General features: G+C 41.6%; 3 protein-coding genes across 4 annotated transcripts; all 3 read right to left on the bottom strand.

The window, feature by feature from the left end:
- Positions 1–48909: 48909 nt before the first annotated feature.
- Positions 48910–96690, bottom strand: foxo6b (forkhead box O6 b). The gene is made up of 2 exons (XM_083925929.1): positions 95971–96690; positions 48910–51432 (listed from the first exon to the last, which is right to left on the bottom strand). Exons 1-2 carry the CDS (start codon positions 96466–96468, stop codon positions 49723–49725), a joined length of 2208 nt encoding a protein of 735 aa, XP_083782055.1. The 5' UTR covers positions 96469–96690; the 3' UTR covers positions 48910–49722.
- A 23398-nt stretch (positions 96691–120088) lies between these two features.
- On the bottom strand, positions 120089–126600 carry LOC310955916 (replication protein A 32 kDa subunit-A-like; the record flags this gene model as incomplete). Its single annotated transcript, XM_083925997.1, has 8 exons — positions 120089–120188; positions 121256–121360; positions 122727–122834; positions 122934–123005; positions 123111–123224; positions 126250–126345; positions 126437–126489; positions 126588–126600. 7 exons carry the CDS (start codon positions 126598–126600, stop codon positions 121295–121297), a joined length of 522 nt encoding a protein of 173 aa, XP_083782123.1. The 3' UTR covers positions 120089–120188; positions 121256–121294.
- A 3518-nt stretch (positions 126601–130118) lies between these two features.
- pdik1l (PDLIM1 interacting kinase 1 like) lies at positions 130119–143386 on the bottom strand. 2 transcript variants are annotated; one of them, XM_083926156.1, is made up of 4 exons: positions 143280–143303; positions 139463–139540; positions 137761–138056; positions 130119–132975 (listed from the first exon to the last, which is right to left on the bottom strand). In XM_083926156.1, exons 3-4 carry the CDS (start codon positions 138043–138045, stop codon positions 132235–132237), a joined length of 1026 nt encoding a protein of 341 aa, XP_083782282.1. In that variant the 5' UTR covers positions 138046–138056; positions 139463–139540; positions 143280–143303; the 3' UTR covers positions 130119–132234. The 2 variants fall into 2 exon arrangements, with proteins under 2 accessions (XP_083782282.1, XP_083782281.1); XM_083926155.1 differs by lacking the exon at positions 139463–139540 and having other exon boundaries at positions 143280–143386.
- Between the last annotated feature and the right edge of the window lie 793 nt (positions 143387–144179).

Genomic DNA, 144179 nt, shown 5'->3' with positions numbered 1-144179 from the left:
ATCTTGAGACACTAGATGGCGGAGTTCTGCTCATTCTCCATATTCAACCTTTTATGTCGGAATTCTTGAGTTATGGATAAAACATGTTTTGTGTCACAGTGACCTTGACCTTTGACCTCAAAAATCAGTTCAACTATGATTCCATGTGGACGTTTGTACTACATTAAAGAAATCCCTCCAGGGGTTCCTGAGATTACGTTCACAAGAAAGGGACAGACGGACACACTCACGGACAACCCGAAAACAATAAAAAGTAAAGCAGGAAAGAGAAACCAACATTAAAAAAGCAAACATTTCGATTCGCATTTTTTTTCTTCCGACAGCACAGGCCTTCTGACCCCTCCCAGTCAGACCTATTAATGATTTTGCTAACCAAAAGCTGAAGTTTATTGATACAATACCCCATTGGAGAGGTATTTCTGTCACTGTGATGCTAACTTTTTTGCTTGTCCTCCTGAAAACAGGTGCCATCAGCAACGAATGGTAGAAACTTCAGAGGGAAGAGAGAGTGTGAGGAGATAAAGAGAGTGAGGAGGCCTTTGAGTAACAGCTCATCTTTTATTTGGCAACACTTCAAATGTAGCCCATTTACCACGTCTAGACGAGACAGTTTTCAAAGCCGGGGTAGGGTACTTTTTTATTTCTTTTACTCAAGTATATAAAAGCTATTTACTGTAACAGCAGAAGACAGACATCTCTTTTACTTTTCCTACCACAGACACTCCGCTGCTCCTCTACGTTGCAGATGAGTTTGTCAGATGCCTCTGTCCACCTCTCTTTCTCTTAGTCTAACCCTCCTCCTCTGTCTTCTAGCAGTCTGTTTGAAGCTGTGAGAGAAGTGAGACAATCAGATCCTATTTGATGGATGATTTGAACAACTCAGCGTGCAAGATCAGGGCTGAGACAATGTTCGTTTATGGTGGCTGAGCTTCAGAAAGCAGGTCGTACAAAGGGACTTGTTCTCCTTCTGCGGCCTTTAAATTCTACAGTCAGCGTGTTGAGACCGCTTATGTACTCTAAATACCACCACAAGCGTTTCATGTGGTTGTTCACGCTGTTTTGCTGTTGAGAAAGCCCATATTAAACAGGCGGTGTGCTGAGACTTTCTACTTCAAATATTTGGGGGTTTTACATCAGGTGTATCCAAATGGACCTGGATACAATCCAAGCATGCCTCCATTTTCCTGCTTGATTAATGTAAGGTGAAGATACTTTCAGCAAACATTCTCAAATAAATAATAACAGAGACTCACTGTTACTGACATGATAGAGTTTTGCATATATTTGACAATAATATTTGCTAATAATTTTGCTGTTGTAAGGCTTGCATTTGATCTTTTCCTCTGAAAAATACATATATTCAAACTTATGACTGTAAAATTGTCAAATTTGAACAGTCTGGATTTGTAAGTATTTGAGTTACTGGTTCATTAATACAGGTTTCAGTATTTAACATCTTTTAAAAAATGACTTTTTTAATACATCAGCTACAATGTTTATTACAAGAAAAGTACAAATAACCATGTGAAGACAAAAATCTTGATTGTGAAGGTAAGGGTCATAAATCAATTAAAACAAACAGAAAACAAGATTAATATACGATAAGAATAGACTTTATTGATGTTAAAGCAGCACACGCACAAGCTTATATAATCCTATACATTTAGAATAAATACAGAAATGAAATTGATTTTTAAGCACTATATTAAAAATATTAGCACTTCTGTCTTATTAACCACATTTCCCCAACCCTGTTAAATATAAGGGTTTTCCAACTTGTTAGTCGAACGTAGTCAACTCGAGTACAACGTCTTTACCAGCTCTGACTACTGATGTAAATGGAAGACAGTATCATTACTCCCTCACACATTTAAACAGACTATGATGTGTGAAATTGACCCTTTAAGCTTCCCTTTCATGCTAACATAAAAACAGGAACTTATGTATAGACAAATAATATGAAACACGAAAAACAAAATAATACAAGCCACTATGTGTGAAATGGGAATTTTTACCTTTGATGCGCCATAGTGGTAGTATTTAAAAACACAGTCAGATGGAAAAACACACTGCTCCCCTCCACCCACAGATCTGACCACAGGACAGAGGCATGGGCTAAAAGCAGCACATATACTGTACCGACTTTCATTTTTTAATTAAGACAAGAAAAGAAAAAAACAAACATGCATGCCATCAAAAACATTTGAAAGAGGCTACAATAGTTAAAAAAAATATACCCATGGGTCTTTATGAAGACGTGAAACTTATAAGAGAAGATTGTCTGGCATCTCATGGAGGTGAATCCAGAGTTTAAAAGCCCTGTCAGCACTTCAGGGTGTCCTTGAGTTTTGACACAGAAACTGCCATTGAACCATGGGCAGCCAAGTTAAGTGCAGGCTCCCATCATCATCAAAGGCGCCCTTGAGGGATTTAGTACTTCCATAAAGTCGGGGAAATTTTGGGAGACGGTAGCCTGGCATCACCAGTATTGGCAATGCGTATTAGTCTGGAACCTCTCAGTTAATTTTCAATTTCACAGGGGCGTTACGAACAGTGTAGTCAGTGCGTCACGGATTGGTTTCGATGTGAGTGGTTGAAGTAACACGTCAATAACGATGACAACGATGACGGACAAGTGGTTTATCCAATCATATGCAAGGATTTTTGATAAGGCCCAGCCTCCTGAAATCGCTCTCCTATGGAGCGACCCCAGATGGATGAGTGGAGCAAGGTGGAACAAAATTCATATGGCGAGAGTCAAGTTAGTAAGATAGACCTACAGCAACGAAACATGACCTACAACCAATCAGAGCAACAAAATAGCGTAGCTCTGAGCGACACATGCAGGTTGTGGCGGTGTTTGGCCCGTGTTTAAACAAGAAAAAAATGGTGGCCGTGTCACAAATGTTCTCAAATTACAGCCAAACAGTACACTAAAATGTGTTTCTGAAAACATTTTATCTTGATTCAGCAATGCCTGGATTGACAGTTTGATCTGAGTTTCGTGATCTTGGTAAGTTGTGTTGGACTTTTAGTAACTGTATTGTAGCATGCACTACTCTGTCAGTCGTCGTCTTAAACCCGCCCCACATGAGATAAACGGTTGTGATTGGCACATCAGATCTCAAGCTGCTGGGTATCTGTCTGAATGCAAAAGGGGACAGACGTATCTATCAGAACAAATTAAACATGAGCTCTGCAGATTTGTCTGTTTCCCAGGCTACAGAGACATTAAATAATGGTCAAAATCTAGTTTCTGTTAAAAAATATTTATCCTCCAATGCTGAGCTGAGATAGTAAAATATTGCCACACTGACTGGTGGAGTGGAGCCATGTTTCCAAGCCCCAGGGTGTCCTTCTCCGCCTCACCGGAGGGATCCTGGGCTTCTCTGATGACGGGGTGCGACTGTGGCTTCTGGGGAGTGTCTGGAATGGGTGCCATCTCCCTGCGGTTCTCCACAGAAGCCTGATGACGGGAAGCGATGGGACATGTCATCGTCTCCAACAGGCCATTGGTTGACATCGGAGGAGAAGGAGGAGGAAGATGGGAGGTGGGTTAAAACAGAGGGTGCAGGAGAATGGCTTATTCTCTCCTCCACCCAGCCCAGCAGCTCTGGCATATCACCAACGTTATGGCGGTAATTGATTCTCTCTGTGCCATTAGTCTCTGAGACAAAGATGCGCCAACGAGAGGGGGTGCTGTCACTTAGAGGCTGGCATGACGCCCAGCCACACACTCTCACCAACACACAAATAGATACATGCAAAGATATACAGGCACACACACTTTTAGTTTCTCACACAGATGCAATGTAGCATTGGTATAATGTCAGCTGTCAAGGTCTGTAGAAGCAAGAGCATTGCTCATTTGCAAATAAGCCAAACATGAACGGTATACAGCTCAAACACGGCTAATGCACACCTTCATACAGAAAAATCAAAGGGAATACAAATGACTGGTGATGAGATTTGACATTCTCCTCTTATACATGACACTATTCTGTTTGTGTTATGTTTGTGAGGTTACTGTGGTCGAGGCAGAACAGCATTCCTCCAAGAGACACACACAAACACACTTGAATATAAAAAGAGAACTCCCCAGACAAAGAGCAGGGCATGTCTTTATCTCATTAAAGTTAACGAGAGGCTGCTGTCTGATGCCTGCAGACCAGCCGTAATCTGATACAGAAGCCCTCGCTGTAGGCATCAGGCCTCAGTGCTATCAGTACCGGCACCGTGGTGCTCATCACTGTCATAACACTCATCACCCAACCCGGCGCTGCAGATGCTACCGGCACCTTTACGCTTATTGTCGTCACAGCGGTAATCCTCATCGCTGTCGTAACGGCCATTAAAGAAATCTTCTCCGTTGCCACGTCACCGTCGTCTTCACTGTCGACACATGAATGCCAAACATTGTACACCGTCACCATGGCAATTGTCTTTTGTCATCCTCTTTGATGCCGTTGCGCATCACCATGGTCACGGCAGCAGTACCTGCTTCACACCGAGGGAAAGAGATGGAACAAAAGCAGGTAAAACCTAGTACACACACACAAAAAGGAGCGCACGCACTGAATGCCAATTAACCAAAATGAGGAATAGCGGAGACAATAGCCCCTCACAGTCAGTTAGGAGCTAATTAAAGAACATATAGTCTACAATCTAAGATCAGTTTGCCCTCGGGTGCTGCTAGATGCCTGATAAGCATTCTTCCACATCTCTCAAGTGAGCTCTGCGTGTAGGGATTGGAGTAATAGAAGGGGTATAAACTGATGGCAGCCCTCCATCACTCCAGTAGAGTTTAAGCAGACCTGCCTGAATATTCCTCTCGTCGCTCAAGACCTGCTACTACTTGGATGCTCATTTGGAGTCTGTAATTAATTGGAGCCTCTATTTTTTTTCATCTATTTTTGTTTGGCTGTTGACCGACGTGTGGTCCTCTCACGCGCTCGTCTTCAGGTCGACGTGGCTTGCTAATTAAGACTCCAGAGGACGGCTAATTGCTGTTGCGTGCCTCTCGACGGAGCGAGGGAGCTTTCTCCTGGCGCTGCCCGGAAAGAGCGCCCGAGCGCTGAATTAAAGGGGCTTATGTAAGCTTGCGGTGAAACTATTAAACACCAACCAACTTTTTCTTGTGAGGAACTGCCACTTGATTTAATGGGCCTCATTAAAAGTGCACATCACAGAGATCCAAACTGCTCTCTCCAGCTTCACACCACAGTGGGATAATGGTTCCTCGTCCATGCTGTCAAAGCCTAATCCTAAATATTGAACGGCGCTATTGCTCCCGCAGAACGATCCAAAATGGGCTGCAGCGTTCTTAAAAGGAAGGATTCACATCATTTGTCTTTTTTGACAAGGGGCAGAGAGGAGCAAGTGAAGGAATAGATGGTGTGGAGCTGCTCGGTGTTGTTTATTGGAAAAGTTAGATGAGGAAATCTGGAGCTGAATGAAAATAGATCCTGTATCAAGCTAGAATATTGTTTTCATTGCCTTTCCCTAAAATTTTAAATAAGCCTCTCCTTACAGGTGAGGTCAAATATATGTCAGTATTGTTTATGAGAAGATTGGCATGGTTGAGATCTGATTAAATGTCACACAGTTAATCCTCACATCTATCATTAGAAACGCATCTGTCCATTTTAATGCTCCTATACTATACAGTTATACTCTTAAAAAGATATTTCTAGGGAAACACACCTAGGCCTAATCCACACACAGGTATTTTTGTAAACAGATGTTTTCGATATTTTGCTCCATTTATAACCCTATTTATACAAGCACTGTTTAAAAAAAACAAAAAACAAAACGGCCAAATGAAAATTGTAAAAGACATTGAAATGTGTCAAGAGCATGCCAATCCGACAGGCAGAAATATGACCTTAATCCTAAGGCCATGTTGGCCAATAACACGAAAAGAAGAAGATGCTTTCTACCTTCTGTTGCACATTCTGACGACTATTTTCCTAAAAAGTAGAAAAGTCCTGTTCGCGGTTAGAACCAGTACTATTTTGGCCACAACTGAACAAAATGTTGCCTTATTTGTGACTCAAAAAGAGGATAACTAAAAACACTCTGATGTTACAAGACAAAAGACTCGGTTTTCCCTGTCTACATGACAACACAGAAAAAAGAGGTTTTGGAACTCACCTTGGCAGGAGATTTCCTAAAGGTCAACACAGTGGACGAAAAGCCAAAAGGCTTTGTTTACAGGAATACTTGTGCTCTACAGATCTTTTTAGTGTCTTTCAGCTCATTAGTTTTGCGGGCCGCAACTTTACTGTTTTGGTTCAACCTCACTGCTTTTATTAAGCATTTATTTCCTGCAGCTGTTTTCAGTAACAGTATACATTGGACAAACAAATTTAGCAACTAGCTGGTGAACGTAGTTTAGCATTTAGCGACTAAAGAGCCAGATATTTACCTCAGTAGGTCCTTTGTATCTGCTATATTTGTAAATATCCACCTGTTTTACAATGTTATTACGTGACAACATGTCAAGGTTGTATTAATAGCCCACTAGGGGCCAGAAAAACAATTAATGCAGGTTCAAAGCAAGCTCATGTAACTTTTGCAGAACAGTGACCCCTTGGCCACATGTGTCATTTCAACACAGATAATAAATGTTTCAGTCTAACAGTAGTACAGAGTAGAGACGCATTATACAGCCAGTCAAACTAATTCACTGATATATCCACACAGAGACGCGTTTTCCTGTAACCGCACAACTTTTGTATCGTTTTGGCCTACCATCCACACACAGCGGGTGTTATCGGCGCCTGAAAACAGTATCGTTTCAAACCAGTGGGTAGATTTGAAAACGCTCGCAGTGTTCACGCAGTGAAGCCGCATACTTTGTTAAATGATTACGTCATCGCCCAACCTCTGACCTCTAACCCAGTCACTTAACAACAACAGTGCTGCTGCGTCGAGAGAGACGGATCCATAGACTGTTTACTGAACTGGACTCTGAGCCACGTGCATGGGAATGAATTAGGCCGACCACAGATTTCTCCCTTTTCCCTGATGCTCTGAATAAGGAGCTAAATTGGTGGCTAGTCCCTTTTTTTTTATAAATAAAGCTGCTAAGAAGGTCGGAAAAGTCGCTAAATCCAGCGAGAAAATTACCAACTATGAGTGCTTTGGTACAGGACAAGGGCTCACATGAGCACCCGCTGCTCTTTGAGGATAATAACTGCACAGTGATTGGTGCATCAGAGTCCAAAACACAACAAAAGTCTCAATTAACAGAAACAGTTGCTAGATTTCTCTATAAGATGGAGGAGGATTTGGAAAACAACTCTCCGGTGTTTGTATCATAGCCTATACAGCATGTCCCCGTCTCTTCTTCTCTGTTGTTGGTGTATTTCTGTGGCAATTACAGCACCACATCCAGGCCTGGCTTGCGTATTACAGTGTTTTTAGCCGGTTTCACTTGTTTCATATGGACGCAGATATTTCTTGAGCCACGGCTGTGTGGACGGAAAACTTTTTAAACACACCGGGCTGAAAATAGATTATTTTCGATCGAGTGGATATACCCTAATAACCCTAGTAATTTCAGTTCTACACTTGCTAACTTGAGCCACTTTAACTACTATAACTACTAGTCCGGGCTTACCGGGTTTACCAAAACTCCTGAGTTTATTTGATTGGGCAGGGGTTTGAAATATTTGATTAAAAGCTGCATGGACTCTTTATATCCTTTGAAAGACTTTATAAGTCATTTTCCCCCTGTAACTATGGTGACCTAGCCTGGCATCACCAGAGTAATTTGCAAATGTGTATTAGTCTGGAACCTCTCAGTTAAAATGCAACTTAATTAATTAATTACAACTAATTACAACTAATCAGAGTAACGAAAAAACATAGCGCTGAGAGACACATGCAAGTTGTGTTTTTTTAGCCGTGTACAGTAGTGTTGCGTATTAGACAACTCCCTATGATGCATAGCTATGAAGCTGTTGAATTAAAACACTTACGGAGGGAAATTAAACCATCCATCGATGACATGGTGCCCGGTGTCCTAGGACCGGTGAACATTCAGCCAGAAATCAAAACCATTGCTGCAGGAGTGGGGAGGGAAATACCTGTGGATCATTGCTGCCTTACGAGACCCAAACAAAGTGTTTTGCAAAGAATTTCACACAACACAGTCTAAGGGCGCACTCACACTGTCGTTCTGTCCCGGGCCAAAACCGTTTTTTCAGCTTAAGCCTAGTACATTTAAGCAGTGTGAGTGCACCCGTTCCGTGCATAACAGCCGACAGCGGGCCGTCCAAGGCCCGCTTGAAAGAGGTGGGCTTTAGCAGAGCCGTTTGCACATGTACAAGCATGAGCGTGCGCACGTGTATGAGCACGAGCACGAGCCCTACGACATTTAACAACAACAACAATGGCGGTGAAAGGTTCATGTTGGTGTGATGCGGAGGTGGAGTGTTTACTGCAGATTCGGTCGGATGAAAATATTAAAAAACAGTCGACAAGACGCACAAAAACTCTGAGGTCTATGGAAAGATTTGTAAACAAAGCCACACACACGCGATCAATGCGTGTGACGTGTTATGGCGTGATGACATATGGACAGCAAGAAGCATTGGCCGAGGCCCTGGCAGTGTGAGTACAAACGGGGCTGGGGCGCGGGGGGAGAGGGAGGGGGGACAAGTACCCTAAAGCCCGGAAGGACAGTGTGAGTGCGCCCTAAGGCTATCCCCGATGAAAGAAAAAAACCTTAGTCAACTAACTCTTATATAATTGTGTCATCTAATTAACTGGTTGATTTAATTGACGGATCTGTGCAATAGTTTAAGACAAAGAATGATCAAGCGCCACTTGAAGTCCTGTGTTAACCAGAGTTGGTTCAGAAATTTCTTAGAAATAAATTATTCAGCATAAAAAGTAACTAGTCGACTAAAGCGATTGATTAGTCAACTTATCAACGGAGAGACACCAGCCCTAACAGGCATTGTGTTTCTTTTTCCTAATGACAGACAGTTGGCTTCAGGTTTATGAACAAAAATAATATAAAATTCTAGTGTGTCTCTCTTGTCCTGTATTTCGACCATTCTCCTCTGGTCACCTTAACTTCTATTGACCTTAATTAAAAAACAACATGACCCCCTAAGTTCTTTATATTCTTGTGTAAAAAAAAAGACCAAGAAAGTCCAACCAGTCCAAAGAAAGACATGACAATTAGAAGAGAATATAGATTCTGTAGGAGTGGAAATGAGGAAACATAGCAGCAACAATTACTTAAGAGACACAATTAAGGCATGAGTACAGCGAAGACCACTACCACGATGGGAGCTTCAGCAGATACCCTTGAAACATTCCTTCACTTCAAACACAACTTGTGCCTCTCATAGAAAAAAAAAGCTCTCAGAGAAGAAAGAGATGGTAAAAAAAACACAAAAACAAATCAGGAAGAAGCTGGAAATGAGTCCAACTCATGCATAACTTCAAACACTCCATCTTCAAAGTTGCATAACATTAAAAACCAAGCCCACTCTGAGTCCTCAACATCAAAAAAGCAGCCAGCATCGAGGGGGCACTGCCGAGCCTGCTGAGCCATGCCCTCGCTCTGAGGCACAACATGCACCCACCCTCCTCTTCATCTTCATCCTTTGTCGTCCCTATTGTCCTTAGGGTATTTGTTATCATAGAGGAATACAGCAATATGGGTAAGAAGAGGGCCAGGTTCTTCCCTGCCCCAGACAGAACGCACCCTTTATTATTTCTACCAGAACGCCTTTTAGATCTGATGCATAGATTTTTCAGTTTGTGTGTGAAGGCCTTTAATGACAGTGACAGAGAATGAAAGGCATTGATTCCAAACCTTTTTTGTCCACGGCCATAAACATAAGTACCCCTTCACGCCATGTGTTCAGAAATTACTTTTAACTGGATGTTGTTTAAAACTAGTGGTTACATAAAAGTCGATATTGTTAAATTTTGTTATACAACTGAATAGTGTTTTAGTTGGTTTGAGAAGGCTAACTGTCACCGTACATACGTATATTTCAGCCATTTATTCATAACTTTTAGCTAACTATCTTAACCATTTCATAATTATTATTAGCCATGTAATTTCATCTATGTATCCATTGCTTTCAGCTAATTATTATTTATCCAATACTTTTAGCTATCTTAACCATTAAACCATTACATTTAGCTACTACTTGGATGCTCCCTGCTAACCAAGCTAGCTAGCTAGCTTACACTAGCTGGTAACTTAGCATTTAGCTTAGGGCTCCTCCCCTGCTCCTCCCTCTTGTCCAAATATGGTCACTTCTGGCTCCAAAAAAACAAAGATGGCAACTGCAATATGCCAAACTTCAAAAGGGTAAGCCACAAACTAATGGGTGACATCACAATGGCATTGTCCACTACTTTTTGTACAGTTTAGGGCTGCTATATCAGCTTTGTCCTTGATTTTAGTTGCATGTCTACTTCTGTTTATAGAAACTGTTCTTGAACTGTGTGCAAGTACATCGGAGCAACTAATTGAGCTAATTTTAGCCATATTTCAACCATTTATCTAATAGTTTTAGCTCAAATTTAGACGCCTCTTCTAGCTTGCTAATAAGTTTTCATGCATTCTAAATCTCAACATGTAAAGTTTAGATGTAAGTTTGCTCAATAGGTGGATTTTTAAATGAAATCATATTTTCTGTTTTTAAAAATGTGTTCAGCTACCCTACAATTTATCCAATTACTCAACCGCAGAATAAGTGTACCCATCGCAAAACGCTGGCTTCAATATTATTGAAGTGTGGGTGTTGTCATTCATAACAGATCTGAGTTTAAAACTGCATTTCCGAGTAACATAGTTTCTTTGTGCAACTCTGAACATGAGGGAGAATAAGCAGTTCTTAGCATTGGGAACCTATAGGATCAGGTGTGAGGTGACAACCAACAGATTGCAATCAGCAGGTAAAGTGTAATCAGGTTGCCATCGAGAAAGGACAAATGTATAGGAGGCAACGTGAACAGAAAACACACCCGAGATGTGGTGTCTTGAAGTCTTCACTTGGCTTTTCCCCTTCTTTGTCAGTTTCAAATGCTCCTGACAAATTCTCCAATATACTGATAAACACATACAAAATCCCGCCCACACATTTAAAGAGAAAAAGCTCTTGAGAAGCGCACCTTTCCACCCACATATGTTGACATACGCTCATGAACAAACTGGTAATGTTCCATCAAAGCTTATAGCGCCCATTAAATCGCGGAGACAAACATGGAACCACGCTCGTGGTTAACACCCACACACTCTTGAATGGCGTGCCGTTCCATCACTGCAATTGCCAGTGACAATCATGTACCCCACTCAATTACACCTGGCTAATTGTTGAGATGCCACATTACCATAGAGACTCACAAAGACAAGTCACACACTTTACATAAAGTATATTTATATATATATATAAACATGGTTCTGTGATATTTCTGATAAAACATATATTACAGTTTTGCATAAGCATGCAACACCATCCTGTAATCAGATAATGGATTATTTAAGCATCTGCTCTCACCCTGCCGTTTAAACTGTTCGAGATACTGTAGATTTTCTCTTTTTCCCCCTCACACACTATATCTTGTGCACAGTACACAGCACACACTTTGCCTGAAGGATTTTAATTTGAGATGCAGACTCCAGTGTCATAGTGAATGATATTAAAAGTCGTATCATGAATAAATCAGGAGACAGAGGACTCACCTCAGCAATGTGACGGATAAGCAAAGAGAAACAGCACACAGGAGAAGACAGAGAGAGGGAGAGAGGAGAAGGTTCAGGACTGACAGAGGCAAGGCCGATAAATAAAGACACCTGCATTTTAACAATACCGACTGCAGCACTGTTTGATGTAGGCCATTAGTTTATGGCACTCCTTAACGAGGCTGTAATTACTTTACTGCTAAATCCACAACATACCTTCATCTGTCATCAGATCACTTAATGGTGTTTTTTTTTTATTTGTCATTGCTTCCAAACTGGCGTCATTTTCATAATGAAAAATAAAGCCTTCATTTGTAACAAATCACTCAGCCGTAACATCAATAGAAATTGACGATTTGTCAATTTGCCATTCTGAACAAGATCGGATGTCGCAGCAGGGGTGTGCATCAAGAATTTGTGAAGATTCAAGAATTCATTCAAACCTGTCAACAATGCAAGTCAAGAGGGAAGACAGATGATGAAGTGATGGTTTAGGCTCTATCCTACACGAGTAGTTGTTATCGCTTGTATTGCTTCTTGACCTTGTCCTACTCTTAAGTAGTGGCTATAATTTCTATATGTGGTTATATTTTCTATAGGTGGTTATATTTTCTAAAACATTGACTTTATTTGCAAATGTGACACCTCTTAACAGCTGTGCTAAGGTGTCTGATCCAGCCTGTAGCATAATCACCATAAACCTGCACACCTGTTAACATGAAATTATTATTATTGATACTTCTTCATTATCATTACTGCTATTATTGCGGTTATTCATATAATTTTACTATAGCCAAAGCTATAATCATTATTGGTCAGGAAGTAGATACCTTGTAAACATAAAAGATGCGTGATAAAACTTTACAGGTGTGTAGCTGAGATCAAAATTAAGGACAAGTTCAAAGATGGGTGTGGTCCAAGCAAGGCCTTAGCCCTTTATTGTGCAGGGTGTAATGTTTTATTACTTTCATCTTCAAGAGCAGTCAACTTCCTCTGTGCTGTAAAGCGAGCCTTCATTTTCCCGGGAGATCATTGAGAAGAGATAGATGCAGCAGAGAAGGCATGATCAGGGGTCAAAGTGGACCTGAGTGATTCTAGGTAACTTTGTTCTGGTACCTCAATTAAAAAGTAAAATAATCTGATGTTTCATACATTAGTGTTTCATTCTCCAGCAGCTCACCACTGTGAACTGTAGCGGTCCACGACCATGAGTTCATGGTCACAAGGCATTTGTCTGTGGTTAGTCCACATGTCTGTAATAACAGTAGAACAGACAACAGTTTGTTTTCTAAACTAAAAGTCAGTTGAACAGGTGAAGTAGTTGTTGACATATACAGTGTTTTTGTGTTTTAGCTGAGCTAGATCAGAGAGAATTTGGTTAAAACAGATCAGTGATTTTGTGATTTCCCTGTTGTTCTAAGTGAAGTTTGCTGAAAGTAATGCAATGCAGCCACTGAGTTTTAAGAAACAAAGCCTTTTAAATACTATTGAATGTCAGCCACCGGCCATTTTATAACTTCAGAGGCAGTTTGGTCATGTGTGTGTTCTGATTAATTTGGCATGCAGTTAACACACTGGTCATGATTTCGTTTTAATGAAAACTCAACTCCTGGCATTAAATGTTCTTCACCATATTTGACAATGGTGTTGTAGCAGAATGACTGTTTGATTGTGTCCGAACTACACATCTTAAGTAAAATATTTTGTGATCCTGCATGGTTATCAGGCCAGGGGCGTAAAGTGGGGGACCCCTTTCCTACCATCTACCCACAACTGTAGTTTAGAGAATTTTCCACCTAGCCTAGATTTTACAGTTCCCCTCCTTTCAAACCCAACTTTAACCCCTTGGGCATGGAGAAAAATAAGAAAGGATCAATTTAAAGCTTCAGAAGGCAACATCCTACAGAACTTCAAATGCAATTTGACAGTTTAGGTTTTGTTGCAGCCCTGTATTATAAAGCTTGCTGTACAGTAAACACTGTACTGTAGTGAAGTAGTAGTGTGAAGTACATTAAACATTTATCATTTTAAGTCTATGACCATAAAGGGACAATCTTTCAGACAATCTGCTGTTGAGTTTCAAAAATGTTACATGGAGGGTTAGGTACATCACTCAGCTCATGACCTAACTCATATAGCAGCAGTGAACGAATGAGAACCTGTCTGGGAGTGATGGACGGTCCAAAGCATGGACCAGGGATCGCCTCGGCAATATTCTGAACAAATTACAACTAGCCAGTGAACTTTAATGCTGTATAAATTCTTTGTGTTGGAGGGGCTCGGGGATCTTCCTGGTTATCAGCGCTTGCAGATATCAGCTTGGCTGATGGCCATGCTGATATCTGAAGCAAGGGAGAGGCCTTGGTCAAGCAGAAAAATCCTTTGCTGTTTTTATAATAAACTTTTTATATCTTATGAAATAGTTTGGCTTTCCTTTAGACAAAGAACACCAAAATGCATACAAACAAGGACACACAGTGTCATAGATGTGAAGCATCACCCATACATAGACCTTGGAATAACACACAAACACACACTATATATTGTTATTGTTCAGTGTGTAATTTCTTTACGATACCTAACAACACTAAGGCTGTAAAGTGCCGCATTCCTATATAAAGGGGCAAAATGAGATGAGGTGGTTTGGCACCAGTACAACTTGGGATGTTGAAGAGCCAGATTGATAAGTAGGAATATTTAAAAAAATATATATTAAAGAAATAAAGGGCATAAAAGAAACCTGTGAATTTCCATAAAACTAAATTAAATTAAAGCACCGCCTCACAGCTCCTGCTCACATCTGCCTGAATCTAGAACCAACCAACAGCCAGACACCACCAGACCAATGCTCCACCAGTAGCCAGTCAATACCAGGCCCAGGCCCCACTGGCAGCCAGTCACCACCTGGCCCAGGCCAGCCACCACTAGGTCCGCTTAAATACTTTTCAAACTATGCCCAGTAAACGAGATTATCATACAATAGCAAATTAAAAAAATAACTGACCTGAAGAAGGATATCAAAAGACTCTCCGATGAATTGCGCAGCAAAGAGACCATGTTGTCCAGTTTTATTGATCTAGCAGCAGATCAGGCCCAGCAACTTTCCTCCCTGAGTGCAGTCATCCATGAGGAGGAGTTTTCTGGCTCCGATAACACCCGCTGTATGCAAATGGTCAGCTAAACTATACTAATGTTCTTTAGTAGTATATAATGTTCATCCTATTTACTATCCACACTATACTATACTATAATGGATATATTACTATCCAGACACTGCTGTCAGGGACCCATCCACCTGCCCTCGGCCGTTTTCCTGCTCAACTCTAAACCGCTTTTCCTTGTGGTCTGAAATGGTGGTCCGAGGATGAAGGAGGGACTCAAATGGGGCTGCCTCGCCACCTCGTCTATCGAACCATTGGATACGGCCTGACCTGGATCAATCTCTGAGATCAGTGCCTGCAGTCACCGCTGCTCATAATGCACCAGTGGTTAGCTGTGGTGGTGGGACTTGCTGCTCCACTGTGAGACCAGTTCAGCGCTCCACGTCCCAGACAGCAACCACTGAATCCAAGATCCTTCAGGAAGCCGGGCTGATAAGCTCCGGAGGGCTTCCTCGCCCTGAACCAGGGAGCTCCTCTCCAACCACAGTAATAACGTAAGTAAGACTCCATAACATGGGAAACAATTTTCTTCAACGTCTTCACTCACTGCCTCCCTGGAACTACGGTCCAAATCCTACTGAGCAAACTCGCCGTGCTGCTACAATCACTCCCGTCCTCTGTTCGGCGAATAATAATCCACGTGGGGAAATAAATAAAAAAAAAGTTCTGCTACAGCTTGTAAAAATACCTGGATGATCGGCAATACTTCCCCAGTGTTGGGCCCGACTTCTGACGGCGGGGCTGGCTAATTTAGTGCTCTGGCTAACTTGAATAGGGATTAAATGATTTATAATGCAGCTCTTCTAGACTTCCAGAATGTTATCAGACCGAATGGATCAAATTTGGTAGAGAAGCAAGCTTATGACTGGAGGGTCGTCCGTTCAGTCGGATAAGATTGAAGCCGGATAAATTTGGGTGATGAAAGTAAATAAGCAGGGCTTGCCCCTCCTTCATTACCACTGAGGTGCCCTTAAGCTATGCCCCTATTCCTAACCACTCCAATGAAGCTGCTAACTGACCAACACAAGTTGCAATTCCACTGCTTGGCAGCTATGTTTGGCTGCTGATGAGCTGTTACACTGAGCCTTAGAACACAAATGCATTACATGAAGCCTGACAAGAAGTTTGCTGCCATTCAAGGTAACCCGTCCATACCAATGACCACCCCAAATATTATAGTATGTTATTTACTGCAGAATTATCTTACCTATCTTCCTATATCTTAACAGTGCCCAGCCCCTCCCTGCTAAGAGTAGTAATTAGGCAGCTGATCTACCCCTACACTAATGTGACTCCGCCGGATGGATTGATTCGCATAATTTGGATTGGATAAATCTTCTGACAGTTCACAACATGCTCACTAAACAACATGTCAGTAAAGGATGTTTCCCGTTTGTGCAACATGGATTTATAGATAAAATGCATAATTTCAGGTGCCGGATACATATTTCATCAGAAGGATCCAAGAGGAAAAAGATTAGTGAGCCGCTTGCACCATAGCTGCGCTCATCTCATCCGCGGAAGCCGCCATGTTGTTTACACTGAGCAGTTGCTTCTCTCAGTTGCTTCTCACACTTTGAGCCACCTAAAAACCAACGCTGATCGGTTTGGTCGCTTAGGCAACTGACTCCAAATTTTTTCTTTTTAAAAAAAGGGTCAGATGTTCCCCGGTCACATAGGACCCTGGGAACATAGGTACGCTCCCGAACAATGCTAGCAGGGCTTCATTCAAAAATGGTTAAAGCATTTTCCTGTCTCATACACAAAGTTCTGAGATTTAAAGAAAACCACAACAACACTTTGTCCAAATGCTAGGTTTCAAAACGTTCATTCTAAAATAGTCCAATATTTGCCCACCTCAGGCAATTCAATACAGCTGAATTGAGCAGAAGACCACCAAGCTTGGCATCACTAATATACCATACTGACCTGTGTCAGCTCTTACTTTGAAGTGCTTGAACAATGGTAAGCGATTTAATACAAAAGAAAACACAGAATATGCTATATTTAGCCTAGTTTCTTACAAAGAGGATTGTATTCTAGTTGTCATTTAATAAATGGTTGTTTTTGTCAACATATACCGTGGGCTGTTGGAGGCACCCCCAGGGTGAGTGAGTCGCCAGTTTCATAAGGTGCTTTAACTCTGAAATCATTGTAAATCACAAAGATAAATTCTGATTCTGTTCACAATATTTAATCCATAAAGATAAATAACGCAAATGAAAAGCTATAACAGTAATACATAACAAATGTCACAAAGCATAGGGTACAGAGATTTGTTAAAAGTATGGTTAGGCATTTTAGGCGTGCCTCAAAGAGAAGACTGACTGTGACTTTTGTAGCAAAGAAACATTAATAGCTGTAAGCATGAAGCCCTAATTGCTTTCTGTCAGCACATCTGATCTATAATAATTAAAAATACGCTGTATAATATAATAAAGCCAACTACAGCAGGGTATAGTATACTCTGCAGAGGGATGCATATAATTCTATAGTTTATCACCACGCTTCAATGGGGATGGCAAGAATAGCATGCATGTCGGTATCTTTATTAAAGTGAATTAGGGATTAATCACCCTCATGTCCGAATCACATCAATAATAGCATCATTTTTCACACAATCCACGATGATGAAGATACAGAAAGATAGAAATCCATGGCAAAAATATCATATTTCACTAATCATGTTTCCAGGGGAGCGCATGTCTTATTAAGAAAAGCCAAGCTCGCCTTGGCTCCCCTGTAGTTCCCAACCTGCTCTCGCATAGTCACATAGCCATTTGAGATTTTGCTTATGTAAGGGATAATGAGCTAATAATGAGCCAATGAGGTGTCTGTTATCAGATAATAGTGAACTCCCTGTCATCCATTAATTCATGACATTTGGCACCTCTTACGGTATTATCACGCTTATGTCATGGTGACTTGCAGAATAATTTTTTAAAGACTATTATATTTTTCTCTTTTGCAATCAAAAACTTTTTCAAACAATAGCTCAATTTCCATGGTATCACCTGATGGTTTGAGTAATACCTGGAACAATCATTGCTATCCCGTAAGGGATAGTAAATCGGATGAATTAACGAAAATTAGTATCGTTTTGGCTGACCATTCACGTACAGCGGGCATTATCGGAGCAAGAAAACTGTATCTTTTGAACCGGGTCCCAGAGTGGGAAGATCTGAAAACGCAGATGACAGTATGTTTCACAAGACAAGCTATCCAGCCATGTTATTGTCATCAAATCAATAGGATCCAGGATATTCACCAAAAAAAGGTAAGCCATGGTTAACGTTACTGTTGGTCGGCAGCCTGAAGTAGGGGTTTGCGATACTGCAAAATTTGGTATTGATCCGATATCAAATAAATACAGGGCCAGTATTACTGATACAGATACTTTTTTACTAAGAAAAGCAGCTTATCCACTTTTGTTGCATCATGATTTTAGAAGTGAATGCATCAATATGCATATTGAAAGGAGCTGTAGTTCTCTTTTGAGTGTGTTTTATGGGTTTATATAAATGTGTGGATGTGCCGTACAGTAGCGTATTTTTTCCTGCAACAGATTTGGACTGGGTTGAGGGAGGTTACTGTTGGCTACCCCACGGTTAACACAAGTACTATGCAAAGGCACCTCCGCACCACCACAGCTCTCTGCTGAAATCAACCCCCCTGTAAAGAAAATACTGACATTTTAAAATAGTGTTAAAATATCGTTGCTTCTTGTGGACTTGTGTATCGTCTTGTCACACCCCTTATTCTAAATGTATGGTATATTTTTTAATGTTGTACTGTCATGACAGTGATGGTGCTGTCGGTTTACCTTCTATGTTGCAACTTCAAAAGAACACAATAAAAATGTGACACTGAATTTGAAACAACACATTGTAATTTTTGCATCTATTATTGATTTATCGTGTGTACACCTAAAATTTCTGGTTGCGCCCCTTAAATTTTAAGTTGGGGGCCACAGTGCTACTAGTGAAAAAAGTTAGTCTGGAGCCCTGAAGAGACTGTGTTAAGATGTATGGATGTATATTCCAGTAAAGTGAAGACAACGCAGAAGGGCCTTTAACCACGAGAAAAAAGGCCCCACTTGATTTATTACCTCAGTAACCATTTTCCTTCTGAGTTTATGGTCTCAGGCACTAGTTTCAAGTTTTCTTTAATACAGCATGATGTTATTTTTAAGTAAATCATGGTTCCATTTAGATCAAATCTCAACTAATTTCCTCTTACTAACTCAACTAATTTCCTCTTACCAAAAAACGGCATGTATGTGACGTTGAGGGGAGGGAGATATGTCCATCTGGCTGACGTTTATCTCTGAGGAGAAGTGAGGGCCAGCAGCTAGCTGTCACTGAGGCCATGCCCCCAATTATTCACAAACTTTAACCTCCAATAAAATAAAAACTAGCCTGGTACAAAAAAATTCACCCCCCTCAGTGTTGTCATGAAGATATGACCTAAACATACAGACTAGAATGTTTTTTTGTCCCAGGCCTTAAACAGGTTTGATGATGCTATGAAAACGGCCTGATTAACATGGGGGTCAATGAGAATGTGCTCTATTGTGAAACCTGATCCTACTGGACACTCAGAGAACTGCAGTTTTTGGCACTTCCATATTGGATCAACCAGGAAGTCGCTGTGGTTGCTGCTTGGTCACTGTGGTAGCAACAGGATAGAGATTTAGAGATACATATCCTCAGCACTGTGTGAATTAAAATGAACTTGTTTTTTTCAGGTGTTGTCTGTGTTAAATACTGAGGACTGTTAGCACTATTTGGACAGGATTATTTTATCCTGGGGGCGTGTGGTAAAATAATTTTGCCTCAGCACGTCTGTAATATAAATGGCCAATTCGAATTGGTCGATTTACGCACTGCTGTCATCTCCCTGTCTCCATATCACAAAACTAACTAAACACGAAACTAAAGGACAATGATTATCTAAAAAAAGTGATGATTGCTTCTTCAAGCGCCTCCATGCTCAAAAAAATGTGGAAACTACATATTTACGGTATGTGATGGAACATCAACATGAGGGTCATATTCGGACAAGACTAGTTTTGCCTGAGGTATTTTTTTCGGATTGTTTTACAGAATGTGAAAATCGCTGTATTTTAATATATTTTATTTTATTAATAACTGACATGGCACATTCAGATGACTGAAACCTCTTTTAAAAAATAACCTTATCCCATGTCCCCACATGAAACTAATCAAGTCTGAACAGGGCTTAGGACCCTCTCACAGTGTGTTTTCATTTCATCAGAGTTCATTGTAACCCTGTAGCATTAAAATTTCTTGATCAACATTAGCTTGATAACAAAGCTATCAAGCTATCACTTATCTTCTTTTTTTGTGCAATAACTTAATCCACCACTTAAGTGCACTAATTTAATCGTACTGTTAATTTCCATCATATACAGTCATACAGATTTTATCTTGTACATTTCCTCTACATTTAACTTTTCTGATTTCATTTCCCGTGAATTTTATTTGACCTGTATTCTAACATCTACTTCATATATATTAAACTTAGAGTTTATCGTTTACTGTTTATAGTGTTTTTATACTTTCTGTATTTATTTAGCTAAGAGTTTATTGGTTATCCTATACTGTATTTTTTTATACCTCCCTTGTGTTTTTGTAAGCTGCTGGAAATTCAATTTCCTTGCAGGAATTCATCCCAAAGGATCAATAAAGAGAGACCAAGTCTAAATCTAAGTCTAATTCTAAAATCACATGATCTGATAACTGAGGATGAAGGCGATTTTACCACAGGTGGCCAGCGTCATGAGGAGATGATTTAGGCAAAAAAAAAGGAAGCAATTTTGACAAAAAATGACTCAGGCAATTATTTTAACAGTGTGACACAATGATTGATGTCAGAATAGCTACATCCATCTGTTCTATCCAGTATGGTTCACAGAGGTCTGAAGGACTACATCCAGTGTTGGAAATAAAATGTTTCCAGTTTTACTGGAACTACTTAGTAGGTGTTCTGTATAACGTTTTAATGGACACAATGCACCCAGTCATAAATGAGTACTCATCCAGACCATGGCATAAATAAAAATATTGATTAATGCAGTATTAAGTTTGAATAGGAATTTTGTTGTTTTTTTAATCTCCAGCCTGTTTGGTGGAGGTTCCATCCAGACCACCTCTTAATAAAAAAAAGTCTATAAAGCTGAAACCAAATGTTTTTGTTTTTTTGATGAATGTCTTTATTTTACTGTTCCTCCATAATGTTTTATTTAAATTCAATATCCATTTGATGCCTCTGAAAGGGTGAGCCAGCTCACACTGCCTCGGGGAGTTGCAACCTCAGGAAGAATTGTATTCATATGGAGAGTTTTTGACTCCCATGATGCTTTGAATATCTGCCACCCATGAGACCCACCCACCAAGAGCCATTCATGGGGGTCAGGAGGACAAATGAACAGAGAGAAAAGCAGAGCGAAAATCAGCCTCTGTGAAAATATCTGTAGGTGGGAGTCTGCACGTAATCTGCAGCTCTGCCAAGAGGAGGGTCCACCACCTCTACTGGTGTCTGATGTGTCTGCTGTGTGTATGGGCACATACGTGGACATGAATATGCATGTGTATTTGTGTTTCTATGCTGTGGTTACCTCTGAGGGGAGACAGCGGTGCTGTCGGCAGGTTAATCCAGCCCTCAGGCTAAGCATCAAACTTTCAGATCAGAGAATCAATAATTCAGACAGCAGCTTGTCAGGATCTATCACAGAACACAGACTGAGAGGCAGGCAGCGGCACAACAAAGGCACAGAGGTGATTTACAGCCTCATACAACTCGCACACATACAAATAAAGGTGGACGCAGACTCACTGTGTAATTGTGTGCCTTTACACTCGCTCAAATCCCAGCCACGGACACACACATCCTGCTCAGAAGCAAGGAAACATGGGCATACATACATTCACTCACACACAAAGAACTACACCTTGACTTCATCCCAAGAGATATTACAATATGTGTTGGGAAAACACTGATTGATGGTCAGAATCACTTTTGATTCCCAAACCTCAGAATCGCGCGTCACAGATCTACTGCTGTGCTTCAGATCCACCAGCTAGCCCTTGAAGCATATACCACCCTATTAATTTGGCCACGGCACTGTTGTGAATCCCCTGCATATCTAAGAAACACAGCAATAAACCATGTCTATTTAGTGAGCGTTGTGGGGGAGTGAGCTGGTAGGGGGTAAGAGAAATTGAGGGATATTTTAGCGCGTGGGTGTATAATGGCTATCAGAGGTGACTTTCAGTGGGATCAACTCAAAACACTCGCGCACACACAAACAAGATTTTTTTTTTCTTTCTCGTACAGTCACAAACACAGAACATTATCTGTTACAGATAATCATATCAAACGATCATGCAGCAGCAACTAGCAGGCTCTGTGGGTGTATGTGTATGTCAGAGAGAGTGTGTGTGTGTGTGTGTGTGTGTGTGTGTGTGTGTGTGTGTGTGTGTGTGTGTGTGTGTGTGTCTGCATGAGGCAGTCATGAAGTGAAAGTGCTGATGCTTAGAGACATTTTCTTGGAGCAGAGTTAGCCCCTGCAGGCCTGGTAACCTTGAGTTTCAGTGCCGGGCCGTGAGTGAACCAGAGGCTGGCAGTCAAAATGGAGTGTGTGTGTGTGTGTGTGTGTGTGTGTGTGTGTGTGTGTGTGTGTGTGTGTGTGTGTGTGTGTGTGTGTGTGTGTGTGTGTGTGTGTGTGTGTGTGTGTGTGTGTGTGTGAGAGAACAAAATAAGTCTTTGATTGAACTGCTTACATGTAACACGTGATGAGGGGTTAAGATGACAGTATTGCTTCGTAAAGTATTAAAGAGTCAGTAGATATGAACAGCAAATGGTGAAGTAAAGGAAGAAGAAGTTAAACGACAGTTGGGGGGTATTTGTTGCTGTCGCTTCTCCACTGCTCCGTGTTCCCGGATTTCCAAGGGATTGTTTACGGTGCACACAAAATGCCTCTGGAGACAACTGGACAGGCCTTCAACCAATCCCAGAAATAAAACGATGTAGCGCTGAGTGACACATGGTCCATTTCGAGGCAGGAAAAAAAAGGTCACGAAATGTTTTAAATTACAGCTAAACAGTACCCTAAAATCTGTATCTGAAAACATATGAGATGAGGAGTAGCCAATACAGTAACAGAATCCTCAGTCCTATTTGATCAGCACTTTGTGGTTTGGCAGTTTGACCTGAGTTTTGTGAGGCTGGTAAACTGCACTGAATGGAGAATGTTGGTTACATTAGTAACTATTAAGCTTCTCTGTCAGCCATTGTCTTAAACAAATCCCACATTAGGTAAAATGTTGTAATTGGTTTCCCCAGGATCTGGCCAGCTGGAAAACTGTCTGAGCGGGAAAGGGGTCAGACATACAGTGCCCATTGAAAGTCATGACACCCTTTTGAAATAGTCACTTTTTTTGTTTTAAAGCCTGAAATGATAATACATAAAAAAAATAAATTCCAATGGGATTTGAAGATTTTGCAAAATTTCTGAAAATGAATCATAATAATAATAAAAATAATAATAATTAAGAAAAACTAGAATACGGGGGTTGGGAAAGTGATGAGTCCCCAGATGTGATCCTTTGTGGAGGCACCTTTTGCTTTAATTACAGCCATCAGTCTGTTTGGATTTGTCTCTACCAGCTTTGTGCACCTAGACTGGAAATATTTCCCCATTCTTCCTGCAGAACTGTTGGAGTTCAGTCAGATTCTGTGGTGAGCGGTGATGGACTGCACTCTTCAAGTCCATCCACAAATGTTCTGTAGGATTCAGGTCAGGGCTCTGACTGGACCACTCTAGGACATTCACCTTCCTGTCCTTTAGACACTGTGTTGTTTTTATGGAGGTTTATTTTGGGTTGTGAGAGAGAGAAGGACGCAGGTTTTCCTCAAGAATTTGGGTGGACATTGTCAGCATCCATTTTCCCCTCAATCCTGGCCGACTGCCCAGTTCCTGCTGAAGAGGAAGAAGCCCACCACCATGCTTCACTGTAGGGATGGTGTGTTTTGGGTGGTGTACTGTGTTTGGTTTTAGCCAAACTTTGAGTTCAGCCCGTCCGTCTATATAACCTTTTTTCTTTTTACCACACAGAATCTTCAAAATGTTTTTTTATGAGACTCAGTGTGACTTTGTTTTCCTTACATACTGTACATTCTAGTTTTTCAGTTTTTATTAATTTTCAGAAATTTTGAAAAAAAAATTCACTTGAATGTTCCAAGGCATAATGTGTAATTTTTTTTTTTACATATGATCATTTCAGGCTATAAAACAAAAAAGTGACTATTTCAAAAGGTGATCATGACTCTCTATAGGCACTTTACCTGCCAGAGCAAATGAAACATGAGCTCGGCAGATTCATCTAGTTTCAGGCTAGTCTGACGCATTACTTTAGGCTTCCATCTTTGTGTGAACAGTTTTCTTTTGTTCCTTTCCTGTTTCAGCATGACAATGCCCTGTAATAGTTTTCCCAGTTTGGTTTGGAAAAACTTCACTTGCCTGCACCAAGCTCTGACTTCAATCTCATCCAACACCTCTGGGATGAACTGGAACACCGACTGAGAGGGCAGACATGATCACCCAGCATCAGTTTATGACCTCATGAAGGCTCTTGTGGATGAATGGGACCAAATCTCTGCAACTAGGTTTCCCCAGGCTGGTATAGCAGCAGATGAAATGGCATGGTTTGGAAATATTCACCAGTCATAAAAGGTGTAAAGTTTAGATTTCCAATAGTTTGAGGTCTACATAAATGTGTTAATATAGAGTAGAATTGCTTTAGTTTTTTTTAAATCATTTTTGTTTAAAGAACGTTGACAGCTTGTGTTCCTCCAGTTTTGAAACCGAACCTGTATGGACTCATGGTGGAGTAAGCTAAGGAGAGAGTGAGAGAGACCAATCTGACCTCAAGAGGAGAGGCAGATGAAAAGATAAAAGGATAAAGAGGGATGAGAGACGAGATGGAGGATGTTAGAGAGGAAAAGGAAGGCACAGCCTGCTTGCTTCCTGTGTTCATCTATATTTCACAGCACTTTCAATTAGTAGCAGTGTGGCTGCAGAGCGTCAGAGAGAGATAAAGAGAGAGGTTTGCTCCAGGTCACTAAGGCCTAGTAATGGCCTCTCTCTCTTTAAAGGTGTTTGCAAACATAAAGTCTGTTTGCTTTGGCCTGAAGCTGGGCATGGGCTCTTGGTTTGATACATCTACATATTTCAGGTTATTATTACAAAAACTTCAAGCCCGCTATAATTTATCAAGAGAAGCCACATGGAAGAAGGCTTTTCATTCATAGGTTGGAGAAATTGGGAGAAGGACGTTTTTTTCTTGGGGGGGAAAAATCAATCTACAACTTTTTCACCCAACACCATGGAAGAGGATGTCAAGTTCAAAGTACAAGCAAACGTAATTATCTGAATTTGATATTGAGACATGGTAGAAATTCATTTTGAATAACTTTGGAAACTGTTTTGAGCTGATAGTAGAAACACTATATGCACTGAGCTTGCCTGGTGCAGACGGAGGTTCTGGACAAATGCGGACATAAACTATCATTTTGGTACATTTACAAGTTTTTAAAAGTTGAGCACATTTTTGATGCTTTTACAGCTCCTTGGGCCTTTGACCTATTTTCCATTTGGTTGCCTGGAAACTGGGGAGTGGCTCATTAGGAGAGATGGCTAACACCTGAGTTGGTGTGAATGCTCACCTACATCTATGGGGCACATAGAGACAGACAGAGACAGACAACCATTCACACTCACATTCACACCTAAGGGCAATTTAGAGTCATCAATTAACCTGACACCTGCATGTCTTTGGACTGTGGGAGGAAGAAAGAGAACCCGGAGAAAACCCATGCATGTTGACTTATACCTACACACACCCACACACTACAAACATCACTGATGAACTGATTGGCATAGTTAATCTAGTTTATTTGAATACATTTATTTTTACAACCTTAAAAGTCCTGTGTGGTCTCCAGATTTTGTCCTACCTTTGAGCCAGGTCGTGACAATGCTTTGTTCAGTGTTTAGCCGAGAATATACCAATTTTTGGATTTTTGAAAATACATTTTATTGCTGTCTTGCTGAGAGGTAGAGGAGAAGAAAAAGTTGGAGCCAAGAGGAGATTAACCTAACCTAGTTCAACATATTCTCATCAACAGGTTCACATGAAATCTTCTGAAAATAATTTTTCAAAATATTTGTATGATATCTTACGAAATGGCACGTTTGTGTTCTGTGATAGATCCTGACAAGCCGCGAGACGTGACCATCCAGAAGTGTGCTGCGACGTTTGCGTTCGGTGTCAGAAAGTATAAGGCACCAAAACTTCCTTTACTTGACCAGTTAACCCCTGTATGGTGTTTACGTTGTGATATCCTTCGGGTCAAATTGACCCGGGACATATTTGGGGTTTTAAAATAAGTCTGAAATTAAATTGTACTTCACAAACCATAAACATATTTTGTCTTATCTTATTTTCAAACAATAGCAATAACATATATGTTTAATAATTGCAGTCTCTACACAATTTCTAGAACACAATTAAAAATGGAAGATGTGATTTAGGGGAAAAAGTGGGGGACATTGAGAGCAACCAGCTCCTCTGTGCTTACATTATAATGTAACATTATATTTGGGTGTGTGTTTATGTATGTGTGTGTGAACATTTTTCTGTGTGTCTCTGTGGATGTGGGTCAAATTGACCCAAAGACCACATTTTGTTTGTTCATGTTTATCACATAAATTCAGCTAAGGCCATTGAGTTTCAGGTGGAAAAAATGTAAAAATTTGAAACGGGTTTATTTGACCTCAATACCATACAAGGGTTTACATACAAAGTTTAGGCAACAAAAGGTGATGTACAGTACATTGCAGGGAGGGTTCATGGTGTGAACTGGTCCATCTCAAATCGTCGCAAGCTAGCTGATGTTGTTGAACGTTAGACAAATTACCTGTTTCCACAGCCCATCAGCTCCTAGCAAAGTCCGCTGGGGAAGCCAGTTACAAGCTGTCAGCTAGTCGAAATGGCAGTTTTTTTTGACAGACTCTCAACAGCAAGACAGAGAGTGAATGAAGAGAGGGAGCACCTTTTTTATTGAGAACGAAGCAGGGATTTTCGCTTTCATCACTACCAGCTGGAGCAAGTATCTCAGTTTCTCTGTCCTCATTCATATTTTAAGATCCAGCTACAAGAAAAATAGCCTAAAAAGTCAGAAGTTACAACGGGAGTACAGAGAGTCATTGCCATGGAGATAACACAGCGTCTCATCTAGTCACATTGGTGTAAACTGGCAGGATTCAGAACACTGCAGACCAGCACATTGCAGGAACTAGCAAGTTTTCAACTTTCTCTGGTCTGAATTGGGCTTAATGTTTCTGTGTATGGGTTTACATTTGAAAGCCTAGGGATTTTTAGATGGACACTTAAGGGTGCCTTGTGTGGTTGTATCAAATGCAGAAGGCCATGACAAAACAGCGGTATTTGATGCCCTGGTAATGAGAATGGGCTGTTTGTTCAGTTTGCTGCTGGCTTTTACTTCTGGGGTCCCACTATTCATGGGCCTAAATTGCATCACGAGGACATGCACAACAAATGTTCCAACAGAACACAGTATATGCTGCTTAGCTGTGCATGCAAATGATTCATTTAAATCGGATTTGATTTTTTGGGCCACTTTTGGTGCAGCACAAGAAGCGGTAAACACTACATTGACATATTATCACTTAAAATTGCATCAGCAAGCAGCTGTGCACAGCAAAAGGCAGAAACAAAACAACATTTTATTTTAGGTGATAATTATTTGTGTGTTTGTCATTATTTAATCTACCTTAACAAAATACTGATTAGAGCAACTTTTAAAACAAGTATACAGTCACTTTTTAAAATTTGTCGATATTATACAGTGATCCCTGTAGTTGGTCAGAGCAGTCACGCCAAGCACACTAAAACCTCCATCTCAGCCAGGCCTGTGTCCCATTTGTGTGATTACTGTCTGCTGATGGCCAGTTGAACCGCTCTAGAGTCAGAAACAACCGGTTACAGAGGAGCCTGTCAGCCAAATGACAGGGTTGTTGTCAGAGGAGATCAGAGGTAGTGAGGTGGTACTGATGCTACCCCCTCTGACCTGTCTGAGGCTATAGCTACTGAGTCTGAGTCCTCAGCTGGCTACAGTACCACAGAGATCCAAGGATGGATGCACAGCGTATGTAGGTGGCGTTCATCAGGCTTTTTTACCTGCTACACAGACTCTGTCAGTACTGTAGTGTGTGACTTCTACCAGCTTCACTGTGTGCATATTGAGTTTTGCTAAGTGATAATGAAGTTGGTATACAAGTTTGGAAGCTCTGTTGCCTCATGTTGTGCTCATGTACAATAAGGAATTTATCTCGCAGGTGCCCGTGGCTTCTGTGGTCCATGTAGCAACTTCAATTGAATATTGCGGACGTACTCCCCTGCGTTCATCCCGCAGCAGCCGCGTTGCGCCATAAGATCCAAGCATCAGAAGGGCTTGAATGTAACCACTCACTGCAGTGACAGAATTCACACTTGCAGGAATCCCCAGAGAAAAAAGTCATCAATGAAATAAACTCATGTTTTTGTTAGAATACAACTCTGAGGTGACCTCAAGGCTAAGAACACCAGGTTGAAACATTTACTCCTGTGGAGATGGTTCCCTTTGAGACGTGAACAAACCAACTTAAGACCACAAATCATATTAACAGTGGAAATGGGCTGTATGCTGGATACTGTGTCAACTAAGACACAATGTTTTGAGCTGAATCTTGGGCCAGTTCATTTGTGTTTGCAGACCAAGCTTCTTCACTTCATCTTCAGCAAGTAACGTTTCATCCAACCTTCATCATCTGCTTTTGTTTTGGCTTTGTGTTATATTTAGAACTTTTTTCAAAATACAATTTGCAAATCTCTCTGTTTTAATAGGTTTATAATAAAACAGGTCAACGTCTGATAATAATAAAACTATGATACAAGAATTTGTGCGAAAGCCTGACTTTCAAATTATTTTGACCTACTTAGTCAGAATCTTTCATCTCAACCACATTTTCCCTTTGTTTTTTCATTCTTAACACAAGTATTTTCTGAGCTCTCAGTGAACCCCATTTGTTGTAAATTCACAGCATTTTACAAGAGTGTCAGTGTTCACAAGTTCTGCATGCCCATTGACAGAGACTTGATCAGCTTCTTTGAATAAAAACTAGGCAAAACTGCTGAAAACAATGAAGTATAATAATTTATAAAATTACAAATATGTTACCTTCAAATGGAACTTGTGAGTTTTTCTTTTGCATATAGGAAGTGAAGTATACTCTATCCCCCCTGCTATACAAGCAGTTATATCTATATCAGTATCTCTACCAAATATCACGTCGGTCCATCCACTAGTTGTCCAGACATTTCACCAAAAAAACTAAGTTTCAACCTCATAGCATCAATAGGGGAAATTACTTTTTTTAAATTATGCGATTTTCCTATGCAATGTTTCTTATGTAACCTTCTCGCATGTACGTAACGGCATAAATGTTCATACTTTAACCCAAACCTCGACCTTTCCCTCAACCTAACCAAGTAGTATTAGTTTTTTTCACGTTCAAGACTCCCAGAACGTTACAAAGTTCAGGGGTCCTGACCAAGTTAACATCCACCGTTAATATGTGAACCATGTTTTTGGTCCAGACAGATGTCCATCCTCCATAGAGCTGGTCTGTTCGACGTTCCTGGCTGTTTAAAGGAAGTTTTTTGTCTCCACTGTATGCACAAGATTATTGGATAAATACTGTGAATATTAAATTTTATTATCATTATTTATTAAAGATAGTGTGACTTGTTGCTGCTCATGGGAGATCGTTGGGTCCCTGTAAATCATAAATAAGTCATAGAGTGTGGGCTTGATGTTCTCTAAATGTAACGTGTCTTGAGATAGATTTTGTCATGATTTGGCACTATAAATGTAATTGAAGTGAATTCAATAGATGATAATGGCCTTTTGAACCCACTAGTAGGTATAGAAGTCCCCTTTTAACCAATATCTATAATGATGATCACTGCTAACACCCATTCAATGGACTAATAACGTTTTAATTGGTTGAAAAGTCAGAGGGTCACCAGGGTCAGTAGGATAAATCAGCTATTGAACATTAATGTCTGTACAAAATGTCTTGGCAATCCATCCAACTATCCAATAATGGTTGAGATGTTTTAGTCTGGACTAAAGAATTTCATCCATGGAGCCACGGCACTTAGCTAAAAATAGCTAATTATATTATGTTTTTAGAATTTTAATACCACATTAAGAAAAAAGAGTAGATGGGGAACAGAACTGGGACTTAAAAAAAATCATTGTGTCACAACTCAAAAACATTTCCACTAACCAAGTCATGAGTGCTACAACAAAGGGGTATTTATATGAATCTTTGACAATGAGCTCATTTGATTTCACCAGTACGAACATTAAACATGTGACAGAAGATGTGAATGAGCAAACATGCATATTGAAAAAGACCTCCGAGAACTCTTGAGCCTCCTTGACATACTGCTGGAAACCACTACTTTAATTTAGAAGGTGAATTAAGAGTGCATATGAGGAAAGACCAGCATCTGTTATCTGGCACCACCTGCTTCTCCAGGGAGTTGAGGCTTACAGAGAAGGGACACCAGCCCCCAGGCATAACCCTGGGCGATGTATGTCAGCCATATGCCTGGCCTGCTGCAGAGACCAGTACGGTGGGGAAAGAATGACTCCAGTGTTGGGGTTGAGACAGAGAGACACTGTCAACTAAGGCTGCACTCTGGCTGGCGCCAGGCTAGGTCAAACCTCGGCTACGCAGGACGAGCAGCTCAGGCTCGCCCTCTTCAGCTGGCGGATTGTTCTGATGTCGAACATCTCACTGTTTGATAAAAGTAGAGCCACAGGACACAGAGGAGAAGACGTGACTGAGGGGAATTACAAGGAGTGACGCGTCAGGAAATTAATTAACGTTTGGGAAGGAGTGAAGCCCCTGCCTCTGGGTGTGCAGAGCAGCCATCGGAATCAATGAGGCTGAGTTGGCTCTCCCTGACCAGCCAGCCAACCTGCGGCGGTTAGCAGCATATAAAAGTGTAATGAGATGTCTATCGCCTGGCTCAACAACCCTCCCTCTGTTTCAAGCTAGCCAGAGCTATATGGCAGGACAGTGATATGACAGCGCCGGCTTACACCTTGGGAATTACAGAGAATTTACCCCCTGACAAAAAGATAAAGAGAGTCTGGAGGCAGACACTTTTTTTGGGGGGGGTGGATGATTCCTCTGATGGATGCAATATACCTGCCATCCAATCCAAAACTCCTCCTGCCTCTCACAGCCAAAATACATGGGTAATGGATACACCGCATATGTAGGTGGCGTTCATCAGGCTTTTTTACCTGCTACACAGACTCTGTCAGTACTGTAGTGTGTGACTTCTACCAGCTTCACTGTGTGCATATTGAGTTTTGCTAAATGATAATGAAGTTGGTATGCAAGTTTGGAAGCTCTGTTGCCTCACATTGTGCTCATGTACAATTAGGTATTTATCTCGCAGGTGTCCGTGCCTTCTGTGGTCCATGTAGCAGCTTCAATTAAATATTAAGGACGCACTCCCCTGCGTTCATCCCGCAGCAGCCGTGTCGTGCCACGTACGCACCCCATGTATTTTGGCCGTCAGACCTAGTCTGATACTGTTTCCTCACACATCCAGTTTTAATTATGGTGGGATGGAAACATAGCAGCATTCATTACAGTGCTTTTGTGGCATGTTCAAGTTATGTCTTATGCAAACCTCAGTTCGCTTAACACACACACACACACACACACACACACACACACTGTGAATAATGAGTCTGGAGAAAAAAAACTGTGATTCTCATTCTTTTTAGTTCGTTTTCATTGCTGCTAAGTGATGTTGGAGTGTTTTTCCACAGTATTTCCCAGAGATCATCAGTCAGTCAAAAAGTATGAGCTTTACTGTCAATGAAGTGTCGGAGGTGCACTTTTCTGTTGGCTATCTACTCATGCCATTCACTTCTACTTATTCTAAAGAAACGGAAAAGTATAAGACACCAATATGTCAAATGGATTAAAGGGGCCACTTGTAATGACGGTTGTTTTCAGTGAGAAGCTCTCTACACCACTGGCTCAGCACCAAACAGCAGACACAGTTAGAGACTAGCTGCTAAAGAGATATTTCTCAGGATTTAGTAGAAATAAAATCAGAGTTAAAGGGGAATATTGGTCTTACATGAATTGCAAATGGCTGCATTTATGTAACACATCAGAATGAATTTGGGGTTCATCCACCTCATCACGTGGATGAACTGAGGGTCAACCGAAGTGATGACTAAACCAACCAATGTACCTCCTGATCCACAGCTCTACGTATATCCATCTGTGTAGCACATTCTAACAATTTTAAAACGTTGTGTGCGATTTTTAACTTTGGTGGAGTCCTGTCCCTGAGTAGCCAAAAAAACCTGATCAATACAACCACTATTTTCAACATTATTTAAGATTGTAACTTTTCAACAAAATCAGTGTATTACCATGGGACTTTATCTCGAAAAAATGTATCCGGTAGCTAACGGAGAGAGACAAAAATTTTTTGCCAAAAAAGGTGACATATTTTGAGATGAGAGATTTAGTTCACTGAGTAGTTTCACATAAAACTAAGTGGTACTGCAACTTAATCACATCATATGAGTAATTCATGGTACAAGTCAAAAAGGATCTAAATATCATTTGCCTCTCGCCGTTGACTACCGTACATATCTTTTCTGAAATAAGGTCATGCTACCCCTCCTGCCAACTGTATGTCCCCTTCAGGTCTAAATCATAGACTGTGTGTGTATATATATATATATATATATATATATATATATATATATATATATATATATAGAAAGCTTGACAGCTCTCTGAAAAGTGAAGCCAAAACATCTTGATCATCTTGTTGGGTCAATGTAAATCATAAATAAGTCATAGAGAGTGGTCTTGACCTACTCCATATGTAAAGTGTCCTGAGATAACTTTTGTCATGAATTAGCACTGAATTCAATTCAATTCAATTCAAATTATTCCCCTTGTGGCTGGTCATGTCATATGTTAGCGGCTGGGATATGTACAAAAAACTAATATCAAAGTATACCTCAAATAAATGTTTCCCAAACATGTTTTTGTCAATATAGGTAGACCTGATCACGTTGATGTTTGTTCAAGTGTTTATTTCTCTGATGAATGGTCATGATTGACAGCTCGAAATTAACACAAAATCACAACATGGTGGTATCTTTATCTGGGATATTTTGGCTTCACTTTTGTACAGTGAGAGGAAATGGAGACGTGTCGTTTATCTTTATATACAGTATATAATCAGAATGTAAATGTACAGCTTTCCTGTCCTTTTTGTTTCCATTTCTAATGCATTCCCTTACCCGTTGATTACTGCTATCTACTGTACATACTGCCCAATCACTCTTTTGGTTAACTGTATTAAAGTGATTCCATTTAATTTGCCTGGGGTCAGCTCACCGTCTCAGATCCCATCTGTGTCTGTAAATTCACTTGTGATGGCATATTTCCATAAGCTCACACAACTACAGCTACTTCTGAACTGGAACATCTGAACTGCAACATAATTTTAGCATTCTTTATTATTATGTTGTACTTCCATTATTTATTCTTCTGTTCTCCTGCAGCAGCTCGTGATGTGTTCGCTGCCCCCATATTACAATTCACATCTTTTTTTAACCGAACTCTTGCCCCTGTATTTTTACACATTGCTCTTACCAGTATCCACAGGTGCCATCAAATGAACCAGGATTACAGCTTTCACTGCTTATAGGTTCAATTACAGTTCCATTAGATGATCAAATGGATTTACTACCGAATCACAAAGATTTGAGGTTTAAGATCGCTTTAAAATTGGATCATGACCGAACCACCATCAAAATCTGTGCTATGATGGTACTTGCAAGAGGTGATGATGTCACTCTTGTTCGCCCAGTTTGATCTTCAGTCCTCTTTCCTAACACTCCTCTATCACAGCTTTCCCATCATCTGATATGGTGTTTCATTGATCTGTTTTCTCTCCTGCTTGTTTTGGCATCTCAACATGGAGTCAACAAGAACAAGTCCCAGGAGAAGCAGAGAATGTCTAGAAGTAAGATTGCAGAGTTCACTGTGCGTTACAGACCAAGAATTGATATACAATCAACTAACATGCAGTTTCACTCCACAGCAGTGACTTCCAGGTCACATACAAAATATACTGTACATATCCAGTGCATGTTGAAATGGTCATCAGGTGCAGTTTCACTGATCATTAGTAGAGTGAAACAATAAAGACAACCAAGAACATGAGAGGTGGAGAGGCTGCTTCAGACAGGTTCAATATACAGTAATGTGTTGACATTCATATGGGGTAATACAGCAATAGCTCAAAAAAGGCAGTAGCTTGTTGGGATTATATCAGAGCTAGGGGGTGTTGTTATCTCAAACTGAATAAATAACACACATAAACACTAAACTGCTTTGATAGCTCAATTGCATTGTGACTAAGATATCTGTTGAAAAAAATTTAGGCAACAGAGACCGTTTAAGTTGAAGTCCCTACACTGTATACAAAGATTAGCACGGCTTGATATAAGATGTGAATTGTGAATTGGATTTGGACGTCAAAGCCATGATATACGGAAATTATATCACTGCTAACAACCAATCAGATTGCTGGTTTCGAGCCGTCTGTTTTGTAAAGATTTGTATGCGCATTTTGACTGTTTAATTAAAGGTTCACTTGAATGATTCATAAATGCACTACCCTTACAGCAGTGCTGGTAGGAGTACTTGATTTAAGTCCTCTTCCATACATGATTAATATTTTGTTGCACCAAAATCAGCGTCTAACATTGAGAATGTTAAGTGTAGTAAGCATCTTTTAGCATGTTCGCGTGGAACTGCCAGTGACTGACACAACCTTAATGGCTGTGAAACATACAACATCAGCTACTATGTTACAGTGTGTTTTCACATTGTTAAGGTGTGCTCTCTGCACTGCACTGGATGTTTCAGTTTTCTCTTACAGCTTTTGCATATTAGACAGCGATTTGCTTTCTAGGCTTTATATCTGGATTCCAGGCAGGCCACTCAACAGTTACTGCCCTCCTTGCAGTCACAGAGGAGCTTCTAATTGCTAGAGCATCCTCCCTCTTACCTTGCACAGCAGCCAAATCCTCTTCATAAAATGAGATCATGTGAAAATCACGCTCACGTCATAAATATATATCCATCTTGTCAGGCTCCAGGTGTTGCGTTTGTGTTTTGGTTATAAGTCATCCGACCAATCAGCATCCTGTGAGGGTGGTTCAGGGGGGAGGGGGAAACCGGTGATGACGACGACAGGAGAGGCAACCGCGCGTTCAAAACAACAATGGCGGATCCTAAAGTGGTTAGCTTACATGCTGTAATAGCATCAGTTTTACCAGAACTGGTGAGTTTTCTCCATTAAAAGAAGAGAATGGCACTGAAGGCTTTGCTCGATGGAGAAGATGGTTTCTGATTGGCTTCAGCGAGACTTTGATAGACAGATGGTTCATCCCGTCACCTGCCAGGTATGTTTTGAAAGGGCCTGCCCTTTTCTAATCAGTTTCCAATAAGGCCTTCTCAGATGGTTCTATGAAACAAACCCTCTGAGGAATCATCTTAGCATCCTTCTCTACCACATCCTACTCTCCATCCTCCAAGAAGTGGGAGTCGTAGGCTCGGACTGCAATCACAGGGTTACTTTGAGGGGATCTGTGTCTGAACCTTGAAACCTCACTACTGGGGTCCCTAAGGGCTTTGTACTGGGTCCCATCCTCTTCTTTCTGTACACAAAGTCACTGGACTCTGTTATTCACTCACATGGCTTTTCCTACCACAGCTATGCAGATGACACAATTCTGTCCTTTCCTTGGTCTAAAACCCAGGTGGAAGGATGAAGCTCTACATATCTGATCTGATGTCTCTCTTCACATGAAGCTCAATCTAGACAAGATTCAGATGCTCTTACATTACATAACACTTCTTCCAATGTAATTGAATGCTTGTTCGGGATACTTTTAAATTTCAGATTTAAGGGAAGTGCACAGACATGTTCCCTTCAGGAGGAATGGAAAAACAACTCCGTACTGACAAACTATGCACAAGTCAGTATAGTCCAGGTCAGACATTTTAGGTTAAGGTTTATTTTATTATTGATTAAATTATTGAATTATAATTACTGATTCATTATAGTGTAAATTGCTTTTTATTATTTCTGTCTTTTTATTATTTCTTTCTATTTATTTCTAGTGTAACAAATAACTATAGATGTCAATGAAGGATAAATGCATTGGAGAAGAACATTTAATATTTCCTTCTCAAATGTAGTGGAGTAGAAATATACACTGGAGATTAAAATTAGAGAACAAGTAATTAATACTTGATTTATTCTGAAATACAATTTTTTTTATTGCTCATAAATTGATAGAATATCAGCTGTGGCCATACCACTGCTGTCCTAGCATGCTTTTATCACAGCTTTAATTTTGTGATAAAAGCTGTGAGCAAAATAAGAAGAACACTTTTCGATACCTCCCAGTTATTGGTGTTAATCTGGCACCTTGTGACAATACACTTAATTGCTGGACACACCCTATTTTTCTGGCAGCTCTCCTGGTTACTTTGCAAGATGACAAGCTGCTCTAAGTCAACTGAAACCCTGAGACAGCAGGTTGTCCAGATGAAGGCCAAAGGGATGACCCTCTCAGCCATCAGAGTGAGGTTGGGTCTTCACAGTCTATGATTTCAAGAATATTGAAACTTTACAAGAACACAGATTAATTTAAGTCCCTCAAAAAGGCCGGTCATCCATGTAAAACAAGTGCTTGAGAGGACAGGATTATGAGAAGACTCTCAATGGGAAACCAGTTCAACGCTGCAGCTGGAGGTAAGGGACCTATCTCTGCACACAGTGTCTTGCTTTTTGGACTGCAGTGACCAAACCTCTTATAAGCGGAAAATTCAGTGATCAGAGTATGTTCAGTTTATTTGGGTCCGATGGGAAACATTATGTTGAGGAGGAAGTGTCATGGTTGTGGGGGAAGTTTTCTGCAGCAGGAGTTGGGTCTCTCGTTCAGCTACATAGCAGGGTGAATGCAAATGTTTATGTGAACCTCCTTCAGCAACATGCAATACCTTCATTATAATTTTCTCCCAATCAGCTGCAATTTTCATGCAAAACAATGTCCCCTGTCACACTACAAAACAGGTTAAGCAGTTCCTTGAAGATGAGAATATTGAAAGAATGAAATGGCCAGCCCAGAGTCCAGATCTAAACCCCATAGAGAGTCTCTGGAAAATTCTTAGAGACAAAGTAATGTCTAAGAAACCCACTACAGTTACAGAACTGTGGAGGAGACTGAAGAAGAATGGACCAAGATCAAATTAGAGCAGTGTGAGAAACTAGTGATGCCCTGTGGGCGCAGATATGCTGAAGTCATTCAAAGCAACGGTATCTAAACTTCCTATTCATTTTTTAATCCTATAGTCCGAAGAAAACATTGTAATATTGAAATATTCTCTTCTGACACAGGGGCTACTGTTTTCTAATTTTGCTCAATTTTCACAAAGGTTTTTGTTGAAGTGCCTTGGTTATTTAAAAACAAACATGGCTGATATTCTATCAAATTCTGAACAATAAAAAATAATAATATTTCAGAATAAATCAAGTAATACGTTCTCTAATTTTGATCTCGACTGTACATTTTTTCCAATATGTGTGCTCATGTAGCCGGGTCTTCATAAATGCCAGTAAAAGCACTCATGTCCCCTCATGTTATATTCTAAAGCTCCCCATCAAAATGCTAGAACTTAGCACTCTTCACACAGAAAAGTGATCTCTACCAGTAAAGTAAAGGGTGTTGCGTGAGGATAATGACAATTATCACATGTAAGACAACAAAGACTGCATACCAATGAGCAGCTGCAGACAGCAGGCAGGCCAGAAGGTAATAACTGGACAAATGGATTTTTTTCCCCAGCAGACTACTGTCAATAGTTTCTAAATAAAGACAAGCCTAATTAATTTCATTAGACAGAAACTGGGACACTAGTTGATTTGCACAGCCGCTGCTTTGATTCTTCAGAGAATTAATAAAATGGATTCATGAAAAGAAAAAGATTTTGTTCAGAAACAACATTGCAACATTTTGAAATGTTTTCAATATCAGCAGTGATCTGTGAGGGAATTTGAGCCTATTATGTTGCTTCTGTTCAAATCTGTTCCGTTTTCTGCTGCTGTCAGCTGTCTTTTCAGTGGGTGAGTGATGTAAACCAACTACCTCCTCTCCATTCACTTCTATCAGAACCATATGCCCAATAGGTCCTTCCAGTAAGCTCATATGGAATTACAGTCCAAGGCGTATTTGAAGCCCTTACAAAGTCATGTAAAGTCTTGTGTAAAGTCCTCCGTGAGTAACTACTAAACAGGAAATCACTGTAACATGGCCAGCCGTAGCATGACTTTCATAATGTTTTCACTGGAATTTCATCAATTTAAGAGGGCCAAACGATACATCATGCCCCAAAGATTTCTGGTGTATCTTCTCTGTTTCACCTACATTCGTAAGCTATCAGAAAAGTACACAAATATGGATGAAATGAACAGACAGAAAGCTCTGTCCGTATAGGTATCTAACATTGACCATATGTGAGCCTAAAGGGGACTCTCAACAGACAATTATGACCTGCAAGATGGTCATACAGTGTGACCCTGGCATTGCAGGTCGTAACAGTCAGTTGAGAGTCGCTGTGGCTACATGATCCATACTGGAAAGCCGATTTGTTAGCAAAGATGGTTGAGGTCAGGCATTTACCTCGAATGGTTTGGGTCAGGATAGCCCATTAGTCAAGGGATAGGACCTGGACAAATTTTGTTTGTATGTTTCTGTATGTATTTGTAGTGGCAGTCTCCCTCAACCCAATATTATCTACCATAAAGTTATAAGTTAGCAACGCAAGAGTCCCTGATGTAAATATTAAGTGACAACAAATCTCCAAGAAAGACAACTTTGAGTGGTGCAACCATTTAGTGATGGAGGAGAGAGGAGATAGAGAATGAAATTGGGGAAGAGAAGGGGGACCATTACATTTCATTGCAGTGTGTCTGTAAGGCAGGGCTATTCAATTAATTTGGAATTGGGGCCAGTTGACGAAAATGATAAAAAATGACAAGCAGGAAAAAATATGAGCAGCACATTAATGGATATTGTAAAACAATGCAGCGCTTAGAAGTACATTTATCGTTTTATTTTATCAATTTAAATAGTAGTCATGACCTCAAAGTGCAACAACAATCCTCGTTAAATAAACATAACTCTTATTCAGAGGTTTTCACTCAATTATTGGACTGTTTGAGGCTCTTCTCCTTTACTTGAGTATTTTATTTACATGCTACTTCATTCTTCTGGTCCACTATAAATCAGTGGAAATATTCTACTTTTTACTCCACTACATGTATCTGATTACTTCAGTTACCAGTTACTTTACCAGGCTTACAAGCACATATGAAACATAAGTTTATGACTACCTCCAATGCTGGCTCAGATGGGCTACAGATCTCTTCCCCCATTCTGTCTTCATCCCTTTCATACAGTTGGTGGAGCGTAATAAAGGTGCAACAGCCCTGCATCGAAGAGGCTGTGTGAAAGGGGCTTTATTGTGTACTTACAAACAGCTAGCACAAGTGGCTCCAACCATTACTTCATCTTTGTTTGTCCTTCGCTCTTTCTCCACCACCAGTGTCTAGTCTCCATTAGGTGAATTTTTCTGTACGGATCAAGGCTCCATTACCCCAATAAAATGATGTCAGGATGGGATCTAATTACCAAAGACTCCTCAGATATCTCTTCAACTTCAACCTCATGTGCACATTAAAACTAAATCTGTTTTAATAGCTCAAAAAGCCCTTCTTTCAATTAGTCTCTACTGATTTAAAATTACTACTTTACTGTATTATTTTTAATATTGAGAGGAATGAGAGGGTGCAGGAAGGAATTGTGATGAGGAACACTCCATTAAAAAGAAGATATTCCTACGCTGAAACAAGGCTTTTTAAGCCCTCTTTACCTACATGTATGCTATGCTAATTTCCCTTGCCTTTGTTTTCCCGTGCACAAGACCAATAACATTAATAAAACTATATATATTCTCATACTGACTGACCCAGACACATTTCATTGCTGTCTTAAAGTCATCACCCTCCCCCACAAAAGCAACAATCAACTTCTAGATCAATTAGCATTCAGTGTCAAATCTCACACAGTATGCCCGAGCTGCATATTATTGAGGGGGATAATTGTTGCCTTGCGGTGGTTTGAAGTTGCTCACTGACTGACTGCCACTGATACATACACATACATGAACAGTAATTACTAACGAGCACATAAAGACACATAAAGACACATAAAGAGTGAGTGACACTGATAATTAACACACATGCAACACATGCACTCCTCTTTCTTGTGCCTTTCAGAGGGGCCCGTGTACACCCCAGTCAGAATAATCCATCTCCATCATGTCGACACAGCGTTCTGTCTCTGAGATTGTCACACTTACTAATTACTCTTTAAGATAATCAGCCTGTGTGGCTGGAGATGCAGCTCCCCTCCATGGCTCTGTCTTCTCGGGGAATGAGAGGTTTAATCTGTGGCGAGATCAGAGCTACTGGGAGCAGGAGGAGGAGGGACGGGAGGTGGATGGAGGGAGGCGGGTGGAAATAAGAAGGAATTTGGGCATCTTAACAAACTCTTAATTACGTTCTCTATCCTCTGCTGGTGGCAGGCATAAATGGCGGTCCCCAGGGAGCCTCTGATCCACTTTCTGATCTGCAGAATTCACAGCCGAGCTGCTGATCAAAAAGATGGAGCGGCCTAGATGCTTCAAACACATGGGACCTTTTTCCAGCGTGGGACTCGTAGCTTGTCATTGAGCGGAAGTTTGAATTGTCGAAATACATGCTCAAAAAAGAAAAAGAAGCTCAACTCCCTTTAAAGACAAGGGGAAAAAAGGAATTTGAAGAGAAACAGTGTTCAATGCTCCATGAATTGATAATGAGCATTCATGCAACGTGCTGAAGGCGTTTGTCCCATATATGAAGCAGAATTCATTGGAGATGACCTCCACCCACATACTCGCTGTTCTAATACACCAGGCACAGCTTTGATGTTCGCCATCAGCTGAATCCCTGGGGAGGCTCTGCTGTAATAAACCTCAGCAGTGAGCGCACTGCAACGCTCTCGCCAGCAGGAAGTCCCGTCACCCGTCCCAGTGTCTCTCTAGGAGCTGCATGGGGTCAGGAGGACACTGAGACCGGATCACGGCTGCTACAGTAAGTCCACTGACCCCCAGTGTTACACTTTACATCCTCGAGAGATGAAAAATAAAATCTCAAGTACAGAAAGAAAATTTCCACTGTGCAAAAATGCTTATCTCAGAATGTGATGCTTTTTTAGTCTGCATGCATCTTTGTAAACCATGCCTTAACCATGAACCATTACAGAGGTAGAGGCTGCACGGGACAACACTATGCAGCAACATATCACGTTACCTTGACAACAGCAAAACATGTTATATACAATCGTGGGTTTGTGACTTTTTTTAAACCCCTTTTTAACATCTTTACAGCTGAGGAAGATTTGATCTTTGTCAAAACAGCATCATAACGCAAAATTAAGAAATGGTTGATGAATAAAGCCTTGTTGTGTTCCTTGTGATATCATCTTAGATCCTTGCTTATGTTATGTTTCTGTGTAAATGTATAAACAGGTAATAAACAGGCTGAACACCCATGTGCCTGTCCTCACAGGCATGCATTGACCATGAAAGAATCCTATTTCTGATTATCCATTAAGATTGCACAATAGCACACATTAAACCCTTTGACCACCGATATAAATGAATGCAGACGGTATAACTAATTACACTGTAAAAGTAACCATAGCAACAATACTACTGATTGATTATTTTCACTGGACTAGACCTCCAGTAACCATCAGTTAAACTAACTACCTACCTCGTTTGGAGTGACCACGGCATAAACCTGGAAGAAGATTAGAAAGTGTTCTTCGTCTTCACCTCGTCCTTTATTGTCATTTATCAGAATTTAAAAAAGGGTTCTGACAATGTGGTGGCAGATGCATTGTCCAGAGCTCCGTATCATTGACAGCCTTGTGCAGTTTGATGTGTGTGTTTGATTAACGGTTTCTGCATCCCTGTGTCTCTATCCTTTTTCCTCTTAATTTGCCTCACACTGATACCAGTGAGTTTAGCATGGCTAAAAGGTTGACGCAGAAAAGAGAAGCAAGCACCAGGTTTTTTTTACATGTATATTTGTAGAATGAAGTTTCTGCTTGTGATAAACTAAATAAATATAAACTCAAATATTTAATGAATAAAATATAAACCAAATTACTGTAAAATCAGTTTTCCTCACCTTTCATACTATGAGCTGTGAGTGTATGGTAGCATGTTGAGTGTTATATTGTCGTGCTTGAATTTGAGTTTTGGTTCTGGAGTTGGGACCCCTTTTCTGGAAGGAGGTGAGATGGCTCCCGCTATACAGGGCCAGCTGTGTATTTGTGATCCTGTGCTTTGTTTTGCTGTGATGTGTTGCAGGTCCCTGGGCGGAGCCAGTCAGGGTAACTGGGAGCACCTGGCCAGTCTCCCAGGAGTCAATTAATACCTCGCCTTGCAGACCGCTCAGCCTCTCTCTCTCCATCCTCCCGGCTCCGTGTTCCTTCTTGGTTGGCTTCAACCCTATCATTAGTTTATGTTTCCACCATTTAACACCTAACATGCAATGTTCAGACACACTGGTATCACTGATTAACATTCCTCACAACTTTAACATGTTTTTAACTATGTTATGTTAACCTATAAATGTTACACCTTTGAGTTTTAAAACCATCTTCTGTTTTTTTCCTGGAGTAGAAATAAAGTTTTTAGTTTGAGTATATCACTAGCTCATGACAAGCAGTCATGATGTGATTATATCACAGCCAAGGGGAAGGTGTGAAGCGGAGGTGAGCTATTGCTTTTATAAAACGGTCATCAAGTATGACAATATGACAGTTACAGACACATTCCAATTTAAAAAGATTTTTATTCATGAATGATAATGGTCACAATAAAATGGGGCCCTTCTGGGCGGGCTGCACACACTGAGGTGGTTACCATGTAACATATCTTTGCTTAAAATGGGGGATACTTGCTACAGCTGCATTTCTAGTTGTGATGAAATGGCAAAAATACTGTTTTATTTCACTGATTCACAGCTTTTTTCTTAATTACGGTGCTGCCTCTGCTTTTTCATTGTATTGCTCACTCGACCCTCTCTCTCTCTCGCCTCTTTCTCTCTTTCTTTTTCTCTCTCTCATGTTGCTCCTCCATCCATAACGGCCATTTCGACCAACTGACAGGTGGCTGTAGAAACAGGTGACGTGTCCTCAATCTAAAACCAGCTGCTGGCAACTTGAGTCGCTGAGTCTAAGGCGAGTATCAGCCAGTTTGAGTCCAGACGAGACGGGTCAGTTCACACCACTGCAACTTTGACCTGCAACGTTCTAAGAAGGTTTGATCTTGGTCCAGCACTGGGCTTAACAGATCAAGGGAGTGGTCGACCAGCAGCTCCTGTGCTCTGCCAAGTAAAATAACTGTTTTTGTCAAAGGAGTCTGGTGGCTTTGAAGAGAGCATAGATAATGGCTTCAGTTCCCTGTCTGAAAGGAAGGAAAGGGCTGTCTGACAGTGAGGTAACATTAAAGCAGTGAAAATGTTTGTCTATTGTATACTTAAACTGAACTTTACTTCTTTTAGGAGGTGGGCACTGCTCGATCACTCCTTCATATTTAGTTTCACTCCGGTCAGAGTTAATCTTAAATGTTTCCATTTTGTAACTGGTTTTAGCTAGCTAACTTTTTTTACGCAGAGTGGTTCTGAATTGTGCAAAGGAATTACACATCATAGATGTTGGATGTGGTTGTTATACCACAACTATGAACAATCAGATTGCTTACTTTCAGAAACGCATTTTATATCAAATTTTAACAACTTAACATTGTTCAATATTCATTAGCATGAACTTGCATGTGATTGGCTGAAATTTCATTAATATATTCAATTGCCTCAAGGGTGGAACTCCCCTCAATTATTACCAAAAACTCACCATAATAAAGTCTCTATCAGGGGTCAGAAACCTTGGGCACAATTGACACGTGGTAGCCTAACCAATGGCACACTAGCATTACGATAAGCCTTGAGCAGGCTCTGTAGAGGATGGCACACTGAACAAGAACATTTTAAAAAGGCACTTCATATGAAAAAGGTTGCTGAACCCTGGTGAATATGAAGCAATTAGTTCTCTACAGCCCTGGATTTCGCAGGTACAGGTACAAAGTCCTAACCGTCCTATTGGTTGAGCTTGTTGGATCCATACAGAGCCTTCCTCTTTGTGTTTTTAGGGAAAACAATTAGCAGTTAGACGTTATCACTCTTCCCCTAAAAAGACACAGGAATTTAACATCCGACAAAGATAATGCAGTACAGAGCCTTGCTCTAGTTTTACTCTTTTAGTAAAGATGTAAATACAACATTATCATTCATTAAGTATCAGGTCTTTATTGACAAAACTAAATGGGATTTTAGTGTTAGTGAATTAATAATACAGCTTTTTACACAGAATGACATTTTTTTTTTGTTCAACCACTGTTATTATAGCAAGCTCAAATAGCAGTTTAAAAAATAATCAGCTATTTATTTACAAAACAAAACCATTGGCTGACATGATTTGCATGATCTCAAAAGGAATTGATTAGTAGTCGGAGCCGTTTCCTGGGATTCTTTGGATTTGAGTGTTTCTCACTAAAAAAAATTCTGACAGACCCTACACATTAAGCAGCATCGTACAGTATGCAGATATCATACACTAGTAGAGAGCTTGCATATCAGCCTACAACCTTTGTCAGATCACAAAATTCTATATCCCCGATGAAATATGGGGGCGTCTCCAAAGTAGCTGCAGAAGAACATGGGAGATTAGGGAGAAAAAGTACATTAAGATGCTTCGGTTGTAAATATATATGAGGTGGGAGAGAGGGAGAGGGAGTGTAGGTTTTTAGGTTGCTTGTCACCGGGCTGTCACCGTGTCTGTCAGAACAGATCCATCACAAATCTGACACGTCGGGCTTCACATTTGCATGGAGTGCAGCAAGAGCCCGTCCTTATTATGCATTCTGCCTCACACTAACCTTCCTCTCTCTACCAGATGAACTAACTAGCATTCGAGAGGCATATTTTATACAACGGCATGAGCCGGGGAGGATGGAGAGATGTTATTATGTGTGTGTGTGTGTGTGTGTGTGTGTGTGTGTGTGTGTGTGTGTGTGTGTGTGTGTGTGTGTGTGTGTGTGTGTGTGTGTGTGTGTGTGTGTGTGTGTGTGTGTGTGTGTTTGGGTGCCGCCATCTTCCCAGGTGTTCAGTGATCAGCCATGTTGTCAGGTGAGCTTCTGCTAACTAACCATGTATTACTTTGACTTTCTCTCAGGTTCACGCCACATACACAATGGAGGTGAGAGGGTGATGAGGACACAGCCATGTGTGTATGTGTGTGTTTGCGTGTGTGTGGCACAGAGTGGCACTGCGAATGCAGTCAGTCCCTCTGTGAGGAAACCTCCGCTGGGACAGACACAGCTGTGGTATGGCATCAGGTTGCTAACGAGCCTTATCACACAGGCTCTAGACCAGACACATACACCAAAACACACACACACACACACACACACACACACACACATACATACACACATGAACAGTCTCAAACCTGAGGTACAGTATGGGTGATATAGAGGTGTGTTATGCTTTCCATCCTACACACTGATAAACATGTGTGCACACACAGACAGGCAGATGTATGCCCTGTGAAACACATACATTATCTTCACACACACACACACACACATATTTTCTCCTATACACACACAATGAAGCACATACAGCCAGTACATACGTTCAAACCCAGATGTTACACTCTCCACACACACCTTAGACACACACATACATAAATGTACATGCATGTATACACACAGGTCTCACACGCTTTCATGTACACGTGCATTCACCCCCACATATACAGCTAATGATGTGATATATTTCCATAATGTTGTTAACTGTATGACACATTAGCTCCTATGACTATTGTTAATGTGAAATCGTTGTAACTCCTCTTCTGGTGATTTTCACTTGTCTCTCTCTGTCCATCTGTCTGTCTTTTCTCTCTTTCTCTCTCCTTTTCTTCCTCTCCAACCGGTGCAGACAGATGTCCGTCCTCCACAGAGCTGGGTCTGTCTGACGTTCCTGCCTGTTAAAGGGAAGGTTTTCGTTGCCACCGTACTCTACGGGGGAATTGTTGGGTCTATGTAAATCATAAATAAGTCATAGAGTGTGGTCTTTACCTACTCTGTAAAGTGTCCTGAGATAACTTTTGTAATGATTTGGCACTGTAAATAAAATTGAATTGAATTGAATTGAATTGAATTTCATGTTGTTCTTATTTATGTAATTTCTGCCATGGTTTCTATATGTAATAATACAGTTGTGCTCATAAGTTAATTGCTAAGATCTGGGAACGAGGCCTCATCTATAAAAAAGATTGTCAGATGGGGCAAAAAAACAAGCAGTCAGACGATCAGGTTGTAAACAAACTTTGAGGTTAGTCTAATTTAATTTGGAGAGAGAATAAATGGTCAAATTAAAATCCAGACTTTTTGTTGTAAATATCCATCAGTTGTTTACAGACAGATGTCTTGGTTCAGTTTTGACCTGCTGTGTTGTAGTTTTGCACACATTCAGTTTTCCTTTGCAATGAGGAATTATAGGAACATTCCAGTCATTTTCAGTTTTACCTCTAAAAAAGTGTTTAAACTGTAGGTAGCCCTACCCCTAACCCATGTACTGTAGGTAATACACTGACTATACTGTACATCATACAACCCCACTTATACAACACTTAATATCTAAACCATCCCTTTAAAGCCTGTAGGGAAACTTTGTGATTTTGGGCTATGTCAGTAAGATATGCTTGATGTGAGTCTGATTTAAAAAAGCATTTTATAGTATATACTTTGAGGAGATACAAGGTTTCCACCTGTCAGCAGTGCACATGATTGTGTATGCAAATAACAGAGGCACACAGAAAAACATCTATGTTCTTATTTGTTTTTATTTTACAGTCACCAGATGAGCAGATACATCATTTTAGAAAAGAAATTGATATTTGCAAAAAAATTATAATACAATTTTCTCAATATAGATTATGTACAGAATGAAACGTAGTCAAACTGAAATAGCGTTCTGCCTCTTTGTCGTCAAGAAGACAAAGCAGTGAGGGGTCTGAGTGGTGCTCAGTAGACCCATCTCCCTAACCAATAAATATAAACTGTATATATTATGTATGCTGCACTCATCCAGGCATGGACAATACCAGGGCAAGTTAGTTCTCAACAATATTCCCTTAATCATTTCTTGTACATCACTGTGCTACACACGCACACACTCGCACACCCACAAAAAGCTTGACACACAAGTGCACACAGGCCAGAGAACAAATTACAGTTGGGTTACAACAATGGGCCATCTTAACTCAAAGAAAAGAAAAGAAAAGCAAAAAAAAGAAATGTGTATGTAAATACCCGTCATTGTCCTTGATCAGGAGGGAGAAGTGGCTTTCTGGTCAAAGCTCGCTGGAGCTGGCTGAGTAGCACTTGACATTTGGCCTGATTCAAACAGCCAATTCTACAGAAAGCTACCGAGCTGGAAAATCTCTCCCGGTCTCACAGATCCTGCCTACTCATGTAGCTCCCTCCCTCCCATTCAGTCTCTCTGTATCTATCTACCTTTCTTCTCTCTCTTATTCCTATTTTCTCTATCTTGAGTGGGACAGGTGCCAGGACAAGCGTTTGTGAATGCCGCCTTTGCTTGTTTTCCCCTCTGGGAATGAAGAAAAGAAAATGCACACGAAAGCTTCTATCCATGCTGTATTTAAACAGGACAGACAACTGCACAATCACAGAACGAGCACAAGAAAAGACAACAAAGTAAAGCTATGGCCAGGACGGGGGACGCTTCTAAAGGGGATGCTTGAAGGACTTAAAGGACACTAAAAGCGCATTGCTTGCCAGCCGCTTTAACTTGACGCTAGGCATCACCTCTCAAAAATCGCTCTCCTTGTTCTTGGCGGGAGGAAGAATTATGACTTTGTGCCGATGAGCGAATACACACACTTGCATAAATCATCCATCTTGTTTGGCGGTTAATTACTCTTGTTTACCCTCCGAGTAACCTCGGGATGGGGCGTCGTGATAGGAGGGAGCCTGGGAAGAGGAGATAGCACCAAATAGTAATCTGCTGACGCTGTTCATCAGTGTGCAATTCACAGGAGTAAAAGCATATAGTGGGCTTGAACCTGGGCGTTAGTGAATTAGACAAGGTTGACTGGGGTCTGAGGACGGCAGCTCCATCAACATCCTGGCCTGACCACAGCTGCTCGGTAAGCTGTTCTGGGGTCAGCCGGTGAAGGAGCCACGCTGAAGCAGCCCAATCACAGAGCTCCTCAGGATGTACAGCAGGCTCTGATCGTTGCTTATTTCATTACGGGGAAAGCTACATAAATCCACAAAATGGAGAGGAAGAGGCACAGAGGGAATATTTGCATTTCTCCTTTCCTATCATCTCCCTTCAACCCCCCAACCCCCCCCCCCCCCCCACAACACTACCCTTTCAATCCCTCCCCCATTTAGTGCAGAGTGACTTTAATCATCACTTTCGCCAAAACACATTAAGCCGGTGTGTCCGGAGTTGAGGAGAGAGAGAGGGGGTTGAAAAAACACAGAGTGGCGCATTAGATTTGCAATAGCGATGCATCACTCTGGCATTACTTTGGAGATTAAAGAAGAGACGTTGTATTTCATTGGAGTGGTGGTGATGGTCGCCTGATGTATCACTGTCCTCCTGCACTGGAGCAAACAGGAAACACCACCACTGCCCACCAAGGAGAAAAGTCATACGAACCCTAGAGTTCCCTTCCTTTCCCTCCATCCCTTTAGTTCTTATTCCCTCTGCTAAAAAGCTCCTTTTTTCGTCATCCTTAAACCTCAAAGCCTCTCTTGCCTTTTAACCCCCAATCTGAGAGCACCTCTACATTAAAAGATATTTATGCAGCTATTTGATCATGTTCTCAAGTCAAAAACAACACCTCCTTTGTAGAAGGAGATAACACTGTGAAGTGGATTGCATACATTAAAATTAAGCCAACACACAACGTGACTTTGCCTGGTCTTTGTGTTACTGCATCTGTATGGAAAGGATGGATGTAAAGTGCTTGAGAGCTTAGGACAGGCAGGACGAGATTGGGAGGAGACCATAAAAAAACAAACAAAAACTGAAGGGCATGAACAAAAGGGGGAGGGGGGTCGCTCATTGGGGGCAGGTTCAATATGGAGACAGAAGGCTTTATAAACAGGGTTGGTAGGATGTGGGGGTGTACCCCAGGAAACAAAATGACAATACGTATTTTGTTCTACAGTCTCAGAGAAACAGAATCACAGTCAGTCCAAGGGTACGGCCCACCAGCGGCCTGGCCCAGTGGGTGAGCTTTCCGGTCATGTGTCTATCTAAACCCTTGGGCCTGGGCTCACCCTGGCACCCAGCTCTGGTTGCTGTGTGCTGGTGGGGGGCAAGTGAATGCCCCCAAGCTCATGCCCATCCCCATGCCCATGCCTTGGGACAGAGAGCCGTCAAAGTTAAAGTCCATGCTCTCTGTGTCCATAAAGTCATTGAGCAGGATGGAGTCTACATCACAGTCCAGGCTATTAGAGCCGTTCTCCATCTCCAGGTTTGCAGCCATTCTACTGTGGGAGTTGTGCTGTTGTCCCTGGTAACCAGCATTCCCTGGCTGGTGGTTGTTGTGGTAGTAGCCATGCCAGGAGTCAGTCATACCTTGATGATGAGCTCCAGGGTAAAGCGGGTGACGGGGGTGAGGCGCAGATGCCAGGCGGCAGGGGTCCTGGGGAACGTCCATGACGCCAGCTGGGTTGGGTGGCAGGGATGGCGATGTTGGGAGGTGTGGTCGGGGCCCATAGTGGTCAGAGGTTTTGAGGCTGTAGGGCTGCAGGATGTCGGTGCTGACCCGTGGGGAGAGGGCCTGGGGATGAGGCCCACTATGCATAGGGTTATGGGGATGGTGGTTGTGCATGTGACTCCGGCTGGAGCGAGGGTTGTGATCATGGCTGGGATTTACTTTGTTACTGTGACCGTGCTCGAGACTCGGACCATAGTCATGGGCAGGGTGGGGCTTGTGGCTGTGGCTGTAGTCGAGGCTGGCTTGGTGTTTGTGACCCTGATTGTGGTTCTGATGGTGGGTTGTGTTCTGGTCATGGACTGAGCCATGGCCATTGTGTAGACTGGGATTGTGAGCGTGCTCTTGGCTGTGATTGTGGTTATGATTGTGGCTGCGATTCTGATTGTGGCTGTGAACACCATTGGTCCCTTGTGTCATTAGTGTGTGTGTTTCCCGTCCCTGGCCCAGCACTGTGTCTTTGTTGCAGTAGGGAGGACCTCCAGTAAGCAAACTCTGCAGGGCGTTGTTCTCTGAGTAGCCCCTCATTGGGCGCTGGAAGCTGACTGGCTTGTTCTCCTGGATGGTTTCCATGGGAGTGTGATGCCGGAGCATGCCCATGGAAGGCTGTCCATACATGGGTCCACAGTAGGAGCCCTCTGCCTTGGGCGCAGGCACGTAGGGATAACCATTACATTTGATTTGCTGTGGCTGGGGGTAGCCACTCTCATCAAGACTGATAGCCCCTGTCAGGTCAGTCAGCTGGGGCAGCTCCACCGTTGGGCAGTGGCCGCCAGTGCCCAGGGCTGGGGAGCGGGTGCTGGTGGGGCTGGGGTACAGTCGAGGGGAGGCTGAACAGGATAGTCCACCCTCTTCTGGTTCGTCAGCCTCTGCCTCAGCTAGGATCGGGGACAAGCAGCCACTCAGTGTGGAGGCAGAGGATGAGGTGCGGGAATGGAGTTCCGTCCAGGTGTCATATTCCTCACCCACCATGCCCACACCTCCTTTCCCTGCTGGACTGCCATGCTCTGGAGAGCCTTGCATTGTGGGTCCAGCCCCCTGACCTTGTCCCCTTCCAAGGCCAATGGCCCCTGCTCTCTTACGGCTTATGCGACCCTTGGTCTTCAGGTAGCGGGTACCGTTGTCTATAGAGGCCGCCCGTCGTCTGGGTCCTTTCCCCATCTTCCCTCCCTCTGGGTTCAGCATCCACCATGAACTCTTCCCCGTCCCTTCATTTTGCACCCGGATGAAGCGACTGTGAAGGGACAGATTGTGTCTGATTGAATTCTGCATTGAGAGAGAAAGGAGATTGTTGGAGAGGGGGAGGAAGGGAGAGAGAAAAAAATAGATAAACATTAACACCCAAGGGAACATTTAGGGTTAAATAATCATTTCTTGAGAACACAAAGTCATTTCAAATTATGGCCAAACTATCAGGGCTGCATGGTGAGTGAGAAAAAAGATGGATAATCAAAGAGAGGGAGATTGAGGGGAGAGCAAAGAGGGCAGGGAGAGTGAAGGACCAATCGATACCTCCCCTGACCAGCTTCTTCTCTCCACACGCGCTCACTGAGTCATAATACGGACATGGGTGCAGCCTCCACATCAAACCATCACCAAGGTTACAGAAATGAATCACGCGAGGCAACCCAATCACAGACAGCCCATATCGATTGCAGGGCCTCCAAATATGAGAGCCTGAGATCCAGCCAGAGACAGGGAGGGAGGGAGGGAGGGAGGGAGGGAGGGGGGAGGCGTGATTTGGCAGGAAAAGATCTGGAAGAGCACCAGAATGAAAAAAGAAACACTCATACACAGGCCTGGAATAAGATAGAGGGGAAGTAAATCGGGGGAAAGAGGAAAGGGACATGCTCATTTAACCTCTTGTAAAATCATGGCACAATTAACATGACCGTAGGCACCGACGGCAAATATCGTTATGATGAAGTCTTCCTGTGAATTTGAAGACGGACGGATGTCAGTGGGTGTGGAGTGTGGGGGGTGGTGTATAGGATAAGCCTCTCCAGACCCCTGTTTAAGTGTCTGCATGACGGCTGTATAGTTAATCCATGGCTTCGCAGCAGCATTTGAAGCTAGTGCCAACCTGGAGTGAGTTGATGAGATCTAAGTCTGCCTAAAGGAGAGCTTAACAGGGATACACATCATCTCAGCTGGCCAAGTTAGTCTAAGTACAGCATGTTCATCCAAATCTTTCCTGCTTGTGTCATTATTCACACACTCTCTCCAGCTTCCCTCCCTTTGCTTTCCCGCCTTCTCTCACTTTCCCTCTATTTTGCCTCTTGCTCTTTTCTGATTTTTTGGGAGGAACAACCCCCCCCTCAACCCCAACCCTCTACCCCATGCGCCCAATCACACACTTTTTTTTCCCTCTCTGGAGATATCTATCTATTTCTGCCTTGTTTATTACCTGCACATAGCTCACAATCTCTGTCTCCTGATATCTCGAGCCATTCTCTATCTTCATTCACTCTCCGCCTCCTGTCCAATTTTCCTGCTCTCAGCCCCATTCATCTCCCTCTCTGTGTCCCAGCATCTCTTGATCACGACATTGCTCATTCTCTGCCTCTCTCCACATCCATCCTCTCATCACCTCACACAACTTCCGTCTTCTCCCCTCTTTCTTTCATTCATTCACACTGAAAGGTGAGCAAATACAAGGGGAAACTAACAGCAGGAGATGCAAATCTGTGCTAAATGGGGGGGGGGGGCAGCTTACATTTTACCCTTTAACGCAATCCATACAGTCAGCATATGTACCCCCAGCACACCCCAGCATACAGAGCCACAAAGGCTGTGAACTGAACAGCTAGCTAAAAGAGGTGACGGCTCTTTGTTGTTGCAGTGTATTATGAAAAGCACAGCATCCAGAATGGCAGGTAATATGTGTCTCGCAAAATGTTTACAGGGGGAATTCAGCTTTAAGTGGGTTTCAAATAAGTATTGTATCCTACCTACTACTATTCTCATTCATGTAGAAAAGCCCCCTCAACACACTCCCATCCCCTCAGCATGATTCCTAACAGGTAATTTGGTCCCATCCTCCACTCAAACCACACTGCTTTGACTAGACTCTCTTCACAGACGTGGAAATTGGATAGGAGAGATGTATTTATGTTTTTTTTCTGCTGTTCAGAGAGGTCCTCACCAAAACACCAGGTCGGTAAAATTGCAGAAGCTCAACATTCTCAACAAAATGAGCTGACTGCACTTCTCAGCTGCGGCACTCTGCGGAACATAGACTTTATCAAAGCTGAATTGAACGATGACGCTGTGTGAAAGAGGCCGCCAGTGGAGGCGACCTGCATCAGGTGATCTGAGAGCGGCGCCCTGACAGGTTCCACCACAACATGATGGCTCTGGCTGGGCGTAGCCATGGCAACAGAGTAAACCAAAAGAGGGAGAAATGAAGAGATGGGAGGTGATGGTGGGGAGGAGAGAGGAGGGGAGGTGGCTGATGCTGTTTGATGCTGCAGGCAACTCCAAACAGCCTTTTATCTGAGTCTGTCAGATTCCTGCTTCCAATCCACCAGGGAGGCTCAATCACCAGCAGTCCCAACGTCTCACTACCTGCACCAAGCTGTGATTAGCAAATGTGTGTGAGAGGAGAGAGACAGCTTCTGTACAACTAGAGCAACAATTATACCACAACAGTAGACTGCTGTTCCCTCACCTGCTGATAAATTGTATAGTCCTGTAATGTGGCAGCTCACTGCATTTTCTTCTGTATATATTAAGATTTAACTGACATTCTATTAAGGCTGAAACTGACATCTTTGTCCTGAAATTGCTAATAGTGAAAATTTGGTGCTGATGCTTAACACTAAGCACCTAATGTTACTGTTTCTATGCCCAAATATGGTGATGTCTGATAGTCAGCCCCATTATCTGAACACAGGAGAGCAATAAGAATCCCATGAATCATTAACAAATGAGAAAGAGACACGTGAAGCTTTAAGAGGCCTCTAGAGTTCTTTAGAGAAAGCAAAACTCACAGATATGTAGTCTTCTTATTGATTGTGGGCACAATAAATAATAAGACTGCTTATCTGTGAGTGTCGGAGTTTTGCTTTATTTGAACCTTCCCATATACTGTATATATATATATATTTATATATATTTATATATATAAATACACTGTATATATTATGTCCCCCTTTCCTAGCCTCTTTTGTAAAAGAATTTCTCCTCGGGGATGAGTAAAGTTGTCTTGAATCTTGAATCTTGACATATACGGTGTATATATACTAATACTGATGCTTCTTTCCTTTATATCTCTAGAGTTCTTTTGATATACAGTAATACTATAACTTCATATACTGTGGTTTCCCAAGAAAATGTATCATTTTGTGTGGTTATGGATTTTAACTAGAGTACTATTGTGCATTTCATTCAGAAAATATTGATAGAATAGATCATTATAATTATATTCATCATAACAGTATGGACAAAAACAGGCTGATATGTTGCATTTTATGTTTTCATTCTTCTTGACATTATCTACTTCATAAATGACCAGTAAGTTTTTACATTTGGTGTTTCTTGCTTTTTTTTTCTATGCAAAAGGTTTCCATCCACTACAGTTGCCGTTTTTTTAGGTACACCTATCTAAAACTAATGCAGTCCTGCAGTAGGTCCTGCCTTCAAGAAGGTCATAATCAAAATGGATGTTTGTTGAAACTGTTTCAGTGAGGTGTTGATTCAGCTTTATGGTAATTGTGGATGCTGTAGTTTGTGATGCTGCTGAATAATATTGCTTTATGCTAACAGAATTTTTCTATGATGTTCTCCACCTCATTTATATCAATGAGGATAAGCTAAATGACAGAAACACCTCTCTCACCAAACAAATATACATTATTAAAGCAAGTTTTGGAGTGACACAGCACTGACTGCAATTTATAAAGGAAAATTTTGATGAAGTACAAAAAAATGTTTCTTGCCAAAAACCCACTACTTCCGATCTTAACACAGCCATTCACTTGTAGCCAGTCTCCCATTGCTACTAAATCATCCTTGGTTAATCTATGGTCATATGTGGATTTTTTTTAATATCTCTATTGGCAGCGTTAATGGAACATTCTTGTGTTTTTGGTAACTGGGAACCAAAGGTTTCCACTTGCATTTCTGATGCAACGTGAGCATCGTCTGTGGTTGCTCATAGTAACTTACATAAATGGTTGGCACAGAAAATGAACACAGATGAGAATGTATTTGAATGTAATTCAAGTAACACTGAAGGCTTTTACAAGGACACCAATATGTTCTGTTTTCAACAGCTGCCGACACATACGAGCAACTGCGACTCTCTGCTGTACCAGTAAACACAATTAGACAATGCAGCTACCGGTACTGCTGAAGCCAGTTCATATGAATATTTGAAGGAGTTTTATAAACAAATCTATTCAGTTTGGGCAGTGGGAAGTGGGCAGTGGCAACGATTGGGGGCTGGAGTCAAAAGCTTGGAGCAGCACATTTAAAAACAAAAAACAACAAAAGAATTTCAAAATTCAAAATTGTGTCTGAGGCAAACGTGGTCCTGATCTGTTCCGCTCACACCATGAACTCCCCAAAATTAATTAACAGAAAACAAATGTAAAACTGTAAAAAGACCTTCTCTTCCAACACCAAGTCATTATTTTAGCCCAAACCACAATTGTTTCCTAACAACAATTTTTTTTTTGTTTCCCAAAATCAGTTTTGTACCTAAACTAAACCAAATCTAAAATATAGAGATGTCATATTAGAGGACGCTTATATATTTTTCAAATGTGATTTGTAACAGCTTCAGAAGGCCCACAAAAATGATGTGGTCCTGCAGACAGGAGGGCAATTCAAACATTGTTTTTTGTTGTGTAGCTTGTAGGACTTATCTGTAATAAAATTTAAAAAATGCTGTGGCAACTGTGGCTAGAGAAGCATGCAACAAAACAGGGAACAAAATTCAACTGAAACACAGACAACCAAAGCGTGAGTGTTGCAAATTTCCATCTCATTAGAAAACAGCCAGTAACAATTAGCCAATCCAACTGGTTAATGACAGACTAACACGGTGGGCACAACCCCGACCCAGGAGAAAGAACAAATAAACCAAAGAATGTTGTTATCCTCCATAGTATATGCTGGCTAAGTGCAAAAATAACCCCACAACGAGATGGCAAAAGGAAAAATCAAGGAGGCAGTGTATCAGCTTGAGTCTGGTGAAGTATTGGACTATCACATGCAAAGGGAAGGTGGACAGTCTCCAGGTTATCGTCGTAATCAAAGGTGATATAGCAGGAGATATGTCTGATTAGCACTTTGTCAGTCACAGAGGAGGAGCTCATCAGTGAAAACCTCCAGCGCGGTCTTTGGTTGGAATAAAACCTGCAGACTGTCAGCCCTCCGTGGCACATATGGCCATCCCTGCCTCGGTGTGTATATGAAGTTGTCAGAAAGAGTGATTCTGAAGAGGAGAAGCCTGTTTCCCCTGCTCTCAGCCTTTGCCTTCCTGCTAATGCAGGAGGAGATGGACTGTTGCAGAGAGAACGTAGTCTGAATCTGTCCTCACATCCCCCCTCCTCCTACAGGGAACACGTTGCACTGTATCCGACTCCACTACTGTATATTATACATTAATAGTGACTGAGTTTGACCCTGACATACTGTCAGGGGATAGCCAATCCAGTGGTTAGCTAATGACCCCTGGACAAAAGGATCCGTCTAAACAGAGAATTCTCACACTTTTCCCTTTTTCACAGTGCCAGTCCAGGCAACACTTTTCATTACTCAAGTGAACTCAAAAGAAATCTGATTGTATAGAAGTCAATGAGAAATTGAGCCTACTTCTCAATCGATTGATTATGGGCCTGTTTGGAGTCAAACAGATGATAAAATATGTATAATATGATAAAATAGAGTATGTTCTGGGGTAATGTCACAGTATATACGTTGGTTTCTTTTATATAGTCCATGGTCATAGCATTAATTATTTTCTCTGACTGAGGAGAGCTCCATCCTGAGCCACAGCAGACAGTATTCAACTATTTTCACTGAGAAGTACTCCACCGATTTAACACATGAGGTTTCGTTTTCCTCAGGGGGTGGACTGAATAACAGGAACATCTGAGCAGTCTGACTCTTTCCAGTACAGTAGATCGTCAAGGAAGACATCCTTTATTTCAGATTGTGATGAAACTGTGTCAGAGTAAGAAAGGTTATTCCTCTCTACAGTTGTAGATTGTATTACACTGTGAGATGCTGTTATTTTGTCCACCCCCTGTACCAAATAGCCTTCTAAATGGTCCGAAACTTTGTCCTCTTCAGCGGGGGGCTGCTGTGTGCCCACATCCTCCATTTCAGAATAGCAATATCAGAGCAATGGCTAATTGTCTTGATTATCATTATTTTCAACCCCCTTGTCCATTTTTAGGCTGGTTTAGCTAGCTAACGCTAATTACATCTATTGCAAATTATCCAGTTTGTGTTGCATAGCAACAAGAATGATGTAACCCTTTGCACCCTTTTTCCTCTTGATGTCTCCCTGTTACTAGCAATACTCTCAACGGAGCTTTGTGTTTGAGCAAAGAAAAGCCTCCTATATTAATTCTACAGAACAACTCATATCGAAATATGTCTGTGTACAGGACCTTGTCAACAGTTTCCAGACATTTCCACTCTTCTCAGACTGTACAAGATGTGGAAATCAAATCATCAAGTGTTTTTTAGACTTTTCAGTCCAGGCAGCAATGCATTCGCATGCTGCACATGTAAACAAACGGCACCATATATGTTCCACAACTTGACACATGTTCATCTCCATTTGCACGCACGCACACAGACACACACAGACTTAGACGCCCCCCCCACAAACTGGCAATCATTATTAATCCCTCTCCAGCCTGAGTAATCCCCGACAATCCAAGGCTAATCCTGGTTAATTCTGGGCACTCCTCAGCTGGGTTTCACCCTGAAACCACGGAAACAGGGTGGGGATTGGTCAGATCATGGTGATTGAGGCTGGGTGTGGCGTTGATAGAAGTAATTGGTCAGGCAGTTATTGGGAGCCAAGAAAAACAAGCACAGGTTTTTTACGGGTGGTCAAAATACGTTCAGATTGCCCCCCCCCCCCCCCCCCCCCTCCACACACACACACACACACACACACACACACCCACGTCACACCACTGCCTTGCTGTTGTTGCCGCTCCTGGTAGAAAACATGTTTTTCACCAGTCCGGCGTATTAGTGCTAATACAAGGCCCTGTTACTTTGTCTGCTTGCTGCGACAACAGGAGCTAAGGGATAGAATAACCTTTTGTGTATCATCTAAATGACTGGAAAATAAATTACTAAAATAAAAACACCAGCAGAGTATACAGTAGGAGCCATTCCTCCAGTGTAAGGGGCTTCCGAGAAGTCATTAGCCTCTATTCAATCAGCTCTACCTATCGAAGCTCCTAGCTCAGTTCGTCTTAGCTGCTATCGATCCTGATTCCAAAATGAAGCACTTAAGACGCCTTGATCAAGCTGCTCCTTAATCTAGCGTTAAGGAGATTGAGAACTTTTCACCCGATGTCTCAGACAGACTTATTACTTTGGCACAGGGGTACAGTGGCAGTCAGAGCACACTTCACTAGCACAAATTCAGTTTGGGTTTTACAGTCTGTTTAAGCCCCTTTGGTGCAGAGACACTTTTACTCTCTGCCATTTTGAAAAAGCTGTCAATATACACAAAGCCGAGAGCGTTAATGAAGCAATATGTCACTGACAGGGGCTGGTTGAGGATGCTTTGTTAAAAACAAGAAGGCCTCTGGTGTTTGTGGGCTCGACTGTACGCCTGTTCAATTGAGTTTGCACATGGAAACTGCAGGATATGTGTGTTTGAACCGCCGGTATACTCATGAGAGCGTGAAAGCAGAAGAAAAAAGGAAACTGATTTACCTTCTGCTGCAGCTCTGTCAGCAGTGAGACGGCGAACAGGTTGCAGAGTAGTTCTGCTCCTGGACATTTTTATAGGCTGCTTTTACCTCTCTATCCTCACAGGAGAGAAGTCTCTTGGAGGGGATTCTTTAGAGGAGTCAGTGGAACATCATGTAGTGGATTTTATAGTGCTTTCTGCTTCACATTTTAAAGAGACCACCTCTAATTTATGACGCATTCCAAGGCACATTCAAGAGCGGGGTTGCGTTTTAAATTCCATGCAACTCTCCCATAGATGTGGTCCGGCACAATCCAGCCGCGAGTTGCGGGGATTGTTGTACGCCGCCTTGTTGAGAAGTAGTGGGACGAGGCAAATCCGTTTTCTTCCCTGGCTCAAACATTATTTATTAATCCATTTTTCACAGCCAGGAGTCATTATGCACGGTCCTGTCAATGGGTATCTCTCTATGCCGCACATTTATTTGATAATAAGCACGAGTGGGGGAGAAGATAAAAGCGCTGACTGCGTTCATTGTGATGCGTTTACTGCAGGCGGGGAGACTTAAATGAGAGCAGCCAGCTCTGTGTGGGAATGGGTCTCGTCTGCTAAGCCTGTCTGGAGGCAATCGATGGAAATTAGTCAACGCTAAAGATTCACTTCCTGTGACTGATGTCACGGGCAGCGCTTGTCTCTTTGAAGGGAAATAAAGAAGTGGGAGGCTGAGGGATTAATGGGGTTGGAGAAGGTGTGAGCTTGTGGAGTTTGGGTGGGGGCTAAACTGGGAAAAGAGATGCCATTCTTTTGCTGGATTGCACGAAAATAAAATGAATGCAGTGTGGTTAGGACCATTGCAGAAACACAGTAAGTTAGTTGTGTACAAGGGTAACAACAGCACAGACCAATCGGTTACAATAAAGATGTGCAGCTGCCCTTCTAAAACAGTGCAGCTGCTACTGTTGAAATACTTTCATGTTTTATTTACTGCAGCACTAGAAAAGATCTCTTAATGTCTCATATAATGAAATAAATTAAAAGTAATGGGATTACGAATTTAAAATGGAATAATGTCGAGTGAGCATTATTCAGTCATTAATGTGAATAAAACCACAAAAGGGTGATGCAGATTTTCATGAAACTTGATGGAAGGGTGTAGCAGGGGCCTAGGAAGAATTCAAATCACAACGCAAATAAAGACTTTTTTTTTCACTTTTGTTAGCATTGCAAAATATGGCATGGATTCATAGGACAGCAGATTATGCACAGCTAGGACAATATATGTGCCAAATGAGCTCAGTAAGACTGATTTTTAAAGTATTCCAAAAGCGTGGAATAGTGTTTAGAATAAATTACTTAATTTGAGTAATTTAATAGAATTTTTATTTTAGGGTATTCAGAAATCTGTAGTCGAGTATGTTTTCAAGGTGATTCTCCCGACACTAGTGTACAACATAGAAGTTCATTAAACAGTAGCATAAATAACTCCTTTTTAAAGATTCTGTTATGCCATATTGAATATTAAGAACATTTTAGAAAAAAATTAATTCTCTAATTCAGCAGGTTAAACCCCTTGAAATTGCATTGTAAGTTTCTCTGTAATGGGCAGGTTCTTTGAGTCATGATGAGCTTGCAGAAGTCATCAAATAATAAAAAGATGTGTCTGCATGGAGGATGAATAACAGTGTTTACAGTGGGAGCAGCAGTTTCAGCTGTACACCTGCGGCAGCTGTGACAATAATATCAGAGTTAGTGTCTCCAGCAGTTGTACTAAGGCTGACTCCTGAAAGGTGCACCAGTTAACTTCTCGTCAAAGTACAGCCGAGGGACTAGAGCCAGCCCTCAGGCGACAGAAGGCCTTTCACTCCCCCCTACTCCCTGTGGAGCTCTACAAGCTCTAGGGGGGAAGACAGAGAAACAAGCTAGACAGGGAGGGAAGAGACGGGTAAAGAGAGGCAGGGAGTGAGGCGTCGTCTGGGGCTAACCTGAGAAAGGTAGACGGGAGGAGAGCCTGAGGGGCCAGAGGCGGACAGCAAGCCCAATCCCCAGCGGAGAGGCCTCTAATTGGAGCTGCCGGCCTGCCGAGGCAGCCTCTTCCTCTGCGGATGGACATAAGGAGCCGAGTGAAGGCGGAGAGCCCGGGGGCGAGAGGAGAGGGCAGATAAAAATAGAGCTGGCAGATTAACGAGCATCTGAAAGCAGGGCAGGGGATCGGAAAATCCTCACTGCGTGCCAGCGATGCCCTGCCCTCAGGCCACTCTGTAAAGAGTGATGGACCCATAGTAGCCATGAGTGGTGCTTCCTTCCTGTTGGCTTTCCTTATATCAAAAACACAGGGGGGAAGGAACACCGTTATGTCCTGCTCCAGGACTTTGCTTCAATTCTGATGAAGTAAAGTAGTAATTGCTGAAGCAGAAATACAGTTAAATTGTCTTTACTGTTTCATTTACTTAGTACAAATTACAGAGTTTTTTTTAAAATCCTTATTTGTGCCATATTCTTATACATCACAATGTAACTGGTGGTTTTCAGGTTACATTAATAGCTTTTGGAAAGGGTTTTTTAAGAATAAGAACTATGAAATGGTCTTTCTGCTTATCCCTCTTTTCTTTTCTTTTCTTTTCTTTTATTCGTGTGAAGCTTCTCTGCTTTGTATTTTCCACCCTTCTTTGGTAAAACCTACAAGCTAACTATCAAATGAACCAGAGGATTGAGCAACAGTTTGTCTATTGTTCCAGTGCAATGTAATAAAAGCATATTGCTTAATGTTATCGACTGTGTTGAGAGTTCTAAGAACAACAGGCCTCATGCAAGAACCACTCGTACAAAGAGATTCGTTCTTAAGTGGCTTGTGCGAGTGATTTAGGAGAACTTGCAGCATTCAGCAATTTTCTCGTATTTTCTGTTTTTCTCTTAGGTATGAACACAAGTTACGTATTGTCCAGACTTGTTATAGGAATCATGTGGAGTACGTCTGCTGCTATCCAAACCTTTTTCACTAATGGTATAATAATGGTACTAACCGGTCAAGACAGATGGCTGTCCTCCACAGAGCTGGGTCTGTCCGACGTTCCTGTCTGTTATAGGGAAGGTTTTCGTTGCCACCGTACTCTACGGGGGAATTGTTGGGTCTATGCCTACTCTGTAAAGTGTCCTGAGATAACTTTTGTTATGATTTGGCACTATAGATAAAATTGAATTGAAATTGAATTGAATTAATTGTATATTTTATTACTTTGAAGTTATTCTGAGTTTGAAAATCCTATAAGAATAACATTTCATAATAATGTTGACATTATCATGTTCGACTGCAATTTGAATTGTGGTATAAATGTATTCCTATTACCTAACCATATCATCATTATTTTAAACTGGTTATTGATGCTACTGTATAACACTATATTATCAGAGTGAACATATCAAACTGCAGAACAGCTTAAAATAATGCTGTTGGAAGTGGAGTTTTTTTATCATTTAAACAAAGCCATTTCCACATTGAACCACTTCTTTGTTTCAGTCCACTTAATTTCTGAAGTTAGGAGCGTTTGCTGACTCTGTCGTGACACACGTGCGGCAGTTCGATCCCCACAGGTCCACATGTCAAAGTGTCCTTGGGCAAGACACTGAACCCTGAATTGCTCCTGTGAATGGTTAGTTTAGATGGTACGTAGATGTCCACTGCCATCAGTGTGAATGTCTGTGTGAATGGGTGAATGTGACAAGTAGTGTGAAAGCGCCTTGAGTAGTCAGAAGACTAGAAAGGCGCTGTATAAGAGCAAGTTCATTTACCATATACCAATATTTCTATTCCAGATTTTGGAAAGTGAAAATGTTTACATTAGTTCTTCTTCACAAAGAAAAAAAGCTAGCAAATGAGCAGGATCCGCTTGTTGCCTGGTTAGCTTCTAGCCATGTGAACTAGCTGGATAGCTAAAAACAAAAGGACCTAAGGGCAAATTCCGCATGTCCCTTATCTGAGTGGATGACTTTTTAGCTAATGTTAACTATCCTTTCAATATTTCATATTATAACTCACCATATTCTCCACACACACAGATATATATCAGTCAGTTTCTGATGCAATACTTTCATAAACTAGCTTTGAATTAAACCTGAAAAATGTGCAAATTCAGGCAAAAAGCCCTTCAATTACAGTAACAAAAGTAAATGTAGTTTGTCACCTCCACCTTTGACTCACACTCATAAAATGGAGTCACCTCCACAGCTGTGATGTCTATCCATCTCCTGGGAGCTTTCACACGCCAGGTGGAGCATCGTGACACCTATGGGAGCCAAAGGAGAAGCTGAGAAACAGGCCTGATCACACCTGCCATCAGGTCTCAGGAGAGCACCACCCACCTCAACACTCAGCTGTCACATCCATCCACTCAGTGAGGCTGTACGACACCTCCAACCAATGCTCTGATCCACAGTCAAAAGCTGATACACTTGCAGTAACAGTCTGAATGGAACGTTCATAAAAAGCGACAAAGGCTACATTGAATTGAAACATTGGAGAGATGGGAACATACTCAGAAAAACACCAAACACTGCCATACAACTTGTTAAAGGAATAACAACATAACATAATAACAACTATCTCTTGTGTTAAAATAATGAAATCAACCTTTGGCTTCTAATCCAAAAAAGTTTCCCCACAGAACACTGCAGCCTTGAATGAATAATACCTGAAGAAGAGGTGATCAACTTTTCTTCAAGTGTCTGTACCTCAATTATTAGGTAGCTTGATTTAATCAAAAGTAGTGCTGGAAAGCCACTTAATCATGAGCATGAGTATTCAACACATTGTATTGAATATTCATCGTAGTTTGAAAAAGGATGGTATTGTTGAATATTCAGACCATCTCTCACAACCTACTGCTTGATTAGTATCAAATAAATGTACTAATTCAGCAAGGAACATCACTCCCCTGTTAGGCTACATCCACCCATTTTCTTTCTAAAACAGTGTTTCAAAACGACACAACCACACGAGCCGTTGAGCTCTGTATCTATCTCCATCCATATATTAGTGCCTGAAAACGCACATCTCGTGACCATTCACATACACTGGGCATATGTGTGCCGATACAGGAGGCAGATCGACGTGCAGATCATGTCTCTATTGGGTCCGTCAGTCCATGACCAATTCTGGACATCTATTCGGTGTCCAAACTAGGTCCACTATTTGGACATCCAACCATGTCCCAACTTAGACGTCATATTGACGTTCACCGTTTGACCTTTGAACTGGGTACATTTTTTTTGAACAATGGTGCAATTGTGTTGTGTGCCCTAACAATAGTGGTTGCCCTGCTAACGTAATTTTCACACAGCAACTGACGTGTAGCTAGGAGCTATAATTGAAGACTCAAAAGATACATATGAAAGCCTTAAAGATCCTGTGACTACACAACAGAAAATAAAAAATTAAAGTTCAGCTAATCTGAAGCTATAGCAATCTCAGTTAGCCAAGTTACAGCTTTCAGTATAAAATATATATATGTATATATATTTTTGAAAGTATTGCTGACAGTGTCTGACGGGGGGGGGGCTACATCCTGATACTGGAAATGAACCCACCGTGACTGCCAGGACAATACTTTCTCAATTTGTATCACTTAGACTTCCCAAGACCCATGTTAGCTTCGGCTTAACTTTTCCAAAGTTACGCTCCATGAGTACAAAATAACGGGGACTGGATTTTGTCCCCCATTTTTACAGCAACCGAAACTCTCATACATTTTTTATGTGTGTGTTATAATAATATAGATCCGAACCTAACATAGTCCTTTCTGTACTTCTTTACAGCAGCCAAGAAGCTGCATCAACCGTATCCACATTTGTCGCCATTTTTGTGGCAGTGTCGTCACAGTATTTCATGCATGTAGCCTTTCTAATCCTGCCTCAAAAGCTCTGACTTGCATGCTTGAAACAACACTCGACAAGCACCACAAATCAGAGATGTGCAAACTGAGAGATCTGGAACCAAACTCAGACACCACAAACTGTTACAGTTCAGAAAATTACTGGAAACCTCATAATGACCTCTGATGGAAACATTTATCAAAAACCAAATACATACAAAGATCTGTTGGACCATATTTCACTGCAACCTTGGTGGTATGTCACAGTTCATAATGGATCGTCATTAGCTTTATCTTTAATTACTTCTCTGTATCCTGATATGTGCTTTGGGACACACACTCAAATACCAAGTTGGACAAGAAATAGCAGATGTATGAGAAGTGCACACGTTCCTTGCCAACAATAAATACTTCACAGTTTGATTCAATAAGTCCTTATTTTTTGTTTTACTCAGCCAGCTTTGAATATACTTTTTTAAAAAGTCATGAAAATGTGACTTGAAATTGATTTTTTTTTCCCCAGTAAATAATTTCACCACTTCACACTGTCACACTTTTTGAGATCTCAAATTTATTTCAAGAGAAACACATCTATCGTCAGATTTCCACTTTTGAAGTATGCCAATTTTCAAAGGGAAAAAAGTCAGAAGCTCCTCTCCTTGTGATGTGTGTTGACTGTCATTCTCCCACAACAACGTTATACATTTCCATTTAAAGGATGCAATCTGAGAAATTGACAAGACATTGACATTACACAGGGGAAAACGGATATGCATATTTACAAATCCTAACTTTAACAGAACTTCTAATCCTGTATTATTAATTGACATGACAACAGAAGTCAAACCCCACTCTGACAGTGTGCGTATCACCCTCGCAAAGACAAAGACACACACACTAACACACACACATCTCGTGCTTCGCTAGTATGGCATGCTGGGCCGGCTCATTACTACAATGCCAAGCTACTAGTTGCTAAGGAGACCTTAGGGAGAGGGAGGGTTCCTGTTGCCATGGCAGCAAGCCTGCATCCTGCCAACTGTCTTCCCCCTTGAGACATGACCATCATAGACAGACAGAGAAAGAGAGACGTGGAGGAAAAGTGAGGACAGAATGAAGTGAGGAGAGAAAGGCTGGAGGGGGTTATGGTTAAGATGTTGAAAGAGGAGGACTTACGAGGCAGCGGGCTTGTTGAAGAGCCACAGAGACTGTAGAAATAATATGCAGAGAAAATTGATGGGTTGAGAATAGGAAAAGAGGGAGACCTTGAAAAAGCCCCCCACCCACCCCTTCTTTTGAAAGCACCAGTGCATGGAGCAGCTTTCCCATGGCTGACATGGTCGCTGCCAGGCCAACCACAACGAGATCCAGGCATTGACAAAAACACCAAAATGCACTAAATACCCTGAACCAAAACCCCATCTTGACTCCCTCACTCCCCACCCCATAATGCCACACATGTCCCCAAGTGAACCGCCCGCCTCTCAGCTTTTACTACACAAGCAGAAGATCTGACAGAGCTTTTTGGGCGAGTGTTCACAGAGCCCATCCGTCATGGAAAGAAATCTGCTTTGGTGAGAGAGAGGGGTATTGAACGACGGACGGGAGGGAGAGAAAGGCGAGAGAGAGGGAGAGCATCTGGGAGGGATGAGCAGGGAGAGATTAAACTGATTGGTGAGTGCAGAAGAAGGGCGAGGAGGAGGTCATTCAAGGCAAAAGAAAAGAAAGAAGAAGTCCTCAGTCTCAAATTCAAATTAGCCTTATTGGTTTCCAAGGACACAGAATTGTTTCCATCCTCGATTTCTTTCTCTGGGTGACTGTCTCACCCCTCCTCCTCCTCCTCCTCCCCACGTCTCTTTCCCTCTGTTTCTTTCTCTCTCTCTGAATTCATTGGCTTTTATTAAATCATTTTTTCATCGCTAAGGACTGGTTTGTCACATTGAGGAGTACATATGTGTCAAGGGAGCTATAATTGCAGACTTTCAAAGTATTAATACCTAAAGCACCGATAACTCTCACCACCCTCAACCCCCTCTAGAGTTCTGCTGTCTGAACTGAACCTGTTGGTCGGACTGACCGGTCAAGGAAAAAATATTAGGTTTGGGGTTTTGCTGCATATCTGGACCAGTGATGGGTTCTGGTTTATTTTTAAATGTTATTTATTAAGAACTGTCTTTCTCCCTCTCAGTGATTGTGCTAAATCACCGGTTTCCATGAATGTCCAAACCTATTGTCGAACAGAAGGTTCATATTGGATGATTCTGCAAAAACCTGCAGGTAAGGTTCATGAGCAACATTTTATGATGTTCATAGTGAACATTAATGAAATAAACATGACAGGATTTTAGATTTAGATGAGGAAAAGAGGCATGACAGGTATGGCAAACAAACTATGGCCGAGATGTTAGGCAACTAACTACTTCCAGTATTGGACACACATTGTGCGCAACAGAATCATCTAACACTGATGAAAGTTAGAGATACTGAGCTGCTGTGTTATGCGTATCAAGTAGATGTGCTACAAGTTAATGCAACAGAGCTAACAGTCATGAATGGAACACATAAATCGGAAATTTGATAGTAAATGGGAAGTTTGTGAAAGCTGTCACGATTTTGGGAGATTGCTGTGACATCATAGCCTTATTGTAACAACTTCTAAAAACCTATCAGCTCAGCTCTGCTCCATGAACCAAAGTCATGCAGGTGTCTCAAACTGATCCAGTAAAGGGCCGCTGTGGCTGCAGGTTTTCTTGCTGGGTTGGAATGAAAACATGCAGCCACAGCGGCCCCTTACTGGATCAGTTTGAGACACCTGCATGATTCTCAAATGTCATTTCATCATTATTCTTTCTCTGTCTTTCTCTCACTGTGTGAAATAAAGCAAAAGTAAGCTGGTGGCTGAGTGGTTAGAGCAGTCGCCCCATGTGAACAGGCTGAAGGTGCTCGAGGCAGCGTTCGACTCCGACCTGCGGCCCTTTGCTGCATGCCCCCCCTCCCCTCCCTCCCTCTCTCTCGACCCATTTCCTGTCTGTTCTATGTAATAAAAGGCTTGGCAAAGTGCCAAAAGATAATGTTAAGAGTAGAGCTTTGGGTCTTGAGTTGGGTTCAGGTATAAAATTTGGCAGTGCCAGTTCAGCTGAATTGGGTCTTAAAGATGTGGGTACGGGCTGGGTTTGAGTCTCAGTTTTTGGCCAGTTGTTCAGAACTCCACACTGGCTATTAACTGTGTAGAGTCATTAATACCATTCTGACAATAGCGAAAACATTCGGAACTAGCAACTCTCAAACTCCTACTGACACAACTCGACTTGTGTCTTTTCTGTTTTGGATTAGGACTGTTTGAACATGTTAGACCGTATATAAAGATGGATTATGGTGGTTGTACAGTATGGATGGGACTTCAATGATGTGACTCTACCGCCCGATCCCTACTGTGCGAAATGAAGTGGAGCCACATTGGCCATCTTTATATGCAGTCTATGGTTTGAACAGTTTAGTTTAGCTGGGAAATACGGCCTGGCTTTTGTATGGGGCTGGTTTTTATGTTTCTGGCGAGACCCCAAATGAAAGAAAATGATAAATGATAGTGTGTTTCTGACTGTGTTGCATTCCCATTTTTGCACAGAAATGCACAAATAATGGTCCAAAATAATGTTTTTCCACTTTTATGTGGAAGAACTGGACTGATCTGCACAGAACCCTGACCTCAGCCCCATCCAACATCTTTGAGCTTAACTAGAAGACAATCTATGAGCCTTATCACCCAATATCGGTACTGGACCTGACTAATGCTCTGGCTGAATGGGAGCAAATCCCTGCAGCAGGCTCCAAAATCTAGTAGAAGATTAATGGTGTTGATTTTGGAATGACATGTTCAATCACACCCTAACCCCTGTCAATGTGAACAAAGCATATCTTGTTGTCTTTGAAAAAAGAATGACAAAAATATAGCCTCAAGGTTTGAGTTGGGTTTGGGTCTCACATTCAGCAGTACCAGGTTGGTTCATCTGGGTTCATCTGGGTTCATCTGGGTTCGGGTCTTAGTTTGAGGCCTGTGCAGAACCCTGTATACTTTGCTTCCAACCAATTTTGTGCAACGTGCAAGCATGCTGTAACTGTCTTAACCAATTCAAAGCGCTCCTCTCTCCCTCTCTCTCCCTCTCACTCTGGTTTTCATCACTCCTCCTCTCTTTCTTTCTCTCAGTCTGTTTCTCATTGCGAGGGAATGTGGCGTCTGTCTCATTGTCACAGACGCTGGGAAACAAGAAGCCTCATCACCCTCATCCTCATCTGATTCCCCCTCCACTCTCTCTCTCTCTCTCTCACACACACACACACACACACACACACACACACTGCACAGACATGGCTTTATTGACTTATTCATGCATGGGTTTGTTTCGGGGGCAGAGCTCCTGTCTGCCAGTCTGACAGACACCCCGTGAACCCTCGAGACTCCCCTCCCCATCTTTCTCTCCACACACACACACACACACACACACACACACACACACACATGCACATACACATACACAAACACAATCACACATTTTATTCCTGCCCCTGGGCCCCCAACCCCCAAAACCCGAGCATGGCACGGGGAGTACTCAAAGAGCAATCAGGGTTCACTCAGGTTTCTCCTCCATCGTTTCCCTCCCCTCTTTACTTTCTACTTCTCTTTTCTATCTTTGCTGGGGAGAAGGGGAAGGTATGCCCACATTTCCCAGAACAAAGACAGCCCAATTAAGTCAGTTTGAGTTAAGGTCTGTGTGGCAGAGAAGGATCGGAAGCGAGGAAACTGAAGAGAGAAAGCAGCGGCGGCGGTGGCGGCGGCGGTGGCGGCGGCGGCAGCGCAAATGCCGAGAAGAGGGGAAGAGAGAGACAGCATAACGAACAGGGAAAAGAGGGGGTAAAAAAGAAGTAGAAGAAGAAAAAAAGAGTCACTTTGTAGCGGAAGCGGGTCGACTTCGTTTTTAGCTCCTCAATGGGAGACTATGAAATATTAATAACTGCTCCAGCCATATACTTCAGAGGCCTATGGTAAAACTTAAAGTCTAATGAGACGCTGCTCATGAATTGCTAATGGGGATGCTGGAATGTGTGTTTTTTTTCTGTGCGTTTGAGTGTCTGCATTTGTGTTTGTGTGTATGTGTGTGTGCATGTGTATGTGTGCATGTGTGTGTGTGCATGTGTGAGTGGAGCCGGGTGGGGGGGGGGGTCAAGCTGGCAGCTGAGGGGTGGAGTATAACAGAGCTTTCAGTCTTTCAAAGAGTAGACGAGAAACTTCATTAGAGACTTGAAGTTCTTCCTCCTGCACATCTAAGCGCTGTCACGTTTTCTCGAACTGAGAAGAAACTTCACTGTTCTTGACGGTCCGACCGTAGCCAGCAAAGTTTCAAATGATCCTGTTAATTGAAACAAAATGGAAATGGATTTTGTGTTTTTGTGTGTGTGCTTTTTTGTGAGTATCAATCTTTTGTAACAGTTTCTCTTCATGGTTAGAATTCTGTGTATAAGGTACAAGACGTAAATGTTGCAAATAAAACATATCCATGAACTTGTGTAATAAAACTTTATCGTGTGTAATGGAGCATAGTTTTGTCACCTTTTTGTTTTGTGACCCCTAACAATGAAACAATGTCAGCTAGTGAGTCAGTGTCAAGTTTCATAAGTTGGAGTAACTGTTAAGAGTCCTGAAATTGGCAAAATGTTTCTGTATTTCACAAGAAATAAAAGCAAGGATTAGAAAATACGAGTCTACAGCCATGCTAGCTTAATGCTATCGTCATGCTCACCATAGTAATGCGCACACGCTCATGTTTAGCAGGTATAATGTTTATTGTGATCACCACTTTACTTTAGCATGCTAGTATGCTAAAACTTGCCATGCACACTACTGTTAACAGCCAGTTGAATAGGCGTTATCAGTTGTTATCACGACTAATGGCTGTATTAATGGTTAATCTATAATTTACCAAAACATTTTTCATATAGTAAAAGCCACCATTGAGATCAACTTCCGGGTTGCCAGGTTGTATTCTCTATTTTTCTCCAGCAGCACACAGTTTATTACTAACTTTTGAAAGAAAGTGGAAAAACTAATGAGCATTTATTAATGACTTGGCTGGTAATTTCTAACAAACGAGGGAAATGTTTCATAACCAGACAACTCAACAGTTGCTGTTATTAATAACTGATCGATACAGTGTTGTGAATGATTCATTATGAATGATTCATCCCAGTAGTTCAGATTTATAAACCTTTAAAGTGTGCCATGTGAGAGCGTATTCCACTTAAACCACTATGTAATGACAGAAAATAATCCCTGCTCCGCTACAGCATGCTCTGCACTCTCTCCCCGTTGGTCTCCAGCCCAGATATTTGGTGAGGCAGTGAAGTACCTGGCCGAGTCTCCCACTCTAATCTGTGCCAGAGCCGGCAGTCCTCGCAGAGGCTTGCGTAACCCCGGCTGAGTGTAGTGTCGGGGCTAAGCCATCAGCTGGGGGATTGGGGCCGTATGCAGGCTCGGACTGAGGGGAGCCCAGGGGTGTCGCCCTGTATCAGTGTTGCTTACTGACCTAATTTCTTACCTCCCTGAAACTCCCGTGGCAGGATGATGTTGAGATGCTGAGCCCAGCATGCTACAACAAATTGGTATTTTATGAAAAATCAAATTTGAACAACTCAGTGTCTTCCAGTGATATATTATGGATTATATGTAGAGTTGATCAATACCATCCTGGATGTGTAGGGGAATGAATTACCTTGAGTTGGTTCAAATAAGCTATTTTGATCAGATTTCCATATGCATGACTGTTTATTATTAGTAAGGACCAATTAGTAATTGGGAGGAGGAGCAGTGTGGAGAATACTGAGTAATGTTTGTGCACACTCTAATGAAAAAATAGAAAGACATTCAGTTATTGTTTTATTGAGAAAGTAGGCTATATTCACAAGCTGCCATTATGAGGTGTTGCTAAATATGTGAAGTGGCAACGATTTATTTCTGAGCACCACTGGAGTGTTTTCTGTCTCATCTCAGATTGGCTAATGTGTGCATGAATTCATTTAATACTGGGTATGAATCTCACCTACCAGCAGCTTTTAAAAATGTTTGTATTAGTGTTGGCAATCAAAACCAATCATAATCAAAGCCAGATCCCTGCATCCAGGCTTTAAGTGAATCCACCGCAGAAATGTGAAAAGACGCAACACTAAAAATGTGAATTAGTTGTGCTTCTGTGAGGCAGGTTGGAGTGAATAAATAGTTTTTTTATGAATGCCGAAATATGTGATCATGTTTGCTACAAATGCAAAGAGATTGAATCTGATAAAAAAATAGGCGAAGAAGGATTCACATGTCGCAGCAGCACAAGACACAATGTGATCAACCAATCAATCAATCAATCAATCAATCAATCAATCAATCAATCAATCAATCAATCAATCAATCAATCAATCAATCGATCAATCAATCAATCAATCAATCAATCAATCAATCAGTTGTTCAGTCTAATAGAATTGTAACACCTTACTTTAAGTCCACCTGTTAAGCATTTGGACGCAGAATACAAACATGTATATATAAGTGAAGAAAATAAGTATTTGAACACTCTGCTATTTTGCAAGTTCTCCCACTTAGAAATCATGGAGGGGTCTGAAATTTTCATGGTAGGTCCATGTCCACTGTGTGAGAGATAATCTAAAAAGAAAAACCCAGAAATCACAATCTATGATTTTCTAACAATTTATTCGTGTGATACAGCTGAAAATAAGTATTTGAACACCAACGTTAATATTTGGTAGAGTAGCCTTTGTTTGCAATTACAGAGGTCAAACGTTTCCTGTAGTTCTTCACCAGGTTTGTACAGACTGCAGGAGGGATTTTGGCCCACTCCTCCACACAGATCTTCTCTAGATCAGTCAGGTTTCTGGGCTGTCGCTGAGAAACACAGAGTTTCAGCTCCCTCCAAAGATTTTCAATTGGATTTAGGTCTGGAGACTGGCTAGGCCACTCCAGAACCTTGATATGCTTCTTACGAAGCCACTCCTTAGTTTTCCTGGCTGTGTGCTTTGGGTCATTGTCATGTTGGAAGATCCAGCCACGACTCATCTTCAATGATCTGACTGAGGGAAAGAGGTTGTTCCCCAAAATCTCACAATACATGGCTGCAGTCATCCTCTCCTTAATACAGTACAGTCGTCCTGTCCCATGAGCAGAAAAACACCCCCAAAGCATGATGCTACCACCCCTATGCTTCACAGTAGGGATGGTGTTCTTGGGATGGTACGCATCATTCTTCTTCCTCCAAACACGCTTAGTGGAATTATGACCAAAAAGGTCCATTTTGGTCTCATCTGACCACAAAACTTTCTCCCATGACTCCTCTGGATCATCCAAATGGTCATTGGCAAACTTAAGACGGGCCTTAACATGTGCTGGTTTAAGCAGGGGAACCTTCCGTGCCATGCATGATTTCAAACCATGACGTCTTAGTGTATTACCAACAGTGACCATGGAAACGGTGGTCCCAGCTCTTTTCAGGTCATTGACCAAGTCCTGCTGTGTAGTTCTGGGCTGATTCCTCACCTTTCTTAGCATCATTGAGACCCCACGAGGTGATATCTTGCATGGGGCTCCACTCCGATTGAGATTGACCGCCATGTTTAGCTTCTTCCATTTTCTAATGATTGCTCCAACAGTGGACCTTTTTTCACCAAGCTGCTTGGCAATTTCTCCGTAGCCCTTTCCAGCCTTGTGGAGTTGTACAATTTTGTCTCTGGTGTCTTTGAACAGCTCTTTGCTCTTAGCCATGCTGAATGTTTGGGTCTTACTGATTGTATGGGGTGGACAGGTGTCTTTATGCAGCTAACGACCTCACACAGGTGCATCTGATTCAGGATAATACAGTGGAGTGGAGGAGGACTTTTAAAGGCGGACTAACAGGTCTTTGAAGGTCAAAATTCTAGCTGATAGACAGGTGTTCAAATACTTATTTTCAGTTGTATAACACAAATAAATTGTTAAAAAATCATAGATTGTGATTTCTGGATTTTTTTTTAGATTATCTCTCACACAGTGGACATGGACCTACCATGAAAATTTCAGACCCCTCCATGATTTCTAAGTGGGAGAACTTGCAAAATAGCAGAGTGTTCAAATACTTATTTTCTTCACTGTATGTTATATATATATGTTTATAACAGACTATAATGTAGATGTAACCAGAGTGTGCTTATTAATGTGTCAAAAACGATAACTCCTCCTGTGGATATGCTTCAGTTGAGGCTGCTGTATAAACCTAATGAACGATGATATAGTAAAAGACAGCTGTAATCATATGTCCTCAAAGGAGAAGTTAACTGTACATTAATACACTTTTAATTATGATGTTGCCTTTCACATAAAAGAATGATCCCAGTCACTTCCACACCGTGAGGCCTGCAGCTTATTAATGAAACAGTGATATCTGGTCAGTACTCTGTATCGGCTGATAAACAAAGCCCAGGTATCAGTATCAGGACTGAGAAAGTTGGATGGTTCCGTGCATCCCTACCTGTGATACAAACCATTTATTAAATGTTAATATACATGATAAAACTTGACGTAGTGAAGTGTAACCACTAAAATGTCATGAAGCTCAATGGTCAGAGCTCAAGGTAACATCTTGTTTTGTTCAACCAAGTGGAGAAAAAATGTGTCACATCATCACATTTGAGAAGCTAGAACCCGTTGATGTTTGGCGTTTATGTCTGATAAATGACTTATCAAATCTCCATACTACACATTGTGTATCTATACATACACGTATACACTTGGATATATTTAATGTGCAAACTAAATGTAGCGTACACCTATCTGGAAAGTTGTGTATCCAGGACAACACATCACGTCCTCCACACTAACTATTGAGACTGAGGCATTGACCCAGCTTATCATGTCAAACCTGTATCCTTACTTATATGATTAATACACTCCCATCCCTATTTATTTCATTATTTCTTTATCAATGAAAAAGTTTTCTGCCTGAAGCAAGCATAAAAAAAAAAAACAATTTTGCGACACTGCAGGAATTTCACCGAAATGTGCCACTTTCCATTCAGTCTATCTAATTCAATCTGTTGTCATTTGCATAAAAATGCATGGATGGTAAGTCAGTTGGATGCTATAGAAGAGTATGATACAAAATAAGGCATTTCATAGACTCTATAGCATCCAGCTGACTTACCATCCATGCATTTTTATCCACAGATAGCACTCATCCTATACTCTATAGAGTATAGGATGAGTGCTATCTGTGGATAACATATACTGTGTGCTCCATTTGTGTGTCTGTCATCTGCTCTACATATATGTCTGTTGACATGTGACTGAACAAATGGGCGTGATTTGTTTGTGTAGATCTATCTATCTCGCCGTGAGTGCTTACGCAAGCTGGCGTGCATGGTGCATGTGTGTCACACATGCATAGTATATATGCAGCGTTGGGATGTGTAGGAGTTCTTTACTCTGTGTGTGTGTGTGTGTGTGTGTGTGTGTGTGTGTGTGTGTGTGTGTGTGTGTGTGTGTGTGTGTGTGTGTGTGTGTGTGTGTGTGTGTGTGTGTGTGTGTGTGTGTGTGTGTGTGTGGGAGGAGGGGTGAAGCCTTTCCGCATGAGTGGGACTGTCAGTGGGCATCAGTCAGCAAGGCAGCGACAGGCGGAGCAGATCATTAGCAGAGACGGAGGGGGAAAGGGAAAGAGAGGCAAAGGGAGAATGGGGAAGGCGAGGGAGAGAGGGAGTGCAGGGACAGAGCGGAGGCAAGGCCTCAGCGCTGCGTCTTTAATATCCATCTTGCAAGAATTACACAGACAGGCATGTGCACTGCTCAGTCACGCAACCACACCGCTACTACCATCCTGTCCCCCTCTGCTCTCCCATCAGCTTCATTAGTGTGGGCATCATATCTGCAAATTGACAGTATTTTATGATGATGGTCAATAAAGCTTGAAACTGTATACATATATATATATATATATATATATATATATATATACTTAATGTATGCCAGTAATGTATGCATGTATATATAATTTATATACTGTATACATGCATGCATACATTACTGCAATTAACAATTAGATTTAGATCAGATTGAGGTCTTACAATCAAAAATGTAAACTGCATCACATTAATGTGGTGGAAGACTACCTGCTTCAACACAATATTAAAATACTCAATTTCATGAAATTAAAATACATAACATTCCAACTAAAGAAGAAACTGTCCAAAAAAAATCAGCAGAAGCCAAGATATCCTGACCTTCATCCTGACCCTGTGCTTGACCCATACTAGGGGTATGGGTCAAGCACAGGGTCCTACCATTCCTAAAATGTAACTTGATAGAGTTCTTTGTCTGACCTGGTAAACATTAACTTCTCTTAAGTTCACAACTTCTAACACAGGTTTCCAATCAAAATGTGTAGTCTCTAAGCTCCAGCTGGAGCAACTCTGGTGACATCACCATGACATCATCAGGGTTAGTTAAACTCACCCACAAAGGACACTATACAACTGTGTAAGTACAAGTACCTTACAACTATTGGTGGCATTTGCAATTTACTTCCTTAAGTTAAAGCAGTACTACCACAATGTGTAAATGCATTAAAAACTAGAAGTACAAAAGTATTAGCAGCAAATTGTATTTAAAGGGGACATGTGGTGAATGAATTTTATGTCGTTTCTCCATGATTATATGGACTTGGCAGTGCAGCGCAGGGGGAAAAGACATAGGTATTCAAGCCTAAACAAGCTGTTCAGAATTATTATGGCGTCACACCAGAGACACAAGTCATCTTTAGTTTGAATTCATCAATTAGCTGTGCTTTTTGGAGCCAGGAACACTGCTTACCTAATGTATCGCCCAGTGTGTACATTTTTTTTACACCTGGGTGTGGGGTGACTAGGCAGGAAAGGAAATAATTTATCTAAAATCTGGTGTGTGCTGCACAAACCAAAAACACTATGTTCAATACGAGTGAAGAACGATGTGCAGGAAATATGCATACATACATAAACTGTTCCACAGATTCAAGGAAGTTGCATAAGATACATAAAATGTCCCAAAAGGATAAAGCACTCGTCCTGTTAGAGTGTTACATTATACTACTGAGTCATTATTATTGATACATTAAGGTGTAAACGGCATTTCAATGTTTTAGCAGGTTGATGCGGAATTCATTCTAACTGTTTAATATACTGTTGGGTATTTTATTCATGAAATGAATAGTATTTTATAATCTCAGACTTGTACACTACTGAAATGTAGTGGAAAAGAAGAATAGTAAGAAAGAAGTAGCTCAGAAATGTACTCAAGTACTGATGCGTGAATGTATTGAGTTGCATTACATCACTCACTCACTTAGCAGACATGTGACTCAAGTCAAGTGTTAAGCAAGTCCCAAGTCATTTTTTTCTTGGGCAAGTCAAGTCAAGTCCTTATTAAGTCGAGTCCTTAGTTAAGGCAAATCAAGTCCTAAGTTAGGTCAAGTGGAGTCCTAAATTAAGGCAAGTCAAGTCCTTATTAAGTCGAGTCCTTAGTTAAGGCAAATCAAGTCCTAAGTTAAGTCAAGTCGAGTCCTTAGTTAAGGTAAGTCGAGTCCTTAGTTAAGTCAAGTGGAGTCCTTAGTTAAGGCAAGTCGAGTCCCTAGTTAAGTCAAGTCGAGTCCTAAATTAAGTCAAGTGGAGTCCTTATTAAGTCGAGTCCTTAGTTAAGGCAAATCAAGTCCTAAGTTAAGTCAAGTCGAGTCCTTAGTTAAGGCAAGTCGAGTCCTTAGTTAAGGCAAGTCGAGTCCTAAATTAAGGCAAGTCGAGTCCTTATTAAGTCGAGTCCTTATTAAGTCGAGTCCTTATTAAGTCGAGTCCTTAGTTAAGGCAAATCAAGTCCTAAGTTAAGTCAAGTCGAGTCCTTATTAAGTCAAGTCCTTAGTTAAGGCAAATCAAGTCCTAAGTTAGGTCAAGTGGAGTCCTAAATTAAGGCAAGTCAAGTCCTTATTAAGTTGAGTCCTTAGTTAAGGCAAATCAAGTCCTAAGTTAAGTCAAGTCGAGTCCTTAGTTAAGGTAAGTCGAGTCCTTAGTTAAGTCAAGTGGAGTCCTTAGTTAAGGCAAGTCGAGTCCCTAGTTAAGTCAAGTCGAGTCCTAAATTAAGTCAAGTGGAGTCCTTATTAAGTCGAGTCCTTAGTTAAGGCAAATCAAGTCCTAAGTTAAGTCAAGTCGAGTCCTTAGTTAAGGCAAGTCGAGTCCTTAGTTAAGGCAAGTCGAGTCCTAAATTAAGGCAAGTCGAGTCCTTATTAAGTCGAGTCCTTATTAAGTCGAGTCCTTAGTTAAGGCAAATCAAGTCCTAAGTTAAGTCAAGTCGAGTCCTTAGTTAAGGTAAGTCGAGTCCTTAGTTAAGTCAAGTGGAGTCCTTAGTTAAGGCAAGTCGAGTCCCTAGTTAAGTCAAGTCGAGTCCTAAATTAAGTCAAGTGGAGTCCTTATTAAGTCGAGTCCTTAGTTAAGGCAAATCAAGTCCTAAGTTAAGTCAAGTCGAGTCCTTAGTTAAGGCAAGTCGAGTCCTTAGTTAAGGCAAGTCGAGTCCTAAATTAAGGCAAGTCGAGTCCTTATTAAGTCGAGTCCTTATTAAGTCGAGTCCTTAGTTAAGGCAAATCAAGTCCTAAGTTAAATCAAGTCGAGTCCTTATTAAGTCGAGTCCTTAGTTAAGGCAAATCAAGTCCTAAGTTAAGTCAAGTCGAGTCCTTAGTTAAGGCAAGTCGAGTCCTAAATTAAGGCAAGTCGAGTCCTTATTAAGTCGAGTCCTTAGTTAAGGCAAATCAAGTCCTAAGTTAAGTCAAGTCGAGTCCTTAGTTAAGGCAAGTCGAGTCCTTAGTTAAGTCAAGTGGAGTCCTTAGTTAAGGCAAGTCAAGTCCCTAGTTAAGTCAAGTCGAGTCCTAAATTAAGTCAAGTCGAGTCCTTATTAAGTCGAGTCCTTAGTTAAGGCAAATCAAGTCCTAAGTTAAGTCAAGTCGAGTCCTTAGTTAAGGCAAGTCGAGTCCTTAGTTAAGTCAAGTCGAGTCCTTAGTTAAGTCAGGTAGAGTCCTTAGTTAAGTCAAGTCAAGTCCTTAGTTGGGTCAAGTAGAGTCCTTAGTTAAGTCAAGTCGAGTCCCTAGTTAAGTCAAATCGAGTCCTTAGTTAAGGCAAGTCCAGTCCTTACTGAAAGCAAATCGAGTCCTTAGTTAAGGCAAGTCGAGTCCTGAGTTAAGTCAAGTCGAGTCCTTAGTTAAGTGAAGTCGAGTCCTAAGTTAAGTCAAGTCGAGTCCTGAGTTAAGTCAAGTCGAGTCCTTAGTTAAGTCAAGTCGAGTCCTAAGTTAAGTCAAGTCGAGTCCTTAGTTAAGTCAAGTAGAGTCCTTAGTTAAGGCAAGTCGAGTCCTTAGTTAAGGCAAATCGAGTCCTTAGTTAAGGCAAGTCGAGTCCTTAGTTAAGTCAAGTCGAGTCCTTAGTTAAGTCAAATCGAGTCCTTAGTTAAGTCAAATCGAGTCCTTAGTTAAGGCAAGTCGAGTCCTTAGTTAAGTCAAGTCGAGTCCTTAGTTAAGGCAAGTCGAGTCCTTAGTTAAGGCAAGTCGAGTCCTTAGTTAAGTCAAGTCGAGTCCTTAGTTAAGTCAAATCGAGTCCTTAGTTAAGTCAAGTCGAGTCCTTAGTTAAGTCAAGTCGAGTCCTTAGTTAAGGCAAATCGAGTCCTTAGTTAAGGCAAATCGAGTCCTTAGTTAAGTCAAGTCGAGTCCTAAAAGAGGTATCAGTAGAACATGTCTAAAAATACATTATTGCTCAGTTTCTCTAACCTGTTCTAAGAGTATGGCGATGAATTGAACGGGGCGGCTGTGGCTCAGGAGATAGAGTCATCCACTAATAGGAAGATCAGCGGTTCGATCCCCGGCTCCTCTAGCCCACACACTACTGAACCCGCTGCTCCCAAAGCCTGTGCCATGGGTTTACGGATAAGGATTAGATTAGACCCTGATGAGCAGGTGGCACCTTGGCAGCCTCTGCCAGCAGTGGTCCAGTAGTCCATTTACCAATTTGTATTCTAATGAAATAAATGTAATCAAACAAAGCTTGTTTGTTTCTTAACCACAGCCAATTTAACATGGCATAAGTCCTCACTGGGCCTCATTACAAAAAACCTGCCACAATGTTGACTGTTTACACCTTTAAAAAATATATACACTTAAAAAAAAAAAAAAGGTTTATGATGTTTGGAGATATTTTAGCAGCTCATTATCTAAACATGATGAGATGAGAAATTAAGCATACTTATGTAATTCAATAAATGTCACTCAAGAATCAATTATCATATGTTCTCAATAAATTAGCGGGAGTGTGCGTACACATAAAATATCACTTCAAGCATGTGTTTAGCAACACCTAGCGACCGATGACAACCCGTTACAAACTCTGAAAACGCTGCAATGTTTCTTATTCACACCATGCTCCGTAAGCTCTAGTCCGTACCCGTCCTCTCCTCTGTACAGCGTGTTGCAGGACCTTGTTTCATTCCGCCACTCTCCTCCACATCTAGACTGTTTTGCATTTTGCCCTTTCATCGTTCGCCGGCTGGGCCCATAACTCATCTTTTAGTGCTGCATCTTGTGGTGACCACCTTCCACTCAACAACACCATTAAACAGGCAGATTAATGCTGCTATTAAATCCACACATCGACTTTGGTGGCACTCATCAAAGACAGTATATATGACTAGCGGTATCAAGGATTTGATGAAGTCAGACTTTCAGAGGGCCAATAAATCAGTTAGGGAGGCGCATCTAACACTTCACAAGGTAGAGGCTGACAAAGGAGGGAACAGATACCGGACAGAAAATGAACACAGCAGACGTGTGTATGGCTGTGCAAACATTTACCTTTATATAGTTCAGTAACAGCAACTTTCACAAGCCAATTCACATAGTTGCTTTCACTGCTGCATGTTATAAGTATGGCTGGATTAACCTTTTTAGAGCCCAGGGGCTAAACTTTGTTTTGGGGCTCCCTACTGATCCCCCACCTATCATTTTCTGTGCTATGGATGGTGTGTGTCGATATATGGATTTAATGATCAACGATCGAATGCCATGGATGCAAACTGCTAATATCTATACATCAGAATCAGAATTATCTTTATTGTCATTATACTTTCTACTTTATACTATCAAAACAATAAATAGAATCAAAATAGAAACAGAAACACAAAGACAACATCAGTAGGCTGCAGCTGGCAAATAGCGTGAAAACAAAAAGCTTTTAAAAGTGTTTAAAACATTTTAAACACTTTTATCTACACATATCATCTTTAAGATGCACCTTTTTGAAATCCCTGTTTTATATTTATTATTTTCTTAGCTAAATGAAGTTTGTTTTGAACCTAAATGTCTGGTTAAGTTCAGCATTAAAAAAAAAGCAATAACAGCATATTGTTGTACAAATAATCAATATAATATTGCATAGACGTTGTATAGAACCGGAGCCGGTTCCATCTGAGAGATGTTTGTTTTCTGTTACTAGTACAAGACAGAATAAAACGATGGTCCTATACCATCTATGTTAAATGAGACCCAGTAATGTCTCACTATGGTAATAACATTTAGCCAAGCAAGTTATTCTTGACATATCCCACTTTTGAACTATCAATATGGCAAATATTTTTATTGTATTGCAAATGAAGAATCTTGCATATTTACTTCTTGCAACAAATAGGAAAGTAACTCAGGCAGTGAACAGGAAGTCATGTTTTTGTCATAGCAAGCACTTGTGAAATGAAATGTTATTGTTGCAATGTGTGAGTTTATTTCGGATCTAAATCTTACCCTATCAATATCCTAGTGATTATTTTGCAGATAAACCTAGTGACCCCTAAAAAAAGAGGAAAAAATAACTGCTCTCAGAAAAGAAAGGAGACAGATCTTATGACCAAAGAGCTGTAATTCCCATCACTATTCTGTGCATCATGTACTCTGCTGCATATAGTGGAACACACATGGCAGCTTCATTACGTACCCAGACACCCAGAGACCAACCAGTGGGTGTCAGTTAGTTCGTGTTGCTTAGATTTCACACAACTTTATGTTAGAATACGTACTTTGTGGGCAAAATTGAATCAAAATGATAAAGATTCCCAACAAACCTGCAATCACCAAAACCAATTTACTTGGAGTGAACGTGGGATTTGTGAAGCCCCCCCGGCCTTGCTTAATGGAACTTACTTTTTCATCATACTATAGGACTGTCTGCATTTAGCCATCACTGCCATGTTGAAATCTGATTTCCCTCATTTATTGATAGATTTTTTGACATGATATCAGACACTAAAGACACTAAAACATCATTAAGTAGAGGGAACACTGACAGCTGATGATTCTTAGAACCTTTTCGTTAGCACGTCAAAAATGCTACTTTTTTTTTCTTGGTGGCACTAGAGTAGAGAGCATGGGATAGTTATAATAAAAAGGGTTAATTATCTTTGGAGTATGAATTTGTTCAGTAATTTTCATGAAAAAAATGAAAGGGAATGAAGGAAATGAAAATACCTACTTTTTTTTTTATAAAAGTTTTCGCTCCAATGTCGCTTCGTTGCTGCTCACACCATGTTTTGAAAGCATGCCCGAGCCCATGTGTTATTTCAGCACGGGGAGCTATTTGCTTGTGGACTAACGTTTTGATTCCAGGAAATTGGCATTTGGCCGTCGCCAACTTGGTATTTTGGAGCCGGAAGTGACTATATTTGGAAAAGATGCCGGAAGTGAGAAGTGACATTTCAATGCTAATACTAAGCTAAGCACTAAAGAGGAAAACTTTAACAGATTTTCAACTGGTTGACATGAATCCTCCAGTTGACTTTTGCTGGTGGATGAGCAGAGACCTCCCAGCGCTAGTACCGTTAATGGAGCCAGTTGAAATGGGCAGTTTCCATTAGCTTACCAGGTAATGATAGTGCTAGCTAGCTAACTAGCTTGGTTAGCAAAGTGAAATATGATAATATTACTAATATTATTGATAATAAGACATTTCAGGTATTAAAAATGTCACAATCAACTCTGAGGAAGTATAAACACACAGTGAGAGGGTCAAAGTATTTAAACAATAGCACAGACAGCACACAAAAAAACAGCTTTATCATCTATTTTACTCTGAATGGGACCAACATCATGCTGTATTGAAGAAGACTTGAAACTAGTGATTGAGACCATTAACTCATTAGTAGAATGTTTAGTAAAGTAATAAATCATTAGTCATTACAAAGGCATTTCCACATTGCTTTACCTTTCAGGCTGGAAGTTACGTCCTTTATTTTTTATGGTCTCATGATGTAGATGAACGGTGCTGACCTCGTTCCATACCATCGGTGTCTGCCCTCCGACTGTCTTTTTGTCGGCAGATGAGCAAGGAACTCTGGGCACTGGTGGCATGGAAGGAATGACAGAAAAGAGGGGAACAACCCTGTTTCTGTCTAGGTAATCTTATTGGACACAGACAGGCAGCAGTCTTTTCACTTATCTTTTGGCTGTTAACTTTATATCTACCTATTTTTTGCATACAGCCAATTCTGCACATGCCAAAGGTGGATGCTGTGACTCCATTGCAAAGCCTCAGATGTAGCTCAGCATTGAGCTGGCTCATCTGTAAGTGAATTCACCTTTTCAAGAGTCATTTTTAAAGCATGGCAGTCATGAGAGATGAGGGCCTGCTCTGTAGGAGAATAATAAATCAAGCCCATCTAGTGGTGACCAAACATACCGTCGACCTTATGCTAAGCTAGGTCACTGCTGGCCACAGCTGAAATATTATCCTCATAAAACTTTGCTGCACATCTATTTTCTCTCTCGAAAGCGGGAGTACAATACTCAAAAGTACATCTAAATCAAATAAATTCTACCAGACACAGACTATTGTGGATTTAAGTGCAATTTCTGTGGCGGAGTGGGCTTAATCTATGGCCACTGATTTGAATTTCTTTTACGTGAGCTTGAAGCGATGGAAGCCACAATGGAGAGACAGAGGATGACAGGACAGAGTTTAGATTACAGAGGAGTCTGGGGTGGGGGGAGAGACAGAAAAGAGTCTGGAGTTGATTCGAGGCTAGCTGTCGTCGAGCTCGGCGTCGAGCTCGGCGTCAGCCATCGCATGAGCAGAATGCTAAACGCCAACTCTGAATCCTGACCTATTTTCATCAAACTGACACAGAAATCCACTGAGAGGTCGTCTTATGCTTCTAACCTCTGTCTGCCTCCTGGACCTCCCTCAGTAATCCACCACACACAAGTATATGGTCTTTAAATACCATGATGTAAATTTGCTTAGCCATAATTGAAGCAGTTTAATAGTGTTTGATTAATAATCTCCTAAATGAGTAGATTGTAAATTATTTCCACTCAGCTCCATGTTGAAAGGCTTTTATTGTAATTTGTCCAAATATGCCGTTGGACTGATGAATATTCATTAAGTGAGATATTCTTCCCTGACCCTTCTTTGTGCTGACAATAGACAGTAGGCATGTTCTTTTTCAGTGTCTGGGCCCAACTTGGCATCATTAGCAGACACCTTCCCGAGTGTAGCAACTGCTTTAACAGACTTTTAAACAAAGACAATGAGCAAATAACCCTGGTTAAAAACACAGCCATTGATCCCGCTCTCAAGGCACTGTTGCTGTATTTTTCAACTGGCTTTTATCCACTATGATCAAAGTGCAATTACAGGCATCTTTAATGAGAAAGGATTAAATTGCCAGCAAATGAATGTGACTTGATTGATGCTGAACATCACCTTAACAGGACTGAACTACACTGAGAACAATACGCATTAAGGGTGATTGATAGTACAGTAAAATGATGGAGTGCAGGTTTTTACTAATATGCCCTGTTGTTCTTTAGCTACTACAACCATTCATTTCCCTGGAAAAACTTAACCATATCCACATCTTGTACACATCTATTTTAATAATACTTTTCCCTCCATTTCCCTCCTCACGTGCTACTTTGCAGGGATTCTTTTTAGCTTTCATGAATTAACTCAGTTATTGGTCCTTATACATGCAGATATCTGAGATATAAATTAAAGAGATTAGCCGAAATGTCGTCTGGACCTACAACACTCACAAAAGTATAGCCCGGACTGTAAACAATGGCCGGCACATGAAAGAAGTCTTGGTGCAGATATCTGTTCTCCAGATATCTGTTGGGGACTGGAACTGCAAAAATATTGACAATTCTCCCTAGAGGCTAATTCATCGTCAGACCGATAGCCGTTGGGTTCTGAGATTGGTTCTGAGATTGGTCTCAATCTGATGAGTGCCAACTGTTCATGAGATTTCACCACTGGCATAATCAACCCTCAGCCCTCTATTAGCAATGTAAAGTTACCTGTTCTACTCTATTTGTGGGCAAATTTCATTGATATAAATGTCACCCAAGGTTAAAAAAAAAAAATAAATAAATACTGTCAGGAACCACCCGAAACACTACCTCTTAACATTAAAGTATAATTCCAGCGCAAAATCATCCAATGGTCTTTTTCCGCACTTATACATCAAATAAGCCATCGAGACAGTTTTTATTGTGTATGAACTATTTACGGGGAAATCCGGTAGAGTCGCTACATGGCAAACACTGATTAGCTCGGGGCAACCACTAATACTGCTCAAAATAACACCAAACCTCTGCAGTAGTATGGGAAGAGTCCCTACACATAAAACAAAGCAACAACTGGCTCCTTCCTTTTGGATTGCATTTGGTAATGGACTTTACTTTGAGAGGATCTGGTACCTGGGACAGTTGGTAAGTCTTTCAAAACACTCTTTTAATAAACTCCAGGTTCACTAACTACGTTGTTGGTGCTTTGTTTTCTGTGTAAGGACTCTTCTCATGCTACTGCAGAGGTGTGCTGTTATTTTGAGCAGTATTAGTGGCTAAAAAAGACGTTTTAATTCCTTTACCCTACTGCCCAAAGCTAATCAGTATTAGCTACATTCAGCTGTTAGCGACTCTCCGGGATTTGCGCTGGAATTACACTGTAAGGCCCAATGACTGCACACTGTACAGTGACCCTATTGTTGGTGCCTTCCTTGCCTCACTGGATTCTTCACTTTATTTTAAATAAGAGATTCACAAACAATAGGTCCAGTGAGCTGGATTTCCAAATGGTCTGGTTTTCTTTAGTCTAGCAAATCTCTCCAAAAGAGCGTCTATACTTTGAAGCTGCCAAGTGAAAAAGAGATGTCTTTCTCTCATGGCTTGATTGAGGCAATCCCACTTGAAAAATGGCATGCTACAGCCAGTCTCTATACACAGATTTCTGTAGGCAACAGGACAAGATTTTGAGATCCGAAGAGTTCTTGTTTCCGAGTAGTATTGGCCAATCACAACTGAGCGGGCTTTGGTTGCATGCATTGTCTGAAATGCAATCAAGGAGCCCATTGGCTATCATCTGATGTGGATTAAGATTTTTTATTAAATCTTTTTTTAAATCAATTTTTTTTATCTTCATTGATATGCAAGTATAATTTAGGGGAATTTAAGTATTTTTCAACCTCGACCCTATTTCCCCATGTGTTTGTGTCTAAATGACTAATGGGGACAACATTTTTTTAAACTGGTCCACTACTGAACGAAAGCCCTGCAGCTGTAAACAAGGCTGCAATGCCATTGTATCCCCACTGAAAGGGCTTGTCTTTGCCGCCGACTCTGATTATTATTATAATTGTTTTCCTCAAAACGTTATTGAAAATGCTGTTGAGTTGTATGGGAAAGTATTGTTTAGGATTCAGGTTTGGATTTTACATGTCCTCCTTACTTTAACGCTACAGAAGATTTGGGGTTGAAAGGGCTGCGATCCAAGTCATTCAGCCTGGGGCTGAAAGCTTCACAGTAGAATTAATCACAGAGCTGGTGTCCTCCGACTGATTACCTCCCATCAATCTTGGTTTGCTGAGCCCTCCAAAAGGAAAAAGCCCTCATGAAGTGCTGATTAAAAATGTAAGTGACTCGTAATAGGAGCACATGCTTGGCCTTTGAGTCGATACCCTGTGATAGTCATGAGCTCTGAGTGGGATTTATCCACTCATCTTCAAATGTCCACTAACCTGTTCAGGCAAAGACACTGGCCTGATCTCACTGAGGGGACCTGCTGTGGAGAGGTGAGGTCTGGAAGAGAAGTAGTGGAGATCTGTCTGTGTGTGTGTGTGTGTGTGTGTGTGTGTGTGTGTGTGTGTGTGTGTGTGTGTGTGTGTGTGTGTGTGTGTGTGTGTGTGTGTGTGTGTGTGTGTGTGTGTGTGTGTGTGTGTGTGTGTGTGTGTGTGTGTGTGTCCCTGTGTCCGTGTGTGTGTTTGGTGTGTGTGTGTGTGTGTGTGTGTGTGTGTGTGTGTGTGCAGCTGCAGACAGGAGGGGGAGTGACTTTGAGAGTGTCTGAGAGGCACATCCTGCCTGCAATTAAGGTGGAATCAGAGAGAGATCTGCGCTGCCTTGATAATGAGCCTCATCTGAATTATTAACTAGAGCTGTACCCCCCGGACCTGGACTCCCATCAGGCCTAGCTATACAACAACAAGAGCAGATGCACACACACACACGCAAAATCTTCAGATATATAAACCTCTATCAAACCCATTTTAGCATGTGCAGGAACTCAAAACTAATCCCATTTGCAGTAAAAAATAAGGGCAAAACTTTCCTTGAAGTAGTGCTCATACCTGTAATGCATTATAAGGTATCAAAAGCCCATTATAAACACACTGCGAGTGCATGATGATTTATTAAAATTGGTGCACAGTATAATGAGTACAATATGTAAAAAGTTAGGGGGTTGAATATGAAACAAGTGTGTCATTAATCACATTAAATTTTGTTGCAATTTCAGATGCATGAACACATTATTTTGGTGATTCCAGTGGGATCACAGTCAGTTTGGTGTTGCTGTGAACTGATGTTTTGTTAGGATGAGTGTATTTCAAAAGTAACTCCTTGTGTGACATAAAACTTTCAAGGCTATCACAGAATTTGGAATCAAACAGTTTTGCGTGTCTTTTAGTATGATAAAGTAAGCAGAAATAAAAGGAATAGGAGAATGATTTACATTAAGACTTCTCAGGCCATTACGATGAAGGCATTAAAACGTCTTTTTTAACCACTAATACTGCTGAAAATAACAGCAAACCTCTGCAGTAGCATGAGAAGAGTCCTTACACAGAAAACAAAGCACCACCAACGTAGTTAGTGAACCCAGAGTTTATTAAAAGAGTGTTTTAAAGACTTACCTACTGGCCCCTGTACCAGCTCCTCTCATAGTAAAGTTCAATCAAGTGGATTACCAAAGTCAATCCCAAAGGAAGGAGCCCATTGGTGTTTTGTTTTCTGTGTAGGGACTCTTCTCATGCTGCTGCAGAGGTTTGCTGTTATTTCGAGCAGCATTAGTGGTTAAAAAAGACGTTTTAATGCCTTCACCGTACTGCCCTGAGCTAATTAGTGTTAGCCACATCTGGCTGTTAGCGACTGTTAGCAATTTGTCTGTTAATAGTTTATACACGGAAAAAAAACTGTCTCGGTGACTTATTTGATGTTGTAAGTGCCAAAAACGACAATGGAATGATTTTGTGCAGGATTAACACTTTAAATATTTCTCAAGGTGTTATTGTAATGCAATACATAAGGCAAGATCGGTTCAGCTCATAGGTTTTCATATAGTAGAATTGAATGGAAACCAATGTCTAATTGTGACTGTGAATGTCACAGTCAGAATGTAAAAGTGTATGTGATTTGTAGAAAAGGAGCACACCCTCCCTTCCGCCTGGTTAGCAGTGTAACATTACGTGCTGACCTGTTCCTGAGTCACAGTCTGACAGTGAGGACGGAGGACTGAATGTTTTTACAGCTCTGCATCGTCCAAGCCAGACACCAGAACATTTTGAAGCCCTGAGGTCTGGTAGACAACACGGAGAGAATGTGTGCTGGGCCGACATTTTACGACACACCACCAGGCACGATTCCCAAGATCCGCCTTCCTGACTGACTGTTGTGTGTCTGGACTCGGTTTCCTCTCTGGAATTTCCGTCTGTAGAGTGTTTCTCAACATTTTATTCCATCTGATTTATTCCAACTGATTGAAGTGTGAGGGCTGAGGGCGAGAATATTATGTTCTATTCCAACCACTATGACTCATTTAAGCAGTGAACACCCCGCCTCCACTGCCGGTGCATCCCTTGTTTACATCCCAGCCCTTCTCCAGATTGAAGTGATATCTGCCCGCGTTCTATTCAAATGCTTTTTGTTGCTCGGCTTCAACTGACAAGGAAGCTGATCCTCTCAGCTCAAAATCCGTCCGTCTCGGCATGGCCTCCTTTCCATTCAATCCATTAACGACTCTTCCCAACTGTTTTCTCTCCATTCACAGGACTGATCAGAAGAGTTTTACCATGGTCTCAGATTCAACAACCAACCCCCTTCGCCTTCCAAATACCTCTTTCCATTCCCCGCCCCCGGTTAACCCAGCGCCAAGCCCGCCAACTCGAGAGCTGCCTCTCCTTCTGCTGCGCCTTTGTGATAATAACAATAACTGTGTAGCAGTGCAGAGGGCTCTCAGTTGAGCCAGTGCCAGGCCGGCTGGCACAGGGAACCCTCTAAGCCTGTTCCACCATCTCCAACCAATTCCCCTCTGTCTCTGCTGGCACTGGAGCATCACAGGCATTAAGGCTGCTATCAATGTGCTCAGCAGCAGGGGCCACCGCCACCACTCTCGCATTCGCTCTATCTTTTCTCTTTCCGCCTCTCTCCGTCTCCCACTCAATTCCTTATCCAATTCAAAAAAGGTTTTATTGGCAGGACAAATAATACCTTGTTCTTCAAAATGTCTCCTTGCCTCCTCTTTTTCTCTCTCGGTGATGTGGACCCTATTCTCCCTCTCTATCTCTTGCAAGTGGAATCTCAGCAGAACAAGGTGATGGCCATCAGCATGGGCGGTAATACTTTACGTGAAGTGCATTGTGATGCATTACAAGCAGATTAGAAGCGTATTAGAGGTAAAGATCCACTTTTGCTCTCAGTAATCAAGGATATGTGAAACAGGTGAATCAACCTAAAGTTAGTGTGACCATTTTAGGGCTGCCATAAATCGTCTCGAATTGGAATTCAATCAGTATTTAAGTAAGAAGTTAAATAAATATTTGGGGGGATTTACTATGTCTTCTTTACAGAAACGTGTGAGTCAAATTACAAAAAACTATGTTCCCGAGACCATTTAGTTTGATCATTAAGACGTTCTTCCACTTTTAATGATGTGTTTTTGGAGGTTTACCTGGTTGGAAATGTAACGTTGCTCTAGATAACATTAAAGGTTGCATATGAAGAATGAGCAGAACACCATCTAGTGTCTCAAGATTGTAGTCGCAACAACAAAAAATAATCAGAGCAGTCGGGTTGTCAGGTTGGTCAGACCCGGCCCAGTAGCCTACAGGAGACCAGAGTCTGTTTGAGCCTGTTTGAACCCATTCCCTCCGGCAAATCGCGGCATAAAAACAAGTACTGCAGAGGAGTTTGACTGACAGTTAGCGTTAGCCGTAAGCCGTAAGCCATTAGCGTTAGTCATTTCAGCTCAGTAAAGATGAAAGTGATGTTAGCTATCAAGGAGAAACGTAGCCATTTGGGCGTGCGTTTTAATGGCATTTCTCTCCTTTCTCTCAGTCCATGGAGTGAATGCTCGGCCTATATTGACTCTGGTTTTTGCCCGTCCCCGCCCACTCAGCTGCTGGGACAAATAAGCAGCTGCAGGATTGGCAAACTCCATTTCACCCAGTGCCAGCCTAGAGTAGCTGCACCCAACAACAGACAACCCTGGCAACCAGCAACGCCCAATGCTATTGGCTGCTACCATGGAAAGTCATTGTAAAAAAATGTAAATATTAATTCAGACTAAATATATTTTTTTATTTACAAGCAATACTTTCATTCTGTACCCCTCAAAATGCCCCGTGGGTGTATTATTTTTCAAAAAATATAGCTTTTAATAAAGATTCTACATAAGTACTTTAAAATATTCATGACTGTATTAAAATGAATGTTTTGAAAAAATGAATCTTTACATTTTATTTGACATCAACTTTTTCCTGCTGAGCTCAGCCATTTTATTTGAGTGTCGACATATGAAATGTATTTTCTACATTGTGTCCAGAGAAAAAAAACTAAAAGGTTGTAAGAGGTGTCCATGGAAAATCCCACAATGCACTGAGTTACAGTACATTCTATAGATGTCATGTTACTCTACAGCTCCTCAGTGAGGATGCAAGATGATGACCGTGCATAAGTGTCAAAAATCACGATTAACTGCTCATCATAGCGTTAATTGTCAAGTGTCTGAAGGAGTGGTTTGAGACATGTTATCTGTCTGTCTGTCTTCACAGCTGGGCATCTTGAATCTACTTGTAACACATAACACATATGGATGCAAACAAATGGTGCAGTCAGAGAAAGAGAGAGGATTTTTCATGATAAATTAGACTTAAACTGAACACAAACCCACAACCCTGATCTAAAACTTCATACTCTGTCAGGACCAGATACTGTAGAGGGAATGTGCATCATTTTGGCAGAGGTCTGAGTGGACCTGGAGCTTTAAAATGATCCAAATGGTTCCCAGAATGGTGCATTAATTAGCAATTACAAAATCACTTCCCTAATACAAATGTAGATACTGAAAGTAATGCTCTCCGGAGACCATCTTGTGATTGAATCACACCAAATGGGACCAGGGGGCGTAAAGTCTTTCCACCCCTTTACTTTTAGCCCCCTTTCTCGGATCACACCCATTTTCAAACTTGACCTTCATTTGGATCTCAACTACACACTTGAAATGTTTCTTGAATGTGTCTTTTACGGTTGGGAGGCTACCATGGTGACAAAATCTGAAAAACACCTATCAAAATACACTGAACTGCCTCTGTGTTAGTTCCTGCTTACAGTCGCTGTTTCTAAGAGCACGTTTTGTCACACACACACACACACACACACACACAAAGACTCAAAAAAGGAATGTCGGACCAAAACAAGACAAAATGTGTCAAAATTACTGCACAATGGACTATATTATTATGAGTTAAAGAGCCCTTTTTGAGCCAGTAAATTACATGTGTAGTTGTTAAGGAGACGTGTTCAATATACAAGCAGGGTGTTAAATTGCTGTAAAGACAAAGAAACAAACTAAATTAATGCTTTTCTGAAAGTATAATTGATCCTCGTGTGTATTACTGCTTGTTTGCCGTGCGCTCATTATATCACAGTGTGATTACAACACTCCTACACCCACAACGTTCCTTGAACATGCTGCTTCGCACAGCCTTCAGGTAAAGTCAGTGAGCCCCTACCTCCCTGCCTGCTGCTGACTGTACAGTACAGCCTGCAGACAGGCCACAGCTCAACACATCCATTCCCACGCAGAGCCACTTGTGAAATAAACATAACAATGTGTGTGCGTGAGCGCGTACCCCCGCATCGTCACCACAACCACCTACAGAAGTGAACTCACTCCACACGACCAAACACAGCCTCCCACCTCAGATACAATAGCAAACGTGGCCCAAACACTTGACCGCAATTACTGAACCACAGTTGGAGAAATCTATACATAGTCATCACGGTAACCCTGCTGCCAGATGCTTTAGCAACACTGTGCGTGCGTGCGTGCGTGCGTGCGTGCGTGCGTTTGTGTGTGTGTGTGTGTGAATGTGACCACAATTCAAGAAATCCATACACATCCACTGGACGCAAGAAGTGTGTGAGTCTGTGAAAGAAATCAAATGCACCTCTGTAGCCTTAGCGCTTGACACTTAAACAAGTGAGTGACAGCTCGACAGTGTGTGTGTGTGTGTGTGTGTGTGTGTGTGTGTGTGTCTGTGTGTGTGTGTGTGTGTGTGCGTGCGTGCGTGCGTGCGTGCGTGCGTGCGTGCGTGCGTGCGTGCGTGCGTGCGTGCGTGCGTGCGTGCGTGCGTGCGTGTGTGCGTGTGTGTGTGTGTGTGTGTGATATTAGGAGGCAGGAGAAGCTGCTGGCCCAGATGAAGACAAAGAGCCCAGGGGCTGAATTGAGCAGCAGCTCTCAGACAGGATTACACAACAGCTCTTAAAGAGTGCTTTTAATAGCAAGTCTCTGACTGGATCTTATTTCCCCTCCCACTCATCCCATCCAACCATCTATCCATATAGCCCCCCCCCCATCAGTAATGTTCAATGTAAGCAGAAACACACACAGGAATGTGTGTGTTTGTGAGGGATTCTGTACCTCCGTGCTTCAAATCTCATTAAAATCGCTGCCAACTGTTACAGTCCAACATGTGCGTGCATGTACGTCCCTCTCTCTCCCTTTTTTTTTTATTGTTGAGGAGTGTTATTAGGATTGAATCAAGTTGTTTTTCACCTCGACTTGGAGCCCCTTTCTACGCCAATCGGCTTGCTTGCCAGACCAGCCAATCAAAACGTCCAACACAAAGCTGGAAAGGGAGCAGGTATCAAGCTGGGCATCCCTGGGCACCATGGACAAGGCCCCAGGAATTAAGCCTTGTTTTAAATCCAATTTTCAAAAACCCATACCATAAAGATTGGACAGGGGTTGTTGCCGCTGCGCCGGACCTAAATCAAGTGGTGATTTTATTGAGATTAATCTGCGTCTTAATACTGCTCAATTGGAGGCTGGTATGGAGCCAAATGAGATGACGAAAGCACGGAAGAAAGCTTTTGTGTGAGAGGGATAAATAGACGGGAGACAATGTCAGTTATCATAAAAAGCTGTTGGGATATGATAACATGACAGGAGAAGCAGATAGAGGATTTTGGATCAACTCAATGTCAGACACACAGATGGTGTGAAATGCCTGTTAATCCCACTGCAACTTCCCCTCCTCTGTATTCCTTCTATCGCCAGGCTGTGTCAGAAAAGTGACACTTCAAAAGCTTTAACATAATCTTAAAGGGGCACTCCGCTGTTTTTACACATGACGCATATACTGTAGTTTACTCATCACAGGGAGCAATGTTCAGCTTGGGAAAACAATTGTGCTTTCTTCCATGGCTCTGGAAGGAGCTTTAAGGCCTTTTCACAGCAGGGGCATTATGAATAAACAACAATGCAAAATGCTCGTCAGTGAATGTTCACATGTGCAGTTATGAAGTCTAGGTCTTTATTGTCTAAGTCTTTATTGTAAATGGTAAGAACAGAAAGAGTGCATCTGGAAAGCATCTTGGTATCATAATCCTTATGATTAACGTTTTCATTCTCAGTGTGAAAGCTGAGAAAAATCGTTTATCACCCCTTTCTGTGTGAATGTACTCATGACAAAAACAATAGTTTAAATATAATGACTTACAAACTAAAAACACCCCATGTGCAAAGTCCTTCACATTTGAAAAAAAAACAAACCCTGATGATGTTACAGTGATGTCATCACAGTTGTCTTGACTTGGGCTCTAAACGTTTTTATGTTTACATTTTACGTTTTTTAAGTTGTTGTTGTTGTTGTTGTCGTTGTTGTTGTTGTTTGTTTTAACGGAAAGCCTGAATGTGTGGGGTTTAAAAGAAGTGGGGCGGGTCCAATTAAAGATGTCATTGAGTTGCATTGTGGGAATTGAAGGATAAAGGGGTTTTTGGTGCTTGACTCATACTAGGGATATCTTGGCCTCTGCTGCTTCACTTGTGTTCAGCCTTTTTTAAATCTGTCTATTGTGAATCCCCCGATTTTGTGGAAGTGAAGTGCTAAATCAGTGGAGTGACCCTTTCAACATGTTTTCCAGCATCTTTAAGATGGCCTGATGTCGAATGATGTATGTCTTTTTCAAGCTCCTGAATAGAAGGATGCCAGTAAATTGAACAAGTGGGAGTTATGGAGGCTAATGCCCTGCTCTGTCAAAGTTAACAGTGTGCATCCAGCATTTAAAAATCCCCATTAATTGCAGTGACCATTGTAGCCCTTTGATGAAACTCCCACTCCACCAAATGACCATAAACACAAGTGGAGAACCAGCAAATTAGATTTTCACATATATTCTGTCTTCTTGAAACGATCTGATTCAAACGTTATTTATATTACATTTATTTTAGTTGATTTCCAGTTTAGACAGTAAACAGACATATTTACCAGATATATGGACAGTCGTTCAGAAATGATTGAACTGTAATTTTAAGCAGCAGATAAGTTTTAGACATTATACAGCCTGCTGTGAAAAGGCTGAGGATTGAGAAAAGCGGCCCGCAGAAGCGAAACTTTGCCAAAGATAAAGGACAGTGCAGTACAGGGCTTGGAAACAAAAGACCACTAATCCGCACACAGAATGGGTGGTAAAGTTAAGTAGATTACAGCATCCAATCTATTCGATTAACCTCATATTAATTTGAATTTAAGGGATAATCTGTAGTTACATCTGTTTGGTGTGACATCCCATGTCATCATCTCTTGTTATTGTCCTTTTAAACCCCTCGCCTAGTGCCATGCTTTTCGCACAGCCTGTGCGTAATTCAACGTGCACGCACTGGATAGCAGGGGGGCGGGGTGGCTCCAAACGGTTTATCCCGACATGGGTGACTCCAGTTGAGGAGCTGCAAATCGGACCGGAGGCACACTTTGTCCCCCGTGTGACCCGACAACGCGGAGAAAAACAGGACAGTAACCAGACACGTTGCCAATGCGTCACAGTGCGTAATAGTTACCTATCCAAAGGGGAGTTCGGCTCCGTGCGGCTTCTCCTACACGCACGGGCAGCAATCCCTAAATACGTGAACCCAGTGAACCCAGTGAACCCTCATTCAGCCACGCTCACCACCCCTTCCCACACACTGTAGCGTGGAGTGACACGGGGACACGCCACTGACATAAATTGCTGGAACCAGGGGTCAATTATGTGGCTTTCAAATATGCAGGAGAGGAGTTATGGTGCAGACACAGATAGGGCTAAATATAGTACAGGTTCTCCACTAAAACCTTCAGCATGTGGTGTCAGAGAATTCTTTCATGTGGCCTACCTTCCATCCAGCGGAACTGTTGCTGTCGCCTTTATCCTTGAAATAAGGAACAAAGCGAACCATCCAGTCATAAATTTGGGACAGGGTGAGTCTCTTCTCTGGGGTGCTCTCGATGGCACGGGTAATGAGGTCTGCATAAGACAGGTTTCCCCACGCGTTTCGCCGGGAGGACTTGGCTTTGCGCAGCTGGCCGGCCACATCGAGCGCAGCCCCGGACATGCAGGCAGGAGCGGCCACAACCGGGGCCGGGGCGCCGGCTGGGTGCTTGATCTCCGCCGGTGCGCCGCCTTTTCTCTCGGCCCGGCATGCGGGCACGTTGTACTGCTCCACTTTGACCGATGCCAGGGCCAGACCTCGGCTCGCCTCTTCTCCCACGGGGAAATCCTCCGGACACGGCAGCGGCCAGGTGCACGACCGCGAACGACTGTGAGGCTCAAATTCCGAATCGATATCAACCTGATGCGCGTCCATGCCGCTGTTCTTCATCATCATCAACATGATGGATCTCCCGCTGAATAGATGTCAAAATCGGGCAAGGTCACTATAACAAAAAAAAAGCGTGTCAGTGTTGACGCGTGCCAGTGAGTTCAAATGCCCAAACTGGTCCCTTATACAAAGAAAGAAGAAGAAATGTTGTTTCACACACACAGATGATCAACCAGTATGAAGAAGCCGGCAGCGGTGTGGAGTATTATCATTCTCCTCAGTGCAACAATGTGGCATTACATCAGGACAGATGAAGGTGTATCCGAGGCATCAACAACAGTATCAGTCTCTCTTCCATGTTAATTGCACAACACCGGCTGTGTGGCTGCATGCAGGACCAAGTGACGGTCAAACATCCATTATGAAAGCCAGACACACTTGGAGAATGTCTCTGTTTCGTTCCGGCTGCAGCAACAGTTGATCCTTTTGAGGGACGAGGTCCAGCGCAGGTTAAAAGGGACGTTTGTCAAACTCCACAGATGGACTGACTTTATAATTGTCTGTCCAGGTTCTGATCCCAGCTTTTACTACCGTCTCTCTGCAGATTGGTCGGTGACCGGCTTCAGCTTGAAACTCACTGCGAGCGCAATTACTCCCTTAGAAATAGAAACAGTCTCTCATGCATCATTTATATGAAGCCGCGCATTTCCAGACGAGAGAAAAAAAAGCCCTCATGGATTTGATTTGGAGCATCCTCTGCGTCTCCTCTGCACGCCGCCAGACGCCTCACTTGGTGGAGGAGATATTTCTACCTTTGTCTTTGGGTTTCCGTTCACATGTCACATGGGTACTGTCTCTCTGCCTATTGCGCTGCCTTTATACTACAAGCCCGTGCGTCTCTGAAGGCTTCAAGCCACTTAACTGTAGCCTGGAATAAAGTGGAATAAGTGCTGCTTCCATATAATTGGACGCCGCCTGAATCAAGTCACTCCCTCTAGAACAGGTTTCCAGAGGAGGAGGAGAGCGTGTGTGTGTGCGTGTGCGTGTGCGTGTGCGTGTGCGTGTGTGTGTGTGTGTGTGTGTGTGTGTGTGTGTGTGTGTGTGTGTGTGCGAGCGTATGTGTGCGTGTGTGTGCGTGTGTGTGCGTGTGTGTGTGTGTGTGTGTGTGTGTGTGTGTGTGTGTGTGTGTGTGTGTGTGTGTGTGTGTGTGTGTGTGGTGATATTCCCAACAATACAATTTCCACTCATTAATCAGACAAATTAAAGCTCATACTAGTTTGTCGTCGTGTTTCTATCCCTTCTCTTCACAAGTGACAGTCATCATGAGTTTTAGTTAAATTATTAAATAAAGTTAAAAGAAAAAATAAACTAAATAAAGATGAATGTGAACTACACCCCCCTGCATTCATGGCTGCAGATTCCGGTGGGGGGTGGGGGTCATGTCCTCCCAATTTCTGAAAGAAACACAAACACCCCCCCCCCCCCCCCCAGCCCCCCCCTTAAATTATTCAAAATTGAACAAATGTAATTTCAGACTTCCCATTCTTCCCATTTTGGATTCACATCTCAAAAGAAATGATTGAAAGTGGTGGCACAATTCATGTTTGACAAATATATTTGTGACTCTACATTCCACCTCTGCTCTCCTCCACTGCAACACAAATGAACGGGTTGACCCTTAAAATGAGCATTTACTAATTTAACTGTGAAATAGTAATATGTGCTGTTGGCTGTAAATAAACAAGCACAGTAAATGATGCCATGTGCAGTACTTTTTGAATGATATGCTGAGCCTCTACGAAGTTGTGATTTATCGTGGCATGGTGGGATCAGCATCCCTGCCTGCATTGTTTGTTTGTTTTTTAATCAATAGATTGTGCATTAAACCAATGAATACAAGCCTCTTCAAAGGAACTAGTCTCTTTAAATGTGTGAAATTCTGTCTGTTTTTTAAGAACCTCCACTGGCAAGAACCTACACTTTTCATTTGTTAATCCATACGAAGGACACAGTTGCAGTGTAGTGTAGATTAATGAGGCAGCCCAAGGCGACATGGGATACAGCCTTGATTTGCCCTATTTATAATTCATAATGGCCTGTTGTCAACATTTATGTATTTTCTAATGCAGGGGTTCCCAAACTTTTCAGCTCCAGATACACAAAGTCTCACCCAACATTGGCGTAGCCGGCGTAAACGCATTTTCAGGTGAAAGTTTGGCCTGAGACGATCACGATACTTGAGTGCCAATTCAATATTTATTACAATTCGATATTATGACTTTTTTTAATACTAAACCATGATAAGAAGTCAAATCATACACTGGAAAATGTCTAAATTGACTCAAAAAATGTTTGATTTTGTGTCTGACATGAACTCAAATGTTTCGTCACGTTACTCATAGACAAAAAAAGCTGTAACTTCCTCCTTCCTCTGCTCATACTAAAATAAAGCAATTCAATCATTCAGGCACTAAGAAATTGATTTAAAAAAATATTGATAAAGAGCTAATAAACAGCCTCACACAGAGCAAAAAAAGAATGCTCTTCTTCGTGTTTAATTAATCTAATTAGGAAAATGAATTCACATAAAGCATTGTTACACTCAATAAATATCAATAAAAGTCGTTCCGTGACTCGCTTTGGGTTGTGACCGCCACTTTGGGAAGGACTGTTCTAACGTAATTTATGAGTAAGACACCTTGTGCAGGTTCAAATAACTAAATAAATCTATGTAAATAAGGATTTAACACAGCACAGATGTAGCCAGAATTCATAATTCAGGTCATGGCTCGCGATGCACCCCCACCACCAAAAGGAAGTGACTTTAAAAATGTTTTTATTATTTGATTTTTGTATTTCAGTCAGTTGTGTAAAGTGTAAATGCTGCATCAAAGCCTCCCACAGACTCACATACATACAGTTATGAGGTAGAAATGCTAAAGCCTTTATTTTTTTAACATTTTCTTTGGCCTACAAGTGATCCTATTTAAATACACTGAGTCAAAATTTATTAGCATTTAAAATGCAAATGCAAAGTTTTAATCATCAAGAAAATAGATGGACGGCTGAGAAGCCCCGAGTTACACTCCCTGATGTTTTTTGGTTGGTTTGGTTTCTGTTTGAAAAACTCTTGCTTTCTACTTTATCTGCACATGGCGACTAAAAGATGGCATCTAAACTGTAATAAAGGTCCGAGGGGGAAAGAAACACTTGGTTAAGGTTGTGAAGAAAAATGTCAAGAGACAAGAATGTTTTTTTGCATGAAAGTCAGATGTAACACGGCTACTTTGCACCTCCCTACATAAAGGCCATCTCCTGCAATATACTGGACACACAGAGGAACATTCAGACCCGAGAAAGGCCCTGCCATGGAAATGGACTAAATGGTAGCTACCCAGTCAAGGTACTGCGTTCACCATTGTTGCATATATATGCGCTAAAAGAGCAACACTCATTGAACATGCTCATGTTTTTGGTGAACGGTGAACTGAACTTATCCGTTTGCAACTAATGATCATGTTTGATGCATTTTACAGCAACCAAGGATTTACGGCACCCAGCAACTGTGCAAATTGTGGTGACAACAAGTCCGATCTTCAGCCACTTCGGCAAAGAAAGTGAAACGACACATGAAATTGAAGCATACAGGAGCAGATCCAACTGAAAAAGAATATCTCGGAGCACCAAAACAAAGACATGAACATGAACATGAATCAGTGTGAACTGAAACTTGAGCTATAGCTCTTGTGTAAAGTTGCTGATGTTCATGTTTCCACTATCAACATCTACTTTCCGTATGCGTTGTGTGTTTTTTTACTTCCTTTTTGTCTATTTTTAATATGAAACCACCAAACTTCTCTCGACATGTTCATCTGAACTGTGCATTCTAATCAAATCCACTGAGACTGATTACCAGATGGGGTAATTCTTCCCATTTATGGGGTCAAACTACCAAGTCCCCTTGCTGTCTTTGTCACACACCATTGCCTTTGGTGGGTCTGAGTCCATAAAGTGGGCTCAATCAATAGCTTCTCTGTGTTGTAAGCTCCTCTGGAAACCCCCAACACTGAGAGAGGCTCTGCCACTCTTTGACAGCCGGTTGTCAGTGACAACCATAACCTCAAATGCACCTAAATGGAATGCTTTCATGAGGACTAAATGGGCCTATCAACATGAAGAGAGAGAGCGATCAGTGTGTGTGTGTGTGTGTGTGTGTGTGTGTGTGTGTGTGTGTGTGTGTGTGTGTGTGTGTGTGTGTGTGTGTGTGTGTGTGTGTGTGTGTGTGTGTGTGTGTGTGTGTGTGTGTGTGTGTGTGTGTGTGTGTGTATGTGTGTGTGTGTGTGTGTCAGAGAGAGAGAGAGAAGTGGAGAGAGATGCTGTAAATGGGAACAAACAGAGGGAAAACTCAAAACACATGGCTCTGTGGTTTTGAGAGGAGATTTTTTATGTGCCACAGAAAAGTTGTAACAGGAATGCGGTGTGACTCCTATCATATGGAATGAAAACACTGAAACCGGGCCAGCAGAGTGGATAGAGGGGGTTCAGCTGCGGCTTACAGCAAAGTCCTCGTCATCACCGCTAGGTGATGTACCGCCGCAGCGTAAACATGAGAAACATGAGTCACACAGCCGGACACGACACGAGGCACACAGAGAATTACAAGTTTTCACACAGGGGGAGTGGATTTGTCAAAGATACTGTGCAAAATTTGTCAGTCAGTCATTCAACATTCAACTCTTCCCAGAAACATATTTTGATCAGAATTTCCAGCTTTTATCAGTCGATTAACTGACTCTGCCAATGGGATTTGTGTGAGATGCTTATATCATATCATCACTGCAACCTCCCTCAAGCTGCCTCTTCATCAGTCCACTGAGGCCCAAATGAAGGGTAACAACCTACAACATTAAAAAATCTGTTTGCACACACTTTTAGGAAAAGGAATAGTCTATTATTTTAAGAAATATGTTTGGCATTAAACCTACGGTCAGATGAGTGGAATAATAACCCTCAGCACACTGAATCTGAGTTGCAACTATACATGTGAATTACAGTTCATGTTCACGCAACGAGGCTCCGTAACACAATGAAAGTGATAATGTCCGGAACTGTATAATAGCGTGGATCAAAGAGGGGACAAAAGACATTACCCTACTGAGGTTAATCCATGGCTCTCTGGGGCATGGATCTGTCTGATGTGGGGTGAAGGAAAGGAGACAGGTTGTGCTGTCAAGTGGTGCTGTTTGAAACAATAAAACACCGATAACTAAACACTGTCAATGTTTTACGAAAAGTTACATAAACTGAGAGCTGTTTATTAATACTAGCTACTGTAACATAGCTATCCATTAGCTAGAATGGCTAAAAGAAGCTAGAAGAGTTTTCAATCTCATTGATGTGATTAAATCTCTGTGTCTTGTGCTGACATACTATAGTTCCAGGGCTTGTTAGCCTAGCTTAACACCTATAGCCTGTCTCTGTAAAATAAAATGCCTTTCACCAGCTCCAAAGCTGTCTTGTTTACTTTGCTCAGACCTCATTTGTGACGCATTGTGACGCATTGTGTTGCATTGGGTTGCATTGTGTTACGCAAGTTTGATTGCTCGATGTTATATATAATATTTCAACTCCTCCGATCTGGAAGATCAATCATTAGTGAGGGTACGTCCCGTCGTTCTTGAAAAGTTTTTCATCCACACGGACTCGGCTCAAGACATATCTGCGTCCACACGAAACCAGTGAAACCGGCTAAAAATGCTGTGGTACACATGCCAGGCCTGGATGTGGCGCTGTAACTGCCACAGAAATACACGAACAAGGAGACTTCCCAAATCCTCATCCATCCTAGAGAGCATGTGCTCTCTAGGATGCGCAGATGGCACTAGGGACGGGGGGGACATGACCCCCTCAGATTCTCAAATCTTTCCACTCTAGGACCTGTTTATAAAAAAAAGACCGTTTTCAGGCTCCGATAACGCCGGCTGCGTGTCGATGGTCGGCCCAACCAATACTAAAGATGTGCGGTTACAGGAAAACGCGTCTCCATGTGGCCGGGCCCTGAGTCTGCTGCTCCACCTTCCCTCTCTGGTGGACCAACTACTCCTGGATGATGGAAAGTGGTCACTATCTGTGCCCTGCTTGTGATTGGAATTGGATTGATCCAGTTCATAATACTGCAAATGCATCAGTGGGCCATAGGCTCAATCGCCGTTACCTCATTCGGTGATAATAAAATACTTAACAGACATTTATTTAATTGAAAATCTGGCAGATTATTACTTTAAATAAGGACTTACAAACACATTCACCACAATAGGTCATCTTTCATTGTTGTTTTTTTAGACTTATATCCAAACGCTGTTCGCCTGATCCAAGTGGCCAAAAAACTGTAATGGAGCTTTAGCCAGAGAGGTGGCAGACCAGCACATCTTTATTTGGGTAGTTTTGCAAGGCACTGGCATGACCTACTTTATCATGTAGGTATGGAGACTTGAGATGCATAAACCGCAATGTCTTGGTTTAATAAAATTCTATTTCTACATTGCATGAGGAGGGAAGCCATGGAGTTGTTTGAACACATATTTCATAGGGGTTTTAGCTTAGCTGTGTACCCCTGCTTATAGTTGTTGTGCTAACGTTAGGCTGAACACATCCCAGACCATGCTGGTATAACGGGATGACATGGATCTTTAAGACAACAAAAAGTGTATTTTCTAAGATGTCTGACTGTTCATCATGGACATCCATGAAAAGGGGTTCATAATGGTGAAAAGTTCATTATTTTTTTGAGATTTTTTTCTTTTTCTCTTTTGTCTTGACAGCTGTTTGCATTTGTCTGATCACCAGCTGGGACTCAGGGCTTCACTAACTATTCCAAGGCCCCACACACCTTAGAGTGAACACTAATTGCCTCTTCTCCACGGGTCTTCCTCCTTCATTTTCATGCCTTATCCAATGAGCCAGTCAGTCAACCTGCAGGATTACTGATGTGTTTACTGGCGGAGGGGGATGCCACTCCCTGCCTTGGGAAACCCTGAGGCTTTCAACTGTTGAGTAACACTGACTGCTGCCACCGCCTCCAATCCGGAAAGTTTAGATGTGCTCTTCACTGCTCATAATGAGGCAAAACAGAAAGAAAGAGACGTGGCACCCTGAGTTATTCACTCACCTGTTTCTCTTCATCTTACTATAAAGCTGAATTTTAACCATGACCTGTGGATGTCTTCATGCCCACCCAACACAAAGGAAATAAATCTGTCAAGACCTTGCAGCTCTCTGAACGTGCTTGAACCGAAACAAGTTTAGAGACATCATTTGGTTTATTAAAACTTGGGTCTTACTTTTGTAGTTTTGGCTGTCAGTCATATTGCCTGGCTGCTTGTTTCTTGACCCATCTGGCTTTCGTGAACCTGTTGGAAGCCAGTGGCCTATTTACAGATTCAGCAGCCACAGAACATTAGCATTTATTTGGAGCTGTGTTTCTGGACATTAACTCCTTTTTTGGCTGTTTTGTTTTGGTCTCCCCAATCTACTGAGAAAAGCACCAGGCTCATTACTAGAAAGGTAAATGAGAACGCAAGAAGTTTAAAAGTTGCAGCTCATAAAAGCAAAACAATGAGCTTAAACTCCATGCTCCATGGAGTTATGGGGAACTGCAGGGTGGGGTGATAATTTCACCCTGCTGGAATGTCCAGCCAACTGAATGGCATTATCAGTTATTATCACTACCATAGATATGATAATGGCCCTACCCTACCTCCTGTTTGGCTCAGTAGGCCATTATCATACATTAACGAGGTGGATCACCCATCCACTTTGCTCTCAACTGCAGCGCTGTAAGATGACGTAGTATGAAAAGCAACAATGGAAGGGAATATTAAAAGACTGAAACTGTATGCAAGGAGGGAGGTTGGGGAGGTGGGTGGTCAAACAAATACAGGACTTTCACCCTGTTCATGTCCTGTGTGAAACTAAATCAACTGACTTTTTTGAAGGCTACATACGTCATCTTTCTTATGTAACGTTCTTAACTATCGCCTCAAACCTTAAACTCAAACCACAATCTTTTCCTAAACCATGTAGTTTTGTTGCCTAAGCCTAACCATGTAAATTTTGTTTTGTTTGAATCCACAACGGGACTCCCAGACCTTTATAACGTGACCAACCTACCGACTAGGGCTGAAACAATTACTCGAGTAACTTGATTACAAAAATTCATTGAGCCAATATATCTGCAACGGACCGTTTTTGCGGATGCACACCAGTACATCCAGAAAAGGCAGAGAATAAGTTTTGGATAATTTCACACTTAAAAAAAAGAAGCCAAAAACGTGCAGTGTGTCCACTATTAGCTAGAACTGTTCTACCACAACAGCACGTCGTCAATGATTCAGCGCCTGAGCTTAAAGCAGCCTGTTGTTAACGCCACTTCACTGAGTGCCGCTGTTCCGGTTTAAGGAGGGCGGTTGCCGCAGTGATGGACAAACAATAGGAGAATGCATAATGTTAGCTGTCCTTGTGAATGCTTCTATGTTTAGTTTTTCATGAATGTTAAACATAACTGATCGGTCTTTATCGTTTTGTTTGAGGAAATGTGTCAGTGGCGTTTTGTTCATTGCTTGTTGTTACGGTAACAGGAGGAGAGCGAGTTCTTCCTAACAATATCTATCTCTAATTTATTTTCTAAATAAATCTATTTGTCTTTAACCCTTTTTGAGTAAACATGTGTGTCAAGGAATATTCTATGCATTACTTTGAATTGTTTAAATAGTAAACTTATTCATGGTAAATTGCAAGTGTTTTGCACACACACACATCTCGTCTCTCTCTCTCTTTTCCCCTCACGCACACGTGTACACTCAAACACAAACTAACACACACCCATCGGTTACCACACCAAATAGGCCTACCCCAGACATAATATATTTCTTTGCAAAAAACGCAAATTCTAGTACATTTTTTTTATCTGATTACTCAATTAATTGATGGAATAATTGGTAGAATACTCGCTTACAAAAAAATTTGATAGCTGCACCCTACTACCTACCTACTGATAGGTGATCGAGCTTCTTCTAACCCATATCTATGAGGCTGATAACCACTGATAACACTGTCACTGGTTATCAGCCTGAACTGAGGATATTAAATGGAGCGATAACGTTCAAAAAAGGTGATCAATTTCAGTGGGTTTATTACTGAGTGACCTTTTCACATTGTACACAGTCATCTGATCAATTGTTAATATAGAAAAACACTGATCAATGCAGCTTTAAGTCTTAAGAATGACATTTAGCTATAAGCCCTAACAGAGCTAAAACATGCTGTTTAATTTCAAAGACTACAGCAGCTGTAGTTGTTTATTAGCACATGTTCAACCAAAGACTAATGGCTGAAATCACCTACTGTAATGCTTTTTTTAAATGAAAACCTGCATTGAGTTTGTCCTCTGTGGGACCTACTCTGGAATCTTAGGGTTAGGCTACACACTAGCTCTGGGCAAGTCTATTACAGTACTAAACTTTGCTTCAATGTTCAGCCTTAAACAACCTTCCCCTTTTTTCTTCTTTCTCTCCATCAGTCCATAATCCCTCCCTCCAGCCCTCCCTTTCCTTTACAACCAACCCCAGTTACATAAGACTGTCGAAACTGTTGTTTTCCAGCGGGACTCACTGCTGTGTGCGGAAACTGTGGGAGCAGAGGGCTGGGCATCTCAGCCCGTACAGTGCCAATGGCCATCCCAGGAATGCATCCTCTCTGTGGGTCTGGGCCGCAGCCAACCATGTGGCCTCCCAATGTCACAGAGGCACTTTAACAAAATAGAGATGGGGTTTTTTCCCCCAAAAAAACCAAAAGGCTGCATTTTGTTCCCATATTGGCAGTACATGTTGAGGTTGTCTCATACTGCACACGTGTATTCTTTCTTCTCTGCTTTTTATAGGTAGGAACCTCAGCCTCCCCTCACAGCCCTTTGATGAATACAAATACAGTTTTAGTAATATTTAAAGAATCCCCCTCGAGCAATGTTCGATGGTGAAAGGGTTCAGGCAGACGCAGTGACAGACTTCTCTCCGCTGTACCTGACATAAAGAGGTTTAGCTAACACTACCCGACACCTACTGTTAATCCTATTTCAAATTGCACTCTCAACCATGAAATCCACTCACAAGAGGAAAAAATACACAGTGATGCAGTGCAGAGGTGTTACAAAGATAATCTTTCCCCTGCCACTTTTCCCCACTGGCTTTAAAGCAACAAAAGCAAGCAGGTACAATTAAAGCATGAGAGGTCTTCTGAGAAGAAGAAAAAAAGGGAGCAGGGCTAAGGTTGGGTTTTTTGTGAAATTAGGTTATGTGGGACATAGAAAGGGGAATGGTACCACACTGTGTCAGGGGGCGATGCCAGACATATGGCTGACATTGGTGGTAACCATGCTGCTTTTTTTTTTTCTCTCTTTTACCAAAGCTTGATTTGACCCAGTCCCATAAAGCTTCCTGATGGTGGTTACAGAAAGTTAATCACATGAACTCTTCCAGGCTTTGCGGTCTGCTAACCCAGCACTGATCCCAGAACTCAGCCATGGGCCTGGCCGGACATTTTTCAGCACAACATGTCCTCTGCACGACCGTCACAAGTGAGGGGTTCACAGAGAGGAGCAACACAATGTTCTACCAACACATCAGGCTGAGGTTCAAAGCTCCTTCTTGACCTTGGAAGTGGAAGTCAAGAAAACAACCTCATTATTTAGCTGTTCTGGTCTGATCTTCATCAACAGATGGAGCTTGCCCAGTTTTTATGGAATTGTGGTCGGCCAAATTTAGATTTTTCCAGAGCACATTATTGACTTTTTGTCCTTCTTGGTTTAAAAGCTGATGTTCAAAGTACATACATGCCTCTGATGATGTCATAGTGATGTCATCAGGGTTATTTCTGCCTAGTCTTTGTACTTTTTTTTAACAAAGTCTGTTTTAAACTGGGGTGTGGAGTTTGAAAGAAGTGGGCAATATGTTAGACAGAAGTGACGATTGGTGGGTGGATCCAGGTCTGAAAAGACGAGGTATACCGAGGTGCCAACATAGGTGAGAGGTCTGGAGATGTTGGACATGAGGAATCCCTCTGGGAGAGCAGGTGATGTCCTGAACTGACAGAAGAAGAAGAAGAAGAAGAAGACAAAAAAGACTGCAGTGAACATAACAGAAGCACAGAACAGGTTCACCTGAGAACCGTAACAATGGCAAATGTAGGATCTAGAATTTCTGGGGCATGACAATAGACTGTATATACAGATGAACAGCTTGTCAGCTTCCCAAAACTGAAGCCAAAACATCTGGATCGCCCCCTTTTGGTTGCATGTCAGTGGATGGGACATCAAAGAACACCTAAAATACATTTTTCCTAAAGAAAAGGTCGTTTTTATCACACTGATGTTTGTTCAAGAGTTCATTTTTCTTGGTTTTATTTGATGCTATAAAAACAGGGTGAAACATCATGATTGAAAGGGTGAGGAACAGTTCTTACCCCAGAGCCTTCTACACCCCCCCCCCCACCCCCCTCCCGATTGGACACCCACCCACCTCCTAACTGTCTTAAAAAGGATTAACTTAATAACTAATTATTCATAATATACTGTACACATTTAAACACTTTAAAAGTGTTTGGTTTTCACGCTATTTGCCAGCTGCTGCATACTGACTTTGCCTTTGTGTTTCTGTTTCTATTTTGATTTTATTTATTGTTTTGATATGTATATGGGAGTATACAAAAATATTAAATTTCATTGTACTAAGTTATGACAATAAAGAGGATTCTGATTCTGATTCTTACAGCTGTGATTGACTCGTGATATGGAGTGTGACCTCGATACCGCAGCTCAACCACCAAATCCCAACTTTACCGGCTCCAAATTACATCACCAGCACAACGGCGCCACCTTTATCTGTGATATTTTGGCTTCACCTTTGCACAGTGGGAGGAAGTGACAACACCTTGTCCATCTTTATACATACATACCATACATTAAAAGAAAGTTGCCTAAGGCTGGCGTTTGGTAAAAGGTGGGATGCAAACCGTGGCCTGTTTTCTGATGAGGGGTTTCAAGAAAAGATGTTACGACCTGGAGCATTTTCAGGTCAAGGAACTGCACTATCGACTATCGTTTCTTCTTGTTTATTCATGGTGAGGTTACAAAAGCTTGGGAAACTACATGTCACAATACAAAAGGCACCCGTTGGAAAGTGTCCAGCATTAGCTCAATACAATTGATTTTCACACACAACTTCTAAACTTCTGACTAAAAGATATGAACTGAGGACAACTTGGGATTGGTGTGGACCGCAGCCAGTGAGGGGGCCGCAGGCTGACAGGAGGCTGTAAAGAGAGGCAGTAGACGGTACGGGAGGGCGGCTGTGACAGAGGATGGCAGGGTGGGTGTCACCAGGTACCATTCCCCCTGTCTGGCTGTATGTCAAGAGTTTCGCCTGGCTGATCAGGGACGACAGGACCGCTGCTCCCAACCTTCAGTCATCTGTCACACGAGGTCACCGCTGAAGACAAAGTATGCGAGTCACAGACTGTACAGGCCAGACACATGACGGCTACATGCGTCGGCATTCAGTACTGTGGGCTTGTGCTGCATGGGAAGTCCGCAGGCAGGGGTGGGCTGAGAGGAAATGATGTGCTGCTGAATTTAATTTCTCTGTAATTTCTATTATCTTGGCGGTCACGGGCTAACACTGGGGAGTGAAAACGGAGGAATAAAAACACAACAACTTGGATTAGAGAGGAAAAAAATGAGGGAGTTCAGAGGGTCGTATATCATTAAGCAATTGAGAAAGTTAATTAGGCAGCTCTGATAATTATTGCCATGGCAACCTGAGCGCACTCATGCAGATTTGATTAACGAGGTGCCATTTATCTGTACTGGCTAGACAGCAGGGCCTGCACAGAGCTGGAGAGACCCCTAAAGGTGGAAGCTATGTAATGTATGCTTTATTCACAGCCACAATGGACTCTCATATTTCATTTAATGCATAAACAATAAAGATTACAGATTCTTCTGGAGGAAAAGGCAGATATTTATTGCATCACTCATATTATAGGGAAAAGTGGAGTGAAACAAAGCTTTACTTCTCTATTTTCCCTCATTGTCTCATAAGACCTGAAGAAAAAAGGTTTTCATTTTTTTTTACACAATTTAAATAATTGGAATGCAAGAAACATATCCCAATTATTTGTATTTTATTATAACATGTCCGTGAGTGACCAATCTTTTACACAAAAAGTACACTACAGAACCTTTCTATTCTATTATTAAATTGACTTTTAAGAAATGTAATATGTAAGGTATTATGCATGCTTTTAACAGGTTATACATAGTGTGTGTGCATATGTGTTTTTGTGTGTGGAAAAATAATCTGTCTGACTGTTACTCAATCATTTTCATCCAAATCCTCTCGGCCTCACTCAGAGTCCCGTTGCCGGAGTTATGGAATATGGTTGAAAATGAGAAGACGCACAAAGGACCCGGGTTGAAGTGTGCACTCTGAAAGGTTTAATATTAATATACACTTTCAGAATCTTATGAATCTTCGTCCCTATGAAGAATAGAAACAATATATCTTTATAAATTTGATCACCTATCTCTCTTACTGCTGCATTTTGAAAATACATTGTTGGCCACGCCCCCATCTGTGTTACATCACCCGAAAGCCCAGGATGTCCTTCACATGGCACATTGGGACTCAAATAGAGTGCATGCATGGTGTTTGAAATATAGGCTCCAGTGTCATGTCCACCAGGAGAGGACAAATGTGAATTGCTGCGTCTCAGGAGGACACAAAGTCTGAACAGTGACACTATTGAGGGTTTCCCATTGAAATAAATGGCTTTTCCTTATCCATAAGAGACTGTCATTGGCATGGTATTGCAAAAAATGAAAAAAAGATTTTAAAAATATTAAAAAAGGTAAAGAAAGATGTAGATGTAGAGGAGTGTGGCGTGAGGGAGACGTCAGGGGTGTTTGTGGATTACAGTACACATGTTGCCCTCTGGTGGAAAAACAACATCATTTGAAGCGTGCACGCCTTGCTGCTGAAGGGTGTCTGGAGCCTTATTTAGCAGAAGGTAGCATATTGTCAGGCGCAGAGACACTTCATTATGCGGTGGGGACAATTATTAATGGCTGTTAAGCGTATACAGTACAGGAGTAATGTGAAAAATAAAGCAGTAAACACACACACACACACGCACACACACACACACTACATTCTGAAAGACGAGCCAAGCCATTTCAAACGCTATAGCTGTCACCCATCAGGACACAATTCAAAAAGAAAGAACAGATAGGTGCTCAAAATCTTCAGAGAATATTTCATCAACAGGGGAAGAAAATGACACATTTAGCATGTGCTAGAGACATGCTAACAAAATCAGTTTGCTAAAAAAAAAAAATCACTTAATTAGCACTCTCAAGAGGTTTTTTTTTTTCTTTTTTTGCCATAGATAGGACCGTTAGCAGCATGCAGACAAAAGTGAATACATGAAAGTAAAGTAAGCTCAGTGGGAGATATCTCCAGGGACCTGCTAATCCTCCTCCACATCATTTCACACACAGCCAAGTGAGAGGTATGGATTATAGTTTATTATACAAATATCAAGCGCAGATGTATTCTAATAACAGTCATATCAATTACAGCCCTCTCACTCTACATGTTTCATAAATATCTGACAATGGCACTCGCTAAGAAAGCCACATTCGGGGTGTAAAAATAGAAAAAGAGAGAAAAAATAGCATTGATTTTACTGTCACAAATAGCAGCTTCTTTATTGAGTTCCTCTGAAGTCTATCCTCACCCACAGTTCATAGCCTTGTCACAGTCTATTACAGGTATGTCTGCTGCTCCTTTCCTGGCTTGTGACATTTTCATCCTATTTTTATGAGTAAATCAGCTACTGACCAAATATTTTTCACACAAAGAAGAATTCTTACAGAAAGTGGTCAGGAAAAATATGAGACAGACGGAACATGAGAACTTTGAAGACTTAACTTCTGTAACACCAATTAAAGTGTAAATTCTGGCTTGGATTTTTTGGATGGATTTTTTTAATCGACTTGAATGGACTTTACTATGAGAGGAGCTGGTACAGGGGCCAGTAGGTAAGTCTTTAAAATACTCTTTTAATAAACTCTGGTCTCTCTAACTATGTTGTTGGTGTTTTGTTTTCTGTGTAGGGACTCTTCGCATGCTGCTGCATGTTATTTTGAGAAGTAATAAAGTATTAGTGGTTAAAAAAGACGTTTTAATGCGTTCACTGTGCTGCCCCGAGCTAGTCAGTGTTAGCCACGTCCGGCTGTTAGCAACTCACCGGGATATCTTCGTTAATAGTTTATACACAAAAAAATAGTCTTGATGGCTTATATGAAGAATATAAGGGATGATTTTACGGCGTAATTACACTTTAAAGATGAATAGTAGAGCTAGTACAGAGTGTTCTACCATAAATCCAAACCAAACAAAGTCCAGTAAGGCATCTGTTAAAGCCTCAAATGTCAGGTAAAAAAAATATTGCGCTATTTATTTTTCTCCTTGGCTCATTCTCCAAACTGTCAAGGTGACAGCTTACAGTGACAGTATTTGTTTGCACTGTCCATGAGGGGTAAATCTCCATGCATCCATGATTGGAGTCATCATTAAAATCCATAATCTCTTAATCTTCTCTATTACCAGCCATGTGAGGAAAGGTCCAATTTGATATTATTGAATGTAAGTATTAAAGCTACATTATTCCATATTTTTAATTGCATAAATGCTTCATTTTCACTACATGGTTTGGCTCAACTCACTTTTGTAAAGTCCACACTAAATCATATGTTGAAACTATAGTTTGGTACTAAGTATGTGTCTATGTTTGGTTGCATCACGTATATGTTAATGTTAAAAACTATAAGGGTACCGAACCAAAACACAAGCACTGAACTGCATGGCAGTTTGCTAAGCAATAGCAAAGAGGCTAACGACTAAAAAAAAAAAAAAGCTAACGCTAATCACTAAACAACAACACAAAGGCAGATAAACTAGGTCATAAATTATCACAAGTTGATTATACAACCTTAATCTACAGCTAGTGTAAATAACAACAGTGACATCAAGTGGGGAAACCATAGAAATAGAATTTTATTTTATTGTTATGGGTGAAACTGTCAAATAATGCTACAACATAGGGTATCCTGATATTAGGCAGATATAATTGCAACATTAAAACAAACATAATGAAAGCCTGTTATAAATTAGTAGTTTTATGCTTACCAATGTGGCACAGAGGATATTTATAGTATATACTTGCTCACTTAGTTACGTATCATTTTATATTTATGCACTGTATTTTACAGACACAAAATAGGCCGTATAATTCGCTCCATTCAAACTACATTAGCTGGCGCAGCCCTCAAAATGTTTGCAGTTCACTTTGTAGTAAACTTCAACCTATATAAGAAATTACGTTCAAACTAGGCTACGTTTGAATTTACACATGGCTGATGCAAATCAGTAATGGTACTTTTATCTTTACATTTTCCACTGCAGATGGTACTTCCTCAGTGTAGGTGGGGTTCTCAGCTGACTGCCACATGAAACTGCCTTGACATCATCTTCACCTCATCACTCATTTAATTTGTCTTTTCTTCAGCAACCGAACAGAGGACTGTCTGCGCTTTCTGCGGGGCAGCCATTTTTTAAAAATCTGGGTCAACTGAATAAAATTTGGGATTGCTATTGACGGCAGCTTGACTATTTAAAAATCCCACAGTTCTCTGTGTTTTAACTCCACCTTGTATCGGCACAGCTTGCTCGGAACATTGGCCAAGGTGGTACCAATAAAGGTACCAGGCACGATCCACAATTTTAATGAAAAAAAAAAAAAAGCAGTGAGTTGAGAAGATCTGTGTCATACCTTGCAGTGGAAATACAGCATATGTGTTCTATGAAAGGGGTTGAAAAGTGAGTTACCACCAAACTGATTTTGTTCTGTATATTTACTGATGCTGCTATAAGCCTAGTCTGTCAGGGGATAATCCTGTTCCTGATCCTCTGAGCTTCTCTCCTCTCTGTCTGTATCATTCATGTCTCATCAATGCATGTTACTAATTCAACTTCTTCCTCTGAGTTGTTCGTGCTTTGTCGTCTCGCAGGTCTCTGCTGATCGTGGTGGTGCCTGCTGCCGTGGTCCTGCATGACGCTTCCTGCTGCTTTTATCACTATTACTCATATATACTATCATTCATTTTAACTATAAAATTTGTTGCCATAAAAACTCCATCAGTAATATATCTTATAACCACGACTCTTCATTGATCATATCATATTTACCATAATAATAGCTGGGAGGAGGCCTCGGGGAAGACCCAGGACTAGGTGGAGAGATTATATCTACACGCTGGCCTGGGAACACCTTGGGATCCCCCAGTTAGAGCTCGTTAATGTGGCCCGGGAAAGGGAAGTTTGGGGTCCCCTGCTAAAGCTGCTGCCCCCGCGACCCGACCCCGGATAAGCGGATGAAGATGAGCTGAGATGAGACATTCTATCACCTCAGCTGTGCATGTTTCTACTATTCTGCTGTATTAACTGCCATAACATATAAGTCATATTCACATTACTATAGATATTATTATAGTTACTGTTACTTTTGTGGTTGCTTGCATCTCTGGGACTGTCTCTCTGTCTGTCTTTTTTCTCTTTCTCTCTCCTTTTCTTCCTCCCCAACCGGTGCAGACAGATGTCCGTCCTCCACAGAGCTGGGTCTGTCTGACGTTCCTGTCTGTTATAGGGAAGGTTTTCGTTGCCACTGTGTGCACAAGATTGCTGTTGCTACTCATTGGGGAATTGTTGTGTCTCTGTAAATCATAAATAAGTTTTAGAGTGTGGTCTTTACCTACTCTATATGTAAAGGGTCTTGGGACAACTTTTGTTATGATTTGGCACTATAAAAAAATTAAATGGAATTGAAACTCCTATCAACCTCATTTACAGCAACCAGAGCATCCATCATCTACGTGTAAGTGGTAACCAAAACTGAGCTCAAAGTGAACAAAGAGCTGAAATGTGTCAGGTGGCCAGAAACACAACACCAAATGAAAACAAGAAACTGGATTGATGACGTCCCTCTTCACCAGTGAAGGACACACAGGAACTCCTCCTTCTCACGGGTCTCTGGGTGTCCAGCTTCTGTTCCAACATTAGTACGAAAGAGTCAGACAATCTTATTCTACATGTTTGGGAGAAATAAATGAGCCAGAAAGGCATACAATCCAGTAAAATTCAGTTGTCCTAAAAGCCTGGACTCACATTTGGGTTCATAAAAACTGCTGTATTTGTTTGTTGGACTTTCTTGGGCTACCTCTTTTTGTCTAAAATGAAAACCAGCACAATCTATAAATTATTAATGCCTCTAAAGCTGTCAATCCTCAGCATTGTCAGATGCCATGAAATGTTTTTTTTTTTTTTTTTTGTGCAAATGCGTCCTGAATTTGAAGCTGCTCACATTCAGGAGTTGTGGCTCTCTTTCAATCCAGACTTTTTTAACACCCGCTGAGAACCAACTGCAGCAAACAAAGATATCTCTCTGGCTCTTCTGGCAATCCCAGCAGGCCTTTCAGCTCTTCATCCTCCCTGCCTTCAGCTCCCCTGGTGTGGTGCTGCTTTGGATCTGGGGTTCTTTCCATAAGAATGTAGACCCGTGTTGACGCCCTGAATGACATGGTGGAGTCTAACCTGCTGAGGCTTGTGTGCTTCCAGGCTTAATGGTCCCAGGAGAGTCCTATGTGCTGAAAGAGGAAACACCATAGACCACTTTCATTCATTTCTGTATTATGACTGGACAACGATGAGACATTGAGAAGAGACAAATAAAAAAAATGGCAGATTGTTTCTACTTTTTTTTTTCTTTTAATGGTGGGGAAATGCCTCTAAAAAGGACCATGATGCACCTGTTCTGTGACTAGAGAAACTGATGTATTCAGGTTTATCAACAGAAGTTAAACTATGGGTCACAGGTCGCGTATCCTAGCCGTTTTTAATGAAATATTTAATTCAATACAAGCCTCAATACTTTTCAAAATGATACAGTATTCACATTTGATAGTATACTGAAAGAACTAATGCTATTGAAGAAAAAAACAGATGTACAATGAGATTTTTAACCCAAGGTTGCACAGATAAAGAGGAAAATAAGCACTTTTGCTGCGTTTCATTAGTTGTTCAACATTTCCTCCTTCACTTCCCCTCAGCCCTTGGTATTACGTAACAGCACACATCTCATGCAGGCCACTTGGAGAGCTAAGAGAAATTGGGCGGGGAGGAGCAGGGGGTGAAATGAAACACACCTGCCCAGGTTCACTCTATCATGGATAGACGGCAGTTGTAGGCTCAGGGCTGGACTGCTTCATACGGATAATAAGAAATACCTTCAGACTCATTTCAATAAAACAAAGGTCTTTTCTGACAGATGATTATAATTTATCAATACTGTCGGGACTTTGTAAACAGCTGTATCTGTCTTTGATTAAGAAACTTCTGTTGGTGATCTGTATCATGATTATCATTTCTATGATATATTGCAAAATAACATTTTGCCCATGCAATTACAGATCATGTTAGGAAGAAATTAAGTCAAGTGTGTGTTTATATGTGTTTATATATAAGGAATCGGCCTCGAGTTGGCTCAGTAAACAGTTATGATGACCAGGGACGACCATCTGTAACATCTGCAATCTTTTTGTAAAAACAAACAAAAATTGGTATCTGTTCGGACATAGAAAAAAGAAGGACGGTGTGGAGGCGGAGTGTTTACTGCAGATTTGGTCGGATGAAAATATTCAAAAACAGTCGACAAGACGCACAAAAACTCTGAGGTATATGGAAAGATTTGCAAACAAAGCGACGCATCGCGATGGCGTCAATGCGTGTGATGTGTTACGGCGTGATGACGTAGAGGCAGCAAGAAGCATTCGCCGAGGCCCAGTTAGTGTGAGTACAAACGGGCCTGGCCCGCGGGGGGAGAGGGAGGGGGGGTAAGTACCCTAAAGCATGGGGCATGGTATGGACGGACAGTGTGAGTGCGCCCTTAGAGACCACCACTGTTTGTGTACCCCTAACCCTGACAGTGGGATGTTTAGATATGAGAGGGCCCATTCAGAAAGATGTGCATACATTAATTGGGCAACTCCCTAAAGTTGACCTATTGCTTGTTGATGTCCCCATTAATTGCCCCTTTGGCACTGGATCAAATGTGTCACTAATGTCATGGCCAACAGCTGACATGAAAGAGCAAGTCGAACTTGCCCAATTGAACCACATTCCTGGAGACCTCTACTTCTTCTACTGTTTACTGGAGGATGGCTATTGATTGATGACTATTTCAATAGAATAATTGTATTACTTTAAAGTTGTACTTCCGGTCCGTCCCCTATATGTTACCCTTTTAAATACACACACACACACACACACACGTGCACACACACACGCACACACACACACACACACACACACACACACACAGAAGTTGGAAGTTCCCGATTTCCGATTACAAGTGAACGCAGCATAACCGTTAGTGACGATCTGGGCCGAAAGACCAACCGCTGGCTGCAGTGTCACTAACATGGCGGCGGATTTACATCTAGCCCGGGAATGTCGCAACAGACACGGATATTGGAACACGAAAGGCAAGTACAAGTGCTTTCAATAGTGGGTCATATGATAAATCACCACTTTTTTTACTCGGTATTTGATGGATAGTAACTTAAAAGGCAATTAAATATATGGAAATCTTACGGAGTACAACTTTAAGCCTCTCTTTCTATTCAGTCTTTCCTGATCGAGTGCTCACTAACTATTGTTCCCATACTGTCAAGGAATTTTCCTTGAGTTTTGAGGAATTTGGGGGTTGCAAAAGGATACTTGGATATGACGAAATGCTAGTTAGCAAATGTAGGAAAATACTGTCTTGAGTGGATAATGTCAAACTATTTCATCAAGACTCCTGGGGCTGATCTGGCTGGTTAATCAACTCACGTCATTTCATTAGAATCGCATGATGTGAATAAATGTTAACCTGACGTGAACTTTAATACATGGTTCGTGAGCATCACATAGATTTTCACGACAGTGGTGGTTGACAATAAGGATGACAACTCCCATGATGCTACACAAGGTCATCAAATAAATCTCTCAGTGGCAGAAAACCACATGATGTACATTAAAACAAGGCTGCCTGGACTCATTCGGCACAGGCAGCCAGGCCATGTTTTCATTATCAGATTCACTTTGATTTCATTTCTCTCTCTCTCTCTCTCTCTCTCTCTCACTCTCACACACACACACACACACACACACACACACACACACACACACACACACACACACACACACACACACACACACACACACACACACACACACACACACACACACACACACACACACACACACACACACACACACACACACACACACACACACACACACACACACACACACACACACACACAGCAGCTTTGTTTCCCATATTTTAATTAATATAAAAAATACATATCTACAATACATTAACCTCTTATCCAAATGAATTAGAATTCAGGTTTTAATATCATCATAAATCTTTAAGACTGGGTGCAGTGTGCACTGTGGCGTGTAGGCAGCCCTGCCAACAATGCTGCAAAACCTGCATGATCAGTCACAACATGTTTCACAATGTGACTGTAACTCCTGTCATCTTTGATGGAAATTAAATGGAGAATGATCCACAGCTGCCAATATGGTTCACATTATTAAGGAAGACTTTGCTGGTCTACAAGTATCCCATTAGTCTTCATATACAGTAAATCATCCCTGCAAGCATCTTTAAATTGGCTCTTTTCTACCAGTGGTAAACCTGGTTGCCATAATGTCAGTGATGTAATGGCTTACTGTTCAGACTGTTTGTGCCCAATTCTGTTTACAGCTCATTTTCATGACCTACATCAGCTCAGTTTTCTCAGTACAGGTCTGAAGAGAAACTTATTTCATATTCAGAAAATTAGCCATTATTAAAGTGTAATTCCAGCGCAAAATCATCCCTTTGTCTTTTTCAGCATACATATATACATCAAAAAAGCCATTGAGACAGTATTTTTAATGTAGGAACTATTAACAGAGAAATCCGGTAGAGTCGCTAACAGCCACTAACAGCCGGACGTGGCTAACAGTGATTAGCTCGGGGCAGTACGGCGAAGGCATTAAATCGTCTGCTTTAACCGCTAATACTGCTGAAAATAACAGCAAACCTCTGCAGCAGCATGAGAAGAGTCCCTACACAGAAAACAAAGCAACAACAACTTATTTAGCGAACCAAGAATTTATTAAAAGAGTGTTTTAAAGACTTACCTACTGGCCCCAGGTACCAGCTCCTCATATAAGCTCATGTAAGTTTATTATTAAATGATTTTGAAGAGGCACGTTTTTTTAATATGCTTGCATTAAAACGTGAACAATAAAATGGCCATAGCCCTAGCCTGGGGTAAGTTGAGTCACATGAACACTTTTTTTCTGAGGTCATATTTTCAAGGCTCTTTTTCATAGGTGCGTTCTTATATCTTCAGTTGACAGGCAACATCCAAATTTAACAGTAGATCATTATGTTTCTGTCTCACTGTCCCTAAACTAAAATGTGACAATGTGATTCTAATGTATATCATATTCACCTCAGAATTTGCCATTAATTAACATTAAATAGATTCCTGAGGCAGATTTGGCACACCCAGCTATACTCAAAGAGAAGGGAACTAGAATCTAATGCCGTTTACGCACGACAAAGGTCCCTTTAATAAATAACAGGTGCCGAAAAGACTTCTGTGAGGGGAGAGAGGAGACAAGGAAGAACTAAATAAATGCCCCTCGTCTCCTCTCTTGGCTGTCCTCCGGCCTGTGACCCTGAAATCAATCTCAGCGCACCATCTTGACAGTCGCAAAGTCTAAAATGTACCCTTGTTTTCACGATACCTTTGACATATGAGGCATGACACAGCTAGAATAGACAAAACATGTAAACATGACGGCTCTGAAACAGTGATGTCTCATATTGTTTAATGACTGTTGTCAATCCCAGGTGGGAGGGACTAAGACAAGGGAGGAGGCGAGGAAAGGACTCAAGGAGGTACAAACTTGAAGGAATGAGAAAAAACAAATAGAAACCAGAGCTGCGTGTTGTTTGTCCTATGACGATAATGATTTACAAATATGCATTCAGGTATCGGCCCCTTAAGAAAGTAAAAATGTAAAATAAAAATTCCCGAACCGACAATTGTACGCCGCGTTTTGTCGTTGTCAATGTAATGTGATAAGGATATGTGGGTTGGGCTAAGGTCTTCTATGTTACGTTTTCACAGTCATAACTGTTTAAATTCATGTTGTGCCACCTTTGCCCACTTGTTTCCTACCTTGGATCCTGGGAAACTGAGGAAAACACAGACAGACATATGGGTAGGCCTTTCGCAATAAGCAATAAATCAATGAATCGCATGATAACTTTTTTAATGATCACAATAACTTTGCCAGCTGCAGTGATTTCCATTTTCCCATTTTTTCCTGGTGTCCCTCTATCAAAGAGACTGGAGGACCAGAGTTTTCACTCCGGTGCATCTGTTCCCACAGAGCCCTCTCCCTTCTTCAGCGTAATGAGGAGTTAACTGTCGTCTTGGGTCGTGTCAGTGACTGGTCGGCCGCACGGTCTCTGTGTGTGGAGGCGGTTACCCAGAGTACAGCAGGAGAACCCTGTGAGGAAGTCAGAGGACACGCTAGTTGAGATATGAAGGCCTAGAGGTACCTAACGTCTCTCATACTGAGGTTGTCCAGCTGTTTCTTCAGTTCATTGAAACCGATGCCAATTTCACAGAATCTCCTGATTACATCCAACACCTTACACAGGAAGCAAGAAATTACTTTGCAGCCCTGCGGTGACGTCATCTGGCATTTCACTTTCAAGAGACAATGGACTTGGACAAATATTGCATCAACTACTCAAAGAGCTTTTTACACTACTTGTCCCATTCATCCATTTACCCTGATGCCCATCATCTAATCTAATCATTCAAACCACATTCACACACATTCATGCGCAGCACAGGACTTCAGTGTCTTGCCCAAGGACACTTCGACATGCGGAGGAGTAGGAGACCCGCTCTCTCGAATAGAGGGCGACCCACTCTACCCCTGAGCCACAGCTGTCATGGTTACTGAGAATAACCTCACTGTGGACTGTCTTCATCCTGGACCATTATGAAACCGTCCACAGCGAGGACAGTTCCTGGAAAGATATTACTGGGGAGTCTGCCAAATGCAATTTTAAATACTATACACTTGTAGTTATTCGCAGAATGGCATTAATATGTAAATATTGTAATGTTATTTCAAATGTAATGTGATCATTTACAGTCAGCTCCACAAAAGGAAAACTGTGACCACTTAACTGAGCAATTATTCATTTGTCATGATGGCCGCAATAACTTTTGGCCCCATAACACAAAAATGTATTGTCTATTAGAACATGAAAATGATGTTAGAACAAGCAACCAATTACAAATGATCTATAGACTTTTCATGTTGTAACATTTTCTTTTCATTTCTGCGTACAAAACCATTTTTTTTTACGTCATTGATACAACAGCATACAGCCTTCTCATTATAAAGGAAAATTCTGGTTTATTTTAATCTGGAATAATTCCCTTAAATGTCACCATTATAGCAGAGGGATCGTGCTTACTTTATCAACCTCTGCTGTAGAGATTTGGGGGTAATTAAGACAACATATAGGGGCGAACTGACCCTTTAAACCCACCTACCTGTCCCTGGATGGTGGACAAAGCCTTTGGTAAGATGCCTTAAGGATGTCCAACACCACTTCCAGGCAGCAAGGCAGCAGTGGTATTCATATTGACATCAAATGCCTGCATAAACAACATAATGGACAGAGAAAAATACAAAATATGTTTTTTTAAGTATTACAGGCATTACAGAGAAGAGAATAAAGTCAGTGCCATTTACTAAATACCTGCACCTCAAGTCATTTACATGCAACTTTCTAACTGTGTTCAGTGGCCCAGAGAGCTCAACACAGTGTGAATAAACACAACACAACAAATAAAGAAACATCTTCACTAACTTGAGGACACCCAAAAACATTAATTTGAAGACATGCGCAGCTTTTAGAAAAAAATGCCTGTACACTACAGATGTACACGCAGGTCTTTAACACATACACTGCAAACCTGACATTATCTAGACCAGTCTTTCCCAAAGTAAGGGTCGAGATCCATTCTTACTGGGTCCCCAATCAGCAACGTAAAAAGAATAACAATATTATATGTGAATTTATTTTCCTAATTAAAAGGAGTTATTTTTTGCTACGCTGGTGTGTTCAGCTCAGACGCTGTGTGTGGGGCTGTTTACACGCCTTTCCGTCTCTTTTTTTTAGCAAACCTTGACCTAAAAAACGTGTTCACGCTCTGTGGCTGAAGTACTGCTGAGTGGGACTTCTGTGATCCATCACTCTTATACACATGAATTCATGATGTATTTTTGTAAGTTTGGGTCCCTGGGAGACACCAACTATCTTTTTTTGGCCCTCGTGTTGAAACCGTTTGGGAACCCCTAATCTAGACATCAACTGGCGGGGCTGTATGTGTGAACTCAAACAACTGATTCAGTCGGCCCGGAGAGTTTACACTGCCTTCTCTCTAGCATAAAGACCGGGTAATCTCTGAGTAAGCCCATGTGTGAATACAGCCGCTCATTCTCCGGTGTATCCTTGGAGATGAATGGGGAGTCTTTATGACTATTATTTTATGCGTCGGCTAGCAAAGACGGCAACCAAAATGTCTAACTGGAGAGACGAGGAGATTCAGGAACTTGTGTCACTAAAGACTGTCACCAAAATCAGACAAACTCAAAGAAAGGCAAGAGACTGTGTTCCGTTCATATGTAAAAATAGTTCAGGATGGATTTAAGCGTAAACAGTTTCTGTTAAGAGCTTCTTTCAATGCTTTTTTCAAAAAGCTCTGCCTGTGTTGTCAAACTGGTAAAGGTGTGTCTTGTGTCTATTTGTATGTTTTCTTAATTACAGTGTGTTGAGCCCTCAGGGCCATCGTACAGGTATGCATCCTATGTAGTGGAAAATTTTGTATCTGACAGTCTGAATTGTGATCAATAAATAAATCATAAAAAACCTTACCAGTTGTTTGGTATAAAATGGCCAAACTAAAGATTTTTGTTAGAATTTTGATTCTGGTCGAAACCTTCCTAAAGCCTGTGTACCTTTCCAAAGAGATGCATATGGGTTTGTACCACTTCCAACATGTGGGATGTGATCTCATTGAGGTCCGTGATAGGACGAAGGTTCATTGCCAACAATGACCTTTGACCCTAATGCAACATGAAAAAGGAAGGAGTCAAAGAAAATCACAAAATCAATGCCCGCTTGCACTTAAAGCCCATCATCAACCTTTTGCTCGTCTTACGTACACTGAAATTGCGTAGACTTCCAGTAACCTTCACATATGTTCCGGGAGAAGCAAGTGACATTGGAGAACAGTCCTGTGGGAAACAGAATTTGAGCCTTATTATTTAGCAAAAAGTGTGCAGTTCGCAGCGCTTATTTGTTTTCTAGATGCAGTAACAGAGGATGTTGATGCTACTGGCCTCTGTGTTAACCCACTGCTTCACATTTAGAGGTGGGCCAGTCATGTCATCCACAGAGTACTGGACATATGTCACCAAGGGAGCGAATCCTCTAACGATGCCCACTACAGACACCTGCAGCGAGAGGAAGCACAAGCAAATAAAACTCAACACATGAGGTTATCCTCAGACCAAACTCCATTCGAGAATTTGACAATTTAGGATATTCTTTGATTCAGCAAGTGAACAGGGCAACACAGATGCCTCGCAAAGCTACCGAATATGAAAAATTCACTCACCTTTGACATTACTTCTTTACGCGGTAAGTGTTACTCCTTGCAGCCATGTACTTTGTGAATTAGGGCACACTTCCACTGTCCATTCTTACTGTGCCCAAGCATGGATGACAGCTAAAGTCTAGTTTGTTTGACCAGTGCGAGTACAACTGTTCTGTGCACAGGCACGGCACACTTCCTAGCCGCGGCCGGGTTGACAGAGGTGGGCTTTAGTAAAGCACGGATGCACATGTACGACTGTTAGGAAGGAATTTGTTGTGATGCCGGAAAAGAAGACTAAGAAACAGGGTCCTATATGTCTTATGCTGAAGAAGTTTATTTATACTTGATCGAGGAAAACAGAAGAGTCATCAACACAGTAGTATGTGAAGCCTCCTCAGTTCTAAGACTCAAGAGAGCAAAGCTAAGATTCTTACCAGAAAAGGTAGACCGAGACAGTGAAGGGGAGATGTGTCAACACACAATTGGCTATAGTGCATAAACATGATTCAAACCAGCTAGGAAATGCAAAGTGTTACCCAGTGACGGTGAGTGTTATCATCTAACTCTACAGCTGTGTCTGCAACCTGCCAAATAATGAGACTGAAGACGCCAAGAGAGACCATGGCCTTGGCGCGTTCCTCCGATAGTCTAGCGCAGATTAACTGACCACAGAAGTAATCTGACAGAAAGTCCTGCTATTATAGCTGCCCACTATAACAAAGAGGGACTGACCATTAACTACGCAAAAGGGACATGAAATACTCCCTAACAGCGACCATGATGGTGGACCTGAGACTATTTATATACGTCTGGTTCAAAGGGTCCGCGGTGGTCTGATGCGGAGGTGGAGATGAATATACTTAGAAACAGTTGGAAAAACTCTGAGGGGTGATGATGTATAAGCAAGAAGAAATCGAGCCGAGGCACGGATCATTACAAGTAATGTGATTGCAAGCTGGCCTGGACCGCAGGGGAAGAGCGCTAAACCTCTGTCATTTTCACTTGTCACTTTACAATCCACTGCCACTTTACATTTTTTACTCAGATTACTTCTGTGGTCAGTTAATGTGAATATTTTTATTATTTTTATTATGTTGTATATATAAAAAAAAATTGTTAATTCTTTAGTCTATTTTTATTTTTAATTATTAATATGCCGATTGCACTGGGTCTGAGAGGACTGTAATTTAATTTTTTGCATTTTGTATGTCATGCATATTGCAATTTTTGACAATAAAACTGACTTGACTTGACTTGACTAAAGCACGACTTGGATCATCTGGGCCAAGTGCGAGTGCGCCCTTAATCTGCCACGATGCATCCGAGGTTAGCCAATCACGTTGAAGCTGTAGCTTTTGACTGACAAAGACTGCAGTGGGTGGATCATCTTTGTTTGCAATGTGAGGTATGCTGTGCAGTGTATAACCTAATGGGTGAGGTAGATGCTTGGGCCCAGAATCACCAACGGAATATGAGCCTGGGGTCAATTAAGCCTCAAGTCTTGGAGTTTAAGTCTTGAGTAAAGTCCCAAGTCCTGTCAAAGTCTTACACTTTGTCTCTCGATTCCTATAACACATAATTATTCAGGTTCATTCTTGACCTTGAAAACAACAAGAACAAGATCCCTTTAGTAGGTGTTCTAAAGCTTTCCATCATATCACTTGATCTGAATATCCAAGAACACTTTAAAGGACATCCCATCCGTGGGGTCTTCAAAGTTAATTTTCAAAGTCAAATGTCTGCTGGTGTGCACTGACAAACATACATTTCCTTCCTGACTGCACAACATGATTATCTGCTGTCAGATTGATTTAAAAGAAGGGGAGATGAGAAGTGATAAACACGCTGCACCTTTTTAAACTATCTTAAAGCCACCGTGGCTGTAAGCATGGTAATGTCAGTCAGTCTACCATTCTGGTCCGGACTCAAATCTCTCATCCACTACTGGATGGATTATCATGAGATTCACAAGAGATATTCAAGGTCCATCAAAAAAACAAAACATTGCCGATCTCCTGACTTTCCTCTAGCACCGGCAGGTCAAAGTTTTCACTTATTCAGTGACCTAGCTTAACATCTACTACAGGAATAAGCATTTTGTACATATATACTGTGTGAAGATGTAGGCTACCGGATCATCATGACCTTGATGATCCTCAGACTGTTCATCGAATGCCACCATGATGTTTTTGGTTTTGAGTGAAATATCTTCATAACCATTTGATGGATCACTATGAAGGTCCCTTGAGGATGAATTAAATTCATTGGTCATCCACCTGATTTTATAATGGGAGCATACCTATGTTCCCCGCTTTGTATGTGACCGGGGAACAGCGGACCCTTTTCAAACCCCACTGTTCTCAGAAAGGGTCCCATGTTCCCCGGTCTGTTATTTTTTTTTTTTTTCAGTGCCGAATTCCCCTTTATAATTGGCACCACCAACACTTAAACCTGTCCAATTCTTTGAAAACTAAGAACACGCCCATCAGTCTCAGCCGTTCTTTGAGTTTAGTGGGAATTAACAAATGTTAGCATGCTAGTTAAGATGACTAAAGTCGTAAGGCAAGGCAAGTTTATTTGTGTAGCACCTTTCAACAACAAGGTAATTCAAAGTGCTATAGCAATGCTGTGGTGCTATGCTAATGGTAAACATACCTTCTAAACATTAGCATGTTAGCACTCACAGTGAACATGTTAGCATTTGGCCCAAATCACTGTTGTTGTACCTTACAGAGTCACAATCTTTTCAAGTGAAAAGCCTCAAGTCCAAGTAAAGATACAACTCTTTGGTGTGTGTTAATAAACTTGTCATGTGACTGATGTGCATTCATAGAGAGTGAAATCCTCTTTAGATTTTAGGGGTGTTGTGTTGCTACTCATACCTGCTTGAGTTCACAGTCACAGATTGCAAAGCTATCCTTGCAGGCTTTAGAGGCAGACAGCAGCTGAGACACTGTGCAGGGCAAAATCTGAAGACTCTGAAGCGAGATCGGGGGGAAGGAATGCATTAGTCTGCTTTCTTCAGATCCTTACATAGTATTTCAGTTAACTGACAGAAGATAAGCACACCTTTGATGTCACTGCTTTGCAGATACTCGTCCCACCAAAGGACTGACTGCATGCTGTGTAAAAGCAAAAAATGCTAATCAAATGGAGTCAAAAAAGAGGAAGGTTTTGTTTTTATTATTATTTGGGAGGATTTTGATATTTGATAACTTACCTTGGTTCCACATGACAAAATATCTTCAAATGTAAGATTTGTATGGGCAGCTACAGATATTCTTCAGTAACCTTGGAGCAAGAACTGGAGACTTCAGGACCATCAGGATCCAGCACAAACAACAGTCAGACTGGAAGCACTGGGAGATCCAGGCCATCAGGTGAACTGAATTAGAGCAATTACCTGTGGTGCAGTTCAGGACCAAAGACAATGGGCTGAGGAGGAAACGACCAAGAAGCAATTTGCATGCCCCATTTCTTTAAAGAAATTCAGTTGTTTGAATCAATTTTTATTAAAAATCAATTCAACAGTGATTGGCAGGTGTTCAAACCACTTTTGATAAACTTCATTTAATCTCTTCAAAATATTTTACAATGACAAAAGAGCAAAAATTGTTCATACAAAAGTGTGAGAAAAGAAATTTGCCTGGCTGCGTTTCGGAACAGTTATTTGACATAGTATGACACAGGAAACTGTTTAGGACTCATTAGGTATCACAGTCCTACATCTGCATCTCCTGGAACTTAGATATTTCAGTCGCTGAGCGGCTCATAAAATTCTTTACGGGAGGATGTTGAATCGGCATTACAGCGAGAGAAATCACTGATCGGCAGTGTCAGAAAATGAGAACAGAAACAGAAGATGGAATGCAAACGGCTTAAATCAAGAGGTAGTTGGATAGAAAGCAAAGTTATCAGGTAAGATTCAGTGAAGATTTTCTTTTTTTTTTTTTTTTTAGCAGAAACAGTTCCCAATTGTTTGTGTTATTGCTCGCTCACGCACCGTAAATATAATTTGTTCTTCTAACATCAGGTTGTTAATGTTCTAACTAGCATTATAAATCCGTCCTGTCGGTCTTCCCGCTTCCCTTCCTGAATGACGGATACAGACTATCACCGCTGATTTCCCCTCACACAGGCGCAGACCGTACGTGTTAGTTGCCCATTGGCTGTAGTCTTTGTGGTGTGTTCAAGTGCAACTTTTTTTTGATGAGAATCAGGTGGCGCAACAGTCGTCCTCCGCTACTAGTTCTTTGATTTCGGGTTGGTGTGTCAGTGCCTTAAGAGTAAGTTCTGTCTCAATTCCACACTGCATACTTGCGTACAATGTGTACTGTGCCATTATACTACAGTGCAGTGCACAATCTAAAAATCAATTTAGCGTTTTTCCCAACTATAAGTCGCACCAGCTAAAAAAATGCAGTCGCACTGGACTATAAGTTGCATTCTTTGGGTCTGTGCAGTAACACCAAGAAGGTCCCCCCGCAAAGTCATTCATATTCATCGCCTCGGCAACTACCTGGGCATGGAGACGTAACTGCACCGTTGACAAGCCTCTCCCGGCAGCACGTCGTTCAAGCACCCATTTGTGAACTTGTTCCTCGAGCTGTGGCCATTTGGCTTTTTAGCCCGCGATTAGCTTTCTTTATTTTCTTCATTGCAGTTAGAGTAACCTCCGCATTTCGCCAGTCCCAAGTTTCTCGCTCACTCCAAACTTTCTTTCTGCGGCTCGATTACCTTTTTAGCGAACATGTGAAATTATATATTTTAATATACAAGTTGCACCTGAGTTTAAGTTGCAGGACCAGCCAAATCATGAAAAAAAGAGTGTGACTTATAGTCCAAAAACACAGTACTTCATTTACGGTATTGAAAAATCAACTCGAAGTGACAAGAATCTTGCAGAATTCAATGCACAAATAAAATTGATGTTAGTATATAGTATGAAAATGGGACAAAGCTTGTTTTCTTTATGTAACTTCTATCCACTGGGCACTCTACTGCTGTGCAGTATTCAAGTGAGCCAAAAAGAAACTGTGCAACCTCTTTGATTTCTATCATATTCTAGACAAATTTGAACCTGCCTACTGTAGTTGTGTCCAACTGGTCGCTGAAAAGATTTCCAAACGTGCACAGAGTTCTTATTTTCAACAACTCAGTGACTGAAACGTCTGAGTTCCGGGAGAAAGCAAAGCAGTATGGTGGTGCGTTGAGTGGTGGTCCTGGATCGGAGCTGGTAAAGTGGTGAGGTTTGATTGATGTCCCAGAATTCCAGAAAAGACAGTTCCATTTCCAAACAGCCCGGTGCCAGACAAAGAAGACAATTTGAGTTGACCCACTTTGTATACCAGCTTCGCTTACACAAAATCACAAACAATAGGCAGATGAAAAACATACACTATCATTAACACACCGACAGTATTAACCTGGAAATATCACATCTTTTCCATGACTGAAGTGAACTCGAGCTGAATTAAGAGCTGAAGTAAAATTTAATCCATCACAGCAATTTTTTACATGTCAAACAAGTGAGGCTCTTAAAAACAGAGCACATCCAGTCAAATGTACATCAACCTTGTTGACCCCCCCACCCCCCATTGATCCTATACAGTATTTACACAAGTGCAAAGGAATTTAACACAAATCAAAGGGTGAAATCTCACAATACCCCAGACCAAGCATTCGTTTGGCAATTGTCTCAAGTCTCACAGGAAGCCAACTGCCCCCCCCGTCTAGAAAGGTTAAAGGAAAAACTCAGCCGGAAATGACTCTACCCATCTTCATCTGCTCAGAGCTCTGAGGATATGGGTGACCTACTTTGATTCCAAACTTTGCTGCTTGTTAACAGAAAACCACAAACACCACATTCTTGAAGCAGAGCAACATTGTCCAAAGCAGCATGAATGTCCTGCAGTAAAGACAGGTTTTAATACTGATTTGCGGTATTGCTCTCCATACCAAAGCATCACGGGTCAGTGAAACAGGGTGCATATGTAGCACGACTTCTGCCAATTCTGTGTTTGAGTGCAAGCTCGATGAGGCCACTCTCGTGTCAAGAAGAAAAACGGTGAATTTCGGAAATAAGGCAAATCTCGATGGCATCGTGACAGGAAATTAAACTATTACAGCTAATGGGAGAATCGAAGGCCATCTAGCAGATGGAGTCAAAGAAAATGTTATTCCGCACCAGTTTGAGAGCAAAGAAGCTGGGATCGTTTGGTTTTACAGGTTCCTGTAAAATTTGTAAAAAGTGCACAAATTATGTGTGACCTGAAAGGCAAAAGGGGTCCCGAGAATGATCCTCTGCCAAGTGCCGCAACAACTTAATAGGCTTAGAATTAGCCTGTCGGAAGCATGGAGAAAGGGATTACTCTAAGATCCAGAGCCAAAGGAAAACGAAGAGCAGTGACACAGTGAGAGGAGATCAAGTTAAACACAACAGCATTATGTATCCCAAAAAAAAAAAAGGACAGATCCTCTGGCTCATGGAGGATTGTGTGCTGGTGTCTTCTCTCACTTCTTCCCTGAAGGTGAGAGGCACTACATGCATAAGTAGACTGTTGGTTGACATTGTGTTCGCCCGGTAAACAAATACCAAAGCAGTTATCACACTGACTGCAGCCTCACAGAGCTGCTCCATAGTATAATGCAGTAGGTAGTTATGTGGAATAAATGTAAACTAAATAAAAGTGCTTTCAGTGACATTCACTGAATCCCCCCCCCCCTTTTTTTTAAACCCATTCAGGTCTTAATGGACTCGGATGTGAATATCCATGTCACTGCTCTGTAATACAAGCAGCTCACTCTTCAGATAATTAAATCTATGTTCAGGCAACGTAAGAATTTCTGTCAAGAGTAGATTTGTTTGCCACATGTGGGGGAAACACTCCACAAAGTCTGTTGAACGTAGGCCAGCCCGATTTATTGTAGTGTGCTCAGTTGTTCGGATTTTCTTGATAAGAAGGATAATTCTGGTTTATTACAGCTTTGGTTTTATGTTCACACTATTTCTATCGGCTATAATAATTGGGCGAGAAACACAGGTTGTAAACAAGCCAAAGGATTACATCAGGGTTTTCCACCAGTACTTTGCAACCTCAGGGCCAACCGAGTCTAAGCATCAAATGGATGGAAACTTTGTTTTTAAATGCATTTTTAAAGATGTTTTGTCTTGCTGCCATCTGCTGATTAGAGTGAAGGGTGTTTGCCCTGAAGTTAGTGACAACTTTGGCCCAGACACACTTAAGGTGGACTGACCTTTAAGGTAGACCAGCTATTCTCATTCTTTCCCCTCAACCAACAAATCTTGACTGTGAGGGCTTGAGGACACTTACAACATCTTGTTGACGGGCGTGAAGGAAGAAATTTCCATAAGGGTAAGAGGTAATAATAGGTAAGAGACCCAAACAAAGACACTTGGCCGCTGGGCCCCAGAACTTTTCTGGCACAAAACCTGTAGCTGAACCACTTTATCTGGAGCCTAAACTGAAATGAGTGCACAGGAAATATTGATTATATTCCCTCAATACACAGAAAAACTGAGTAAGCAAAGGAAACATTAAAAAGTCAGTTGGAGATAGAGTTTTCAACCAACTCAAGAGTTCATATTTATTAGATATTATGGTTGTTTCTGTCTAAAAATCAAGGATCAAATGTTTAAAAAATGACCATAGATTCTGAGTGGTCAATCTGCCACCGCATTCATGCCATATTCAAATATTTAACTTAACAGGCACAGCAACAGTAACTTAATAGGTGGGCTTAGTGAGGGGTCATATAAAATAAATACAGGATCAAATGAAAACAGTTGTAATAAACCAGTATTATCATTTCGGCTCTCTCCCTCATCAACTGTGTGAAGTGCTTTATAATTAAAAAGAGTTTTGTGTTTAAGGCTCTATATCAATAAAGGTGACCTGTCCTGATCATTATACATTCTGGTATACTGGTTAGGGCTGTCTGGGACCAGTCTCCTTATCTTAAAGTCTGTAATGGGCAGAACGAGAAAAACACCAACCACAAACACCTGCTGGCTGGTCACTAACTGATAAAATGTCCTCCACCCACACCACCAGCGAAGCAGCCTGCTGAAAGACAACAAAAAAAAGTCTTCAAGCCCCAAAGTTTGGTATTTTACCTCTCCAAGTCTACGGAGCAAAACTGACTCTGATAGATGTTTGTCTACATATACCATCACACTGTATGTTTTTATTACCTGAGCATTTGAAACAGAATCCAATCTTGATGGAAATATTAATGCTGGTGGTCATGTAACCGGCTGAAATCAATTTGAGAGTCAGGTTCTGTCGAAGCCTTCAAACATTCCACACGTTGAGGTGATTGTGTTTTAATATTGTCCCTTTGGAAAAATCTACACTGTAATGATCACAGGATAATGTCTCATATTGCATTTAGTAGAAATTAGCACCGAGTCCAAGATGGTATTTGTGGACAAACTGTCTCACGGTCACTTTCACTATTTATTCTAATTGAATCTAGGACTTTTTGGGGTCATTTTGCTCTTCCAGCACGCTTGAGTGATGCTGTAAGGAGGAAGTGGAAGCTGTGATGTGGTTAGCCTGAGACTAAGCTGCAATTTGGAGCAGCAGCAGCAGCGGCGGCGGCGGCAGCAGCAGCAGCGGTGGGTGTCACACCTCTCCCCTCCAACACAAAGACAGAGCTAGATGACTGCATTTGCTTGGGCAGTGGATAAAGTTAAGCCATGGTACAAACAATGACTATTCTACTTATTGTTCCCTAGTTAAATAAACCATGTTAACCCTGTGATGTGGTCTGGGTTGACAGTAGCTGATGAGATGTGTACATGTGCTTGACCGGCTGAGTGTGTGGTGCTGTTTGCTTGTCCATCACGTGTCCCAGTCCAGCTCTCTGCAGGCGATACGGACCAGCCTGAGCTCCAGTTCAAAGGCGTCGGGCCGTTCCTGAGGGTTGGCCGACAGCATCTCCCTGATCAGCTGCTTCATGTGGCTGTTCATGCTCTTTTTCCTGGCCGGGATCAGCAACTCCATCTTTGGGTTCTCTAACAGGGCCTCCCCTAAGGGTACAATCTCTGAGCCCTGCTGCACATAGCTCCCCAGCAGCTCCTTCTGAGTCTCCACATCCACGAAGGTGATGCGCTCTACCATGGCCCAGATAATCACTCCCAAGGCGAAGATGTCTGCTTTGGCCGTGTAGTGGCCCTCCCAGACCTCCGGGGCCATGTAGAAGTCTGTTCCGCATGCTGTTGAGAGGAAGCACTTGTTGACGCTGGCCGGCTCCTCAGGGTTGAGCCCAGAGGTGGAGCAGACCTTGCTCAGGCCGAAGTCGGCCACTTTAAGGGTGGGCTCAGACGAACCGGCAGGCGTGCAGGCCTGGGAGATGAGGATGTTGTCCGGTTTGAGGTCGCGGTGTATGATCTGGTTGCGGTGCAGGAAGGCCAGGGCACTGCCCAACTGCAGCATGAAGCTGGTGTTGGTCTTGCGGCTGGGCTTGCGGGACAGCAGGTAGGCATTCATGTCGCCCCCATCACAGAAGTCCATGACAAACCACAAGTAGTAGGCACAGCACGGGTCAAATGTGATCTCGCCTTTCAGAGATGTCTCCACCAGCTGCAGAAGAAAGCAAAAAGGAAAAACAGAGTCAACATGACACCACTCCACAGCCAGAAGTAAGCCACCGGGCGAGTTGTCTGACATCTGTATTTACAGGAAATAAAAACAAAGCGAAGCATTACCCCAAACCACAGACAAACAACAGACAAAGCTGCAACAAGCAGAACCTAGTTGATTGGCATCACTTAGGTCTGCTCTAGCTTACATGATGATTGATACTGTAGGAAACCCCTTTCAGTGTGAAGAGGACAAAATGTCACTCACAACTAAACAAGCAAGGTTGCTCTGGCTTTGTATTCATAACACGTTGCTCCCACCTTACTTTATGGGCCATTTTTTAAATCAAAGCAGTGTGAAAGGCCACTCATCTTTTATGCCTACTGCAGGAAGTGAGTTCATTTAATCTCCCTTTCTGACAGCGGGCCACAAACCTGTGACGTTTCATCCATCTCACATTAAATTAAGATTAAGAGAGGCAATTCTCCGGGATGTTGCTGCGTCTCTAATGTTTATGGATTGAATCACAATTTTAAATGTTCTTTTTAGATTCTGAAAAATATATATAGCCTACTCTTTGTATATATGAATTGTTGATTTGAATATAAATAACAGTTATTCTTAAAAATATATATTGATATTCTGATTTGGAAAAAGCGCATTTGACGTCTGTCAAACAGAACCGACGCTTCAGTTTGATGAAATCTATTAATCCACACCGACTATGTGGGACATGTTTTATATGTTTCAAATATTCACTTATTAACATGACAAAGTTAGTAAGAGACGAACACAGTTCAATTTGTCACTTAACAAGTAAGAGACAGATGCATTTGAAATTTCAGTTGAAGACAAAGTGCCAGAGAAAGCTGAGAGTGTGTGCACTGGAAATGATTAACGTCTCAGTTGATCGGTACCAACCCCAATTCCAATGAAGTTGGGACATTGGGTAAAACAGGAAGAAAAACAATACAATGATTTGCAAAATCCTTTTAACCTATTTTATTAAATACACTACAAAAACAAGATATTTAATGTTCAAACTGATAAACTTGGGTTTCTTTGCAAATATTCACTAATTTTTTTCATGTGATGCCTGCAACACGTTCAAACAAAGCTGGGACAGAGGAAACAAAAGACTGGGAAAGTTAAGGAATGCTCCAAAAACACCTGTTTGGATCATTCCACAGGTGAACAGGTTCATTGGAAACAGGTGAGTGTCATGATTGGGTATAAAAAGGAGCATCACAGAAAGACTCAGTCGTTCACAATCAAGGAGGGGACGAGTCCACATTTACAATTGTTTTAAGAAATCATGGATGTCATTTCGTCCGGGCCAAAGAGGAATAGGACCATCCAGATTGTTATCAGTGCAAGGTTCAAAAGCCAGCCTCTGTGATGGTATGGGGCATGTTAGCGCATGGCTAACACCATTAAAGCTGAAAGGTACATACAGGTTTAGGAGCAACATATGCTTCCATCCAAGCAACGTCTTTTTGAGGAACGTCCCTGCTTATTTCAGGAGGACAAAGCCAGGACACATTCTGTACGTGTTACAGCAGTGTGACTTCATAATAAAAGAGTGCAGGTACCAGACCGACCTGTCTGCAGAGACTCCAGACTGTTAAGAAACTGAAGACGGACATCAAGAAAGAATGGGAATGAATTCCACCCACAAGGCTTCAACAATTAGTGTCCTCAGTTCCCAAACACTTATTGAGTGTTGTTAAAAAGAAAGGTGATGTAACACAGTGGTAAACATGTCTGTCCCAGCTTTTTTAGAATGTGTTGCAGGCATCAAATTCAAAATTAGTGGATATTTGAAGATATTTTAGGTTTTACATGACGTCCGAACTTCATGTGAATTGGGGTTTGTAAGCAGTGACAGAAGTTAAAATATCTGTTGAAGTAGATTAACTGTTGGTTGAAGGCTGGCTCCGCCACACATTAAGGCGTTTAACGAAACTGCTTGGTTTTCCTGTAAACAAATGCTCTGAATGTGTGTAGTAGACAATTCCTAGTGGAACCCCTGTTGTAAACAAATGGCTGCAAATTGTTTGACATGTCAGTAGCCAAAGAATCCGCTACCCTAAAAGAATGGATGCAAATTATCCCACAGTTGGTGCGGTCAGATAATTCTGCCCCATTATCATTTGTTCTTCTGTAAGCACGTACTGGAACATTACAGAGCAATAAAAAAAGAGCTGGAATAAAGGGATTCTGGGAAAGTGTCCAACGCCAGCGCTGCAGAAAACAGAATGAACAGTGTGACAATAGCCCCGCGTGCCGCTGAGAGACTATAATCAGGTACCGGCAGAGAGCCTGTGTGCCCGCTGTCAGACAGCAGGGAGGCACTGCGACATGACAGGCTACAGACAGGTTGACTGGGTAGGGGAGGGGAGGCCCCCGCCCCCACCCTCAACCTGATAATACGTTCATGTTAACGTGGGGACAGAGACAACACAGGTCCAACTAGAAACGTCCAGTTCTTCTGCTAATGCACATCAGCAGCACACACGCAAAGGAATATCAAGCAGGGTACAACTGCTTATTTATTGTTCCAAGTGCCAATATTTCTGCCATTTTCTGTCTCCATAATTGTAAGCTTCTACACAAAGAACTATAATACGAGTTACACAACAAACAGCTAGCTTGCGGCTGATGACTGATCACTTTGCATTACTGTAAAAATGACTGACATTTATGTTTAACCTATTAGGTCTACATCGCCACAGAAAAATGTCAACAAAATGTGGCGGTGTATGGGGAAAAACAAACAGCCCTCTTATTATCTTTCTTATGTTTGAGGAGAACACTTTGTAATTCAAAACAGGCTTCAATTCATTACAAACCATTATAGTGTGGGTCTATTTTAAGACAGAGCAATGTGTGGCAAACGTCTGCTAAAATGGCACGTTACAGTGGGGCGAGCTGGATTCCTCTGCTGGCTGTTGTCTACTTACTCTGAAACAACAAAGATTCAGTCTACAGATATTAACTAGATCTGCTATTGGCAGAGCTGTAAGCAAGCAACAGTATTACGTAGGGCAACTGTATAAGGCACATAATGAGAACAGCTGATCCCATGCAACAGATTTCACTGTTCCATTCATTTGAAGTCGAAGGAATGTGGTTTTTGTTTGTACTGCCACGTTTCCCATATCTAAATAAAGTCTGTAGTTAACACAGGCTTAGAGATTTTCACATTTTGTACAACAACATAAACTACCCCACTCGTGAAATGTTAAGCTTGTACAAGGCAGTTGCTAACTAGGTGGCTAAATAAGACTACAAACATCATCACGCCATACAAACGAAATCAGTTGGAAGCTAGTGGGTGGTGTACTTTCTTCATAGCCTAGCGTTAGCTAGTCAATGCTGCAGTGGCTGGTTAGCACTATTAGCTTACCCAATTAGTAGACAACTGAGTCAAAATGAGCATAACTCAAATCTGAAGTCGTAAAATGTGATTTTATTTTTCCACTGAACTCAAGCACAATATGAAACAATGATGCCAATTGCTAAATATGTGCACATCTGGCAGACAACATTCCTTTTGCCTCATTAGGACAAGTTATTGTAGATTTGATAAGAATTATATGTTGGGCACTGATCAGGTCACCATGACCTCTTACTTCAGATGGAGTTAACACATGACAAGGTCCAACAGCATAGCAGGAAGGTAACAAATATGTGTTAAACTAAATTATAAATCTCCAATCCACTGTGTCTTAACTGGTGCAGAAGTTGTATTGTCAACTGGATATGAATCATAGCAAAAGAAATTGATTCATGTATATACAAAATAAATGATCTTCTAAGATTCCAAAACCTCTGCTGAAACATGTATTTACAATCACACACAGCGTAGATTAATAAAGTTTTACATAAGGAAAATACTTTCACTGACAGTGCTAAGACAGTGCTGTAGGGCTGCCCCAGCTGAGGGCGCACTCACACTGTCCATCCGTACCGTGCCCCGTGCTTTAGGGTACTTGCAGCAGAAAGAAATTATCATCAACACATTAACTTTGCAAAATGTTATGTATCACTCAAAGATAACAAAACGCATCAAACATTCAGTATTTTTTCTGGCCTCATAAATTAAGTAATCAAGATCCAGTTATAGCCTGAATGCTGGGTGGCAATAACAACCAGTGTTTCCCATTAATTACCTATACCAGGGGCGGGCAGTGTCAGCCACTGTCCTGCATGTTTTAGGTTTCTCTCTGCTCTAACACACCTGACTCTAATGATTTGTTCGTTATCAAGCAGCTGATGCTTGTCACAGTTTGATTATTGTTAGACTCAGGTGTGTTATGGTAGGGAGAAACCTAAAACACGCAGGACAGTGGCTCTCCAGGATCAGAATTGCCAACCCCTGACCTAGACTGTAGCGTAGCTTTAGTTTGTCCCGCCACAGTTTCATAATGTACCAAAAAAACTGCTGTGCCTTGCGCCTTTGTTTCAGCAAACCCCTCCCTGTGCACTCACACACAGATGGGAACATTCCCAGCTGCATCTCTTCATTAACCTAATCTCTTAATTGTGCTCTCAACATGCATCAGATTACTGCATTTGGCTTTAAAAATGTACAATATGTTCTTCAAGCAGTCCAGCCGCCACAGTCTCACAAACTCCTGTGAGAAAAGCTGCACAACATTATTTTAAAGCTTAAGTGTACCATCTTTACCATTCAACATCAATGCCACAACAATGCAGGTTTACTGTTATACTACAGCCTACTGCCCCCCAACCCTGTTCCACTGAGGTCTGTCTCCTCACCTCCAGATAGAGCGGGGAGCTGGAGCCATGGTTCATCCTCTGGGCCAGCTGGTCCCGCTGCAGGATACACTCCTCCAGGTGGATGACGTTTGGGTGCTGGCTTTGGATGCTGCTCAGGGCCCAGAACTCCCGCAGTGCCAGCTCCACATTCTCTGGAGAGTGGCAGCGAATCTTCTTCACCGCCACACGGGCCCGTGTGCGCTTCACTACTGCCTCATAGACCACACCGTAACTGCCACGCCCCACCTCCTGGATCAGCTCGTACTTCGGCTGGCTGCTTACCATCCTAGTCCTCACTGGGGACAAAGAACATGGGGTTAGTTTTCTATTGATTCTACTTTTAATGGTATCTCATACTGGATAACTGGTTGACTGAAGACTTGGGCTATCAAGTGTAAAGTCACTTATGTAAAGTAGTGTAATGCTTCTAGACAGCAGAAAACAAATTGTTAGTGGCTGAATTAAGATTACACACCATTTATTATTAGACCCTTACCACTAGAGGGGCAAATGTTATGTGTGGCCAGAAAGCGGGAGAGCTTAATGATGCATCATTTTTTAAAAAGGGACACTCGTTTTAATCCAGATCTGTGTCATGGAAATGTAGGCATTGAGTTTAGATGAAAAGTGTTTGGCCGTTCATAAAAAGGGCAATTGGGCAATGAAGCTGCACTTCAGCGAGTTCAGACCCCCCATACATCAGTTATAGCTAGAGAACTTCATCAGGCTCAGTTGTCTGAACTTGATCAGCACTAGCTCTAATTGCTATGGTTGTGACAAGACAACTCAGCTCACGAGTCAATACACTATCGATTTTAACACCATTTTTAACATTCAGTATTTTCTTTACAGGTGCAGTTGACTTTAGCAGAATACTGTGGTGGTGCTGCAGGTGTCTTTGCACAGTGCTTGCGTTAGCTGCGGTGTACTGCACTTGCTCCCGTAAAGCATGCCCACCCATCCCCGCCTGTCAACGTACAGTCTATGGTCCACACAGAGAGCTTGTTTAGACGTGTTGTGACGACTGCCACTTGCTCATCTCACAGAACAGACATATGATTAAATATCCTGACCCACACCCGCGTTTTTTTCCGCTGTATATGAGTTTTCAACATTTTAACCGTATCTACACTGACTGATCAGCTCAGTCTGTGTGTGACCGTGTCACTACAGGCTTCCCTCACTCGCTGCATTGGGTGGGAATATGTCAATAGATCAGTTGAACACCGTTGATTTCTTCACATGGAGCAAACATGAAAACTATTTTTTAAGTTAAGTAAATTTCTGTCGGTCAGCTGGTAGACCCAGGCAGACCCAACCGTTCTCCAAAACTTGTACGGTTGAATGACCACTTATGTGCCGACACTGTACCTGTAACTTTTAGTCAGCTGTTAAAAAAAAAGAGGGGGGCCCATGTGTTTGCATCACAGTGCAGATGGCACCATCTTCTTACAGTGCTTACTAGGGGTGGGCGATATGACGAAAATATCATATCACAATTTTATCAGTTTTGCTATATCTATTCTAAATTGTTTTGCACGTTACTGAACAGTGCAACCAAAGTATTTCCCTATGTAAAAATATAGCCTTAAAAGAGAAAAATATAACAGAGCATTTAGACCAAAGAGCCTTTCTGAACAGATTTGAATCAGTTTGTGCAATTATGCCAACGTGCCAATACAATGGACAGTTAAACAGCTACCTGAAGTTCCCTGTTGCCTCTGCTGGCTGTGGTGTGGCTGGTCTCCCCGCCTTTCACTCTCAGCACACTACTTGGTTTCTATTTGGATGCCATGGACAGAGAACAACTTATCATGAAGTTGAACAAAACTTAAATAAATGTGTTGTTGAAGCTAAACAGGCCAGATAAGGCACATTCAGAGGAAGCTCGGAGGAAATGGTTGTCACTGCGGTGTGTGTGGGGCAGGTTTGGGCAAAAAGGCGGCCCCTGAAGTTGCACTCGGCACTCGCTCTTTGTTAAACACAATTCAAGCACTTTATTCAAGATCCAAGCACTTTTCAAACCTTGAATACACCACACTAAATTTCAAGAATTTTCAAGGATATCCAGCACCCGTACAAACGCTGGTTTGTTTACACAGCCCTAGGGGTCATGCTTTCTTGTTACGTTTTCTGTATATTGTGGTTGCTAGACACGACTTTCCAGTGGACCTACAGGCTGGGGGTAATAGTATAAGAAAGACAGACACACACACACACACATACACAAAGCAGTCTAGTTGTTGTTGTTTTTAACCTTGCCTTGCCTCACACTTACCATTGGTACACGGATCACGGCTAAAGTGTAGGCCTAGGCCCGGTTGAGAGAGGTGGGCTTTAGTAAAGTACGATTGCAAATGAGAGCACGAGCATGCGCACGTGTTCTAGCACGAGCATTGACAGTGGTCCTTAGACTATTTCTATGCAACTGTTCCGCCGCAACTGACATTTCAAAAGATGCCACCGAAGGGTTTGCGGTGTTCTGATGCGGAGGTGGAGTGTTTACTTTAGTGTTGATCAGATAAAATTTTAAAAAGCAGTTGGACAACAACAAAAAATCTGCAGGGTGATGACGTACACTGGAGATCAAAATTAGAGATAGTCCAGATCTAAGTCCCCTTGGCGATTCTCTGGAAATACCTTGAAATCTTCTCTTCAGACACAGTGGTTACTGTTTCGTGATTTTGCACACTGTATTTTTTACAAAATAGTGTCCTGGTTATTAAAAAAAAAAAAATGCTAGTACAGCAGTGGTGTAGCCACAGCTGATATTCTATCACATTCTGGATGGTAAAAAGTAACACTATTTCAAAATAACAAGTATTAATAATTTGTTCTCTAATTTTGATCTCCAGTGTATAATTAAGAAACAATCAAGCCAAGGCCCCGATCATTTCAAGTAATGTGAGTGCAAGCGGCCTGGACCTCGAGAAATGAGGGGGGGACAATCAAGCTAAAGCGTGCAGCATGGATCAGCTGGGCCAAGTGTGCGTGCGCCCTAAGTGTTGGACCCTTTGGTCTGATTTAAAAGGCATGCTTTTGCAAATAGGATATCCATCTTCTACTCTGTGGTCAATTTGCATATTAAAGGTGCTTTTTCACTCGATAGAAGGCTGATGAGTGGCATGAATCTCTCTCTTTCTTTTGGAAATTAAAGAAGTTGTGTAACTTCCACTGATTTCCTGCCAAATTGTCTGTGACACAGGCAAGCAGCGGTGCAGAGCAAGTTTTTACGCAAATCATTTCAGGAATGCCTCAGAAGAGAGTTGCCCATATATTTTGTAGATTTTATCAGTTTTGGTTAAAATTATGTCATTGTGAACTCGTGAATCAAATCAAATGGCGAGTTCAGTCAGTGTATCCGCACATTCCTACTGGTCAGTCTAATGAAATTGTGTTAAGTCATAGCGTTTCTGGTCCAGCTGCAGTATTATTTTTTTTCCTCTTTTTATCAGGTACCTGACCTGGTTAAAGACCACCCAAACAAATACAAAAATAAAGCCAAAGAAGAGGCAACGGTGTCTGTCTGAGCCCCCAAATCCAGACCAGGTGCCCCGCAAAAAGAGTTATCTGTACGGCCCTGCACCACACATTGCTACCTGGTCTGTGGGAAACACTGATCATGATTGTGTCATTACATAATCCTGATCAACCAGCCAGACCAGAAAATAGCATTAGTGCTGAGACTGATAATAAAAGGTATGTATGAAGTTTTTTCAAATGATTTATAAAGATACTTAAAGCTTAAGTTGGTAACTTTCTGTAAAAAAATATTCTTCAGTGAAACTGTCACTGCATCCTTTCAGCACAATGAGACAGACACAATCTGTGTAAGAGCCATGTCATGTAGCTCCGCCTTCTGATCCCGTCTGATCGAAGAATCCTCTCTCTCTGCTCCTAATGGCATCTGCCAGTTTCCACCACTCCCGAACAAAAACAACCACGCAGCGCAGGAGTCTCTGACGCCGTGTCAATGCTGTTTTGAACTCAGATCAAACTATGAAAACAGGCAAAGCTGATCAAATATGAATCAATATTCTGTTACTGTATTGTCTATATCTCAGTGTTTTCAGAAACATGTTTTAGTGTAATGTTGAGCAGTAAAATGGAAGTTTGTGACGAAACAAGTTGAAACAAAACCAAGCCCCACCCACCAGTCGACCAGCTGGACAAACCCATTGTACAGCTCAACGGTACACTAAAATACTATGTTTTATTTTAATTATTTCACAATTGTCTGTCTCATTGTGCTTTCAGGACATAGTGAGTCTCAGCATATATGGGGAAACAAGTTTTATGTACCTTTTAAAGAGTAAGAATACATTTGAAAGAAATGGAGGTCAGGTGTTTTTAATTTAAGGCCGATTATTTTCATAGTCAGTGAAAATATTTTAATGATGAAGTTTAAAGTGGTGGTTTTGTCCCAACAAACAGTCCGGAGACATTCAACTTGCAATTGTATAATACAGAGAATAGCAGCATGTGTCTCATTTGACAAGCAGGAAACCTATGAGTTAGAGAGCTTATGCTTTATAAATGCCTGAACTGATTTCATTTTCTGTTGATTGACTTATTAATTAATGGAGTGATTGTTACAGCATTAGAACATAGTATCAATAGTTGCTGTTAATTTATAAATGGACAACTTCAATTAACTGTTATAACAGTAATAACACCCCAAACAACTACATGTGTGTTGGTTTGGCCGTTTCAAGGACACGTGTGTCATATTGACAGTTTACCTGCTGGGTCTACTGGTTTAATTAATGACGACTTGGTCCTCATTAATCCAGTTAAGAAACTAAAAGCACAGGCAAAATAAATAGCATTGCAACCAAACTGAAATGACTAGTCTGACATTAGCATACTCGAAACGCCTTGACAACTAGCCATGAGAGTTCAAACTCACTCCGACACCTGCCTGTGTAAGGATATTCAGTGGACAGATCCCAAAACTTCTTTTTTTAATTTTCTTGACACTGCCGCATTAGGTGATGGGAAACGGCTCCAGAAAGTCGGAAGCGAAAGGCTGCCTCGTTGACAGACTGATAGCCGGCGTGCTAACGGGCTCAATTGACACCCACTTGGCTGATTGGCTAACATGCTAACAGCTCTGTGGCCCGAGCACCGTCAGATAACGATGTTGTCGGTGAGCTAACGTGAGCTAATCACGTTAACACCAGCTAACAAAGAGTCCAGCTCTCGCCATCATAGTCGACACGTAGAAGCTAGAGGCACACATGCAATTCAACCCGAAAACAAGTCCCGGGCTCTGAAATTACACTAACGTGAGGGCACGGAGGAGGCATGCATGGTAAGTACTGGCTATTGACAGTTTATTGTCCAGTGTGTGTGTGTGTGTGTGTGTGTGTGTGTGTGTGTGCGCCTGCCATCAAGAATTCAACCAGATTCCTCACAACACACCTGCGAGCCAAGGAGACAAGTGGCGTAGACGCTAGTGTAAACGTAGAGGAGGCTGGGGGGTGTTACGCGGCAGGTTGTCATCTTTTCAGTCCTACCTTTGACTCGTTCCTCAGGGGTTCATTTGTTGTCTTCCTCACTCTCGCTGGCAGCCATTACCGCCACACACGTTCCGCTCGCGCACAGTCGAACCGAGGAGGGTTTTCAAACACTGGACGTGAGCGCGTGCAGCCGCTGTGCACTGCAGCGCAGCGGTGGGCAGAATAAAGCCACTTCCGGATACACATTTCAAAATAAATGTATCTTCTTTGCGAAGAACAAAACATTGTGATCTGGTACACCTTCCCATACTAATGCCAGTGTTGTAGTGGTAGTTGATGAGCTGGGGGTACTACGTGGTAGATGAGTATGAAACCATGAAGGAAGTGGGTAAACGTCCGTTGTATTATTGTGTCACACAAAACTAATATGTCCAGGCTTGCGAGACATCATTATTTTGAAATAAAAGATGCTATACTCCTATCTGTTCCAGTGTGTTTCTGGCTGATAGGTGGGTATACTGTAAACTGCCAGAATAAGAGGTGGATCTACTCCGTATACCTGTCCATATACCCTCCACTACACCACTGACTAATGCTTACATAATGTGCCGACATTGGTATCTGGAAATAAGGACAGTATCTATATAAATTATGTTTTCCAATATAGTCAATATCTGAAACTTCTGATAAAAAATAAGGCAAATTGACCATGACAACTAAGTATTTCCACTTATAAGTTACATTACTGTCATTACATGATTATAACTTTTATTTATGTATTTATTTTTACAAATAATTATTGAGTTATGGGAAAAGTACAGTCTTATTTTCTAAATACACAAATATTTGATCATGTGTGTATTCAATGTGATGGTCTCGGGTAATATAACAACTGTAAAAGTCTCACTACAACAGAATCCCATTCATTCCATTGTAACTGGATGACAGGCCGTATTG

This window comes from Echiichthys vipera (genome assembly GCF_963691815.1).
Source record: "Echiichthys vipera genome assembly, chromosome: 13".
Taxonomy (NCBI): Eukaryota; Metazoa; Chordata; class Actinopteri; order Perciformes; family Trachinidae; genus Echiichthys; species Echiichthys vipera.
The sequence above is the reverse complement of the archived record's forward strand: the minus strand, read 5'-3'. Positions and strand labels throughout refer to the sequence as shown.

Coding starts and splice junctions, on each gene's coding strand:
- foxo6b (XM_083925929.1), bottom strand. CDS start 96,468: ATGTTGATGATGATGAAGAACAGCGGCATGGACGCGCATCAGGTTGAT. Junction 51,433..95,970: donor ACAGTTCCGCTGGATGGAAG/GTAGGCCACATG, acceptor CTCTCAATGCAG/AATTCAATCAGACACAATCT.
- pdik1l (XM_083926155.1), bottom strand. CDS start 138,045: ATGGTAAGCAGCCAGCCGAAGTACGAGCTGATCCAGGAGGTGGGGCGT. Junction 132,976..137,760: donor GCTCCCCGCTCTATCTGGAG/GTGAGGAGACAG, acceptor TTTCTTCTGCAG/CTGGTGGAGACATCTCTGAA.